Source organism: Aplidium turbinatum, chromosome 12 (genome assembly GCF_918807975.1).
Source record: "Aplidium turbinatum chromosome 12, kaAplTurb1.1, whole genome shotgun sequence".
Lineage (NCBI taxonomy): Eukaryota > Metazoa > Chordata > Ascidiacea > Aplousobranchia > Polyclinidae > Aplidium > Aplidium turbinatum.
The window spans coordinates 3,411,234-3,550,611 of NC_137483.1; the positions used below are offsets into that span (position 1 = coordinate 3,411,234).

General features: G+C 36.8%; 6 protein-coding genes across 6 annotated transcripts; 1 reads left to right on the forward strand and 5 right to left on the reverse strand.

The window, feature by feature from the left end:
* Window positions 1-15,037: 15,037 nt before the first annotated feature.
* Window positions 15,038-17,683, forward strand: LOC145781348 (lysozyme 1-like). The gene is made up of 3 exons (XM_082593130.1): window positions 15,038-15,178; window positions 15,762-15,902; window positions 16,693-17,683. The coding sequence occupies exons 1-3, from the start codon at window positions 15,118-15,120 to the stop codon at window positions 16,809-16,811; spliced, it is 321 nt and encodes a 106-aa protein (XP_082449256.1). The 5' UTR covers window positions 15,038-15,117; the 3' UTR covers window positions 16,812-17,683.
* Window positions 17,684-21,018: 3,335 nt separating this feature from the next.
* Window positions 21,019-32,205, reverse strand: LOC145781303 (uncharacterized). The gene is made up of 9 exons (XM_082593081.1): window positions 32,180-32,205; window positions 32,132-32,136; window positions 31,833-31,868; window positions 31,693-31,739; window positions 31,415-31,466; window positions 23,199-23,275; window positions 22,602-22,653; window positions 22,260-22,300; window positions 21,019-21,976 (listed from the first exon to the last, which is right to left on the reverse strand). The coding sequence occupies exons 1-9, from the start codon at window positions 32,203-32,205 to the stop codon at window positions 21,905-21,907; spliced, it is 408 nt and encodes a 135-aa protein (XP_082449207.1). The 3' UTR covers window positions 21,019-21,904.
* LOC145781347 (uncharacterized) lies at window positions 25,502-27,148 on the reverse strand. Its single transcript, XM_082593129.1, has 2 exons — window positions 26,887-27,148; window positions 25,502-26,329 (listed from the first exon to the last, which is right to left on the reverse strand). Exons 1-2 carry the CDS (start codon window positions 27,019-27,021, stop codon window positions 25,973-25,975), a joined length of 492 nt encoding a protein of 163 aa, XP_082449255.1. The 5' UTR covers window positions 27,022-27,148; the 3' UTR covers window positions 25,502-25,972.
* Window positions 32,122-50,645, reverse strand: LOC145781304 (uncharacterized). The gene is made up of 8 exons (XM_082593082.1): window positions 50,216-50,645; window positions 48,147-48,530; window positions 40,303-40,494; window positions 39,760-39,908; window positions 39,516-39,645; window positions 35,903-36,202; window positions 34,471-34,737; window positions 32,122-32,284 (listed from the first exon to the last, which is right to left on the reverse strand). Exons 1-8 carry the CDS (start codon window positions 50,643-50,645, stop codon window positions 32,223-32,225), a joined length of 1,914 nt encoding a protein of 637 aa, XP_082449208.1. The 3' UTR covers window positions 32,122-32,222.
* Window positions 50,646-73,951: 23,306 nt separating this feature from the next.
* LOC145781212 (uncharacterized) lies at window positions 73,952-81,226 on the reverse strand. The gene is made up of 5 exons (XM_082592992.1): window positions 81,132-81,226; window positions 79,643-80,008; window positions 78,800-78,991; window positions 75,145-75,516; window positions 73,952-74,819 (listed from the first exon to the last, which is right to left on the reverse strand). Exons 1-5 carry the CDS (start codon window positions 81,175-81,177, stop codon window positions 74,617-74,619), a joined length of 1,179 nt encoding a protein of 392 aa, XP_082449118.1. The 5' UTR covers window positions 81,178-81,226; the 3' UTR covers window positions 73,952-74,616.
* Window positions 81,227-96,340: 15,114 nt separating this feature from the next.
* On the reverse strand, window positions 96,341-98,978 carry LOC145781205 (perlucin-like protein). The gene is made up of 4 exons (XM_082592985.1): window positions 98,960-98,978; window positions 98,583-98,695; window positions 97,293-97,455; window positions 96,341-96,951 (listed from the first exon to the last, which is right to left on the reverse strand). Exons 2-4 carry the CDS (start codon window positions 98,647-98,649, stop codon window positions 96,696-96,698), a joined length of 486 nt encoding a protein of 161 aa, XP_082449111.1. The 5' UTR covers window positions 98,650-98,695; window positions 98,960-98,978; the 3' UTR covers window positions 96,341-96,695.
* Window positions 98,979-139,378: the final 40,400 nt, after the last annotated feature.

Below are 139,378 nucleotides of genomic sequence, written 5' to 3' on the forward strand. Positions count from 1 at the left end.
TGCAGTATCGTTTCTTTATTGATAGGTGAACGCTGCGTCTATTGGCCTGAAATTTGGTATGCGGCTTTCAAATGCCATGCACAATTGCACATTGCACAACAATGCATTGGAAGCAACAAAGTAGTTTTAGAAAATTAAAAGCAAAAACTTACTTTGAATAGTTATAAGTGGAAACGCGACTACGATGTTCAATGTCGATATATCGCCTCCAGGCGCTACTGACCCGCTTCGAACGCTAAGATCCAGGTTAGTTGTCAGTGGTTGAAGATAAGTCAAGTTAGAAGTGATCACTCCACTGTCCTCGACACAAGTGATGTTTTCATTGATTGATTCTCTGGGTACGCATCCGGCACCAAAGACGTAGAACTGTGGAACGTCGCTGTTATCTTCATATGTGTTTATCCATAGATAACTTGTAACATCTTCTTTTTCAAACTGAGCTCTCACAACAAGACCAAGATAACCAGTCGCTAATGTATTGGTTGGTGATGGAAGATTTGTTTCAATGGTTGAAAGCGAGACTGTTCCTGGATGAAAAAAAATCCATTAATTTAGTTGATCGACATGTAAGATAAGATACCAACAATAGCATGCTCGGCTGCACCGCACTTCACAGGTAAATATTTATCAGTGCTTATCGTTATTAAAGAAAACATTTTTATGCAACCTAAGGACTCACATCTAAGTAGCACTTTCGTGAAAGGGCTAGGATCAAAGATACAGTAGGATTGGTATTGTTTCGCTAAAAAGTGTTTTAAGTTTTGTTTTTAATAATTAGAGCATTAAAATTATAAGAGCATTACGAGGCATTGTCAGAAAGATTTTTATGCAAAATGTCATTTTCAAGTAACTAATAGCCTTGCATTTCTCAAAGTGTTGAATTTCTATCCAACCTACCTTTTAAGCTCCATGTTAAACAGGAGATAAAAATTAATAAGTACATTGAAAACATTGAACACAAGATCATTGAAAACAAGATCAATCTAATAAAATTTATTAGATAGTAGAATTTGTGAATAATATTTTGTCTATATCTGATGGGATGGCGTGTATTATATATGTTTCTTTTCCTACATCAATTTTCTATTCTACATTCGCTACTCTCAGTAGCTGTCGTATTATAATATTAACAAGCTTTGTCTGCATATGACAGGATGTTGTTGCTTTCAGTAAGTTACAGGTTCCATTAAGAGGAAGTTCTATTCCAGTAACAGGTTTGAAACATTTGCTCAGGGTTGTTACATGAAACCATTACCTCGATGCTCAACGCTAAATAAGAACAGTAGTCAATGTCACGGCGATAGCATGATTGGTACAATCAGATAGAGTATCAAAATAACTATACTAGATTATTGACATAATCAAGCAAAGCAAAGTAACCTTAGCGGGTTTAATGTAATATATTAGATACAAAACAAAATATATAACATAATGACTCAAACGTTTCCGACACGTACGTGTGTCCTCATCAGGAATTAAATCTGCAATATACATAAAAATGAAAAATCGTAAGATAAATTTGACTTTGCACTATAACTGTAACGACACACTGGACTGACAAGCACAAACCACATCTAGCTACATCGTGTTGTAAGCTGCAACAATGCAACATGGTGAGAGAAAACAACTTATGTGAGTTATGTCAACAATGCAACCTTGGAATAGTTCATTTCTAAGTAACGCACATACAATTAATTTTTTATTAAAATTGTTAAGTTTTTAAAGTGAAAAAATGAGCAATGCACTTACCAAAACCTATCCAAAACAAACCCAAAGTGAGATGTAGGTAGCCCATTGTATTAGTTATTGCACTCTTTGCTTTGTCAATGCGAAATGTCTTGAATAACTTTGGTAAAGAAGCAAGTTTGTTAGAAACAAGTTCTTATTCATAGGCTACTAAATCGCTAATTTTGTAGCTGCAAACAATACAATTATTGCAGCAAATGTAATGATATTGCAGCAATATTTTGCGAAACAATATTCTTTTCTATGTCCTGGCTTAGTTGACGGTCGAAAACAAAAAAGTCGTAAGTGCAGTTTTACACTTTGGAGTAAAAGGCGAAAAAACAAAAAAAAATTTTCTTGTTTAAATTTTGTTTTTTTGAGCATTAATATCTGTAACTATTAACTGAAGCACGTTTCTATACTTTACTGATTGCCACATTTCTTTTTCGAAGAAATTTTTAAATAAAAGGAATTAAGAGCAATTTAATCACTTGTGTTACGTTATGTTAATGTGTTGCATACGTCTTTTTGTTTTCAAATTTTTCATGAATGGCTTGGGATATCTCGTTATACAAGCACGATAGAAACAAGCTGGAAATAGTAGTAGATAGCCCTAAATGCATAGATTTTGAAAATACAAAACAGCGAATTTCTCAAAAATGTCACTTACGACTTTTTTGTTTTCGACCGTCGATATGGAAGGCAAGGAAGCTAAATTTCGTTTCCACCTTCAGGTATGCCTTTAATTATCCTACCAAATGCATGGACGCATGCTCTTAAGCTTTGTTGAACCAGTTTCTTTTCAAGTACCGAACCAGGGTTCACTCTTTCTCTACCATGAAACAACATTAAATGCTCATTGACACATCAATCTCGGTGATGTAAACTGCAGACAGTGGCACACTGCCTCTGCCCTGGTGATGTTAGGTGTATATGAACTCATCAGCCAATTAAATTAACATATTTGAAGATAGGATAAAAAAGACCCAAGCTTAGTTTATGCAAACAGTATGAGTAAACAGACACATCTATAGATCCCAATGATGCAAAACGAAAGTAAACTTACAATTTCAGTAATAAAAGATACTGCACAAACAAAAAACATCATAAAATACTTACGAAAATGCTCGGAACAACGACTATATTTTTAATCAATTTATTTCTCAATAAATGTTATTGCATTTTTCAATAACAGTTCCCGTAACAAAATTTCCATTGTACCCGGAAACAACATGTTGCAATTTACCACGAATCAGCAAACATGAGTAGAATCACCATGCAATGCTATGCATTGCTTAATGCTTACCCTACCAAAAATGTTTTCTGATAACTGTGAATATGATGTAAAACAAGTAAACTTGTATATTATGTCATTTTTTCTACTCCAAGAAAATACCAAAGATCGGTGATCTATTTCTCAAAAGCAAAATAACGAACCTAAACACCACAAGTTAAAGGTGAATGTCTACAGTTGCATTAGGCTGGGTAGCAAAGTTGTAAGTACAAAGTTGCACATTGTACACAATGTGTTGAATGTGTGTACTCGGCATCAGACGAACAATATCATCAAAAAGTTTACCTTCTACCAAATAGAACAGGTTTATTTGTCTTGGATGACAAAATAAAAACATTGGTTAACTTCAGAAAGTCTCTCGGTGCAGTTCAGCTAAGCAACGTAATGATCAAAAATAATGTAGGTTACATGCGATCATGAACTTCCTCTAACGATAATAAATACAACTGCAAAATGTAGACTTGCTATAGGTTCTTGTTGTTTATTTATCTTCTTGCTCGACCTCTGTCATTCGATTGAAAACACTGGCATGTATATGAACAAAAATTAGGCTATTATACAGTAAGATGGAAGAATGACAAAATGTCCTTTTTTTCTCAGTTGGCTTTGCGTTTTGATCAGCAGCGGAAATGCAAAAGCGAGAGCAGACTGTTGTGACATGTTGTTTTAACGATGAAAAGAGTTAGCAATGATGATAACGAAACCGGTCAGGACAACCAGCTATGAATTATCTCATCATCAGCTTTGCTGAGGGAAAATTGTTCTGCAAAATCTACTACAACTGATCTGAGGAAACCACACAACACTCATCTTATTGTTCTTTCTTCACTCATACGTTGCTATTCCATGCTTGTTGCTGAGGGTGTAGACAGCAAGATCAGATTGCGGAATATTAAGCTTCTCCGGGGTGAAACAACGGGTTTCCTGGATCATGACTACCGCTGCATCGTTGCTGTGGGCGAACTGGTGATGATGTCCAGTTCAGCGTTGGCGATGCTTTCAACATGCAGTTGCAGAATAGTTACTTCTTGACCACAGTACAACAGCTGGTGCTGTTTACCTTAACAAAGGCGAGTGCTGTTTACCTTTAACAACCCCTTTGGGGTACGAGATTGAACATCAAGGGGTACGAAGATCCTTGGGCCACAGAGCAGCGTTTCAAACAGATTTCACAGTACAGTTTTATTTTAGAATTGTAAATGATATTATGCCATTACGGTCTTTGCTTTGAAAAATAAAAACAATTATTTATAAATAAATAATTTCAAAACAAAACTTCGTTTCTAAACTTTTCATCAAATTTTCCTATAATTCAACTGATGATCCACTGGGATGCGCGGTGTGACAAAACATTTTAAATAAAGGAAACAATATCACACCAAATCAGAAGAGAAGAATCAGTTTATTTAAATACAGAGCTTTCGCCACACAAGTGTAGCTTCATCAGTGTAATCTGCAACAATAGTAAAGAATAAAATACTATTAAGATGATTATAAAATTTAATGAAAGTGTTGGAAAGTTATGTAATATTGTGTAAAAGAATAGAAAAGATCAAATATTATACATAACTATAAGAGTTTAGGTCAATAAATGAGATAATAAGATGATAATAAACATGTAAAAAATCAGATCTAGGTATTAAAATTGTAAATAAAGATAAATTGAACTATAAAATTAGTTTCTACGTATTATAGCTCCTATCATTAGTCCGACATTTTTCCTTAGTATCACGATGAAAAATAGTGTAGGTTATGTCATCGTAAGAAGTCAGGCAAGTCGGACTAAAGCATGGACATTGGAATTTATGATTGATTGTGAAAATATTTTTCATACGACTGAGAAAACTTATATGAATTTTAATCTTTACAGTTTTGCATACTTGAACAAGAGTAAATAAACCATTAATGCAGACCGGCTGGCGAAATTTTTTTCCCACGAACTTTCTGTTACTTTGCATAGAGTTTGAATTAATACAATGTGAATGATAATGTTTTTTCGTTGGCGTGTTTAGTTCAGTGGTTTCATCTTGTGGCTTATGTTCATGAGGACAGCGGTTCGACGCCCATCGAAGTCAATTTTTTTTCTTCAAATTAATTTTTGCCTTGCACAAAAAGTTTTCAAAAAAAGTTGGGTTAATTCTTAGGGTTGGGGTTAATTCTTAATCAATTCGGAAAATCTTACTTTGACAGTGACCAGAATCAATTTCTTTTCTCAACTTTTTTAAACTTGACTAGACTAGGTGTGTCTCCAGGCTACGTTTTTTTGTCAAGTTCAATGTTTAGATTTGGACTTGGAAGGCGAAAATTAACTGCTGACTTTGAAAACCGCGCGAAAAAATGAATCGGTAAAAGCAGTTACGCGCGCCTCGCGGTAACCAGTAATGGCTACACTTACAGAAATATGCAAATGAGACAAAAAGTTCGTGGGAAAAAAAGTTTCGCGGCCGGCTCACCGAAATTAAGGAATACAAGTTTCAGTTTGTTGTATGTAAATTATTCCACTCACTAGGAAGGCGGAATTAAAAACTATCTTTGAAGTGTGTTGCTCGATCCCACATCTCAAAAATCGAACCAGCGTCTAAAAGCTTTCGAGTCCTCATCAGCGGAAGAATTATTTCTATGAATTTTCAAGCAACTATACAATTTATCATGTACATAAAGATTCAATGCTGGTACAACATGTGCAATTTTTTATTAAAGCAGAATGCAGCTGCACGTGTTTCCTCCACGAAAGAAAAATAGCTAATACAGTATAAAGTACAGTACAGTATATACGGTAATACAATATAACTTATGGTACTGCTATTTTGCATTCATCATATTCATCATAACTTATATTGAGTTATTTTTAGAACCTCCAATCTATCGTCATTTCATTTTGATCCAATCTCTCGATTCAAGAAACATTTCAACAACATGCTGTAGATATGAATGTAAGTGTAATGTGAATGTTAGTGTACATGCAAAAATCTGTTGAGTAATCAAGAACTCTCTCGTTGTTGTTTCTTGCCCAAACCGACAAAAATCATAACAATCTGTTTGTTTTATGAGATAAATCGAATTTTGTAGAGAAGAATTTCACTGTTCGCTGTTATGCAATAAGTCATAAATGAAATGTAATGGTGTTGGAAACTACATCTTTTTACAGTATAGTTTGTCGTATGGTTTCTCGTAGTTTCAAAAGAACTTTGAAGCAAGTAAAAATTCATCAAGCAACCCAGAACTTGAGCTTGCAAACAATTAGCGTAATAATTACGATCGAAAGCTTTACAGTACAGCCAAGTCATGAGTTATCGTCGTAACAGTTGTACGCACTGAGACGCTCAATAAGCATATTAGTTCCATAGAGTTTGAAAACAAACAGATAAGCTAGTAGCAAACTAAAGCATCAGTGTATGTTGTGAAAATTGTGTCGTATTTCCAAACCTCCAAACCTATGTACAACAACAATATCATTCGAGGCGGAATAAAACTTAAAAAGTCATGAAGTTTCAACTACATAAGTTGAGTGTATTTTTAGTAAGATTGTCTTGAGCAACATCACGGACGAACCGACCCGTCCCACAGGATAAAGAGCTCAAATAATTTTCTTTCAAAAATTATCTGCCCGGCATTGCAAATTATCTTGACCACTCCATTTAGCATTATATTGACAAGTATTTCGGTCAGAAGTAGGTTGGCTTCCGTTTGCATAGAACAATGGTCCATTGTTAGAACAAGTGAATGTCCCAACGTCATTGTATCTAGCCGAGTCGAATTGGACAGTGACGTTGTCTTTGAGTGTTTGTGTACAATCTGAAAAAAAAGTTTATTACATTTCATCGAATCAACTTGAGGTATGTTCTGTAATGTAACTTTTTCCGGTCTGGAACATTTTAAAGTGGGTCTAAACTACTTGAAGTATATTTCAATATTCTAATATTTTTTGCAATATCGATCAACTTTTTTATGGACTAGGTAGCCTAATTAATTCTACACAGAATCAAAATTTTATTTAAGGAATTGCACCACTATCTTTATTTTTGCAAAACTTCACAGACAAATTACCTCGAAGTGTTATATGTTGAACTGCAATAACAATTTTTAACCATGACACATCACCGTTGCATATTAAACCACTTCGAATACTAAGATCCAGGTTAGTCGTGAGTGGTTGAAGATAAGTGAAGGTTGAAGTGATCACTCCATTGTTCTCAACACAAGTGATTGTTTCATAGATTGATTTTCTGGGAACGCATCCGACATCACTGATGTAAAATTGTACAACGACGCTGTTGTCTGCATATGTGTTTATCCATTGATAACTTTCCATTCGTTCTTTCTCAAACTGAGCTGTCACAACAAGATCAGGATAACCAGTCGCTAATGTATCGGTTGGTGATGGAAGATTCGTTTCAATGGTTGGAAGTAAAATTCCTCCTGAAAAAAAGCAACATTACTTAGAAAAAAACAATAAGTCATCAGCAGCAAATCTAAAAGAAAAATTGTGGGAAAACCACATTTTTAGCTTAACGAACATTTTACCAAATAATGTACAACATAAACGCTGAAGTTCGAATATGGTTGTTCTTAGTAGTTTCATGTGTAACTTTTTTATTTATAATAGACCAGTAATAAAAACAACACTTAAGGTCGACTACAAGAAAAAATAATTGTCAGGAAGTTTCAGCCGAAAAGCGCAACATTTGACTGAATACCTGCTGTTCAAAAATGGAAACGAGCCAAAAAGCCAGTTGGTCTTTTTATTACCAATATTCGACATGAAAGACGCACCTGGTACGATATAAAAACACTTCTGCGATTTCTGTTTGAATGCAATTTCTAAAATGCATCCAGAAAAAAGCAGATGCTGAATATCATGACTAAGAGCAGGAATATGTTTTTTTTCTAGTCAAAAGGAAAGTTGTGCTGTGATATGGCAACACTTCTAACATTTATTTGATAGACAGATAGATCCGCGTGTTTAATGCATAGTTTCAGTAATTCATGCCTACCTAAACCGAAACGTACAGTTTGCATTATTTAAACGTTAAAAATCATCTTTTTATTCCATAGCAGTGGATTTCCACTCCATTGGTTCTTGCTTATGACTTCCCTTTTTGCATAATCGGTTGATCAAGAAATGCTGCAAAAATGCACAGACCAATTGTGAACGAAGAAATGGCTAAAGCAAGTAACCATGGTTCAAATCTCGGGGTGTGCGTTCGATCAACGCATTTCAAGGACAGCTCTCCATTCAGTAGAACTAAGTAGGTGAAATAAAACAGCAGGCAACAAACTTTTACGAACAAGGGGAGACATTGATTCAATTGTTTGGGTGTGCGCCAATCGGTCGTGAAATTAAATAATTTATAAATTTAAAAAAAAAATGCCCTCGTAAATTTCAAAGACGTGTTGATTACAGAAACCCTGTCAGCAAATCAACCTTTTTCAAAAGTTATCCAACGCCTGCAAACGCTGAATCAATATAAAAAGGCTGATGTCGCCAGCAATTGTTCAAGTGAGACAACGATGCGTGTCCAGTAATACGAAGGGATCTGTGACTCTTCAAGTAAACGGTCGGCATCATTCTAAATAACTGGAAAAGTAATTGAAAGAAAGAACAAAAACCATTGAGTTAAAAAAAATTACTCCATTAATTTGTGCGATTAAAACTCCCCATGGCGTTCTTGAAGAAAAGTTCTTTTATGCCGAAAACGTCACACAATTTAAAAATAGTTACATGTAAGTTGCTGACAGGATGAAAATTGAATAGTGCCGTTGATTGTCATTTTTCGGAGTATTTTTACTTTAGATTCTCGTGTTTTTATTCTGTTAGTATTATTATTTGTGTGATCAGTTCTTTGCATTAACGACGTCTATTACCGCTATTATTACCTAGTTAACCTTACATCTTTGTTTTATGCCGCAGGTAAGATTTGAGAGCGATTGTAACGACTATGGAATGTTACGTAATATGACCGATTACACGTCAAAACAAAAATTGCTTGCTTTGAAACATTTCTTTTTGCTTCCTGAGCAGTGAATACGTTACGTAATTACAACCACTTTAAACGGTACGCAAAACGAAGCGAGACAATCGCGACAGACTGACATCTGGGTCCACAAATAGTGCATTAAAATCGCTTAAGCTGAAAATTGGCAACTTCAGGAAATCGCTTTTAGAATGAAGGGGAAATTCTCGCCCTCCAGAAATTAGCTTACTTTAGAAGAAAAAAAATCGACGCCAATCGGTGCTAATATGACAGTCTGTTACGAAAACCTTAAATTGTCTTTCTCTAGACAATAATGTATTCTTTAGTTAAATCTTGTTATGTAGAGTTGAAGTTTTGGGAGATAAATTAGACATGGATTACCAGTGCTGTTGGGGAGACAATTTGAGCCCGGTAAAAAAACATACAAAACCAATACAAAAAGACAAAAGTAAATACTTATTGACATCTCGTTTTCGAAGTCCAAGCGTTTAGCTTCGATCACTGCAGCTCGCGTGAGAAACTAAATTAGTCTCGCGCTTGCCTCCATATGATCTCACATTTTTTGTAAGTATACGTGCATTTGCGACACGGTTCAAGTGGGAAAAAAGAAACCGTTTGGTTCACATGAGGTGCGTTTGAGTAAAACAGAATGAAAGCGGGAAGTCAGAAAAATAAGACCTTTTTTTGTCACAGTCAAGACTTGAGTTGTGTAAAAGCCATGGAATAAAAGAAAAGGAAAGAAAACCAGGCAGTGCGTACATTGGTGACCCGGATGTGATTTGAACACTTAACCTTCTGATTTCACTTGAACCTTGTCGCATTAGCGCGTACTGACAAAAAGTGTGAGATCATCTCGCGAGAGAAGTGTACTGTTTGACTTGGACCCTGGATTGGAACTTGTGTAAAAACATTTAATGACAAAAAATCGCAGCCCAGGAAGTGTTTTAGTTATTGCATCGGATCTACATTTTGCTGCCAAAAATAATCGGCATAATGTTTTGCCTGGTGCAGCATTAGCCATCAGTTTATTGTAAAGAACGATGAAATGGCCCAGTGGATAAGGCGTTGGCCGTCCAATAATGCAAACTTGGTTCAACATCCGGCTGAAGCTGGTTGTTAATAAAGACCTCTCACCTCTACCCAGAGTGTAATAAATTTGGTTGTCATAATTGCTGAAGAAAAGGCAGTCGAAATAAAGTGACTGGCCACTCTTCTCTCGTTAGTGCCGAAGGCCTAGAATAATGAGACCCTTATCTTCTTTCCCAAAGCTCAATAACTGAATATGGGACCACCCTTATCGCGTATCCGTGACATTGTGTCGTGTGTTTATCTTCACGAATGCTTGAAACAATTTTATAGTCAAAAATAAACTCTTCAGAAAAAATCGAAACAAAGATAGTAAATAAAGTAAACAGACAATGAATCTTATGATGAAACAAAATATTTCGAAACTTTTATAAAGGTTTCAGAATAACTTATAAACGTTTTAGCGATGTACGTTTTTTTTATTTTGTGTTTGGCAAGTCATCGATTCGACACCTCTCTAGAACATGAGGCTACATCTTTCGCAGTACACTTAAATGCATGGTTGAAGATGGACAAGAAGATTGGCTTCCTCTTCTTACTGTTTGTTCGAAATCTTCAAAATTTCGAAAAAGCAATTGCGTTTCAAGATTAGAAAGGCAAAGGCACAACAAACCAAAAACAAATTAAATTACATCAGCACAGGCGCAACTAACTGCAAATGGATTTGCAGCAGTCACGATGTAGGTATAGCATGATACATCTAATAGACGTTGAGAATCGACGCGCCTCCTGCAAAAAATTGTTTGTTCAAATTTGAATTGTGCCGTTTAATCAACAGCGCTTTCTAAATTTTAGAGTCAAATTGGGATTTGCTTGTAGGCTACTTAAAATTTAAAATGAGTCAGTACAGAGTTTTTGATTGGTGCAAAATGAACATTCTATGATAGGGTCTCTGATGGCAAGTTTCTTTTCTGCCTCTAAAGTTCAAATGCTCCCGTACTCTCGTAGTGAAATGTATGGTGAACATACCGATGTATGTGTCAATGCCGAATCACAAAGACCAGTAAATCTATATATGACGTTTGAGCAAAGCGACACAGGCGTCCGGGACTCCAATTGAAAACACGAACTAATTATTTTGAACATTTGACATGTAGAAAAATCCACACAAAGTTTCCTTTTCGCATAATGTACAATTTTGTCGGTAAACGTTTTCCTTTTTTTTTTATCACATTTTAAAACAGAACAATTAGAATTAAAAGACCTGTTTTATAATAAAATCCATTCAAAAGTGTACTTTGAAAAATATAAAAATGCTTTATCTTTATAAATTCCTACACACCAGAAAACGCCAAAAGTGATCTATAAATAAAGCATTATTTTGGAGAGAGATGTATTCTACGCGCATGCAGTTCATACCTCAATCAACTTCAATAAAAATCAATACATTGTTCCCTGCTTTATTTTCAGATCTCTTTCAGCAGGAGTGGAACCGTTCATTTTTCACTAATACCCATTTTTCACCAATACGCCTACGCTCCCATTATGGGAACGTAGGCGAATAAACGGGTAAATTACCAAAAGTATGACCTTAGCTAGAAGATAAACCCAAGTTGAGTAATAACCTACGTTGTTCCAAGTAATGTGCAGTATATGGGCTAGAATAGTGTTTTTCAAACTTTTTTGAGTCACGGAAAACTTTATGCTTTAACACTAGAACGGCCGAAAAAAAAGTATACCTCCAACGGCCGCTGGTGTCGAAATCGACACTTTTCACAAAAACTTTATTTTTCCGCAAAATTAGCAGTAAGATTTCGTTTTATTTTACAGTGATAAAACTATCTGAAGCACTTATTACTTTTGTCACCTGTTTGCGCTGTTCATTTGTTGGTTTTAGACAAAAATTATGACGTAGGCTACCAGGTTTTGATCAGTTCGAAGCTTGACTGTATCTGTATCTTGACTCTGCACGATAATCTAAAAATTCAACAGAGCGAAGACATAATTATCATAAAAATAGCACAAAGTTTTCTTATTCAGGAGAAGAAAAAAAATCAAACAAGCCAACAAACACTTTACGCAGTGCAGCCTTTGCACTCTGTAACTTTCCAGTCACCATTATCACACTTCCCACTTTTCGACAGTGGCCGCAAATGGTAACTGTATTGTTTTTGCAATAATATCCAGCACATTTTCTGCGTTTTCTAGATAGTCGTCCCTGCTTTTCTTCTCTCTGCAGTGTCGGCTTGCGTTTCAGCACATGACCAGTTCTCAAGAGCTCTCAAGGAGCTGGAGGATAAAATCACGTCGGCTGATGTTGCTGCCGGAACGTTTTCTAAAAATAATCCAAGATTTCAAAGCTGCAATATCTAGCATATTTGTCCAAACTGCAAGAGGCCATCTTTTACTTGCTGCACGTATGGTGTACTTTCTTGCCATTTGATCAAACACATCAACTGCTACTTTGTTTTGGCTATAAAAATGGATCACAGAGGGTTTCTTTTTCTCTGTTGCATCAATACTGGGGCTGTCATGCATAGTGGAAAGGACATTTGCATTTTTTTGCACAGATAGTTTACAAACATCCAGCTGTTCGTTGAATTGTAGAAGAATTTACTGGAAAATCTTTCTCCTCCACCCTTGGTCATCTCCTTTGTCAGTCCTTTACTGTTAGCTCGAACAGTTCCAACAATGGTTATATTTCTTTCCTGTAGTAAACCAGCAAGATTCACCTTAGTAAAGAAGTTAACTGTTGTGACGTTGTACCCGCTTTGTCTGTGTAAATTGGTGATGATCTTGATCACTCCATCCTCGGGGAGAAGCCTTCCGTTTCGTTGCTTTCTTTCAACAGTTCCGAGGTACGATAAGTACGGTACTATATTGCATACGTATTTTGAATGAACCTCGGCTAATACCCAGAATTTCATGCCAAACTTTTCTGGTTTGTTTGGCATAAACACGATAAAAGGACATCTGTCTTCCATTGGAAATAGCTGTTCATCGATTGGTAGGCTCCAATCCGGAGTGTAATTATTGATGCAATTAGCAACAAGTCCTTCCAGTGGCTCTCGAATATGAATAAACTTATCTGTTGCAAATCGCAGATAGATTTGTGAAAGGTATTTCTAAACTCAGTAGGATGACCTAAAATCAAGCCGAGCGATAGCACACATCAAGCCGAGTGTTGAACAATTACCATGAGACACGCTATAAGTAAGTGTGAAAACTATTGAATTAGTTTTTTCACACAGAAAATCTTTCATACTTTACAAATCTTATTAAATTTGTATGAAGTATCGATTTCGACACCTCGGCCGTTGGAGGTATATCCGCACATTGTAGATAGCATAAAAAGATTTTTTAGAAAAAAATACTGAACTATAAAATTTAAGCATAATTGGGAAGCTACTGAAAGTTTGAAAACGTTGCGATAACAATTAAAGCCCAAAATAGTGAACTAAATTTCTAAAAGTGTCGATTTCGACACCTCGGCCGTTCTAGTGTTAAAATAATCTTGCGGAACACCAAACGAAATTTTGTAATGATGCAATAAAATAAACAACACAAATAAAATTCATTTACTTTCAGTTTTTTTTTTTTTTCAGTGCGATATCTGCGCCTGTTTGGATGTTCACAAAGTTTGTATTAGGGCAGAAGTTGTAGAAGACAAACGCGAATATCTTGTGATTTTGATTTTCGGCCGGTGTGCCATGGAACAATAGTCAAACTAATAAAATTCTTTTGGAACACCTGATGATCTTTCACGGAACACAAGTCCACCGCGTTACACCGTTTGAAAGATCGATGTGTTAGAACATACAAGTTATTGCTTCCAGAAGCATCCAGCCTATAATTTTCACTGCAACCAGTGTTGCAATCCCATATCATGTCAAACACGTCTTCCTTCTTAACAAGTGAACTATTGTAACCTATACGTCATTTCCTAAATATTTTGTATTTTTTTCCATGTCAGGTGTTCTAAATAGAAAAAAGGTAACAGAGAATAAAACTGTTCACACTCGCCCATTGATGAGGAGAGACGAAGAGACGCGAGAGAGAATAAAAGTTAATTTCGATGAGTGTTAAAATGTGATAATTCGTATACTCTTATTGTTTCGTTATTCTGTAATGTTTAAATTTATTTTAGTTATAGACCTACAATATTACACGAACACCTTCCGATAACTTAAACTTATAATTAGAGTACTAATTGTGTGGAAATAGTTTAATGATGTTAGATAGTCAAATTAGACCAAGTAACATAAAAAATAATAAAACCATCTTTACATGCAAAATAAATATATTACCACATTAGGTCTAACTATTCGCTTAGAATACATACTGTGGTTGCTAGTGCAGCCTGTTTTTCTTATAAAATAAAGCTCTTTTATTTTATGAATACAACTGCTTGGCCGAGTGTGAGAACGTCTGCGCGGCGTATGATAAAACACGGGTTCGACACCGCTCTAAAGCACGCGGTTGTGTCTCGGCAAGAAGACCCAATGGCATGCCAAAGTATGGGGAGCAGCTGACTCGACTTATTGGTCATTTCACTGCTTCATGTTGTATCGCATTTGTGATAGCAGTGTAGGCCTACTGGATGTTGTGGCAATGGGCGTATAATAAAAACATGTTTATTTGTTATAAATCATAGAATTAAAAGCACCTGTAAACAATGTATGTTCGGCTTGTTAGTAGATGTAAATGTCTTAAGTAAACCATCAAACTGCAATGCGGTTCCTCATAAACAAAACCGTAGTAGCAGCTTCGTTGTTGTCAACTTAAAGAGAGGGTGTTGCTAATATGGCACGACAAGGTGCATATTAGCCTACCCTGCATATTCTACCCATTCGCCATCGCAAAAGAGTGTAACAAAGGTTTGCCACGAAAAGCGAGTGATATCCTCCTGACCCATGCCAGATCAGTCAAGCAGAAATTTAAAATAAGTTTAGCAAGCAGTCTCTTGTTGAAATGTATGAAAAAGATTTTGAATAGGTATTTGTCTGTTTCTCTTAGTTTGTTATTAAGTTTTATCATTGATATGTCAAAAATTATTTTCTTAGTGCATTAACGTCAAATTAACTTGTGCTTCAACAAATGCCAAGGAATATGAACTTTTCCAAAAACTGCACTCTGTTAATTTCAGTGTTGCTAATAGGTAAGTAAAGTAATTTATCTTGTTGTGAATAACTTTTGACACCTAGGCTACACGATTAATTTATTGAGGTGCTGTAGCTTTAGTAATCAATTCAAAACATAAAAAGATACAGCAACTGACAAAGTTAACAGTAAACAGCAACTCTGTATTTTTCCAGTAAAACCTAAACAAATCAATGCCTTTGAGTCTCGGTTTGCTCATTATTCTCAATGTCGTTCTGAAATATATATAAACCCACAGCAGCTACTTGGAGATGCGCTGGATTTGTCACATTTTGAACATTTTGCTTGATTGTTGCTAACAGATTCAGGGAAATTTTATAAGAAAGTTACATTTTTTGTTTTTCTTAATGGCTTAATTGACCCGACTGGTTACAATATCCCTAAGTTAAAACTTGTTACTGATTTGGACAGATAACAATACAACAGTTGTTGAAACTGGTAACCATTATTATACCACACTGCCACGCAAGAACGTGAGTTTATGTGAAAGTCAATTAAGTATCTACAGTTATTAAATGGCAAATATTCTACACAAACATCCACACTCCACAGTGCAGTAATCTTGTGTTTTTCACACTCAGCAAATGCGATCATCCTTGTGACAAGTGATTCTGCTTGCACGCGCGAAGGAGGTAGATGCCAATATACATCTTCGGGATGTTCTGGGCCTTATTTGGTCGGGAAATGCTCCGGCCCACGGAACAGACAATGCTGTGTCTCTGGTCAGTTACTGTATGTGTGAGTTGTTTTTTTCTCTTTTTATTTATACTAATTTTTTACGGATGAAGTGGTTTAGCAACACATTTCTAATTTTGCAGAAGGTCTGATTTTTTTCTTTCACTCGAACACACGGACGGGAATACAACAACCCAGACAACAAAAAAACCCGTTCTTTTACATAAATTCTACTTGAAAACCTTCTCATGTGGACGTCACCAATGAGATTGTAGCCTCTCAACTGGCAGGCTGTTGCTTCTTCACAGTAGCTGATCCCACGGACAATTGGTCCCATGCCTCTTAAAAATCAAGAAAAAAATATGAAATGTTTTCGCGATGTTGTAAAACACTTTTAGCTCGCTTCACTTGGTCATTGCCAATTCATTTCACTACCAGTGAAGCAATCCAATATCATGTCAAACACGCTTTCCTTCCTAACAAGTGAACCATTTTGACCCATACGTCATTTCCTAAAGATTTTGTATTTTTCCATCTAAGCTGCTCTTAATAGAAAAAAGGTAAAAGAGAATAAATTATAAAACTGTTCACACTCGCTCTTTGACGAGGAGAGATAAAGAGACACGAGAGAGAATAAAAATTATATTCAATACAATTTGGATGAGAGTTAAAATTCACTTTTGTTATAGATGTTTAAATTCACTTTTGTTATAGACATACAATATTATACGAACACCTTCTCATAACTTAAAATTATAATTCGAGTAATAAAAAGATGTATCTTTTTATTAGATGCAAAGGATAACAGAAAACAGCAACTCTGTATTTTTCTACCAGGGGATTCTGCATGCATTCGAGAAGGAGGTAGATGCCAATTTACATCTTTGGGATGTTCTGGTCCTTATTTGGTCGGGAAATGCTCCGGCGCACGGAACAGACAATGCTGTGTCTCTTGAACTGTTGGAACTTAACTTGGACATGTTAGCTTATATTATGCTATATGCTGTAAATTAAATATTGATTATTTTTTTCATGTGTTTTCAATTGTATGAACAATATTACAAGATTATTAAACAATGTAAATGCAGCACGACTTGTTCCAGAAGGCATGACACAATCAACCACTTTCAGGCTTTGGCATCCCACATAGTGTTTGTTGATTTTGGTAAGAGCGTCTGGCTAACAAAGGTCATCAGTTCGATTCTAATTGAAAGCATGCTGTTGCATCCTGGCGCTACATTTTATCTGTCAAACACCAAATTGGGCACCATGAATACATTGCTGTGTTTCATATGTTTGATATGATAGAGACTTATATCCCATGATTAATCTCAAAAATATCGTAACAGAAAAGATTTCTTTCTTAAAATAGATTTAAGAAATAGAAAAAATGCTAATCTGTCTATTCTATAAGTTACGGTTGTATAGATATTACTTGGCTTACCACAAATTTGTAAGACCTTGAAATTGCAGAGTTTATGATTTCCATAATTACGACTGTAAGTTGTTGAAATAGAGATCAATCATACACAGTTGCTCACTTTAACAAAAGTTTACAGATAAAAAATATCTGATAAATTTGAATACGGACGTTTTAACAGTTGAGATGCGTACTTATCCGTGAGATTGTACATAGCCGGCCTTTATAAGAAAGATAAGTCAACGAAATATTTTTGTTGTCTTGCATTAACCTAGAGAACAATCTATCTCTGAATCATGTAAGTATAGAGCAACCAATGCAAGTCACTAGAAGTTGATGTCACTTGTAACCGATTGCCATGTATACCGGTGTCTTCTTGATTATGTTGCTCACTCAAATAAAGCTTAACGCTGAACAAATTTCTGTGTTGGAGTTTCAAATTGGCAAAGTTCTTTTCACCTTCTCCGTAGGCGTTCCAATAATACAAAACAGTTTGTGATCACCACAATGGAAAGGTTTGGTGCCAATTTCTTGCAAAATCTTCAGAGGCGAAGAGTTATCTGTTAGAAGGAAAATAGTTGGAGCAACCAAAGATGATGTGATTGGCATACTGTTCACACCATGTTTTAATTATTTTTTAATGATTAACTGCTACGGAACGGTTCTGGTATAGGGGTAGACACTCTTTACGTCCCCTGCCCGACAGCAGAGATAAAGCTTCATTTCGTGCACCAGAATTTAAAATTTGAAAGTTTGAATTCATAATTTGATGGAGCACTACTTTACTCAAGTATTATTAAATTGTAATTAGACACAAACTTAATATTTGGACTAAGTACAGCCAATAGGATGGGATGGCACAACGGATAAGGCGTTGGTCTTCCAATAATGCGAACCTAGTTCGACATCCGGCTTAAGCTGGTTGTTGAAAACACCGCTCACTTCTACCTAGGGTGTAATAAATTGGGTGGGCATGAGTGCTGGAAGAAAGGCGGCAGTGAGAAAAGAACCGGCCACCTTACTACTCTTTTTAGTATCGTAGGCTGAGTACAATGACATCCTCGTGTTTACATCCCGACACTTGGAATGAAGTATGGCAGTGGTGTACAAACTGTGGCCCGCAGGCCGAATGTGACCCGCAAACATAAAATTTTCGGCCCTCGGAAAGGTCCGGAGTTTAAATAATGTGTGGCACGCTAGATGATTTTCATTTATGCCTCAAGTTTGCAACGTTTAGTTCAACCAGTGTGAAATCAAGCAAACAAATCTTTACTTACATACCTAATTGTAATTATATCTTTTGTTTGCAGGCACGTTTTATTTGTAGAAGCCTAATTCTATTCGCTCGCACGCAAAACTTAAACTAATTTTAAGTCATCCGCAGGCCGAAAAACGAAACAAAAAAGCTGCTACTATTTGTCCGTTGAACAGCCTACTCTCGTGCTGTGTGTCAACTAGGAGTGAACATTCATTTGCAGAAGATTGCGTGAAAATTCGTCATAATATAGTTAACAATACATATTTCCAATTGTGGCTCGCGGACCAAGCTGGTTATGCGCATTTGACCAAGCAGTGCTGCACGTTTTCACACCTCCAAAGTATGAGACTTCCTTTAAAGGGTATAGCAAATCTAGGGGACACTTAGTCACATACTCTTCCTAAAATAGAGAAAAAATGTGACTATTCCCTCTATTTGTAACAAATTTTCGCTTACCTTGCTTAATCCTATTTTATTAAACAAATTAGCTTTGTTTGGCACGCAGGGTTTCAACAGTCAATTTTAGAAATAGACTGTTTTATATGCACCTCAAAAACTAAGCAAAAACTGTAATATTTCATATTTAACTCTTTGCTCGCCTAACAAGTTAGCATTTACACACATATTTCAGTGTTGATAGAATTATGAGGTGAAATGTGCCTTGTACAGTTGTACACTATAAAGGAAAGTGGAACCACCTCAAATTGATTTTCGAAATTTTGCTGGTAGGCAACACAACACTACACGGTAGAAACTTTCAACACAGAAGTTATTGAAATTCGCCTGTGTTTGTGAAAGAAAAATTATTTAAAGGTAACTTTGAGAAAATATGAGAAATTTGGTCAAATGCAAAGTGTGTGTGTTTATCAAAAGGTGTTATTAGCCAAAAAACACTCAAAAAGCGACGTAAACAATGTGCTATAACTTTATAAACCGTGACAAAGTTCAAAATACATTTCACAATACGAGGTAAAATAATAAGCTACACTCGCCTTGATGTAAGAACTTACTTAGGGCGAGCGAAAAATAAAAGAGTCTCCGGTCATTCGTTTTTGGATAAGTCAACTTTTCTTATTTTAGGACACGTCGAATCAAAATATAACTGGTTAATTTTAACTGCACAGATACTGCATTGAAGTAACAAAATATCCTGGATTGAGTAAGGATACTACAAGCAGGGCCGTGTGAGCACCATCTTGAGCTCCCTCCCCCACCGAAATCCACCAGTGGTCCTTATGTTTAGGTATGGTTGAATACTGTTTTAATTTATGGAAAAAAAACATATTCATCATTTCAACAAAGAGTAAACAATTGTAAAATTTTTCTAAAGGTGTAGTAACTTAAATTTGGACCAGAGTTTTAACAAAGTAAAAGTTATAACATAAATGGACAATGCAAAACTTAATGTTCAAAAAAGTAAATTTGAACAGGGGCTTACTCTCTCAGAAATTTTGACAAATTTAATCTTATTTTGGTCATTTTTGTCGCAATTTTCTGAACCAAATTGAACATTTTTTGTGTAACCAAATCCATCCAATTAAAATTGCATTTGAGTAGAAGATTTGATAAAAAAAGTTTAAGTTAGCCTATACAAAAAAAAACTTTATTCACGACTACAGAAATATTTTATAATTACCGGATGTCTTCACCACCGCACTGTAAAGTAGATGGTAATCTATACATATAAGAAAAAAGTAATAGGCTGCCTCAAGGTTTTTTGATCTGTTTTAAATTTCTTCATGCTGGTGTTGAAGCAGACGTAAAAAGATTATTTTAGATATTTAGTTTGGTTGAGAGTTATTTTGGTGTGAATGTAACTTTTTCATGGTGTTCACTTGAAGACGAGCATGTTTTCTAGGAGAGAGAGGGACGGGTAAAAGATGGAGTGTTACAAACATTGGTTGACTGAAATACTATATAATTTAGGACCGCACAAAGCTAGTGAGGTCAACAGCTCCAACCGGTCATCTCAACCTCAGAGATTACTGTGGAGGACGTTTGGAGAGAGGCACTCGACTGAATCTTTTTCCTTCTGAGTTTTGGAAGCAGTTCAGAGAAAAAAGGAAAGGTCACATGACAAAGGAACGTCATATTTTTATGCTACAGAACGTTTTTTGGTGTTACCACTACTACCCATATCTGTTGCTATTATCTAATTATGGATTTAATTATCTGTTGTTATCTCATTTCCTATAAGTTACTGATTGCAAATGACATGTTATATCATGTCACTTTCGCAGTTGCACATGACTAGAGAACTGTGTTCCACAAGCTGGTGAAAATCGCTGATACCACAGAAAACCAGCAGCATCAAGCTGAAACAGATCGTTCTACCAACACTTGTGAAACAAGTCAAGTCGAAATGTCAAAACTTTTGCACTTGGTGTTTGTATCCGGCAATAATTCAATCGCCTATAGACAACAACGACTTTGACCTCACTAAGTAATGCTGCCAAGTCTAAACGCAACTTCAACAGAGTAATGTAATAAGTATAATAATATTGTTTAGTATAATACACGATTAGAAAGCAAGTTCGCTAACAACATTAATGAACAATTCTAATTTATACCTGTTTATAGCAAGACTGCTTCTCTAGAACCAATGTTCTCCATTTCTAACTCAAAATCGATAAAAGTGATTTAGAATTGTAACCAACACACAGCAAAAACGAAGTTTTTTAGAAAGTGATTAAATTCATCTATAATAAGAAAGAAAAACAATTAAATCGATCTGAACTTGTCAACGGTATTGGGAAACAGTTATCACATAATCCTGCAACATATCAATAATTTTCAAATAAGCTACATGGATGTTAATATGCTTTTACTCAAAAGTATACGAGCTCTTTTGATTAGCGGGCAGATAGGCCTAAGTATTTACATGATAACAATCAAAAACACTATTATTTCTACACGGCTTCAAATAGTCCACATAAAAAACAGCATTAAAATGAGTAAGATATGTATGGAATATTTGGATATTGGAAGAAGCAAATTAGCTGTTGTTGTAATTTTGACAGAAATAGCTCTTCAGAAATAAAATTAACTCCTTTATCTTATAAATAAGATGAACGCGTCATCTAACAGGTGTTACTATGTAACAGATTATACTTATAGAAAAGTTTGCAAAACCTTTCTTTTAGCATTTTATCAAACGGAAATAATTGACTAATTTCTATTCAAACAGTTGTTTATATGCACTGCACCAATGTTGAACAACTGCTACGCAAATGTAGATTATGCTAACAAAAGCTGGAATGCTTTGAAAGGTCAACAAAATACTTGAACACAGCTTTCATACAGATACAAACTGTTAATCTCTCTTTTTTTTAAACTTTAAAGTGTTTGCATTTTGAATAACGTTGTTTGAATCAAACTTCATGATTTTGAGCTTCAGGAATCCTTGTTGCGTATCCATGCTCATCTTGGTCAACATCAACATCCTGTAAAATTGACACAGTCACGAAATAAAGTAACGACTCACAATGACGTTAAAATTCGACAACACAGCTTTTGTAGGTGAATCACTGTTGCAACAAAGAATTGACCAAATGTTTCATGGAGTAGTTTAGGAGCAGCTTCTCCTTTAAAGCAAATAAATGTCCCAAAACTTCGATCACTATGAATACTGGTCAATTGATTTTATTACATTTCTGGAAACAAATTACCCAAATAAACTCAACACAAATCTTTAAAAAATTGAGTGTCAGCAACAACCAATTATACCGTGTTTCCTTGAGGCTCTATTATTAGATATCCATGGTCATCTAAATACAAAAAGAACATTACATTTGCACGAAATAACCTTAATTACTAACTATGAACTTAACATACCATCAATCGAGAATGGAGTACATTTTTTGTGTATTCTTGCACCATCGATCTTGGATGTGCTTTGGTTGATTAAAAAATTAATTTATAGCCAACTGAAAGTATTTTTCACTATATTGTACAGCTACGTCGCATTTATGCATAAACTTTGAAACAAAAATTTTTCACTATAGAAATCATGAAACAAAATATGTTGTAGAATACCACATACCTAAAAAAACAACAATTAACTTTTACCTTCTAACTTTGATTTTACATTAAGATGATTTTGTCCGGTGCGTTCCTCTTTCTAGAACACAATTGCATCCAAAAGGTTGAACAACTAATGACTAAAAACTCCATTTCAAGTGTCTTATAGTTCTGCAGTTTTTTAGTTGTCTAATACTTAAGGAAATGTTGTAGTTACCCATGTAACGTTAGCCTATATGTTTATCACAGTGATTTGCAACAATAGGTTTCATAACAACGATTTTCATTGTAACCTTATTTAGACAAGTGTTATTATGCAATTTTTCAATATTTTGTACAGTAGTACTATCCAGAAGCGCTGACAAGAATATTTTATAGGTACTTTTGTGCCAGGGCACAATATTATTGTAGAGGTCTAAAAACAAAGAAAAAAACACAAGGTGTCCTATGAAGTTGTTTAATCAAAAAGTCTCTTTGTAAAGGAATTCTGGTTTCTCATCTCTATCGTCTTAAAATCTCGTCTCGATGGCCATAATAATGATAGGCCTACCTTTAACACTCGTTACGTTGGTAGAGAGTTTTAGACATTTAATAGATCAACAAATAACGAGCAGACTACTTTAATAATTTGAAATAGTAACTCACATCGCTGACAATCACTTGTTGATAACAATGTTCCGCGGTCCTTTCTTGTGGCTTAATTTCTTCATAACCATGTTCGCCTAGAAGACATATTTACACATGATCCTATACATTGATTGTTTGACAAGTGTTGTGAAGATCATAGTTCATATTACAAAAGTTTGTAGGCTATATAAGGCGTTTATATAATATGTTTTATTGTTTACCAGTTGTAGTAGGGTACTGTAGATATGATAAAAACCGAAATCAAGTTTCATAAAGCAATAATGAACTTGTCATCACGTGATCTGCTACTTTCGATTGTTTCGAATAGTAAGAATTCCAAATTATGAATAGCAGGTTATTAAGTAAGTCTGGTTGGTATCATCTTTCACAAACAACGCATAGAAATCATGATCATAATACTATAGCCTACTGTGCTTATAGTATTATGCAAGTACATCAGTTTATGTTCTCTAGTGATATTTTACTCCGATTGACTTTTTACTTTTATAGAAACAGATCACTCAAACTAACGAAACACAAATATTTAAACCAAAGATTTTTGGTAACCACCAATTTTATAGTATTCGTGAGATAATAACGAAAAAAGCGTTACATTTGCAAGAATTGACATCAGTAAATATCTATGAACTTATAAGACAGTCAATCTAGAATGGAATAAATTTTTTGTTTACTTTTGCACCATTGGCCTAACATGTGCTTTTGTTGATTAAAAAACAAATGATTTCTATAAAGTTACCGTGTAACCATGATACTGTACTTACAGTAATAGCAAGTAAATAAGCCTATATTTTCCTGTGATACTTTTATTTCAATGTGAAATCCTAAAAATCGAAGCTGTTGTTACTAATTTGGTCTACAGTGGTGATTATTTGTGCTCAGAACCAGGCGATCTTGATCATCGTATACCAATGTGAGTGCAGCCAGTCACAAACTACACAACCCAACAAGATTTTGGCACAAAAAGTTGAGAGTTATTTTAAAGTATTTCAAAATTCTTGGTTCTGAAAATGTAGTTAGTTTTTTTCGAATTGGCTCTCGTTTGTGAGATATTAAAAAATGAAAGCATTTTGTGAAATCGTTAACCAAAAGGTTTTAATCATTTTCATTACTGTTTATTATTATGATGTCATAATTGCGTTTGTCTAGACTAGACTCTAGTTCAATTGGTTACTATTGTAGGAAAATTAAAACGCATGCAAGGCTTGAAGTGGATTGTGATTGATGAAATAGAGGCATGCATATTCGATGAAAATTGTTGTGAATCAGTAGCCTACATCACAAGAAAAATATCCTGATAATCAAATGTTTATGAATGCAGCTTTGTATTGATAAGATCGACCTACAAAAATCAACTAAATCATCTATTTTAAACTACTTTATCCACGTATCCTTTAAATTTACATCGCATGCAGGTTTTATACTTCTTTGGTTTTGCCGCTGTTATCTTTTTTGGTTTAATTCCCGTAAACTGTTGGTAACTATATCATTGCTGTTGTTTTCCGACAAGGAAAAATAAATTGAAATCGAAACTTTTCAACAAGTACTTTTATTATTATTCCGAAGTCCGACCCGTGATACGTTTTTGTATGGCCCGCTATTTTTGTTGCACAATGTGTTATTTTTGGCCCGCAGACAAGAAAAGTTGGAATCATTGTAGCGTCATAATTGCAAAATTAGCCATTATTACCCGGAGAGAATAACACTGGCCAACAAAAAAACTTTTTTCGAGTGCCGAAGATATTTTAACGGTTTCTAGGCGATTTTTGGCCACTGAATCCGAAAATAACATCGGTTTCTTTGAATTGGCTCTAATTTTTGAGATATTTTATGGTTTTGCTCTAAAGTTAAAAAGTGGGTCATTTCATATCAAAACAGCCAATATGAAGATATCTTGTGTATTAAGGCGATGTGAAAATCAAAAAATTTTAAAAAATCAAAAATCGAATTATCACACAGGGTGACTATTGCTATGTAGAGTATTTTTGTAAAATTTCACGCAAAAATATTCAGTAACCTTAAACATGTAGTCGATTTTGTTTTTGACATTTGTTGCCAGCACAGAGTTGCCAGGTACAATTTTTTTGAAGAAAAAACTTTGTTTTTCTTTTTTAAATTGTAAAAATTTCCAACTTTAACAACCACAACAACAATTACATATGATGCGACTGCTAGTTGCCCTTTTAGGTAAAGTCTGGCGGTGTACGGTAAGATATTAAACAATCACCTGGCAACCCTATTTTTGCTTGGTCAGCAAAAACTGATGATATTAAAGCCTTTTTCACTTCCATGGCAAGAGTAGGAATGCACTGTGCATAAGATGACACTTTGGTTTTGTTGTAGTAATATGTATTACATAATCACACAACGCACTGCATTAATATTCGATTGTTTTCGCCGATTTACATTTGTTTTTTGACAGATATAGTAACTGCAACTCTCCAATGGTAGCTTACACATCAACCAACTAACTTTATATGTGCTTGTAAAACGTGCACAAACGAATGAAGAATAAAGACAATGAACAAGAAACAGTGGTGAATATCAAAATATTATACTGCAGCCAATGAAAGAAAGTCAGATTTCGTGTCTGCTTTCGGCAAGACCCTACGCGAAGCAATTCTCGCCCGAATGAAACCATCCCGTCGTTGATGGCCAGCAATACTTCCACAGTCGTTAGTGACTTCCCAAATGAGACGCTGCACAGCCTGAGTATGGGCAGGAAAATGAGGGTATTCAAACTTTGTGTATCAAACCCTTTAGTTCATCCATGGTCAAGTGTGAAGTAAGGATAGACTCAGTAAGCGTGGCATGGTCCCAATCAAAGAGAACAGTGAGCTGGCATCCAAATTTAATTTTGGTTGGGTAAAAGTGCGGACAGAAACATCACAAGAGTTACTGCCTTTGCAAATATTTTCTAACATGTTCACAGAAAAAGATCGCAGAGCAGGATCATCACTGAATACCGGGGCATTGTCACATTCAGATGTACCAAGTGCAGCTGGTTCGTAAGGAGAGTCAATTTCTTCATCAATTGCTGCAGAAAGCTGCTGTTTTTTCCAGTTCTCTTCCTCTATCACTTGTGACTTCTTTGCTGCAAGGAAATCATCTCCTCGCTGTTGTTTGAGGCTCTTGAAAAACAAGTTTTTTGTGTGATTGATAAATGTAAAGAACACAAAATAATCCATGTAAATCAGTTCAGTTTGTTTTTATTTCTGACTGTCACAACGAAAAACAATATATGATATGCCAAACATAACAATTAATACTCTTTCGGACAAATGGCAGTAAAAATCAGTGATAGTCAAGAAAAATCTTCTCGCCATAGCACGACTAGCTTTAGTGAAAGCACAAGCCTGCCTTTACAGACATAGAAATCAGAACATCTGAATCACTTTCCCACGAGGAAATGCTTTAGGAAATCGAAAAATCCTTAAACCACCTACTATCTAGAGTTGGTTGAACTACATCTGCAATGGTGAAGTGGGGTTGTAGAATTGGCAGTAACCCATTCTCCTTCTCATATGGCTGCATTCAACAAATATAACAACAGACCAACCCCAGTACACAACATGGGACATGTCTATGCATGACCCTGTTATCAAAGAATATACTTATAAAAGCCTTACATTTCATAGAAAATTACTAGACAAAAAAGTTTGAAAAGATACCGTATGTAAGAACTTACCTTTTTGTTAACTTTCTTTTGAAGCGTTTTCGTTGTCCTTTTGTCAAGAGGCCCAATTTGGTATAACGGTGCTTCTACTCTACTATAACGTTGCGAGAGGAGAAACCTCAATTGTTTTAGGAATGCGGTCTTCATTTGAAAAGAGAATAGTTAGCTTTTTTCCAGCTTCCTGAAAAATTAATTCCTTATGAGTGCTCTGTCTCTGTAAACGTGCAATTAATTATTTCAACACATTAAGGTTTTGAAAAGTGTCTTCTAGTTGGTTATTGTAGCCTACGTGTACTGTTCATTCATGCAAGCTATATGTTAGTATTTTTAACAACTACCCTTCATCCATACGAAGATATACGAGTTGGTCTATGTTTTACGTCACTACCAAGCTTAATTAAAACCAGTCAGAGAAAAACTTGCAGTAATAAAGTACTTGAGTATCACCTTTAACAAAGTACAGAATGCAAGAACATATCGTAGTGTTGGTAAATCAGCAGTGGGAAGCTCCTTGGAGGGTCCAATGACAGAAGAGCTTTCCATGCTTCTTACTCTCTTTTTAAAACTTTTAGGCATGATTTAACAGTTAACAATGCTACCCACAACAAGGTCAGCTTTATGAACTAAAGATAATATGTGAAGAGATTAATGCATTTTTTGAAGAAAAAAAACATAGCCCACTTACAGTACGGTACACAGAACTAAGAATTTAAGTGCTGAAAACTTAGTTGTCTGAGCCTTCCGTAATACTATGAACTTTATTAGTGTCATTCTCAAAGCTACATATAAAAAATATAGAACCACAAACAGCAACTTCACCTGAATAAGCAGTTCTTATTCCAGAAGACCTGATAATTACAGACACTCCCTCTTAGGCCTACTTTACACAATTTGGAAAACCTAGCCTAAACTAACTTTGAACCGAAGCCTGAATGATTATTTAACAACCAAGCATAAAATCATAGCAAACATTTCGGCTGAACACAACTTCTTATCTGAATTTTGCAGCCTTATCTTCAATAATAATCAGCAATTCAGCATTTCAAGGTATAAATCTCTCAGCAGCAGACAGCAATCGCTTGCGCGCGCGTGTGTGCGGCACACAACGCGTTTTCCCTAACTAGCCATTCAGAGCGCGCTACCTGGATCACGTGGATTGATGCGTTGTGATAGTATTTTTTGTGAAATCACCTTGCAAGAATTAGAAAATACTAACCTTAAAACGCTTACATGTTTACGGATACTGGATTTTATTGCATAAAACTTCACAAAAATACTCTACACAACAGTAGTCACCCTGTGTGATAATTCGATTTTGTCCATTCAAATTTCACATCGCCTTATTGTGTATGGTACCTCTCAGATTTTGCTGAAAAGTTGTCATACTATGCCTTAGGCTACCAAACGCAAGAATCCTAAGTTTTAGATCAATATTACGGCTTTTCTATGGTGGCCATTTGAATTTCGGGCGCTACCCTTGTTTTTGACTTGGGGGGGGGGGGGTAGCGAATAGCAATTTCAGCCACTTTCAGAGCCTCATATAACTTCTATTGTAATTGTGGTAGAAGACTAAAAATTGCTGTGCTAGTTCATTATAAACTATACTACACAAATCAATAGTAAAAAACAACATTTCTTGATGCATAAGTGTTAGGTGGGTTATCAAAATCTTGTTTTTTTGGCCGGTGTAAGTGTTTTTTTTCAACTTTCAAATGCTTCTACCACTCAAATCATTCAAAATATTTCTCTAAAACCTACGGATTCAGTGCTTAAAAATACAAACTTAACCAAAAAGATTATGAAAATGTTCTGACACTACTTCCACTGTTTCTTAGTCAATAGATGATAGATAAGCTGAGTTGAGCTATGCATTTTGCATAATGCAGAATTATAGTGCAAACTGAAAACAATTTAATTTTTGAAAACTACTTGATCATTTTTTTACAATTTTATCTCCACTCTCATTGATTGGAGGTGGGTACTTTTTCATGGGTGTGTTCAGTTCAATTTATTGTTTTGCTGGCGATAAACAAACAAAAAGTACATACAAATTCAATATCTATCAGCACAACAGGATGGCAACGAAAGACCTGTAAAGACATCTGAGGTGAAAGCGTCATTTTGAAGATAAATTAACAGACAACAGTGTCAGCATTCCAACGTTTATGATCACTAAGCATAGTACCTACTTATTTTCACTGTTTTCATGATAAATCATTGTTGAATTTTCTCTGACCTACATTACAGACTTGCGATTATTTGCTAAAAATTACCAAAGTGTTACATTTTAAAGACATTGAATTTAAAGTGAAGCAGTTTAATTTATAAAGATTTAATTTTATGAAATGAAAGAATAAATGTATGTGTTTGTCTGGTATAAATTTCAGCATAACCATAAAATTCTCACGCGGTCATTTGATGCTCTAAACATAGGAGTAAAAATGGGCTATTTCTGCCTGATATGGTTTTCAGACCCCCATAAGATCTCTGTTAATGTCACCACAACTCCCAAATTCAAGTTGGAAGAAGAAAAGTTTCCAAATATTACAAATAATTAGGTATTAGTGAAATATTTTGATTGGTTTGGGTGGTGGAAGCATTTAAAAATTGAAAAAAAAACACTTATACGTGCCAAAAAACAAGATTTTGATGACCCACTTAACACCTATGCATTACGAGATGTTGTTTTTTACTATTGAATTGTGTATTATAGTTTATAATGAACTAGCACAGCAATTTTTAGTTTTCTACCACAATTACAATAAAAGTTATGAGGCTCTGAAAGTGGCTGAAATTGCTATTCGCTACCCCCCCCCCTCCCCCTCAAGTCAAAAACGAGGGTAGCGCCCGAAATTCAAATGGCCACCATGAAAAAGCCGTTCAAGATATTGATCTAAAACTTAGCATTCTTTCGTTTGGTAGCCTAAGGCATAGTATGACAACTTTTCAGCAGCATCTGAGAGGTAGGCTACCATATTAGGCTATATTTGCTGTTTTGATATGAAATACCCCACTTTTTGGAGCAAAACCATGAAATATCTCAAAAATTAGAGCCAATTCGTAAAAACTAAGGTCATTTTCGGATTCAGCGGCATCAAAATACCCCAAAACCGTTAAAACTTTCTTGGCACCAAAATGTGTGTTGACCAGTGTAATCATTATTGCTTCATAATTGCGAAAATAACCATCATTGCCTGAGAGAGAATGGTAATGACTGGTGCACACGAGCATTGTTCATTCGTTTTATTGCTACCATTTTTAACTACCGCTTTTGAGACTTTGCCTCAAATGTAAGGGACTTATTACTATTCATTTCTTTTTGCTTGAACCCTGATGAAGCTCCAGCTCAATCGCAGCAAGTTGAGCTTTTCTGCAAAGCCGACAACAACAACATGGTGCTTTTTACCAGCAGCTGGAATTTTTCAGAAATGCGAAAGTTTGCAAGGAAATCTTTAGCTTGTGCGATTCAACATATTTGTGTGAGCAGACGTTCTCGGTTATGAATTTAAACAAGATCCACTTGAGATCGAATCCAAGTGACTGTCAACTACGAGATATTCCATGCTTTTCTATCCCTAACCTCGAACCAGACCTCATCTGTTTACAGAAATCAAGACGTCAGTTTCATCCTTCACATTAACATAGCTGTGTTTTACAAAGTCCCTGCATGTGTTAATTTCTCACAAAAACGAAGATGACTTATACAGCCTAACATCATATCCCGTGTTGTATGAAAAGGGCATTAAATAATACAATATTGATATTTATATCTTTCTTTACGCAAAACGAGATGTCAGAGGCTATTGGCCCGCGAGCACTTCCGAGTTATCAAATCTGGCTGGCCGGAAAAAAGTTTGGACATCCCTGTTCTAATCCTTTGCTGATGTCCACTCTTTGCTGCAAGGTATTTTTCTGATCTATAGGCTAATAAAATATGCCTTTAGCATGTAGGATGCTGTCCTAAAAATTCAGATATATTTTACTGCAACTGTGACAAGTATATGACCAAGGAAATGCGCTTCAGTCTGAGTGATTTCATTAAAAGAGGTTACTAAGCTTATTACTTTGACATGAAGTTGGGAGTAAGATAAGTTCAGGGTTCCTGAGATTACTTCCAAATATGCCTGGGATTACTTCCTGTTTTGTCAACGTAATTAACAATAGGCTACTACATTAAATCTATAGGTATTCAAGGCAGCGAAAACAATAATTTTGTTGTTTCTCAAAAACTAGTCAATTCAAAAAATAAGTGTATTTTCTGAATTAGAGGCCTCAAAATATCTCCAAACAACTATCACATGCCTTACCTTAAAAAAATCGGTAGACTGTGTTATTTAATAGAATTGCCTATGTTTTTTAAGTGCTTTAGATAATTTTATCACTGTAAAATAAAACAAACTTTTACTGTTAATTTTGCTAAAAAATAAGTTTTTGTGAAAAGTGTCGATTTCGACACCAGCGTCCGTTGAAGGTATACTTTTTTTCAGTCGTTCTATAGTGTTAAAACAAATTGGTATACTGTGCTAATTAATGGAATTACCTGTGTTTTGTATCGGTGTCAGATACGGCGAAGATGTAGATCCCGGTTTAGGCTGTAAACAGTTTAGAAAATAGAACAGTTTTAAAAAATGACTGTTGAATGAAAGTTGGTTGTTGAGATTATAAGATTAGTCTTAATTATTTGTAAACTTTTATCAAACTATACAATAAATTGACTGGGAGCCAACGCATCCATGGTTGTGGGATACAAGTTCGGATTGAGTGAAATAGTTTATCACAGCACTTAATTGCACCAAAACTCCGAAGCCATCAAATTACCAAAGCTATATTGGAAGATTGGCCCAAATCAATCTGTCCATTTTCATCTAAAAAAAACAAAAAAATTTTTAGCTTCAGTAGTTAATAGGCTACGTATTCACGTTTTGTGGCTACTTAATCATGTTGTACCGCATGCTCACCTTTCACAACGTAACCAACTTTGTTTGATCCATTTTCTAAAACACATTAACGACTTAGACAAAACAGTCTCAATATCAGCGTATACGTTTTTAGTCATAAACGTAGTTAATTTCTAATATTTTAAATTATTCTAAAAAATTGTTTATCACTTGTGTGTAATTTGGAATGTGTACATTTCAGTATAGTTTCACAAATGTACAATAACAAACAAATGAGAAATAAATTATATACCTTTGTTTTTCGTTGGTTTTCGTTTGTAGCAGGCCACAGCAACAACAATCAAGACAATTATCAGCACGACAACTGCAACTGACAATGCAATTACAAGTGCATTGTCGGTTGAAACATTAGATGGATCTTTGACGATGACATCAAAGTTAAGGGTATGATTATAAGGGAAAATTGGGGATTGCAAGTACAAGGTATAAGTTCCGTTGTCGCTCATTGCCACCTAAATGTAATTTATTGCAAACTTGATTAACAACGTGTAAACTGAGAAATGAAAATGTCTATTATACCGTATTCGAACTGTGATAAAATCTTAGGCATAGCAACCATCTTAAAATTAAGGCTGCCCAAGTGTTAAGGAGGTGTCAAACATTTTGCAGGTGGAAACTAGCGGCTTATGATAGAAGGTCAGTAACAACTCTGTATTTTTTTACAATTTTCACAATTGCACAAACACAGCATCAAAATGTAAGTGATGAATACATTTTCCTTTAGACTTAGGTCCAATTAAATAAACCCAAGTTACTTATATGACTGGTTTTTGTTTGAATGAAATGCTGAACAACCTGCCTTTTTGATGGCACAAGCTGGATCAGTAAATTAATATACAAGATATTATGACCTTAAAATGAAAGTAAATGCTTTGTTTACTTACTGTACGTAACTTATAAAAATAGTATATTACTAGGATAAGACTATACAAACACATAACCGAGTGCATAGCCGAGTGGTGAGAGCTCTTGGACGGCAATCGAAAGGGCGCCGGTTCAACACCGCTCAAGAGCGTGCGGCTGTGTCTGGGGCAGGACACTTAAAGGCATGCCTGAAGGTGAACACGAAGATTGGCTTCCTTGCCTTCCCGTCCACTTAATCTACATTTTCAACCACCGTAAGCCTGGATACGACAAACAAAAAAAAACTATACACAAAATTAGTTAAGTTTAATGTACCTGATCACTCATAAAGCGAAACACTTGGAACGCTCCATCACTGAGTAAATTGCTATCTTCCCCTTGCACTTCTAAAAGTATTGATTATGTTGATTCCAGAAAGGAATATTATAATGATCCATATTATGTTATTACCGTGGGTTGTGTTGACTTTAACTCATTAACATATGCATCATTTTACTCAGCAATGCAAAGATCATAACGTCAGTGCATATTTATGTCGTGTTTCTCACTTCAAGTACAATCATCTTAAAATTTTGAACAATTTTTTAACAGGGACGTTTTTCTTATTCTTCCAGCAGGCTACATCTAGATTAGAAATTAAAATATCTTTTAGGATGCAGAACAATTTGCTACAAACTTGAGTTCACGATTAAACGACAAATCTGTCATTGACTTGAGTTTTTCACTGGAAATCAAACAAAACTTACAAACATGTTAAGCTCGAATCAAGTAAGATTGCCGTTTTTTTGTCACAGGCTGCTAGCTGCCAATCTGTGTTTTTAGATGGGCAAGAAGTGATGTTGAGGTCAAAATTAGTTTTCAAATATTACTAAACTTTTATTTTGCTTAACTTTAAAACTGACCACTGCTAGTTTACGCTTTTTTTCTAGATTTGTTTATTTACATTGCTTGAACAGGTTGTGTTTGGTGAAATGTTGCTGAGAGGAAGCCGCATTAAGTTATGACATCAGAATAAAAACAAACGTTGAACAAATCCTACCCGAATTGGTTTTCATTAGTGCGAAAAATTTTGCTTTGGGATTGGACATAAACACAACATCACAAGTTTCTCTTTGATTTAAATCCCACGAACAAGAAGTAGGTTCATCTTGAAAAGGTGGGTCTACATGATGGATTAACGAGTTAAGACGCAAATATTTTAAAGTTGTAATTTCGAAAAAACAATAATAATATTTTATTTTGCGCCTATTGCCGTAACAACAGTACACCCTGATCAAAAATACAACTCAGCAGACCAACATGAAGCAGCGAAAAGACATGTAGTCTTCGAGTAAGGTACTCTCATTTTGGCATGATATTAAGTGTCTTTTCCGAGACACAGCTGCGTGCTTTGGAGCGGTGTTGAACCCACGTCCCTTCAAATATCGAACAGATATTCTCACCACTCGGTCACGCAACCGAGAAAATACATAAGTTATATTTTTCTAACCACAAGTTTAATTCCAAAATGCAAAACGTTCTTTTACAATATTCTGAGCAAGTATAAAAACGTATTTAATTTTATAATAATATTTTTCAATATTTAAGTAGTGAAAGATTTAGTTGAACTTTCCATGTCCATCTTCATTGCTAGAAAGGGCAATAAACACAAATACCTTTATTAAATATAGAAATGTAAGAAGTTCCAATTGGGTAAGGTAGTTTTCTGCAGTCCAATTTCCAAAAAGTAAGATCTATGCAAAAATAAATCATCTTCTATACAAACGATACTTACAAATCACAGAAATATAGACAGTGTTGATGAATGTCCCAAATACATCATCTGTGTTGCAGATATAACTTCCACTGTCAAATGGACTCAATGAAGGAATGTTAAACGCCGCACTCGGATATATTGTCATGTTTGGGTGACTCCATGTGAAAGTGGTGTTCAGTTCAGTGGCATAACTAACACTGCAGATGAGTGCTAAGGCTTCTCCACGTCCAAAAATTAGAGTTTTGTTTTCAATCACATTATCCCCAAGGCTCAAAGTAACATTTCCTGTAATAAATGATAATACATCAAATCATAAAAATAATAATAATTCAAGTTAGTTAGCTGTTGGTTTGAAAAACTTTTAAAAACAAAATGCGGAATAAAAGTCTTGTAAAAGATGAGGTCATTGTATCAAGATTATACTAGTGAATTTAATAATCGTTTCTAGCACTAGTTGCAACGTTTATCCGATGAAAGTGAAATTAACAACAAACAGTTTGATTTAATGCTTCACTAACGTTTTGCTCACCATGACAATACGCATCCTCAGAGCGAATAACATACAAAATAAAGTTTACAAAGTTATATACTGCAGTGAGCTATGTAACTTTGTAAATATTATTTTGTATTATATTGGCTTGGAGGATACGTATTGTCAAGGTGCGCGAAACGTCAGTGAAGCAATAAATCAACCTGTTTGTTGTTAATTTACTTTCATCGCATGAACGTTGCAACTAGTACTAGAAACGATAATTGTCCTGATGAACACTTAAACTTTGCAGTATTAAATTAAATAATGACAGACAAGCAATAATAAATAATAACTGATGCAAACTGAGTTCATGGGCGTAATAAAGTGAATCTTGAAGAATTGATTGGTGGTGCAAAACTTCTAGATTGCCAGTAGAAGGTTGCTCAATGTTCATGGTAGCTTGAAGCTGCAGGTTTTCGTCTGAATCTCTTCAGAAGCAATTGCCAGAATAAATTAAGAAAATAGTATTTACTACTTTTAGGCTTATCTTATTCTGACGATAGCTCCGGAAGAGAGTCAGACGAATATTTGCAGCTTCAAGCTGCCATGAGCAACATTCTACTCGCAATCTTTAAAGTGAATCTATATGGAAATTTACAAATAAAATTTGTTTAAAGAACATCAAAACCATCAATTTTTTTTAGTCGTTGGAACTTTACTTATTTACATTTTGTACATAGCGGTGATCGTCTAGTCGAGCACCAAGCCAGAAAATTTCTCAAATTGTTTGTGGTGTAATGTGCTTGTTTGTCTATTAACAAATAAGTACACAACATACGCTGCAGAAATCCGGTCAATATTTAACTAAGAGGATTATGACAATATTAGTGGCTCCTAATTGAATGAAGTCATGCTGGTTTTTGCAGTGTAAGACAAAAATTGATTAAAGCACTTTGATAATGATATTGTTTAACTCACTCAAAGCTGGAATGATTGTGATGATCTTTGCAGCACTTCTATGTGATCCAACACTATTAACAGCCAAGCAAGACAACGAACCACCAACACTGAGAGGTTGACTTATGAAACATTCGTTATTAATATTGGTGATGTTTTCACATTCATCGGAGCAAATAGTAAATGCACATTGAGGCGTAGGATTGCTTTGACTTTTGCAATTCATTGAAAGATTTTCATCCGATCTCAACAAATATCCACTTTCAATATCAATCAAGAATTTTGACAATAGAACATTATTCACAACAACTTGGGAAATATCTGAAACCAAATTTAACGTGAGATAAAGCAGAGTGTAATGTTTTTGAAAAACAGGAGCAGTTTCCAAGGACTGATTGTATGTTATGCAATTTGTCCTCGCGGTAGTGTAGAAAATGTTCTTCTTTATTTTTTTCGTATGAGTTTTTGTGGCCGAGAGTCTATCTTTTTACATCAATCGTTGATGATGTGGTTTGCAATCTGTTTGACAGCACTGCAATTATAAGAAAAAAGAGAGGCCATTCTCTATTGGTGCATGGTTGAGCGGAAAAGCCAGACACTCGTTGAGGTTTGTTGACGACGGTTGAGGCGCACCCATGCTTGTCTCTTTAGCGACTAACCGATGGGAAATGATGTAAACTTTAATCGTCATCAAAAAAGTCTATGAATTGAATATTAGTAAAAATGTATCACTACAACTGCATCATGCAAACAGTCGTTCATTTACGAACAAGCTTGGGAACAATAGTAATAATAATCTTCTGGTTTATTGATATGTCGATCTAAGAGTAGGCTAGCTGCTAAGGGATTTTCGCGATTGGGATCTTGTTTCAATTTTTATCAGGTTTACGTTGTCATCACATTATTTCCCGACTTCTTCTCATTGCGTTGCGCAAGAAAGAACACAATCGGTACCGCTTTTAAAGTCTTTGGTTTGACCTGATCTTGAACCGATCTCAGATCTACAAGGACTAGAGCTGAAGGCGATCACCATTCCACTGAGAGATTCAGACTGACAATCGCGAATCACTGAGAGATTCAGACTTGTGAAATAGTCTATAATATCAATAGGTGTTCCACGTTGAAGGTTGTTTGACGTTGAAGGATTGTGATTGTATTACCGTTGTTTTTGCGTTGTTTCAACTTCATTTTCAATGATATGACATGCCTGCGTGAAGCAGGACATCTCATTCTGTAATCATCGTTCTACCACATACCAATGCAAATTGCATAAAGAAAAGCCACGTTTTTTCTGCTAGACTCAGTATTCCACTTATATGTGTTCTAATTATTTTGTCACATGCTTGTACTTTACACCTCATGTGATCTGCTTCCGGCGTGTTATTTACTTGTAATCATTCTTGCAGCACTTGTTGAGCTTGTAATTTTCAATCCGGAGTGACGTTACAGTTATAGTGCATAGTCAGATTTATCTTATAATTCTCATTTTAAAAACAATAAAAACTATTAATACTACAAAAAGTGCTCAATGCTAAGCAAAAAGCAAAGCAGAGCGAATTAAATCAAATATAGTTATTACTATCTGAATCCTTAACAGCCTGTTTCACCTTTAACGGATCATCAGAAGGGTTTGAAAAACATGCAAAAACAATAAATCAGTAATTCTTGAAGAGATATTAAATATTGTTACTGTAATTTAATTTGCAAAAAAAATTTTAAACGTGTAATTCCTGAAAAAATATTAAATATTATAACCATAATCCAATCTGCAAAAAAAAAATTTTTAATCTGCAAAAAATAACCCTCAGAATTACAAAGGGCTACTTCCATCCGTTGACACAAAGCCTCAATTAGAATGACTGTTCAGCTTGAAACCATGCAAATTGATGCCAACACCTGTGACATCACAATGAAGCAAATGCGATAAGGATAAAGTAACCTGTAGCAACCTGAACCATGGCCACCTGGAGATGTGGCCTGATTTGTCACATTTTGCAGATTTTGATTACAGCTACTGCTAGTGCTTGGCTAACATTTCTTGAGATGTTTTTACTTTTTGCGGTTTCCTAATGACATAAAACTTTTTTGTTGCCTTGGGGAAGCAGTAGCAAATGAGAAAAAGTAAGTTGAAAAATGCTAAATCAGACTGTTATTGAAAAATTAACAGTCTGACTAAAATCTTCGAAATCAAATTTTCTTTGTTTTTCAACATGTGAGGATGTTAAACCTATTGTGTCATCTGGGGAAAAGTGTAAAGAAGGCGTAAAAATCTAATTTTTAGAAAAATTTATTCAAACGTTCGCCCAAAGTTAGAAAAACCTGGAAATTTCTGCAAAATGTGACAAATCAGGCCGTATCTTTAGGTGGCCATGCCTGAACAAATTAAATGATATTTACTTTTTTAAAAACCTGAAAAATCAAATGAAATTTAGTTTGAAATTTAGAACCTGTGAAAATTAAAAGGAATTTATTTTATTTTGAAGCACTTGAGTTTAAATTTGTTTCTATGACGACATTTACTCACTAATTTCGAACTCTTGTTCAGAAGGTGGTTACTTTCGGCCTTCAGAATGGCCAGCTTTTCAGCCAAACAGAGGCCACAATTATTACGACCACCTCCACTATAAGGCCGAGCACTGCAATGGATGGACCATGTTATTTTAGGATCAACACCCTTGTCTTTAAGGTCCCAAGCTGCCTTAGATAGTTCCGTGCTGTTTCGTTTAGATTTATCCAAAAAGGAACATTTATGGTTGGAAAAACGTTTTTTAAAAGTAGTCCCACAACAACCAATGTAATTAAGAACCTTAGGGCCGTTATCAATGGTGGCTTTGTAAACAACGGCCTTCTGCAAGCATTGCCCATTCAAAGGACAATCTGGCTTCACCCTACAATTGCAACCAGGCTGAGATGGTTCATTATCAGCCCGCAATATTGACTTATTGTGGGAGAATATGATGCTTGCAACATTCGGAGTACAACTGTAGCCCAGCTTAATAGTATTACGGTACGGTTAAATATTTTATGCAATCCATGATGGGGCAGAAAGTGGATAGAAATGAGTTTGAAAAATTCTTTACCAATGTTGCTATCAACCTGCAAGCTGAAAGAAGGATTAAACCATAAAATGTTTCGACTCCTTTTCCTAGATGCACGCAAGTTATTAGCAGGGTTGTAGCAAACTCAAAGAGAGTTAAGTTTTTTTGCAAATTAAATTACACTTACAATATTTAATATCTCTTCAAGAATTACCGATTTATTGTTTTTGCATGTTTTTCAGACCCTTCTGATGATCCGTTGAAAGTGAAACAGGCTGTTAAGGATTCAGATAGTAATAACTATATTTGATTTAATTCTCATTTTATGTATATTGCAGATTTAAAGTAATTCTTGATGAGGACCTAAGTACGTCTCGAAAACGTTTGAGTTTATTTTTAAATATGTTATTTTTTTTGTGTAATACAATATGTTAAATCTGTTGAATTGACTTTGTTTTTTCAGTCTAAAGTTTTGTGTAGAGCATCATTTCGAAATGAAGTTGGAGTTTTGCAAGAACCCAGAATCATTTGCTTGGAGTGAAAGAATTTATATAGTTTACGTTTGGATAAAAGAAGCCTACGGGTTTACAACTCACAGTGAACATCGATGGTATAGCTTGGTGACCTTCCACTTTCCATGAATATTTCCGTGTATGGAGTCACAGCTTGACATGATACTTGCTTGTTATTGTCCTCGGCTTGGAAGGAAAATGTAAATGACCGTTCCTGAGAATGGGAAAATACAAATAATTTGCAAAAAGTGCGGAGTAGTTCAGGTATCAATGGGATAAACAAGGTGCAATTTGCGTTGTTGCGTTTTTGCCCCATACAATAAACTACCTGTTGTCGTCCGACCTCATTGCCATCCAAATAGAATGCAGTGTTGGTTCCAATAGGAATGACGTCATTGTACTCGCAGGTGACAGTGAAGTCATTTCCTTCAACTACAGTGAAGTCCCCTTTCATTGTGGTTATCACTGGATTGGGAGCTGTAACATAAGAATGTTGATCAGCCAAACAAGTTCCAACGATGTAGTGTATTTTCATTCGTTACGTAAGTGAGGTTGAGGATAATGCCGCTTACTTTACAGCTAAAAGTTTTCAATACAATTTGAATATTCGTGATTTCTATTGAAAACTCTAAGTCAACGTCACAATATTAATGATTTTTCAAGTTGTAATCACTAATAATTGTTATTTAAATAAATGCCTGGTGACCGGCGTCATTCAATTTTTAGCATTAATACTCTTTTAGCGTATACCGTATAGCAGTTCGTCTGCATTAGAGTCACAACACTCAATAGTTTGCAACATACGCTTGTGATAAGTTTTCAATATCTAAATCTTTAAACACTGGGGTCAGTTAGGATACAACAAAAACACCTGTCCAGCATTGTAAATTATCTTGACCACTCCATTCAGCATTATATTGACAAGTAGTTTGGTCAGAAGTAGGTTGACCTCCGTTTGAATAGAACAATAGTCCATTGTTAGAACAAGTGAATGTTCCAACGTCATTGTATCCAGCCGAATCAAATTGAACAGTGACGTCATCTATAAGTGTTTCGTTGCAATCTATCAAAAAAGCACCAATTATTGATATATTGATATACAGTGTATGGGGATATTTGGGGTGTATGGGGGTTTGTGTGAAAGGTAGCACCTCTAGTTCTTCCATTTTCTCATATGAGGGTAATGGTAACATTGGTCCTTCATATAAGCCCCAAGTCTCATTTATAGCTCCACAAAGTTGGTAATGCACACCAACGGCCACACCCTGGTAACGGCATAATGCTGGCTAAACTAAATGAGGCGCATGTTAGAACAGCTTTAACATGGTAGGGAAGTCAATCCCTTTTAGTGCATAAGTCTAGAATGGCTGAAAAGGCAGAAGAACCATAAATAGTCAATGACTTGGAAGGCATGATAGCAAAACGATGTGACCCGTTTAGGCACACTTTTGACGGTTAGAGTACAGTGGCTGGTCACCTTGGAAAAGATTGGAGCCTTACCAAGTATATATTCCATAGTAAACAATGCTAGCTATTAAAACGAAAAAGAGTCATGGAGACTGATCAGGGCCCCATGCTGTGAAGTCCCCTAAAAGCTACAGGGAAAGAGGAACCTCTTCTATGTGCACAGCTGCTCGTGATGATGGCTTATGCCCAAATCCCTCTGGAAGGCATAAGTCTGATGGTAGACTGCTAAATATTAGAAAAAGAGCACTCAAAATAGGAACATGGAATGTAAGAACCCTTTATAAAGCAGGTCGATACGAAAATTTAAAACAAGAGATGTCGGTCATGAACTTTGATTTAATTGGGATAAGTAAAACTAGATGGATAGGTGATGGTAAAGTGACAGAAGATAGATTTATTTTTGTATATTCAGGAGGAGAACAGCATATGTACGGCGTCGGTATGATAATGAAAAAAGAAATAGCTAACTCAGTCATTGGATTTTGGCCACTTTTTAACAGAGTAATGATGATTAAATTGTCTGCAGCACCATTTAATGTAAACATATTACAAATCTATGCACCAACCCAAGAACATGCCGATGAAGAGATTGAGTTGTTTTATGAGTCAATAAAGGATGTACTTAAGTATACCAAAAGTGGAGAAGTTAATATAGTAATGGGCGATTTTAATGCAATAGTTGGTGATCATCATGAATATCCCACAACTGGTCGTTATGGATTTGGCAATTTAAATGAACGTGGAAGAAGGTTGCTGGAATTTTGTAAACTTAATGATTTAGTAATAGCGAACACTTTTTTTCAACATCCTGCTGGGCGGTTGTATACATGGCAAAGTCCAGGTTATCGATTTCGGAATCAAATTGACTATGTTATGATAAACCAGAAGTTCAGAAATGCAGTAAGACAAGTTAAAACGTATCCAGGATGTGACATAATGTCTGACCACAATCCAGTTGTTATGAAAATCCAAATAAAGCTAAAAAGAGTGAAAAGAACAAATATGTCAGAACATATGGACATGAACATGCTTAAAAATGAACAATATCGAGAGAAATTCAGTATTACAGTAAACAATAAATTTGAATTATTACAGCAAACAGAAATTCCTCAGTAATTACACAAGAAACTATAGATAGAAGTTGAAATGAAATTAAAGAAACCTTAAATGATGCAGCTGCCAATATTTTACCATCAAAGAGGAAAAACATTAAACAGCCTTGGATTACTGAGAAGATACTTGACTTAATGCAACAGAGAAAGAAAAACAAATTCAATAATCACAAGAAATATAAAGCTTTAAATAAGGAAATATCCCAATTATGCAAAGATGCTAAACAAAGGTGGTGGGAAAATCAATGCAGTGAAATAGAACATCTAGAAGCATCTCATAAGTCATTTGAATTACACGATAAAGTTAAACAGCTAACATGTTTGAAGAAAGTTGAACAAGCAAACAGATGCATCATGGATAGTGGAGGAAAAATGTTATATGAGGAAAAGGATACAAAGAGTAGATGGGAAGAGTATGTAACAGAATTATATGATGATGATAGAACATGTATGCTTGAAATTACCAATAATGAAGGAGAAGAAATATTGATATCTGAAGTTGAGAAAGCCATTCAAGATCTGAAATGTAATAAAGCTGCAGGAAAGGATGACATTTATCCAGAAATGCTAAAAGCACTCAATGGCGTAAGTGTCAAACGCATACACAAATTATGTAATGAAATTTATATGACTGGATTTATACCTGAAGAAATGAATGAAACTGTTTTTGTCAGACTACCAAAGAAATCCAAAGCAAAGACCTGCAGTGATTTTAGAACATTAAGTTTGATCAGTCATGTACTGAAAATTTTGTTGAGAATAATTTTATTAAGAAATCGAAAATCTATTGAGAATGAGGTTAGCATGACTCAAAGTGGATTTATAACTGGTAAAGGAACACGAGAGGGTATACTTAACTTCAGAACAATTTGTGAGAGTTACAATGCAGTAAATAAAGATGTATATGCATGTTTTATTGATTGAGAAAGCATTTGATAGAGTTAACCATGAGAAACTGATTCACTGTTTGTCCAATATTGGTATGAATGGCAAAGACTTACGTTTTATTATCAATTTGTACTGGAATCAAAAAGCATTTATTCGCATGGAAAAAGATTTGTCTAAAGGAATTGATATCAAGCGTGGAGTACGCCAAGGATGTGTACTTTCTCCATGTCTTTTTAATTTATATACAGAAATGATTTTTCGACCCATTGATGATATGAAAGGAGTAAAAGATGGTGGCTTGAATATAACAAATTTACGCTATGCTGATGATACTGTTCTGTTGGCTGAATCACAAGAAGATCTTCAAGAAATATTGGACAATGTTAACTCAATTGGTAAAGAATTTAATATGAAAATTAATGCTAAAAAGACCAAATCAATGATAATCTCAAAATCACCAGACACTCCAGCACTCCAAATTATAACTGACAATGAAATTATACAAAAAGTAAAATCTTTTTCATATCTTGGTCATTTAATAACTGAAGATGGGAGGTGTGACCATGAAATTCTTAGACGGATAGAAATTGCAAGAACTACATTTGAAAAAATGAAAAATATTTTAACCAATCAACGTTTAAATTTATCAACTCGTCTCAGGATCTTAAAATGCTATATCTTGTCGACCCTATTATACAATTCTGAAACTTGGACAATGTCACAAAAATTGGAGAAACGGATCGATGCCTTCGAGCTCTGGACATACAAGCAAATGTTAAAAATTTCATGGAAACAAAAGATCACTAACGATGAAGTACTCTCCAAATTCAATTCAAGCAAAATGCTCTTAAAAACAGTCAAAAGAAGAAAATTGAAGTATTTCGGGCACACAATAAGGCAAAATTCATTACAAAGATCATTAATAGAAGGGAAGATAAACGGTAAAAGAAGTAAAGGCAGACCAAGAATGATTTGGACAACAAACATCACAAAATGGACAAAATTAAGTTATGAAAGTGCAGTACGCACAGCTCATGGTCGAGAACAATGGCGCATTGTATCCAACCCTCCATACGAGGAAGGAACAAAATGATGATGATGTACTAGGGTGGAGTGAAAAAAGAAAATTTTGATTTTTGCTCTGTAATAGCGATTAAAAGTTGTAGTGTGGCTTGACTAAGTAGCTTTGAAAATTTCAGCGTTTTAAAATAAAGTTTTCGTCTGCCGCAAGCAAGTTCAAGATTACAAGGGACGTGCTGACTAAATATCACAATTTGCTTCAGAATTTTTTTCGCAGCAAAACCATCGCATGTGACGTCATAGAGAATATTTCTTACGATTCAATTAGTCCATTTAAGCAACATAATCGGAAATATGCAATTCTTAAGAAGGGCCTGAAAAAGCCATTGCAGCGGTTTGTATGTCTATTGCATTTTAATGAATTACCACTGAGACACTTGATGCATTATCTTGATGGAGTTACATCTGGTCCACTAAGTTTTTCTGGCTCCATTGGTGAAAAACTTGAAGACTGTGACAGTTTACCTGTCGCTGAGTTTGAGGCTGTTGATATTCAACTGCCTTCAATTGACGTGAGCTTAAGCACAGACCAGCAGTAGCCTACTGTACTTGTATGGCATCTGTAAAGCAATTAGTTCAGGGCGTTGTGATGCCAAGCTTGCCTATCGTAATCCAAGAAAGATGAATCACTCCAGATGGCTGACAACAACCAATCGCATTTTGAAGCTTTATGTTTCACGAAACAATCCCTGTGAAAATCTGAGAGCGTTGGTGGAGTACATTGCCAAGTTATACGCTCCAACGTGGTTTGCAGTGAAAACGCAACCTTCCTGTACTACTGTAAAGGAGCTAAACACTTGTTTCACGTACTGTAGTTAAAAAGTCGCGCTCTCTTAGCGCTGAACTAAAAGCAATAGTTGAACCTGCTATCAACCGAAATGCCTTCTTTGCTCACCAAGAGAACCTATTGCTGTGGATGTTGGTAGATGAACGTCTGTACAACAGAAAATTAGCACTGAGAAGGATACTTTCCAGAAAACAAGGTCATGGAGATTCCGTTCGTCTCTTTAAAGTTCCACTGTTGAACTTTGAAGCAAACGAATACTTTGAACTGATTGATTGGCAGCATACAGAGAGATATGAACTACCGCTAACTCGAGACATACCAGACAGTCAGTTAATGTCGTTCATTGACGATGCTGCAGCTCCAGAGCTTGAATTTCCTAGCTATCCGTGTCACACGCAAGCCATGGAAAGGGCCGTGCGCCTCGTTACTGAAGCAGCATATGCGGTGTGTAGGCAGAAACAACGGGAGGGATTCATTCGAAGTAGACTGCAGTCAAAATTAGAAATGCCTGTATTTAATACAAAACGGGAACTTTTGACAAATGGAGTGCTTAAGAGATTTAAAGTTATGGGAGTCGGCAGAGAGGGGCACTTCTCCCCCTGGATTTGGGTCTTATAAACGTTTCTTTCCTTATGAAAACGATATTTCAAAAATGTTTCTTACCTTCGGGCGATAATATCTTTTTTATCCAATTTTCTTCGAAGTAGGCTAAACCAACATTTTTTCAGGAATATTTTTTCGCGCTTTCAGAAATTATAGCTAAGTATGCCTTGGAAATATCTTTAATTGCAACGTTTTCGCTCGTGCCGTCGAAATTTACGTTACATTTCATCAATACACTTAGCTACGTTGCACTCGTTGCAGCTCAGCTCAAGATGAAATTTGGCTTAAAAGATGTTTGCCCCCCCCCTGCAATATCTGCTAACGCCCATGTATTGTATAAGCTGATGATTTAAAAAGCGTTTACAATATTTATATGGGATCAAAAGTAAACAGGCAACCGAAATCTCACTATTGTCATATTAAGAAAAACACTTTTCTACTGTAGTTTGCTTTACCTTCATTGCACATACTTGCTTAAACTTTGCTGATGAACTTGTAAAAGGAACAGAAATTTGAAGAAAATATCTTAAAATCCGTGTTTTTTCTTATCAGTTGATCATATACATGCAACAAGCGTTCTACAAGACGCATCTTCCACTGCATTGCAATGATTTATGTGTAATTTACAACTCTGATATAATTGTTGGATAGAAGTACCGAAGGTAGAAGTTAGATAAAAGTGACGATGTGCTAATTTTGATGACGTCGTAGCTCCAAAATACCAGTGAAAACTTCAATCGACTTGCGGCAGACGTAAACGTTATTCAAAATTGGAAATATTTCAGCATGTGAATACATTTACCAGATCACAAGTTTTAGTAACTATTACAGATTAATTCTATCAACTTTCAGTTTTGACCTATGTTTCACTCCACCCTAGTATGTACTACAGTATGTACACCAATATTGATATACAGTATGTAAACATTAATCGAAGTTTAAGAATTAGAAGAAAATTTAATCAAACATTGCAATGCCCCAGCATAAATGATTTTTATTGTTGTGCACTACATCCTTCATCTCTACTCCTAAAAACACGGCACCTCTCACTAGCGATAACAAAAGAGTCCATCCATCACTGACGCAACCAAAGATGCTCCACCTCTTACTGACGATACTATAACACTCTTCCATGTTACCATGTTTTCTTCTAGTGCTTAAACAATTTAATGTGCAAACAAATAAATGTGTAACAATGATTTAGTGAGTATTTGATCTCGGTGATGAGCTACAATGTTGAGTATTTATCCTCTGCAACTCGTAGGTTACTCACTATTGTTGCTACGAACACATGATGTATATTTGAAATCTGTAAAAAATCCGTTTCATGTCCGTTTCTTCAAGATATGTTTGTGTTGTAGTTTGTTTGTTGTAATAATTGTAGCCTAAGGTTCAATCGTCCATCATTGCTTCAACAATTGGCACTCTTCAATTTTTTCAGAAATGAGAAGACGGCTGATTCTTTCAACTTATTCTTCTACGTATTGTTTGAATTGTTAGATTTGGTGGCCTTGCCTTATTACAGTATATTTATCGATGCATAAACCTTTGAATTAGACCTTTGCATGCACGTGCTAAACCATTACAGTTTTGCCACGTTTCCCCTTTGTTGGTTGTTTTACTGTATTTATTTCCACAATATTGTTTCTTCTGCATCTAAACAAAGAAAATTAGATGGAATTGTATAATCATTGACATCAAAATGCTTCTTAATTTTATCGTAAATGTAGGCGTAATCCGCTTGCTGCTTAGCCGCTGTTTCATATAACAAAATCTTGCCTTGTAGCTGGCACCTCTTTTCAAGCCTTAGTCATGACCTAAATTTCTCTCTACACTGAATGAGTGTGGTTTGGTCACTTTGGAACTCGTAGAGGTTTTTCGAAGATACAATACTTTATACTGTTTCATTACTGAGAGATGTCACAAGTGGAGGCTCAGTTTACAGCTGTGCCTAGTCATTTATATGATAGTTATGAGTTGCGTGAAAGTTTAAAAGGATTACTTTCCTGATATTCTTGAAAGGCAAGTCACATGTCTTTTCTATCACCTTTGTATCTTCCTCTGATTTATCATGCTGTTATAAGAAGTTCTTCATCAATATGAAACATCTTACCATCTTCTTCAACTTTGGAAAAGCTTCCTCTTTAGCTTTCGCTATGTAGACTACTGATGCCTTGTCTTCATAATTCCATTAACAGCTTCTCTTTGATTTGTACAAAAATTCCAAAAAAACTATACCAGAGGTCTTAGAATATACTTTTACATTTTGTAATCAAGGCGAATGTAGAAATTATAACTACCTCCTCCCTATAATCAGAAAGATACCGCAAATGCCATTATAGCAGATTATTTACAAAAGTCATTGATATTATGCAGAACCGTTGAGAGAATATTTCAGGCCTGGTATCAATGAGATCTTTGGGCCTCAAATCAAGACACGTCTAAGAAATAAAAGTGACTATGTCCAAAGAATCCGCGGTGGTTTTTTCAAATGCCAGTGTGCGCATGGCTTTGAGTCAAGAGAGTGGATGATGCAATATCGTTTCTTTATTGTAGTCTCATACAATGGAGTCAAGTGCAAACTTTCAGTTCAAAAGTCGGTAGGTAAACGATGCGTCTATTAGCCTGAAATTAGGTATGCGGCTTTTAAGTGCCATGCACAACAATGCAACAAGCGACTGCTTTATTGTGTGACAAAACTGCACTCTATTCCACAGAATATAGGACTGGCATTGGAAGCAACAAAGTAGTTTTAAAAAATTAAAAGCCAAAACTTACCTTGAATAGTTATACGTGGAAGCGCGACTACGATGATTAATGTCGATATACCGCCTCCAGTCGGCACTGACCCGCTTCGAACACTAAGATTCAGGTTAGTTGTTAGTGGTTGAAGATAAGTTAAAGTTGAAGTGATCACTCCATTTGTCTTGTTCTCAACACAAGATTGTGTTTCAGTGATTGATTCTCTTGGTGCGCATCCGACACCACTGACGTAAAACTGTGGAACACCGTCTAGATAGTCCAAATATGTGTTTATCCATTGATAACTTGTAAAATCTTCTTTCTCAAACTGAGCTGTCGCAACAAGACCAAGATAACCAGTCGCTAATGTATTGGTTGGTGATGGAAGAGTTGTTTCAATGGTTGGAAGTGAGACTGTTCCTGGATGAAAAAAAAATCTATTAATCTCGTTGATCGACAATCTATTTTAAAATATAGATTTTTATGTAAAAGTTTGGTCGGTGTAAGATAGCATGCCAACAATAGCATGCTTGGCTGCACCGCACTTCACAGGTAAATATTTATCAGAGCTTATCGTTATAAAAGGAAACATTTTTGTGCAAACTAAGGACTCACGTCTAAGTAGCACTTTCGTTAAAGGGCTAGGGAAAGAGATATGATTACTGTTGTTTTGTTAAAAAGTGTTTTAAGTTATGTTTTTAATATTTACTTTATTAAAATGATAAGAGCATTACAAAGCATTGTCGAAAAGATTTATATGCAAAATGTCATTTTCAAGTGATTAATTGCCTTGCATTGCTGAAAGTGTTGAAATTCTATCCAACCTACCTTTTAAGCTCCATGTTAAACAGAAGATAAAAATTAATAAGTGCATTATAATCGACAACAATATAAAGTGTAGTAAAATCTGTTGGACAGTATTATTTGTAAATAATGTTTTGTCTATCTGATAGGATGGTGTAAATATATTTTTCCTGCATTCAATTTATATTCTACATTCGCTACTCTCAGTAGCTGTCGTATTATAATATTACAAGCGCTGTTTGTATATGACAAATGTTGTTGCTTTCAGTATGTTACAGGTTCCATTGAGGGAAGTTCTATTCCAGTAACAGGTTTGAAATGTTTGCTCAGGGTTGTTACATGAAACCATTCCCTCGAGTTAACGCTAAATACGAACAGTAGTCAATGTCATGGCGATAGCATGATTGGTACAATCAGATAGAGTATCAAAATTACTGTAGTTCATTGACATAGACAAGCAAAGCAAAGTAACCTTAGCGGGTTTAATGTAATATATTACATACAAAACAAAATATATAACATAATGACTCAAACGTTTTCGACACGTACGTTTGTCCTCATCAGGAATTAAATCTGCAATACACATAAAAATAAAAAGTCGTAAGATAAATTTGACTTTGCACTATAACTGTAACGACACTCTGGACTGAAAAGCACAAACTGAACAAATAATACAAGAATGATTATGTACATCACAGTGTGTACATTTTGACTGAAAAATTTGTCACTGGCAATAGATACATGTTTTATGGTCAAATCGACAATGCTGAACTCGAATTTCACCTTAAAATGAGCTCCTGTGTACCATTTTTGAGAAAAAGAAATTTTAAAAAATTTGATAAGTTGTTATTATTCTGTATAATATATATCACCAGAGTTAGGGTGCACTGTGCTAAATAAACGTGGTAAAGTCAGAGAAAATAGCGCCTGTGACTAAATCCAGTTGAGGCAAGACTCAAAAGTGTTGTTCTGAAGCTTTGCGTTTGTATTCACCAGTAGAGCCTCTCTTTCTCGACTAGCAGAATCCGGCCAACATCGCTCGGCTATCCTTGCCTTTGTATCTCCTCTCTATTATGTTGGCCACATTGTGCTCTCCAGGGTTGTATGATGCCCTAGCCGGCCATTCCTGTTGAATGCAGTGCTATTGTCCGGACCGACTGTCCCATAGACATGAGAAACAACAGTGCTTTGTGTACGGTACCCCAATTGCATTCCCATCAGCATGTTCAACACTTTGAAGTCTCCACACAGGTACCATTGGAATGTATCCTATTTGATGGCTTCCAAGATAGCTTTCATACTTTCTCTTGAATCCTTCATTGTTGTAGAATATGCAACAGGGACTGATGGCTTTCTATTCCCATTGTGCAGTGGTACTGCTTTGAGACTTTCCTTAGAAGATTTCATGAAGAGTCCCCAGTCCTCTGGATCATGATGACCTTCCAGATCACCCATCAGTCCTACAACATCATTACAAAACGTCAGCTGGATCCCATCATCAATCCCCTTGTTAGAAAAATAGTCAATGAACTCCTTTCCTCGTTCACGAACACCTCGAACAGTGACAGCTTTATCTGTAAGTTTCCACTGTTGCAACTTGAAGCAAGCAACTCTGTATGTCTCATTGACAACTCCAGTGCTCTGCGCAAATTGTTGAACTCTAGTATCGTAATAAAATTTCGTGGTGATTGCATTGTGGTCTGGGTTCACAGCAGTCAGACAAGAAAGCATGAGAATCTGATACAATGCTTGAATCACTATCACTTTGTTCAGTCACTGGATATACAGGAATGGATAAATGAGGGTCATAAGCATAATGCTGCACAGTGCACACGTCGTATTCCAGTGGGAACATGAGGATACTCCATGGCAGCCCGATTTGCGATATTCAATACTTGGGGCAATTTCGTGAGGCAAAAGTAACAGTCAGATGCATGATTAAAGGGTTCACGCCACACCATGGGGACGGCAAACAAACATCTCTTCTGTCCTGCTTTCCATGCAGCTAGCTTTGATGAACAATCTGCATAAACGATGTGAGGAGCCCAGCTTCTGTCTTGGTCTCCAAGTTTGACTCTAAAATATTTTGCATACAATTAGGTGATGTGTGGCGTCACTGGACGTCTGTTGCCCACTACAATGTATAAGCCGCATATGTACTAGAATATATCTAGATGGTTAACACAGGATCGCTTTCAAGAGTCAGATGTAGAATGTTTCATGGTAAATTTGTAATATGATGTAGGCCTAGTAGACATAAGTTACATATATGTATTTAGGTACTGGCACATGTCCAATGCAATAAGGATCCCAATATAACTGTAAGCCTAATGATGGTCAGACTTACTCATTGCTGCACTACCACCATTTGTGTATGTATGTATATACAGTAGGTCTTCATTGCAGGAAAAAATCATCATTACACAGTTAGAATGGCCCATATACACCGGCATTACCTTGCATTTCAGCTTTACATTGTGCAGTGTATCAAACAAAAATTCAATTTTTTGCAAAAACTGCACGCAGGAGCATTTTTTAATACATATTCGTCATCAGCGACCCCAAATTAGCTAGAAACGGCGCTTCTCTCCCCAGTGACATTTTGGTGTACACACTGTGTTACGATTAAATTATACGGTATTTTCGGGAAATTAGAATAAAAACCGACTTTCTGACGTTTTTTCATCTCAAATGAAATCCTCAGAAACAGTAATTTCAAAATATTTATGTGTTTATATTATGTATGAGTGGCTCATAGTTCAACAGTTTGAAATCAACATCAATTTTCATTTTAAACAAATCGTCAGGAGTTTCCATAACATACCATCTGTCTTATCTTTCTTCATAAACAATTATCTTTCCATTTTTTGTATGACATTTAGAAAATCTTTCATCACAACAATTTTTAACATAACGAAATAATTTAGCACGCAATGGGGTTAAATCTTCTGTGATAAAAGCACTTGGGATCTTGTTACGAACATTTTCTTGCTTCAGTTTCTTTTTCTCGGACATAATTTCATTTCTTTTTTTATATGACACGAAACGTACCAATGTTGTTTTTTTTTAATTTGTTTTTTCTTGCCCAAACGGTGTGCTCTTTGGATATCCTCCTTGCAAAGGTTGATGCCCAATTCTTTACAAATTTTTAATACAATTTCCTCCCCATCATCACCTTCTTCTTGCGGTTCTTCAACATTAAAAATTATTAGGTTTTCTCTTCTTCCATACTGAACTAGTTTGTCAATTGTGAAAATGTTTTTGTGGATTAATTGTTTTAGAATATTGTTTTCTTTTTTGACCTCTTTTAACTCTTTTCTTGTCTCATCCAGTTGTTCCTTTATGTATCCTACATCATTCACTACGCCCTGCAGAGAAGCTTTGAGTTCCCTCAGTTCTTCTTTGATGTCTTGAAGCAGTAGCACACTTTCCACCAGTCATTTTAAATTAAGAAAACAAAATTTTTTTTACCTTATTCAAATTGAAATACCTTATTTCCATCTTTTAAAGAATAGAAGGATCAAAGGAAAACGACCTCGTGGAAAACAGCGCCTGACTTTTTTCAATAACCTCAAAGATCATCTTCACGTTGCAACTGCAACAATTTTTAATAGATAAATACTGGGATACCTGAAAAGAACTGTGCATGAACAGGCATGGTACACATGGAAGAGGAAGTCCTTTGTAAGAATCTTTTTTGGACACCCTGCTAACGATTAGTGTGTAAATCTAAACGTCTACACGGTGGAGAGAAATCGAAGCCAAGACCAAACATTTTGTCCATACAGAAGATTGTATTTTTAGGTGTCATTCAAAGCCTGTTTGTTTAATCTGCAATCTAACGACGGCATTGCATCAGTGACTTAAGCAATACAATTTGAGAGCACTCTCCTACTTTACTTCACTGCAATGAGATGAAAGGCTGGTTTTTGAATCTTTATCCTCGGCCTGACAAAGCCTTGATATGTTATTCCTGGTAGTTTCGCATACATGTAGAGGCTCTTGACACAGGGCCGGTTACGGAGATTGGCAGAGTGAAGTTTTCCGATTGTTGAAATGTTGTTGCCGGGGAATTATTCCATTCACTAGATGCCGCTGAATGGAGAGCAGTCCTAAAGTGGGTTGCTCAAGCGCACACCGCAAGAGTCGAACCAACGCCGCGTGATCTTGAGCCTTGCGCGTAGGCTAACCACTGACCTAACGGGGCGAGGGAATGTCTGTGCCTTATTGCAATGTCAGATCTCTGAAACAGGAAATGATTTACTTTTCACTGAAATTTTCTAACTTTTCGTTGTCACATTGGATTTTAGAGAAAAATTAGATTTCGTACTGAACGCAGAAAAAAGCTGATCATCATTTTCAATATGTTGTTGTGACATAGCCTGCAGTCACCAGAAGAAAGAAAAGATTTAGATATCTGGTGTAGAGTTCCATTCTGTTTTTGTTTTTTTTAACTGAACACAGATGGGGAAAAAGTTGAAACAGATCACCAACATTTGATAAAGTAGCTAAGTCATGATCATAACAAATTTACATCAAATCTCAATTTTAAATGACATTAACTGTGCAATCATTGTACAATAGCTTAATTAGTCTTAACGGCTAGTGCTCAATACTGAAAACAAATATCATCTTTTTTGTTAAATCGATTAAATTTGTAAGACAAAAGACTAGCTTGATAATTAATAAATTGTTTTGCTTCTTTCTGGCTGGTAAAAACCTTATCTGTTTTTCACTATTGTAGTAGCCTAATCTACTTAACATAAGCTTATATGCTACTGTACTTGCAATATTCTGCTTTTTGAAACGAAAACCAAGCTTCATTGCCAGCAACAAATCAAAGCATTACAAAGTGCTTCTCATCGTTGTGTCAATATTCAGACTAGGTTATTAATTAAGCTTGTCCAGGTTTACAATACAACATGCTATTTGCAATGCTTTGTTGTTAAGAACGAGAAGCGAAATTAAGCCTTTCTATGTTGAAAATGTATTGCTAGCAAGAAAACATAAAATTACGAAATGTTTGCTCATCGTTGAGCCAATGTTATTCAGACTGGGTTATTGGTTTAGCTTGTTCAGTTTTAGTACTGTGTGTTTGATGTGCAACTTACAAAAGACTTTCATATACAGATTTGGTTGCATGACGGAAGGCCACCGAAAGAAATCAGAAGTGGTCGGGAAACAATACGAAAATGAGTTATCAAAACGAAAATAGTTTGAAGCAGATATAAAAGCAAGGAATTTGTATTATGGGGTTTGATCAATGATCATGTGTCTTAAGCTGAACTTGCCAACTTTCTTCAGCGTAAATTTGAAATCCTTTCAAGTTTAGATTTTAACAACATCGATATGAAAAAAACTCCATTTAATATCAAAATCAACAAAAATCACTCGATTACACTATAGCATTACATTGCCATTATTGCTCACAATTTTGTCTAAAAAATTGTAGGCTAGTAGAGTGGTTGATGTGCATGCTTTTCTACGAAATCAGTGTCTAGGGAGATGACTTTGTTCAACCCCATCTCTATGGAGATGCCTCGATGAACAAAGTTCCTGGCACCCCGTTGCAACCAGTTCCCCTGAAGCTGCACGTTTTGATCTTATTGGACCGCAGTGGATGTGGAACTGGCCAAGCGTGTGTGCGTAGCCCTCACGCAGTCATGACTACCTTAAACAACCATACAACGAATGGCCCTTGTCTCAATTTGGACCTGGATCAAACAAAGCCCATTGGCGATGATATCACGGGTAGCGGGGACAGGCTTGGTAGAGTTGGAAGCCTCTTGCCCGATCTAACACATTGACAGCGGATCTATAAGTCCGGTCCAACAAGATCGAAACGTGCAGCTTACACCTCGTTGAAGCATCCCCATAGAGACAGGGGTTAAACAAAGTCAGCTCCCTAGACACTCCGACTTCGTAGAGGGTACAGGGAGCTGACTTTGCTCGATCTACACATATCTATGGATACTGGGCTACCCTTCACATTGGGTGCTTGGAACGTCCGCACATTACAAGAAAAAAGCAACAATGACCGACCAGAACGTCGAACAGCTTTGGCATGAAAAAACTTGCACGCTTCAACATCGATGTAGCAGCTCTCAGCGAGACCAGATTTGCTACAGAGGGATGGATAAGAGAAAATGGATCTGACTTACCATCTTTTGAAAAGGAAACAGCACTGACGAGCGCATTCATGGTGTAAGTTGCTATCACATCCAAGTTTGTAAACAAACATAATCTTGTCCCAACTATAATCAATAAACAAAAGTTGATGATAAGAATTCCACTCATCAAGAAACGCTACATCACTTTGATTTCAGTCTACTGTAGCCCCAACACTCACATCTGAAGGTGAAAACAAGATCTCCTTTTATAACCAGCACACACATACTATCCTAAAAGTTCCTGATCTAGATAAACTTGTTGTGCTAGGTGACTTCAATGCCATAGTTGGCAGGGAGACCATCTTATGTATGAGGGCTCATCAATCTTGCTCGCTTCCTTGCAAAGCGAAAGCATTTGCTCATACAATTCATGAGTTACAGTTTGCCAATGATAACACTGTTCCAGCCAATTGTTCACCAAATCAAACGTCATATAAAAACTGTTATGGTCTACTTAACCTAGCTGGCATCTTACGTCATGGAAATTGCTAGAAAATGTCCAAATATTGCACCATCGGTCGTAAGACCTGATGAAATATTGCATCAGCCGCTTTGAACACGGGTTTGAATTGCGTGACAATGTCTTTCATTATTGCGTCACAGTTACTGTGTACGTGCATTTGAGATATCGCAAATTATTCTAGTCATTTGTAAGGTTGTTTGTTGGAAGTCAGTCGCATATTTGACTGTTTGCTTGGTGCTTGCTAGCTGGACAAATTTTCCGTCTTTTATCCAAGTAATCTGTTCTGTAGTGACAGTTTTAGAGGCGTACGGTGTTGCGTCCCATTTTCGATAGCCGCGGGCTAATTTTACAGGAATACACTTTTTGAATAGACGTTTCGAGGAGTGTTTCTTTTTCGGTCATTACATGCAGACGAACGGATCCGGGAACTTTATGTTACAATTTTCCCACGAAGAGATTATGGTTTACCGCTGTGACCAAACACCACACCTGCTTGGACTCCTGATGATTTCCAAACGATAGCCACCACCTACAACAACCCTTATGAGCATTTTGAAATGGAAGAACACTGATAAAACTAGAATACTCATCCAAATGCCACCTGATCACACCTCCCCAAAGATCAATATCAACGAAAGACCTCTAAAGTAGGCTAGATGAAATCCCTAAGGTGTTGCGACCGTGCCATATTTTAAACTGATTGTCCTGCTTTGGTATCATACACGCTATAACGTCCGCGTTTTGTCGCTTCTACCTTTTTCTGGGCTTCTGCTATGTTTTGTCATATATTGTTATTTTTCTCGTTGTGATGATCAGAAATAAAAACAAACTGAACTGAACTGAGGTGAAGTAGACTTCTTTTCCTACCTTGGTAGCATACTTTCAACAGGGCCAACATGTGCAAAGGATATTGAACATCGCATAAAAGCAGCACATTGTGCCTATGAAAGACTTAACCATCGTGTTTTCAACAACCATGCTATATCTATCCACACAAAAATTATGGTCTTCCTGGCAGTCGTTCTACCTACCCTTCTCTATGCTTGTGGAACCTGGATATTATTTCGCCGTGACATCAAACGTCTAAAAAAACTTCCAGCAGAGGAAACTGAGGAAAATGCTAGGCACGCGTTGAAAAGATTGTCTCACCAACGATGTAAGCCTTGATCACGCTAGGTTGCCTAGCCTAGAAGGCATCCTATTGCAACAACGCCTTTGCTGGACAGGACATGTCGTGCGGATGGACCCAACGAGGCTTCCTTGGATAATGCTTTATGGTAAACTAGACCCAGGGAAAAAAAAACCACGAAAGACTAAAAATGAGATACAAAGATCAGCTGAAAGTCTGCCTCAACCATGCAAACATTCATCTGGATTCATGGCAACAACTTGCTAGTGACAGATAACTTTGGAGAAAATAAACTAGGGAATGCACGGTATTTTTGACAAAATAGGATACAAAAAGCCCAAGGAAAACAAAACGCTTCGAAACAAAATCTAACACTACCACGTCCCCCACCCTCCATACAATGTGACTTTTGCCCAGGTCTTTTCCATCATAGGCTGGACCTCCAAAGCCACATACGAAATCACCATTCAAAGACAAACTCGTTTTGAAGACAAATACTAATGCTCACACACGAGCTGGAGCCGACGATATTAGGGTTATAACATTTTGACATATTTTTTCTTATTAAACATTTCCTGCATAATACTCAATGGATGAACTTTTGTTAAGTTCAAACAAGTTTACTTCCCAAATGAATGTTTCGATCGGCATGAATGCATACAGCTTACAGTTAGGGTTGTCGTTTATCTTTATACATTGGCACTGTTACATCATAGTTAAATTGTCGCTCCACAAACTATACACAATGCATAACTTTAGTACTGTAGTGCAAGGTGGAGTTAAAAAGCCATTCTTGCCTTACATTCATTTATTTTCATTCCTTCAGGGAAAATCTTGAAAATAACTTGCTAATTTGCGTAGATTAAATTAGTTTGCTGATCAGATGCCCCACGGAGATAGTTAAGAATTTGGCAGACATATTGAAACATAACAAAAATTTTCAAAGTCCCTGGAAATCATTGGAAGTAGAAGCCATCTGCTCCTGAGATCTCTAAAAGCAAGAAATACGCAGAACATGTGCTAAAAATAGTGTAGCAGTTTGGTGTGATGCCTGCCGAAGCTAAATTCCATTGTAGCCTAGCTTAGGTTTATTCTGAGCAAAAAACAATAAATTGTCACGCTAATTTGTGCGAATTTTATAAACATGTTTCTTCGATATCCTTTGCATTTAATCTATTTCATTCTAAGTGTGGCTGTGTAGTCTTATTTTAGTTACAAGAAAATTTTGCACATTAGATGTCCTTATGCGTATTTTATGCAGATAAATTAGGAAAAGTGAATATTTAATTTCGAGATAATGTTTTTTGAAGGTAGATTAAATTAAGATTTATTTCTTTTGTTTTGAGACAAAAAGTTTATCGTATTATCATACAGGAATATGAGGTTGTGAGAATGTTATAACCCTAGTGCACATCTTAAGTGCGATGCCTTTGACGCTTCATCTTTTTTTTAAATATTACTACATGCGTGCGCAGCTCCATATTCGCTACTGATTTTTGTGGCTGGGCAATCTTTGACCAAGTGATCGACATCTTGAATGCTGGATTCGTAGTGTGGGCATCCTTGGAAGGGATTCAGGACTGCTGAGAGTACCCCACCTATGTTTGGGCAGTGTGAGTTTGCTGATGGTGATGATCCTGTTTGCTGTTACCAAGTAATGTCTGTTTGTTCAATGGAACCCTGAAAGTGCAATTATTGGGTCGATGATAACGCCTCCTCCTTTGAACAAGTGTGTGTACCAGTATTAGTTTTATTCAAGATGCGAATCGAAAGTGTTGTACCTGGTAATTTTAACAGAGATAGAGAAAAATTGCGATCAGACAATCCAGGTAATGAAAAAAACTCAAGAAAGTATGCAATCCATTGCAGACCTTTTGCAATGCAAAGTTACGGATCACAACATGCAATAATAAAGATTTTGCAACGTCTAATTTTATGCATAACATGCATAGACTGGCCCATGACAACGTGAAGTTTCAATTTGACTGGGCGCAGATCTGTTAGTAGCCTAAATTGACATTCTAACCTGATAGTTTGAGGAGTAATTAATGGTCTTTATGTATATTTTATGTGATTTTGAGCTTTTTTTTTGCTGTTGTTACCATACAAATAATGGATTAGACTTTGGCACTTGTGCTGGAAATCCAAAAAACATCTGGTAACACTTGTAACAGGAAAAAATATGTCTTTTTTTAATGCAAACTTAGGAGTTTTGCAGTGATTTGAGATTCGGTGTTAATCTGTAGCATGTACCATGTTTTTAATTAACAAATTTAAATTTATGAGAACATTTTGCAGAAACCTAAGAGAAATAAAATTTGAAAATGCAATTCAATTGTGAAAATTCAAAACCGTAATTCCGCTCTCACGGAATCTAGGTCACACTTCCCCACAAATACCACTCTCACGATGGGCTAGAGAACAGACTGAACAGCATCAAAAGGGAAAGGGAAAATTCACGACTGGAGAATGTCGCTTTTCTGACACCATTGGATAAAACTAAATTGGTTATAGACAGAATAAGTAATTTTCAATTTTCCTATTAAGAACTTGATAATAAATATATTTAATATTACATTTAACTTATTTAATTGTTGTAGGTAGCCTATTCATACCCCTAGACAGACTAAATTATCACTTTAATAACCAAAGGACAGCTTCAGATAGCCAAACCCTACACTGGGGGCTCGTCTATAAACTTTTTATAACTTTATAATATAAACAATGTTAGATGTAACTGAACTCGTCAGCCAATTAAATTAACATATTTGAAGAAAAGATAAAAAAGGCGCAAGCTTAGTTTATGCAAACAGTATGAGTAAACAGACACACCTAGATCCCAATGACGCAAAACGAAAGTAAACTTAGCAATTCCAGTAATACAAGATACTGCGCAAACAAAAACATCATAAAATACTGGCGACAATGCTAAGAACAATGACTAAATGTTTATTTAATTCATTTCTCAATAAAATGTTATTCTTCTTCTTCAATTGCCTTGTCTGAACTAGGCATCGACGGTCTCAGATGAATAATTAGACCAAATATTCCTAACATGTTGCATGGATGATTGTTTTTAAATTGTTTCAGATGTGTTTGTCTTTATCTGCCAGATGCCCGCTTTCCAAAGATTTTACCAGTTAAAGAGAAATGCTCCAGTTTTTGCTTTCTTATTACATGGCCGAGAAATTTAAGACAAAAAATGTTTTTAAAATGTTATTGCATTTCTCATAAAAAGTTCCCGTAACAAAAGCTCCATTGTATCCGAAAAGAGCAATGTTGCAATTAGCCACGAATCAGCAAGCATTAGCAGAATAGGCATGGATTGCTTACCCTACCAAGAAGGTTTTTTAAAAACTTTGAATGGGATGTTAAACAAGTAAACTTAAATATGTCTCTGTTTCTATTCCAAAAAAATATCAAAGATCTGTGATCGATTTCTCAAAATTAAAATAACAAAACTAAACACCGCAAGTTAAAGGTAATTGATGATGGCTATCCCTTGTCTTCCAAGATGATGGCAATGATAGCAGTTCGTCTTTCTGGCCTATTTGAGCTGGAGTTATCCATTAGAGTCCTAAAATTCCAGGTTCCAAATTTCATAGTTACATATTTCGTTTTTCGACCGCAGGTAAGGTGAACCCTCTGGACGCGGTTTTCCAGACAGGTTGAGTTGAAGTAAACTACGTTCAGGGCACCTTTTCTAGCCCCTTCCCTATCCAGGGTGAGCAGAGTGGATCCTAAAGAGGGCTGCTCAGTCGTGATAACTGCTGCCGAACATCTTTCCTGCTTCTTCCAAAAGATAGAGCGACTGAATCAAGTTACCACCACTAACGTGTCGGTTCCGCATTAGAAACTTCCAGCTTTCGCTTGCCTGTTCCCGTTATGCATTATTGATCGCCGTTAGGTTTGAGTGTCTTGAGAAGACGCCTGTGCGTGAATTGATTAGCGTGGACTTGATGGCGCACACTCACCAAGCACACATAAACTTGACAAGGCCATCAGCTTTATCCAATGGCAAAGCAAGCCAAGACGATTGGAGCTGGTGGCATGCTGCAGCCTGCATCCGCTTTCACAGTCGTTGAGCCTGGCTGGCTTCATCCGCCTGTTCCGCCGTTGGGGACTTGGGGACTTTGGACTACGTTTTGTCTGACCTCTACCTTTCGACCAACCTGGCATGGGGTGACTCTTCTGAGAGCAGTTAGCTCCCGCCAGTACAGCTCTAGAGGTCATTGAGGCACGGAAACTCTCTCACCACGTTAAGGTAGTAGTCCAAGGAGAGAGCTACAGGAGAGAGCTAAAGGTGATTAGCTACAGTTACATTAAGCTGGGTAACAATTAAAAAGTTGACGTTGTTTACAATGTGTTAAATGTGTGTACAGCGAAAGCTACCTTTCCTCTGGCCACCCCTCTCTGGCATCTCCGCCAAATGAGATGTCAGACTGCAGTGGCTCTTTTTTCATTAGCAGGTGCTCTCCTTCAAGCGGGAAACAAGAAGAAACACACATACAAACAAACTCAAAATAAAAATGAATTTTCAACCAAAACGCTCTATTTCTAGTGCTTGATCCGCCATCTCCTAGTCTGCTCCAACATCAGCAAGAAAGTCGAGACAGGCAGATCAGCTTGAGGAAGCCAATAACCATCATTTCTACATCCACAGATTACCATCTACCACGGTGGTCGTTTCGGTCAGAGTGAGTCCCTTGTCTCTCTGGTAAGTATCTTCCATGTAAGTATGGTGAGCCTGCTGAGTGTTTGGGTGTGTGGACGGCTCCCGGAACGTACGCACTGTTGATGCAACACGGAACAAATCCATTTCATTTGGAAAACTGTAAACTTGCATGATGTAGTGGTATCCATCTTGAACTCTAAGCATTGCGCAATAAAAAAGAGTGTACTCTGTATCACACAAACCACATCATCAAAGAGTTTGCCATCTACCAAATAGAGCAGATCTACTTGTCTTGGATGACAAAACAAAAAGATTGGTTGACTCATGGCCACCTTGAAATGCGGCCTGATTTGTCACATTTTGCAGATTTTGATTACAGCTACTGCTAGTGCTTGACTGACATTTTTTGAGATGTTTTTACTTTTTGCGGTTTCCTAATGACAAAAAGCTTTTTTGTTGCCTTGGGGAAGCAGTAGCAAATGAGAAAAAGTAAGTTGAAAAACGCAAAATCAGACTGTTATTGAAAATTAACAGTCTGACTAAAATCTACAAAATGAAATTTTCTTTGTTTTTCAACATGTGAGGATGTTAAAACCTATTGTGTCATCTGGGGAAAAGAAAAAAGAAAGCGTAAAAATCTAATTTTTAGAAAACTTTGTTTAAACGTTTGCCCAAAGTTAGAAAAACCTGAAAATTTCTGAAAAATGTGACAAATCAGGCCGTATCTTTAGGTGGCCATGGTTGACTTCAGAAAGCCTCTCGGTGTAGTTCAGCTAAGCAACGATTATAATAAAAAAAATATTGATGCGATGATGAGCTTCCTCTAACGAAGATAAATGCAACTGCGAAATGTAAACTTGCTATTGGTTCTTGTTACTTATTTGTCTTCGTGCTCGACCTCTGTCATTCGATTGAAAATACTAGCATTGAAAATACTACGGTTGTCGGCAGCAGTGGCCGAGTGGTTAGCACGTTGGGCTCGCAGTCGAGAGCCTGCATGTTCGACTCCAGCCACCCGCACTTGCTGTTGTTTCTCTGGGCAAGAAACTTTACGATAATTGTCTCTACCCAGTGATCGATTTCGAGTAATGGGTACTACTAAAATTAAGTCATAAGTAGAGTAGACAACCGGAAACAGACATTGCAGTCGGCTGCAGCGTGGGTCAGGTGTACGTTGGAAGGCGTACACCGATGCATAGCGCTCAAGTCCGCTTTCCCGCAATGCAGGATAAAGATAATAAAACAAAAAATAAAAAACATGTATATGCACAAAATATTAGGCTATTATAAGATGAAAATATGACAAGATGCACTTTTTCTTCTTAGTTGGCTTTGCGTTTTGAGCAGCAGCGAAAATACAATAGAGAAAGCAGACTGCTGTTTGCAAAAGACATGTCAGTATAACGATGAAAAGAGTTAGCAATAATGATAACGAAAACGGTCAAGACAACCAGCCATGAATCATCTCACCATCAGTTCTGCTGAGGGAACACTGTTCTGCAAAAACTATTACAGCTGATCTGAGGAAACCACACAACACTCATCTTCTTGTTCTTTCTTCATTCAGATGTTGCTATTCCATGCTTGTTGCTGAGGGTGCAGGAAGCAAGTTCAGATTGGGGAATTTTAAGCTTTTCGCTTCATCCAACAGGTTTCCTGGATCATGATCACCGCTGCATCGTTGTTGTGGGTAAACTGGGTGATGATGTCCACTTCAGCGTCGGCGATGCTTTCAACATGCAGTTGCAGAATAGAGTTCTAGGACAATTGCCCCCCGGACAACTGCCCCTCCGGACAATTTCCCCCCGGACAATTCCATCAAAAAGTGTTTGTGCGCGGAAGGTCTTCCACTACCAGACCATGTATGCTCCACATGCTGATCAGAAGACGTGATGATCGTCTGTTGGTGCGTAGCCTTCTTCCGATGAAGACATTTTCAAAATAATCTACGATCGAGTCAGCTTCTGTTAACATAGCTTCCTGAAGTGTTTCAAACGCACTAACTGTGTCATTTGGTCGAATGAAAGCCAGAGTTTGCATGTTAAAGTGCCAGTATCTGCATGTTAAAGTGCCTTCCACCTTTTTGTGCACATACATGACAGTATTGGCAGAATTGCCATTATTTTTAATAATTAATGTCTGTATATTGTAGGCCAGCGTGGTCTAACTACAGGCCCGCGGGCCGCATGCGGCCGCGGATATAATTTTTGTGGCCCGAGAGCTTTCACAGTATTGATTTAATTTGTATTTATGTTACAGAAAGTAATTTCAATTAGAACAAGTATTTAGATAAAAAGTATAAAAAAATTAATTCAAAGTTGTAGACAGCAAGGCTTATAGGCCTACTGTTTCAACCTGCCAGGTTTCGTCAGTACAACTGGGCTTCTTAAAGGCTGATATGAACCTCGTGTTCCGGCCGTTTTTGTTTCCTTTAAATATTCCACAGTTTTCATGTTATGTATCTTTTGAATTGGAACCCTAATACTGGCTATTGAGCAACAGTCAGAAATTTAGCATAATTCAATAATTGCGACAGCATCATTGTATCGCAATGATGCTGTCGCAACCTTATAATCTCTATTTGTATAACAATCCTATGGATGTTAATGTGGAAACACAGCTACCAGAACTTCAGCTCGAACTCTACAAGCTTCAGTGCAACCAATTCTTGCTGTCAAGTCTAAGCAAGTCAAGTCTAAAAACAGAAATCGAATGATAGACGAAACACTGGAAGATGGACTTGCTACCACTAACATTGAAATTGATGTAGAAACGATAGTATCAGAGAAACCTGGACCACAGGCATCTCACTGATGGAGATTTGCAACAAATTTACATTTGCTATTGTTTAACAATTTCGACTACGCACCACTATCATTTTATTGGAAATAGCCCGCAAGTTGTTACGTTTTTGCAAAGTGGCCCGTAAGTCAAAAGTAGTTGGACCACGCTGTAGTAGGCTATAAGTCAGCAGAAACGTTGAAGATAAAATTTATCATTCACCAGCAGGTAAAAAAACAAAACAAATGTAGCCAAATAGGCTTGGCTATTAAAAGAAAAAATTTAATAGCGAAGTCACATTAAAAATGGCCAAATGGCAACCCTTCTTGCAAGGGCAATATCAGGCGGAAGGCAATTTAACATGCAGATATCCAATCCATGGACTTCTGTCCAATCCAACCACGAACCAATCAGATGCTACGTTGTCTGTCCAATTGTGACCATTACAGCATTCAGCCAGAAAATTAATTATTATTACTGTTTTTCGAACTTTGTTTAGTAATTACAGAAGAAAAAAGAGCTATAGCAGTAAGTTAGTGGGAATCAAATCCACGTCAAAGTAATGAGTACCACCGCCCTAACCCAATGCGTTAAGTCAACCGATGGCAAAGCATTGATTTAATTTAACCAGCTATGAATCATCTCAACATCAGCTTTGCTGAAGGAACATGGTTCTGCAAAAGCTACCACTGCTGATCTGAGGAAACCACACAACAACCAATCTTCTTGTTCTTTTTTCACTAAAATGTTGCTATTCCATGCTTGTTGATGAGAGTGCAGGCAGCAAGGCCAGATTGTGCAATTTTAAGCTTCTCCTGGGTCAAACAACAGGTTTCCAGGATCATGATCACCGTTGCATTGTTGTGGGCAAACCGGGTAATGATGTCCAGTTCAGCGTCGGCGATGCTTTCAACATGAATTTGCAGAATAGCTACTTCTTGACCTACAGTGCAACAGCTGCTGGTGCTGCTTACCTTAACAAAGGCGCTGTGCTTAGTCTGGGAGTGCTTTTCTAATGGTTGTTTTTTCCGCATGATGATTTCACAAGCGATGATGCAAACATTTTAAATGTTACGCCAAGATTGGCAGTAACAATGCAACCTTACTGTACAAACATCTTCGACTCCCAAACCTCAAATTATATTAAAAAACGTAGACAAACATCTTTGTGATCGATTTTATAGATTAGTGTAAGAAAATGTATGATGTCGATTTTTTTTCTACCAAGACTGATAAACCGTTTAACCTCGGCAGCAATAAAACCTGTTTATTTTCTGACTTCGTTTATTGCACAAATTGTGACAGAGAAATTGTGATGGAAAAATAGTTTTGCCAGGCATTAGGCTACTTTAAAGCGGGGATGTTTGTTTTGATATTCTTGTGCATTTCCATTGAATTTGTACAGAAAATTTAATGTCTATGTTTTTAGCAATACAGGTTTCTCACCAAATCTTGTTCATGCGGTTGCAAATAAAATGAAGTGACTTTTGTTCAATGTTTAACAGCCTGCAAAGATATTTTTCTTAGTATTTCTTCGATACTAACCTTAGTTGTTTCAAAGAAGTCGTACAGCAACACATTGAAAGTGAGGACATCGGGATTTATGATTGATTGTGAAAATCCTTTTCATAGGACAGAGAAAATCTATGTGAATTTTAATCCTTAAAGTAACTTACGATCTTCTGGTGACTATAGGCTACTAGGTACTTCCTGATTAGGGTGGCTCGTTTTTGAACTTTTTTTTTAATTCTTTCGGGGTAATGGGAAAATGGTGCCAATGAGTGAGAAAACAATCATGACAAAATTTGAGATTTGTAAAAAATTGTCTTCAGCCTCCTCATGGGGCCCAAAAATTGAAAAATCGGGTTAAAAACGCATTTTTTTTTTAAATATTTTTAGTTTGGGTAGATACAATATTGCTTAGACATATCTAATTAGCCAAAGAAAAAAAATTGGAGTCATTTGAACTATTCCTTCAGCTTCCTCACAGCTTATGAAAATTTTCATTTTGCTGAAAATTTTGCATTTTTGTTTGTGGTTACATAACTACAAATTTCGTCAGTGACGTAAATTCAAATAAAAGAAGTCACTTTTTCCTACTAAATTAACCCAAATTCATTAAAAAATGACGCAACAGCTCAGGGCAGGTCTATAATGAGGAATACCATGACGTTTCATAGCTGGCACAATGTCCAACGCAATTATGTATCATGTAACCACCCACAAAAATGCGAAATTTTCAGCAAAATTGAAATTTTCATAAGCTGTGAGGAAGCTGAAGGAATAGTTCAAATGACTCCAATTCTTTTTCTTAGGCTAATTAGATATATCTAAACAATATTGTATCTACCCAAACTAAAAATATTTTTGAAAAAATGCGTTTTTGACCCGATTTTTTGATTTTTGGGCCCCATGAGGAGGCTGAAGACAATTTTTTACGAATCTCAAATTTTGTCATGAACGTTTTCTCACTCATTGGGACCATCTCCCCACTACCCCGAGAGAATTTTAAAAAAAGTTCAAAAACGGGCCACCCTACTCCTGATGTTAAAGATATTACCTGGCTTATATTACCGACGTTTCGTCAGTTAGCACGACTGACTTTATCAAGGGGACTAGAACAGGTAAAACGTAAAACAGGTAAAACCCTCTTGATAAAGTCAGTCGTGCTGACTGACGAAACGTCGGTAATATAAGCTAGGTATTATCTTTAACATCAGGAGGTACCTAGTAGCCTATAGTCACCAGAAGAACGCAAGTTACTTTAATTATCAAATGCCTGGTGAACAGTTTCACTCTGAATTTTAATCCTTGCAGTTTCGCACAATTGAACAAGAGGCTGTAAACCACTGAACGCAGATCGGCTCACCGAAGTTGAGGGATACAAGTTTCAGTTTGTTGCATGTAAAATACTCCACTCACTAAGAGCGGCGAAATGAAAAGCTATCTTTAAAGTGTGTTGCTCGATCCCACATCTCAAAAGTCGAACCAGAGTCTAAAAGCTTTCGAGTCCTCATCAGCGGAAGAATTATTTCTATGAATTCTCAAGCAACTATACAAATTATCATGTACATAAAGATTCAATGCTGGTACAACATGTGCAATTTTTTATTAAAGCAGAATGCAGCTGCACGTGTTTCCTCCACGAAAGAATAACAGCTAATACAGTCTAACATAATTATAGTACATTGAGTTATTTGCGGAACCTCCAATCTCTGGTCTTTTCATTTTGATGCAATCTCTCGATTCAGAAAACATTTCAGCAACATGCTGTACTGTTTGTTTGTTTGTTTGTTTGTTTATATTTATCCTGCATTGCGGGAAAGCGGACTTGAGCGCTATGCATCGGTGTACGCCTTCCGACGTACACCTGATCCACGCTGCAGCCGACGGCAATGTCTGTTTCCGGTTGTCTACTCTATTTATGACTTAAATTTGGTACTACCCATTACTCGAAATCGATCACTGGGTAGAGGCAATTATCGTAAAGTTTCTTGCCCAGAGAAACAACAGCAAGTGCGGGTGGCTGGAGTCGAACATACAGGCTCTCGACTGCGAGCCCAACGCGCTAACCAATGCGAATATATTAGTGTACATGCAAAAGTCTATTGAGTAATCAAGAACTCTCTCGTTGTTGTTTCTTGACCAAACCGACAAAAATCAAAACAATCAGTTTGTTTTTTATGAAATAAACCTAGTTTTATAAAGAAGAGTTTCACTGTTCGTTGTTATGCAGTAAGTCAAAAATGAAATGTAATGGTGTTGGAAAACAATTTAAAACTACATATTATGGTTTCTCGTATTTTCAGAGAAAACTTTGAAGCAAGTAAAAGATTAATCAAAGCAGCTTAGAACTTGACTTTGCAAATAATTAGCGTAATAATTACGATTGAAAGCTTTACAATAAGGCCAACTTATGAGTTATCTTCGTTAAAGTTTTACATACTGAGACGCTCAATAAGCATATTAGTTCCATAGAGTTTGAAAACAAAAGGACAAGTTAGTAGCAAACTAAAACATCAGTGTATGTTGTGAAATTATGTCGTATTTTCAAACCTCCAAACCTATGCACAACAACAACGTCATTCGAGGCGGAATAAACACTTGAATATATTTTAGGAAAAGTCACGAAGCCTTAAAGGTATTGGTTGGATAAATCTTTAATAAGATCGTTTTGAAAGATAACACGAACGAACCGACCCATCCTACAAGATAAAGACTTAGAATGTTTTTTTTTCAATAATTATCTGTCCGGCATTGCAAATTATCTTGGCCACTCCATTCAGCATTGTATTGACAAGTAGTTCGGTCAGAAGTAGGTTGGTTTCCGTTTGAATAGAACAATCGTCCATTGTTAGAACAAGTGAATGTTCCAACGTCATTGTATCCAGCTGAGTCGAATTGTACATAGACGTTGTCTTGGAGTGTTTGTGGACAATCTGAAAGCAAAAAAATAAATTTATACATTTATGGAATGAATTTAAGATATGTTCCGTAATGTAATTTTTTCCGCTCTGTAATATTTTAAAGTGTATTTAAACTACTTTGAAATATGTTTCAATAAATTCTAATATTTATTGCATAATCGGTCAACTTTTTTATGGACTACGTAATTAATGCTACACAGAATCAAAGCTTTACTACGTGAGTTATCATGAAGATAAACAAGCAATACTGTGCTTGCAGTACCATTATTATTATTAATATTATTTATTCAATGAATTGCACGACTATCTTTACTTTTGCAAAACTTCACAGACAAATTACCTCGAAGTGTTATATGTTGAACGGCAATGACAATTTGCAACCATGACACATCACCGTTGAATATTGAACCACTTCGAATGCTAAGATCCAGGTTAGTTGTCAGTGGTTGAAGATAAGTGAAGGTTGAAGTGATGACTCCATTGTTCTCAACACAAGTGATTATTTCATTGATTGATTTTCTGGGAACGCATTCGATACCATTAACGTAAAACCGCGGAAGGTCTTTGTTTTCTGCATACGTGTAGATAGACAAGCTAAAACGAGATTTTAATATTATAAATACTGTAGATACATTAATAAAACGATTCTATTACCAATATTAGCCATAAAAAACGCGCTATATATAAAAACACCTCTGCGATTTCAATTGGAATGCAATTTCTAAAATGCATCTACAACAAGCGGATGCAGAATTTTATGACTAAGAGCAGGAATAAGTTTTCATTTCAAGTGAAAAGGAAAGTTGTGTTGTGATATGGAAACACCTCTCCAATATTTCTTTGATGGACAGATAGTTCCGTGAGTTTAATGCATAGTTTGAGTAAATTGTGATTATCTAAAAGGAAACGGACCAATTTACACTATTTTAACGTTAAAAGTCATCTTTTTATCGCATAGCAGTGGATTTCCACTCCACTGGTTCTTGCTTATGACTTCCCTCTTTGCATAATCGTTCGATCAAGACATGCCGTAAAGAAATGCACAATTTAATTAAAAAAGCTAATCAAAAAAATTAAAAATCAAAAAGGTGTTTAAAAAAACAACAAAAAAGTGCGCCTTGAAGTTCATTTGGCTAAGCTACCGATTGTGAACAAAGAAATGGCTAAATCAAGCAACCATTGTTCAACTGTCGGGGCGTGCGTTTGAGCAATGCATTCCAAGAACAGCTCTCCGTTCAGAGGAACCAAGTAGGTGAAATAAAACAACAGGCAACAAACTTTTGAGAACAAGAGGAGACATTGATTCAGTTGTTTGGGTGTGAGCTAATCGGCCTTAAAATTGAATAAATTATGAATTCGACGGCAAAAAAATTGTCCACGCAAATTTCAAAGACGTCTTGATTGCAGAAACCTTGTCAAAAAATCCACCTTTTTTTTATTGCTTCAACGCCTGCAAACGCTGAATAAATATAAAAAAGGCTGATGTCTCCAGCAATTGTTCAAGTGAGGCAACAATGCGCATCCAGCAATGCGAAGGGAAAACTGTGACTCTTGACATAAGCGGTCGGCATCATTCAAAATACCTGGAGAAGTACCGCCTTGAATAAAAGAACAAAACCATTGAATAACAACAAAATTAGGCCAGTAAATTGTGCGATCAAAACTCCCCATGTCGTTCTTGAAGCTGAGATATTCGTAAAGTGTGGGAATTAAATCAAAAATGATAAAAAATAAAAGATGATTTATAGTCTATTTCGTATGAACCTTTATCTTCGTTGCCACTCCAGGGATCGACAAGCTCTACGTTTTATGGTCTTGGTTACAAAAACGACTTTAGCCTCTTTGACGTTCTGAGTATTTGCTTTTCGACTTTCATGCCTAAAACGTCACACAGTTTAAAAATAGTTACACGCAACTTGCTGTTAATACGATGAAGTTTGATTAGTGCCGTTGATTGTCGGTCACTTTTCAAAGCATTTTTACTTTATTTTCTCGTGTTTTTATTTTGTTAGTATTGTTTTTGGGTGATCAGTTACCTGCATTAATGACGTCTATTGCCGCTATTGTTACCTAGCCAATCTTACATCTCTGTTTTATGCCGCCGCTAAAGTTTGAGAGCAATTTGCAACGACTATGGAATGATGGAATGTTACGTAATGAGAACGATTATACTGGCAAAAATAAAAATTGCTGCCTTTAAAACATTTCTTTTTGCTTCCTGACCAGTGAATACATTACGCAATTACAACCAATCTAAACGGTAGGCTACACAAAATGAAGCAAAACAATTGCGACAGACTGACATGTGGGTCCACAAATAGTTCATTATAATAGCTTAAGCTGAAAATTGGCAACTTTAGGAAATCGCTTTCAGAAATAATGGGAAATTCTCGAAAAAATCGACGCCATTGATTGCTAGTATGACAATCTTTTACGAACACCTTAAATTTTGTTTTTCTAGAAAATAATGTATTCTTTGCTTGAATCTTGTTATGCAGAGTTAAAGTTTTAGGTGATAAATTAGACATGGCTTGCCAGTGCTGTTAGGGAGAAAATTTGGGCCCGGTCTGATACGAATAAGATTCCAAATTCACCAAAATAAGACATATTCAAAAAACTGACAAAATACCATTTGGGTGGAGAGGTAAATTTTTTAAACCATAAACATACGTAACGCAGCAACAACACTACATTTAACATAATAAAAACAAAAAACAAAAACAAAAAGCTAACGTTTTCGTCTAATCATACAGCCCTTTTTAAGCCTATAAAAAATAGTTTTAAAAGAAATACTAAAGAATAATACACTATCTAGTACACGAATACACTACACTATCTACTGTATTATTTTTTAGTATTTCTTTTAAAAATGCTTTTCTTATAGGCTTGAAAAGGGCTGTATGGTTAGCCGAAAACGTTAGCTTTTTGTTTTTATTATGTAAAATGTAGTGTTGTTGCTGGGTTACGTCTGTTTATGGTTTAAAACAGACAAAACCAATACAAAAAGATAAGAATAAATACTTATTAATGTCCTAATTAATTAAACTACCATTCAACGTTTTATAGGCAGAGAAAACTTTTTCTCAAACCGTAGAAAATTTCATGCTAATGTCTTGTTTTCGATGTCCACGCGTTTGGCTTCGATTACCACAGCTTGCGCGAGAAACTAAATTAGTCTCGCGCTTGCCTCTAGCTAAATGATCTCACATTTTGTAAGCACGTGCTTTTACGACACGGTTTAAGTGACAAAAAACGTTTGGTTCACATCGTGCGTTTAAGTAAAACAGAGTGAAAGCGGGAAGTCAGAAAAAATAAAACATTTGTCTCAGTCAAGACTCGTGTTGTGAAAATAACATGGAATAAAAGAAAAGGAAAGAAAACCAGGCAGTGCGTACATTGGTGATCCCAATGTGATTTGAACACGCAACTTTCTGATTTCATTTGAACCGTGTCGCAAAAGCACGTACTGACAAAAATGTGAGATCATCTGGAGGCCTGCGCGAGAAGTGTACTGTTTGACTTGGGCCCCGGATGGGAACTAGCGCAAAAACATTTAATGACAAAATTCTCAGATCAGGAAGTGTCTCAGTTGTTGTATCCGATCTACGTTTCGCTGCAAAAAATAATCGGTGTATTGTTTTGCCTGGTGCAGCATTAGCCATCAGTTTATTGTAGAGCGGTGAAATGGCCCTGTGATAAGGCGTTGGCCTTCCAATAATGCAAACCTGGTTCGACTCCCGGCTTAAGATGGTTGTTACTCAACACCGCTCAGCTCTAACCAAGATATCTTCGTGATCGATTTTGTAGATCAGTGTAAGAAAACTTACGATGGCGGTTGTTTTCTACCAAGACTGATAAACTGTTTAACCTTGCACCTTGGTAGCAATAAAAACTTTTTCATTTTCCTGACTTCGTTAATTGCACAAATTGTAACAGAGAAGTTGTGATAGAGAAATAGTTTTGCCAGGCCATACTTTAAAACGACTCTGCTTCTTTTGATATTCCTCCGCATTTCCATTCAATTTGTAAATAAATTTAATGTCTATGTTTGTAGCAATATAATTATGTTTCTCACCAAATCTTATTCACACGGATGAAAATAAAATGAAGTGACTTTCGCTCAATGTTTAACAGAAAGCCTATACAAGTGTCATCAATAATTAACGTTACAAGAGATCCAATTCAAAAACTGGCAAAGTAGGCGAACATACCCTATGGAATCATATTCACAGTTCTCAAAAAGTTTTTGAAGATGAACCCATTCAAACACATAAAGAAACAGTTGCTAAATGCCAATACCATTGAGAAATGTTTCTCCAGAGCGAGAATTCTGCTCTCACGCATTGAAGGAGGACGCACGTAGCCAAACCTTGTGTTCAACAATGAGAAGAAATTTGATGTTCAGCATCATTATACCCGTCAGAATGATCGTGTTTGGTCAAAAGATAGTGACGTGTACCTCCGGGTAGTCACTCGGAGACAAGGGACGGCATTGGTGATGGTGTGGGCCGCAGTCAATGAATCAGGAAGCACTCCATTGATTTTGTAGACCAAGGAGTGAAATTGAACCAAGAAAACTACCAAAATGATATTCTTGAGGGTTCATTGTTGACTTGAGCAAGGAAATACTTCAAAAAACGAAATTGGTTTTTCCAACAAGATTCTGCCCCTGCACATGGTGCTAAGAGAACGCAACACTAGCTTTATGCCAATGTGCCGTTTTTCATTTCCAAGGAAGAATAGCCTCTTTTATCCCCAAACCTAAACCCCCTACACTCTGGCATCAAGTCTTACCTAAACAATAAGTTTTCTTTGCCTATAAAACGTTGAATGGTAGATTTATCAAATGTTTCTGGAAATGTCCTTGGTTTCGTATTATCTGAATTTATTTATTTGACAATAATATTATATGTTTTTTGCTCAAAAATTGTCTACTATTTGTTACTGTAAATACAGTTGTTTAAAGTTGTAACGTTAATTAGTGATAACCCTGTATAGATAATTCTCTGAGTATTTCCTCGATACAAATATTAGTTGTTTTAAACAAGTCGTACAGCAACACATTGAAATCTAGGACATTGGGATTGATGATTGATTGTGAATTTTTTTTTTATAAGACTGAGAAAATCTATATGAATTTTAATCGTTGCAGTTTCGTACACCTGAACAAGAGGCAATAAACCGTTGACGCAGACCGGTTCACCGAAATTGAGGGATACAAGTTTCATTTTGTTGTATGTAAATTATTCCAGTCACTAGGAGCGGTGGAATGAAAAGTGTTGCTCGATCCCACATCTCGAAAGTCGAACCAGCGTCTAAAAGCTTTCGAGTCCTCATCAGCGGAAGAATTATTTCTATAATTTCTCAAGCAACCATACAAATTATCACGTACATAGAGATTTAATGCTGGTACAACATGTGCAATGCTTTATTAAAGCAGAATACAGCTGCACGTGTTTCCTCCACGAAAGAATAACAACTAATAAAGTATAACTTATATTGAGTTATTTTCAGAGACTCTAATCTTTCGTCTTTTCATTTTGATCCAATCTCTCGATTCAAGAAACATTTCAGCAACATGCTGTACATATGAATATAAGTGTAATGTGAATATTAGTGTACATACAAAAGTCTATTGAGTAATCAAGAACTCTCTCGTTGTTATTTCTTGACCAAATCGATAAAAATCAAAACAATTTGTTTGTTTTATGAAATAAATCGAATTTTGTAAAGAAGAATTGCACTGTTCGTAGTTATACAGTACGGTAAGTCATAAATAAGCGCTCAATAAGCATATTACTTCCATATATAATTAGAAAGCGAGTAGCAAACGAAGACATCAGTTTATATTGTGAAAATTATGTCGTATTTTCTAATCTGAAAACCTATATACAACAACAATGTCATTCGAGGCGGAATAAACACTTGAATATATTTTAGGAAAAGTCATAAATTTTTAAAGGTATTGGTTGGATAAATCTTTAGTAAGATCGTTTTGAAAGATACCACGGACGAACCGACCCGTCCCAAAGGACAAAGAGTTAAAATAACTTTCTTTCAATAATTGTCTTCTCGGCATTGCAAATTATCTTGGCCACTCCATTCAGCATTATATTGACAAGTAGTTCGGTCAGAAGTAGGTTGGCTTCCGTTTGAATAGAACAATCGTCCATTGTTAGAACAAGTGAATGTTCCAACGTCATTGTATCCAGCTGAGTCGAATTGTACATAGACGTTGTCTTGGAGTGTTTGTGGACAATCTGAAAGCAAAAAAATAAATTTATACATTTATGGAATGAATTTAAGATATGCTCCGAAATGTAATTTTTTCCGCCCTGTAATATTTTAAAGTGTATTTAAACTACTTTGCAAAATGTTTCAATAAATTCTAATATTTATTGCATTATCGGTCAACTTTTTTATGGACTAGGTAGTTAATTCTACACAGAATCAAAGCTTTAATACCTAAGTTATTATGAAGTTAAAAAAGCACGAGTGTGCTTGCAACACCAATATTATTAATATTATTTATTCAATGAATCACACAACTATCTTTCCTTTTGCAAAACTTCACAGACAAATTACCTCGAAGTGTTATGTGTTGAAGGGCAATGACAATTTGCAACCAAGACACATCACCGCTGGATAATGAACCACTTCGAATACTAAGATCCAGGTTAGTTGTCAGTGGTTGAAGATAAGTGAAGGTTGAAGTGATCACTCCATTGTTCTCAACACAAGTGATTGTTTCATAAATTGATTCTCTTGGTGCGCATCCGACAACACCGACGTAAAACTGTGGAACGTCGCTGTTGTCTTCATATGTGTTGATCCATTGATAACTTGTGAAATCTTTTTTTTCAAACTGAGCTGTCACAACAAGACCACGATAACCAGTTGCTAATGCATTGGTTGGTGATGGAAGATTTGTTGCAATGGTTGGAAGTGAAATCCCTCCTAAACAAAAACAACATTACTTAGAAGAAACAATAAACCATCAGTAGCTGTCTAAAAGAAAAATTGTGGTGAAACCATACTTTTAGACAAACAAAAATTTTACCAAAGGGTGTACAACATAAACGCTGAGGTTCGAAAAAGCACCATTTTGTTGCTTTAGCAACGATTTTGAAAAATCTTTCACTTTTTTTGGTATTCTTTTATGTATCCAATATTGGTGGTGCAATAATCATTTCGGCTTGAAGCACAATATTTGTTGGATTAAATCAAAGCTAAATGTTTTCAAAAGTTGGAATTATATACAGTATCTTCATCGTCGGCTCCAGCTCGTGTCCGAGCATTGGTTTGTCTTCAAATCGAATTTGGCTTTGGATGGTGATGTCGTATGTGGCTTTAGAGGCCCAGTAAATGATAGAAAAGACGTGGGCGAAAGGCACATAGCATGGAAGATAGAGAGCGTGGTAGTTTTAGGTTATCTTTCTAATGTTTCGTTTTTCTTGGGCTTTTTGTATCCTGTTTTGTTTAATTTTTCGGAAATTTCCGTGCCTTCCCTAGTTCTTATTCTCCAGAGTGATCTGTCACTAGCAAGTTGTTCCCATGATTCCAGATCAATGTTTGCATGGTTGAGGGAAACTTTCAGCTGATCTTTGTATTTCATTTTTGGTCTTCCAGGATGTCTTTTCCCTGTCTCCAGCTCACCAGAAAGCATTATTCGAAGGAGCCTCGTTGGGTCGTAGGTCGACCGTTAAGTAGGTTGAAAGTTGGTAATCCGCCAGCCGCTGCAAGCTGGCCAGATGAGAATTGCTGTGTCCGATGTTTACCCCACATTTTCTAGGGCTTCCTCATGTGGGGTGGGATGTGGGAAATCCTGGATAGGCCAGCCCAGACACGGGTCTTGCTACCGGAACCCAATGTCACCGCAGTTCATTGGGAGACGATCATCATAGATCCGCCGCCAATGTGTGAAACCAGGCTGAAGGTTTCCAACTCTACCAAGCCTGTCCCCGTCAGGGGCGCCGGAACGATTTTTGACTTGGAGGGGCAAGATTATGGAAAAAAGGCACTTTTGTTTCTAAAAGGCCAACTTTTTTTGAAGTTTTAAGATAAGATATAGCAATAATACTCATCTATCAGCTCATTATCGAGTAATGATACAATAAGTGTACGGTATACAAAGAATAATGGCATGGAAGGGCATCATGCTGTGTTATAATGATGTAACCACCTGTGATACAAAATTTTGTATCGTGAATATTATTTTGAGGTAATAATAAAATATTATAATTATGCTAAAAGCGAATAGCAGAAATTGTTATTGCAAAATTTACAGTAGATTAGGTGACCTTAAAAGGGTACCATTTCCCTCTCTGCCCTCCCCCACCTACAGAAAAATGTAGGCAAGGGGGGCATCCGCCTCCCCTGCCCCCCCCCCCCCCCGCTTCCAGCGCCTCTGGCCCCGTTACCCGTGATATCATCGCCATTTGGCTTTGTTTGGTTCGTCCATATTGAGACAGAAGCCATTCGCTTGTATGGTTGTTTGAGGTGGTCGTGACTACGCTATAGGGCTACGCACACACTCTTGGCCAGGTCAATGTCTGCTGCGGTCCAATTATATTGAAACGTGCAGTTTCAGGGGAAATGGTTTCAACGTGCTGCCGGGTGCTCTGTTCGTCGAGGCCCGTCTTACAGGATGCCTGCCCGTCAGACACTGCCCTCTTCCGCCAAAAAATTGTCGTTGGGGACTTTTCCGTGTGTTTATTAGCCCCAGAAGTTTCTATGAGTGAGCCTAGTTTTCAGTCTGGGTTCACCTCTATACCGCGTTGAGGTATCTCCGTAGAGATGGGGGCTGAACATAGTCAGCTCCCTAGACACTCCGATTTTGTAGAGGTATATATACAGTATACACTTACAACTAAGTTTTAATGACAAAAAAGTACAAGTTATCTCAAGCCAATGAATATCATTTCGCTGCACATTCTGCCTGAAATTGCTTTCCCCAACATCAGAAAAAGCGTGAACAGAAGAAAGGAAAGATCTTGTCATGAAACGGATGAGAAACACCCACTATGCATGACTAAAGTCTAGCACGCAGGCGATTGAAATAAAAAACAAGTTTTCTTGCTTCAATTGTCCCAATGAATCAAAATGAGGTCTCCGCCAATGTGCGGGTTAAACTATGGCAGCCGGCAGCCGTGACGAGATTGGCCAATATAGAGCTTTTTCCCGTAGAAGGCTTTCCTCCCGGAAAGCGTAAACCATGGAAATATTGGCAATGCCTAAAACTGCCACTGGCAATGGCAGGCGTAAATTTTTGATGAGACGCTGAGGGTATTCCATGGTAAGCACAAGTTGCAAATGCGGACAGGAGCAAAAAAGCTATATCTTCTCGAATGCCCTGTCCTAAAAGCAAGGTGCTCTGCACAGGATTTGACCGAGTTCAACAATAGAGCAAGAGCTTGCATGAAGCTCAGGGCTAAGGCAGGGTGACACACGACGAAAAAGAAAATGACAAAAAGGTTTTTAATAGCTTATTCTTTCACACCGTTTTGAGACGAATTAATGTTCAATAGGAAAATGTGAAGTACAAAATGGGTGAGACTTTGGACACATGACAGAGGCTATCCGTCTATTTTTGCTTGTGTGTTGACGCAAGAAATAAAGTTGTTAACTTCATATCGGCAAGTAAGTGATGTTTTCAATTAAAAATGTTGCATTGTTTGTCATTCTTTCAATAATAATAATAATTTATTTCCCACCAGTTGTTTGCAAAGTATCGTCGTTTGATGCTTCGTAATCGCAATTTTTCACTAGCGGGTGATTGGCCCTACTAGCCTTACAAAGGCCTTGTTAGTCTACTGCAAACAGATTCCAGCGTTAAATATTTCAAAAAATAAAATAAAACTAAATTTTTATCTCTCAAATCTGTTGCTAGTTTGAAACAGGAGCATCTAACTGAATACACTACTGACCAGGTCAACGTGATTTGATTGAACAAGAAAAAACGGGAAAATTTAACAAAAAACATAAAGGCACATAATTGTGATTTTGTAGAGGCACATATCTAAGTGCTTTTTTCTAAATCTGCTTCAGTATATCATCTTCATCGCTTAACTGGAGTAGCTAAAAATACATTCAGTAGGACAAAATTTGATGTCTAGTTCGTCTTTATATTTGCAAAATAATGTATAAAAATAAGTAAAACAAAAAGTGTCTAGATTCATAGATCAGCATGTTCCTAGAATGTTTACCAGTATAACTTAAAATAGTTTACTTTCAATATTACCTGTCCAACATTGTAGATTATCCTGACCACTCCATTCAGCATTATATTGACAAGTAGTTTGGTCAGAAGTAGGTTGACTTCCGTTTGAATAGAACAATCGTCCATTGTTAGAACAATAGAATGTGCCAACGTCATTGTATCTAGCGGAGTCGAATTGTACATATACGTTGTCTTGGAGTGTTTGTGGACAATCTTAAGCCAAAAATTAAATTTATACATTTTATTGAATCAATTTGATAATAATGTAACATTTTCCGCTCTGCATATTGTTATAGCGGATCTAAATTAATTGAAAATATATTTAAACAATTTTTTATAATTATTGCATTATGTAAGAACTTTTTTCGTGGAACAGGTAATTAATTATACACCAAATAACAAACTCTTGAACACATCAAACTCTTAAACACAACTCTTAAACACAACAAACTCTTAACACATCAAACTCCAAACATCAAACACATCAAACTCTTAAACACATGCCTGACCATCGATTTTATCCCCGACGTCGACACACGCCCTATATCGGTCTGACACTACAAAGACAGGCGCAGGTGCGATTCAACCATCTTCGCATCGTGCTTCTGTGAATGTGGTACCGCGTTACAGACCGCAGACCACATCATCAACGACAGCCCCATTTTCAAGCCACCTAACGGAGTAGACGGTGTGTGCGTCTTGAATAATGAAAGCAAATACTGGCTGCTCTTTATTATCCTTCCGGTGTAGTCCGGAACATCGTGAAGATAGGGTGGTAAAATGGTAGAGCCTGGGCCTCAGAGGCTCACACGACAAAGAAAAAAAACAAGATTTTTATTTTTTACAACAATCCACACAAATTACCTCGAAGTGTTATATGTGGAAGAGCAACAACAACTGGCAATAACGAGGCATCATTTTTGTAGCTACTTCGAACACTGAGATCCAGGTTGGTCGTCAGTGGTTGAAGATATATCAAGGTAGAAGTGATCACTCCATTGTTCACAACACAAGATTGTGTTTGATGGATTGATATTCTGGGAACGCATCCGGCACCAGAGACGTAAAACTGTGGAACGTTGTTGTTGTCTTCATATGAGTTTATCCATTGATAACTGGTGAAAGCTTCTTTCTTAAACTGAGCTTTCACAACAAGACCAAGATAACCAGTCGCTAATGTATTGGTTTGAGAAGGAAGGTTTGTTTGAATGTTTGGAAGTGAAATTCCTCCTAAACAAAAAGCAACAAAGCAGCAGATTTAAAAAACTTTCAGCATTGTAATTTCAACAAAGCAAAATTTTTAAAAGATTATTGTCAGCACAAACGCTGAGATTTAAAAAAGTAACAATTTTAGTAATGACACTGGGTAGTTTGTGTATTTAAATATTATGACAAACTTATTCCTATTTTGATATATATTTTGGTGGACGCTAACTGCTTCTGGAAGGGCCACCCAAGTCAGGTTAGTTAAAAGGTAGAGGCCAGATAAAACGAAGAACCCTACACCAGATCAGAAAAGTCCTCTAGTCGAGTAAGACAATCTCCTGGTGATGGTGACGCAAAATCGAATCTTTCTCTTCCAACCTGTCTTGAGTGAACATAGAAGAAGTACGACTTATGAAATCACATAAAATCAATATGTCAAATCAAAATTGGGGAACCAGCAAAGTTTGGACAGGAAGTAAAGTCGAAGGAAACAGCAAATGTGGCAGACAACCAAAACGACAGCAAGACAACATTCAGACATGGACCGGACTCAATTTAGAGACACTGGGTGAGTTAACTCATAATCTCTACTCTTGGAAACAACTAACTCATGTTGATGCGCAAGTGTGCAAGTAGAAAGGTGCCTGATGATGATGATGATATCGTTTTAAGCATTTTTAGCTTATTAATGAATTTGATTTGATGCACAAGGTTTGTTTTATCAAACCAAAACTATATGCTACTAGAAGCTGGAGTTAAACGTCTGATCTTTCGGCGTTGTGCAGAAATCATCATCACTCAGCTAAGCAGAAGAATTTATCGACATCGCTTTGTAAATAGCTGGATGCAACGCATATGTGCGATAAATGCGCTGTGTAATACAGATCAGAATATTATTACTGCAGTGTAAATAACTGTTTATTTATATTTTAGCGATGCCGCTGCTATCATAAACAATGGGTTCAAACGACAATTATCAAACGCGATTTACCAAAATGTAAAAAAGCATGCATATGATGTAAATCCTTTAATATTTGTCACATAAAATCGAGAGATGACTTTTCTCTAAGCATTACAAAAGATATATTGATGTTCAAGACAATTGCATTACAATGTTAACCCCAGTCAATATTATAATTAAACTCACCTTTCAAGTTTGATGTTAAAAACAAAACACAAATTATTAACCGCATTGTGGACTTATACGATAAAATCAACAATTATCTTGATCTTTGTTTACAACTATTTACGGAAATAAAACGTTTAGTTTTGATTATTCATTCAGAGTTGACTGACAGTGAATACTGGATGTTATACAGAATTTTAGAAGTAATAACTGCTCTCCTAAACTATTAGGGTGCAGTATATTGATGACAATTTTGTAGCAACTGTAAGACGTTTTGAGGCATGGTTTGAGTAGTAGGCCTACAGGTTATTGAGTACTTAGGAGGAAGCCAACAGAATTGCTTATGCAATATCTGGGTATTTAAGACGTTTGTTACCACAGAGCCATTTACACAGCGACTTTCAACTAAAGACAAACTGCTGGTCAGGTGACCTCAAGATAAATAGCCTACATCACGTGGCCGGTCAAAGGTATTAAACCTTCATAAAACAATAAAATAGTGATGTAAGGGTAGGCCACGACTAACAGCTGGTACTGTTTGTAAAGCCTTAGATATAATTTGACTTGGAACCAAACCGAGCACTAAAACCGGAAACACTAACCACACTCTATTGAGCTAATCGTCTTCTTTGTCGATTGTCGCGACTGAACCAGAATTGTTTTCGTATCCAGACTTACGTCAGTTGCTTGAAAATTTAAATTCAGCTAACGGAGAGGCAAGGAGGCCAAATTTCATATCCACTTTAAGACATACTGTTAAATATTTTTCCAAAGATACAGCCGCATACTATTAAGCGATGTCGAACTGACGCCCTCTCGAACCAGAGCTCTCAAATATGCCGCCAACAAACCAAGCATTGACAGCCTCATACAATCATATGGCACAAGTTGATACAAATTATAGATGATCATGTCTGCCTTGGTATTAAATTGTTTTAAATCTGTTGGTCACGTGACCGGTTTGTCACTATTTTCCAAGTTCTCACTTCCTTAGTATTGAACATGTGTTGGTTGCTGCAGATTTGTGGAACACCCTTCTGCTTACTTTAAACATTTCAAAGCATGACTTGTTCGTGAAATGTAGAAGAATAAATTACCATAATTTTAAATTTAATGATTGGTCTGTTTGGCTATTTTGTCAGCTTTCTAACATGTAGTTGTGCATTAATTAAAAACTTGAAAAACTTTTTTGTTAAAGCCGTCTGTCAACTGACACTGCAATCTAAAAAGTGAGTAAAGAACAACAGCAATAAAAATTATCTCTAGCATGTTAGCAAACCTACGCAGTTGCTTGCAATCGTTGCGATGATTCAACGACAAGGAACGTAGTTTTAGCGGCGAACAATGACACAGTTTTGACTTACAGGACTTACCAGTGCAGTAAGTGCACACTGGATACCACGCTTTCCTGTTAAAAGAACAGTGACTAGTCTTTTTATCTTCCTTTGGCGCCCATGGCGACAACATGCAATATATTGTAACACAACAAGCTGCTGAAAGCAACGAAAAGATATGTAACTCATCGAGTCAGCAGTTCTTTATTTTACGATAACAAGTAACCTGCCGAAACACACACACGCGTGCGTTACAGCAGTGTCGAACCGACGCCCTTTCAAGTTTCGTGCAAGCTCGATCTCCACAAGGCCACAGAACGGATTCGATGTTTTTGTTAGTCAAACGTAGTGATTCCCTATCCATACTAGAGTTAGATCAATCGGATTACAATTATACGATAACAATTTTTAATTACATTACAATTACAACAACATTGTTCTAAAAGTTTCAAGATGTTATGACATAACATGACAACAGTTATGAAAGATGACAAAATTTGTTAACATTTCTGTAATTAAATTTTCAAAAAACAATAATAACACTGGTCAACAGCCAATTTGCTTCTGAAACGAATAGAGTCAATCTTGGCTAATTTGGGGTCGCTGATCACGAATATCAACTTGAAATTTGTTGATTAGCTCTAGTTTTTGAGATATGGCACCATGCCAAAATGTGCTTTAGCCTACGTGCTGACGCGGAAAGCAGTGTGAGTTTAGCTGTTGTAGCTTCCAGCAGTCAGATAGAGTTGGGCACTTAATATATTAGTTGGAAGGTAGATGACGTGTCTATTCGTATTATTTTTATTTTGACATAAAATTATGTTTGAGTTGAGTTGTTTGCTTGCTTCTTTTGTAAAAACTTCATGTGTTTAGCCTTAACTGCTCTTTCTGCAGATGCCTCGAAAATGCATCAATAAAGCAGACAATTTCTCCTACATTTGTGGTGAAATAACTTTTTCTTCACAAAAACGAAGTATAACGGCCCTTACGGCTATGGTCAGGAAAGCATGCCATTTGTATTTTGGATGTAAAGTTGGTGATCAGGGCAAGAGTTGGGCCCCTCACATATGCAGTAACTTAAATCTTCGGCAATAGCTAAACGGAAACTGACAACATAAAGCAACTTCTAAGATGCACAAAGCATGACCAACATCAATGGCAGCTGTGTGGTGACTTATAGGTAGTAGCTCTTGTTATGGGTCTGCAGCTGGATTATACTAAGTACTGCTGTTTTCTTTGTGAATGGGATAGTTGAGCGAAACATTCCCACTACAACTATATCAAGAAAGACTGGCTTCTCCGTCAATCATTGACTCCAGGGGAGAAAAACGTTCAACAACCATCACTTGTTGAATCAAATAAGATTTTGTTGCCACCGTTGCACATAAAACTGGGCTTAGTGAAGAGCTTTGTCAAGGCAATGGACAAAGCAGGAGCTGGTTTCATGTATCTCGACAAAAAATTTCACCGAATGAGCGAAGCGAAAATAAAGGAAGGTGTGTTTATAGGTACCCGGTCATTTGGTCGACAGGACGTTTGGTCGACAGACATTTGGTCGACAGACATTTGGTAGACAGGACGTTTGGTCGACAGGACGTTAGGTCGACAGAACGATTCATTTTAGGGTTAGGGTTAGTTAACTAACCTTAACCCTAACCTAACTCTAACCCTAACCCTAAAATTAATCGTTACCAGGGAAAACAGAAGAGGTACCAGGGAAAACAGAATCAATCAATGCTTGCTGACCTTTTTCTCGACCTTTGCTATGTTGACGTGTATTGTTGTTGATGTGATGGTCAGAAATAAAAAACAACTGAACTGAACTGACTTTTGCTGGATCATAACTATCTAGGGATGATCCATTAACCGTATACAAGCGATAGGGCAAAAGCAGAAGAACAGATAAAATAGATTAAAAATTTATATTTGAAAAGTGACAGTTATTTGTTGCATATGCTATGCTGAAATATAAACGCATGCGATTATTACACCGTTTGTAGATTGTTACTGTTGTGTTCAATAAAGTGCACCAAGGCTTGCCATATGTAGATCAACATACAAAAATGAAACAAGCATTTATATTTTAAACTAGAGCTAATCAGCAATTTTAACCGACATTTTTGGATTCAGCTTCCAAAAATACACAAGAATCAACTGTTTTCTTACCGGAAGCAAACAACTTTTGAAAAATTGTTGAACAGTGTAATTAATCTATTTTTTCATTCTATAAGAAACAACTTTTATTTAAATACTGTTGTGGTGTTAACCTAGCCAAATGTTTTGAAGGTTTAGACTGTAGAGAAAAAAACTATTAATTTGTTTTCTTAGTGATTCATTGCTTCTGTATTAGGTAAATCGCCCATTTGAGGAAGTGTCTTAGTACCAGATCGCCTTTTCCAGTTAGTTTTTTTCACTTTTGATCACTTTTAATCTATTTTTTAGTTTTTTCGAAAAGTCTATAAATGTTTTACCGGTACTGTAGATAGAAAATCTGAAACGAGATTTTAATATTATACACACTATAGATACCTTAATAAAACAACTTTATTACCAATATTAGCCATAAAAAACGCGCCATATATAAAAACACCTCTGCAATTTCAATTGGAATGCAATTTCTAAAATGCGTCTACAAAAAGAGGATGTAGAACTTTATGACTAAGAACAGGAATATGTTTCCATTTTTAGTCAAAAAGAAAGTTGTGTTGTGATATGGAAACACCTCTTCATAATTTCTTTGATGGACAGATAGTTCCGTGAGTTTAATGCATAGTGTGAGTAAATTGTGCCTACCTAAACGGAAACGATTCTATTCGCACTATATAAACGTTAAAAGTCATCTTTTTATTGCACAGTAGTGGATTTCCACTTCATTGGTTTTTGCTTATGCCTTCCTCTTTGCATAATCGCTCGATCAAGACATGCTGTAAGAAATGCACGATTTCATTTAATTAAAAAAGCTAATCAAGAAAATTAAAAAGCAAAAAGGTGTTTTAAAATAAAACAATAAAAAAGTGCACCTCGTTGTTCATTTGCCTAAGCGAATGATTGTGAACGAAGAAATGGCTTAATCAAGCAACCATGGTTCAACTCTCGGGGCGTGCGTTTGAGCAATGCATTCCAAGGACAGCTCTCCGTTCAGCGAAACTAAGTAGGTGAAATAAAACAACAGGCAACAACCCTTTAAGAACAAGGGGAGAAATCGATTCAATTGTTTGAGTGTGCGCTAATCGGCCTTAAAATTGAATAAATTATGAATTCGTCTGCAACAAAATTGTCCACGCAAATTCCAAAGACGTCTTGATTACAAAAACCCTGTCAGAAAATCCACTTTTTGTTATTGCTTTAACGCTTCCAAACGCTGAATCAATATAAAAAAGGCTGATGTGGCCAGCAATTGTTCAAGTGAGGCAACAATGCGTGTCCAATAATACGAAAGAAAACTGTGACACTTGACGTATACAGTCGGCATCATTCAAAATAACTGGAGAAGTACCACCTTGAATAAAAGAACAAAACCATTGAATTCCAACAAAATTAGGCCAGAAAATTGTGCGATTAAAACTCCCCATGCCGTTCTTGCAGTTGTGTGTGGGAATTTAATCGTAATGTGTGGGAATTTAATCGAAAAATGATAAAAAAAGAAAAGATGTTTTATGGGCTTTTACGTATGAACCGTTATCTTCGTCGCCACTCCAAAGGTCGAAAAGCTCTGCGTTTTGTAGTTTTGGTCACAAACGCGACTTTTGCCTCTTTGACGTTCTGAGTATTTCTTTTTCGACTTTCGTGCCGAAAATGTCACGCGATTTAAAAATAGTTACATGCAAGTTGCTTTTGAACGATGAAAATTGTTGTATTTCCAGATGTTTAATATAAAATAAACAATAATAATTGTAGCGATAGCCAACCAAGTGTGAAAACCATTTACCTCTTGTTACTTACTGATTCAGTGTATAAAATCAACGCAATATATAGTAAGAAAGAAACGCAAAACAATCAACTGAGGAACGTGGTACAGAACGCTCAATTGATTACACGCGCAGTGCGGTGGTAATCAATTCCAACGTCTGTACCAGAAAACGCTGAACGGTGATTATGTAGTGACGCTGGTCACGAGTTACATATATTCAACGTAAATAAAATGACGACTATAACACCTCCCCGATAATTTTTATACACAAAGAAAAATATGAACAAGACACCGAATTAAACAATAAAACTCAAAGTCCGAAACGGGCCGGAGGTCTGCGGCGACGGCTCGACCTTCGTGGGTTGTGTGGCCCGAATTCCGGTACAGTCGGTGTGTCGTCCGAATTCGTTCGGGCTGAGGTGGAGACAGCGGAGGAGTCGACTGTTGGTGCAGGAGTTTCTCCCGGCTCCTGGTCCTCCGATGATGCATAGCGAGGTTGCAGTTGGTCCATATGGCGCCTCCACGTCAGACCATGTGGCAGCAGACGTACCAGGAAGATTCGGCTACCCTGTCGCTTGATCACCTCGGCTGGAACCCAACGAGGATCCTGGCTCCGTCGTGGAGTGAATGATAGCGCGTAACAGGGATCTCCCGGTTTGAAATGTCGTTTGGTACCTTCGGAGGCGTCGGTGTTGTGAGGGTTTTGTCGGGGTACCACTTGAGACGGTGTAGGGAGAAGCGTGTCGATCTTGGTTCGAATCTGACGATTGTTGAGTAATTGGCTTGGAGAGTAGCCACTCGGAGTGGGCGTGCGTCGATATTGCTGTAGGAATTCCAAGACGGCCTGCTTCGGGGGTAGGGAAGATTTGCGAAGTGCTTGCTTGAACGTACGTACGAGGCGCTCCGCCGCTCCATTGGTTTCCGGATGGTAAGGTGCACCCGTGATGTGCACCATACCCCTCTCCTTACAGAAAGTTTGGAATTCTGTGGATTTAAAAGTAGTAGCGTTATCGGTAACTATAGTATGGGGATAGCCGAAATGAGCAAAATCTTCTTCTAGCAGGTTGATAGTAGCTGTTGAAGATAAGGAAGTAGTAGCATGAATACATGGGTATTTAGAAAAAGCATCAATGCTGAGTAACCAATGGTAACCCATGAATTCTACCGCATGATCTATGTGTAAGCGACTCCACGGTGCTTCTGGAACCGTCCATGATTGGACCTGGGTTTTAGATTGCGGTTGATATTCGCCACAGGTACTGCACTTGTGACAAAGTTCCGCTATGTCTCGATCGATGTTTGGCCAGTAGACGGACGTTCTTGCCAACTGCTTCATTCTCTCAATGCCGAAATGTCCTTCATGAAGCAATTGAAGGACGGAAGGACGAAGTTTGGACGGGATGACCACTCTGGAACCGTAAAGTAGACATCCGTAACAAGTAGAAAGAGAGTCTGCGTACTTACGAAACGGTTCGACCGGGTCTTGTGGAGAAGACTTGGCCGGCCATCCTTCATGAATGAAACGCATTACCGTGGAAATGATAGGATCTTTAGAAGATTCTTTACGTAGTGATGCAGCATTTGGGGTCTGGACCTGCAAATCCAAAGCATCGATAGCGCAGACGATATCAATGTCATCCGCACTTTCCTCTTCATCGAAGACTTTATCCCCTCCTGCTGGTAAGCGACTCAAAGCATCAGCGTTTTGATGATCCTTCGTCTTCCTGTACTCAATAGTGTATGTAAATTGCGACAAAAAGAGTGCCCAACGAGCCAAACGATTTGCTGCCAAAGAAGGTGTCGATTTAGTCGGGCCAAAAAGACTAAGCAATGGTTTATGATCTGTGACCAAAATGAATGATCTACCAAAAAGATATTGATAGAATTTCTTTAGCGCAAAAATTATCGATAAAGCCTCTTTCTGAATTTGACTATAGTTTCTCTGCGAAGCTGTTAATATCTTCGAAACGTTTGCTATAGGCCGTTCTGTGCCATCTGGGTAACGGTGAAACAAAGTAGCACCGATGCCCACACTAGAAGCATCACATGCGATACCTACCGGAAGTGAAGCATTGAAATGTGTAAGAACCTCATCAGTAGATAGATGATGCTTCAGCTGAGCAAAAGAGTTTTCCTCTTGTTTTCCCCATCTCCAAGGAATGTCCTTTTTTGTGAGATGGTATAGTGGTTCTGCTACAGTAGAAGCGTTCAACGGTAGAAACTTCGAATAAAATTGTAAGGAACCTAAAAACGAACGAAGAGAAGATACGTCAGTGGGGGCAGACATCTCCAGTACGGCGTTTACCTTGGGACCTTTGGAGATGCCCTGCCTGGACAAAATGTGTCCGAAATACTCTACCTGAGGTTGTGCAAACTTACACTTGTCTTTCCTACACCTCAGGCCTTTTGAGTGAAGTCGATCGAGGAGCCGTCTAAGATTCTGGAGATGCTCCTCAGCAGTAGTGCCACTGACAAGAATGTCGTCTAGGTAGACTGCAACCCCTGGAAGGTCGGCTGTAAGGTCGTCCATGATCTTCTGAAAATAACCTGGAGCAGAAGATATGCCAAAAGGTAAAACATTTTGTAAAAGTACGCCACGGTGAGTGCTTAATGCGAGTCGTTTTCGACTGTCAGGACCAAGTCGAATCTGATTGTAGGCATCAGCCAAGTCTATCTTGCTGAAACCATACCCACCACCCAACTTTTGCATTAAGTCTTCTGGTAAGGGTAACGGGTGACGATGGGTCTCCAGGGAAGGGTTCACCGTGACTGAATAATCGCCACAAATGCGTAACTTGGCCTTCGCTTCTGAAGAATTTGAACGCTTACGAACTGGAACAACCGGTGTGCCCCAATCGCAAAACTGAACTGGTGTCCATACACCACGTGCAATGCCCGAATCATAGGCTTGTGCTAAGTCCTCCTTTAGCGCGAAAGGTACAGGCCTAGGTTTGAGAAAAACAGGTTTAGCATCAGACTTAAAATCTATGTCTAGTTCATAATCTCGTAAGCACCCGAGTTCAGGCTTAAAAACATCTTTGAACTCGTCACATAAGAGGGAGCATGCTTTCTCCAGACTCTTATCAGGCTTGTCGTATGACTGGATACTCTGTAAAGTAGAATAGTTAGACAGAAGGAATTTATCGATAGAAATTCCTAAAGACGAAATTGCATCACGACCTAGCAAGTTTAGTCCTTTGACTGTCGTGACTACAAAAGGAATATTATCTGACCTTCCCGTGGAAGGACAAGTTACCTGGGCCGTGAAAGAACCCGTGATTGGTACTAGATGCTTGGTAGCAGATTGGAACTGCGACACTGGTGCTTGCAATTGAGGTGCGCCTACCCGAGTCCAGACGTCGTTGGAAAGGAAATTTCCATTTGTAGCAGTGTCCAGTTCTAAGTGTGTGGTTACCGAATTAATGGAGATCGGTACTTCCAACTTTGAATTTCGAGGTTTTCTGCAAGAACTAGAAAGCATGTTAATTTCCTCGATACAATTTATCTTAGAAGGTTTGAACTGTCTAGCTTTCTTTCGACAAACACTCTGTAAGTGTCCCGTAATATTGCAGAAATGGCAAGTGGCTTTCTTAAACCTACAGTCATTGGCGTTGTGGTTGGAATTACCACAGCGATAGCATTCTTTATTTTTAGAAGAAAAGAAAGTACCTGTAAGTTGCCTAGTTTTTGGAGGTTTGCTGATGGTCCTTACTTTCGCAACTGGTACTGGTGGAGTGCCGTAAACAGTTTCTTTGGCCACCTTGGCTGCCTCTTCGGTTTCTGATGCAACCTCCACCGCACGTTTGAAAGTAAGTTCATCAGCTCTGATTTTGAATAACGCCTTAAGCACAGCCTCGTTACCTATTGAACAAATAAAACGAGTACGTAAAGCTTCGTCCAATGGATTTGAAATGGACGAGAAGTCACAGGTGGCAGCTGCCTGGCGTATGCGGATGGCTAGTTCTTGAGCTGTTTCCCCGGGTTTGCGCTTCATTTCGCTCCAGAAACGGAATCGCTCCCTCACGATGAAGCGTTTTGGGTCGAATTGTTGAGCCATGTAATTTGTAATTTCCGTCATGGTGAGATCGTTGACTTCTTTTGGGTTTGTTTCCTGCGCAGCCAAATTTGTTAACATTTTGTAGATTGTAGGTGATTGATTGGTGAGAAAAACCTGCGGCATTTTGTCTTGTGCGACTGAATGTGCTGCTACAAAGGTGTTAAACCTCTTCCAATAGTCTGCCCACAGTTCAGTGGTGGCATCGAACGCTACGAACTTAGGTAAAGATACCTGTTGTTGTATTGTTGTTGGCTGTGATCTCGCAGTTTGGGCTCGTATTTCTCGTAGTTGTTCTTGGTGGCGCCTTTCTTGTTCTTCTTGACGTTCCTGGTGACGTTCTTCTTGTCTGGCAATTTGCTCCTTCGTCTGACGTTCTTGGTTGACAATTTGTTGTTGCAGGACTTCGATCAGTTTCTCCATGTTTCTAAAATCCTGTAGAAATTCTGTAAAGATCCTGCCGGCGACGCCAGTTAAATGTCTGTTGTATTTCCAGATGTTTAATATAAAATAAACAATAATAATTGTAGCGATAGCCAACCAAGTGTGAAAACCATTTACCTCTTGTTACTTACTGATTCAGTGTATAAAATCAACGCAATATATAGTAAGAAAGAAACGCAAAACAATCAACTGAGGAACGTGGTACAGAACGCTCAATTGATTACACGCGCAGTGCGGTGGTAATCAATTCCAACGTCTGTACCAGAAAACGCTGAACGGTGATTATGTAGTGACGCTGGTCACGAGTTACATATATTCAACGTAAATAAAATGACGACTATAACAAAAATTGAATAAGGGCGTTGATTGTGGGACACTTTTCGGAGTATTTTTAGTTTATTTTCTCCTGTTTTTATTCTGTCAGTATTGTTTTTTGTGTGGTCAGTTGCTTGCATTAATGACGTCTATTACCGCTATTATTACCTAGCCAACCTTTTAACTTTGTTTTATGCCGGCAGCTAAGATTTGAGAGCGATTTCCAAAGACTATTGAATGTTACGTAATAAAAACGATTATACACGCAAAAGTAAAAAATGGTCGCTAACACTTCTTTTTGCTTCCTGAGGAGTGTCGTAATTGCGTTATAAATGTATTTTAATACAAGGAGTGAATGCGTTAGGCAATTACAACCAATTTAAACGGTACGCAAAATGAAGCAAAACAATTGCGACAGACTGACATGGGGGTTCACAAATAGTTCATCATAATCGCTTAGGCTGAAAATTGGCAACTTTAGGAAATCGCTTTCAGAAATAATGGAAAATTCTCGCCCTCCTGGAATTAGCTTACTTGAGAAAAAAATTGACGCCAATGGGTGCTAGTATGACAGTCTTTTACGAACACGTTAAATTTTCTTTCTCTAGACAATAATGTATTCTTTGCTTGAATCTTGTTTTGCACAGTTGAAGTTTTAGGTGATTAATTAGACATGGCTTGCCAGTGCTGTTGGGAGACAATTCGGGCATGGTAGGCTACTAATAAGATTCCAAATTTACCAAAACAAGACATCTTCAAATACAGACAAAACCAATACAAAAAGATAAGAATAAATACTTATTGATATATTGTTTTAGAAGTCCAAGCGTTTTTGGCTTTCAGTCCAGATGCTATTATAATGATGTCCACGCGTATGGCTTCGATCACCACAATAAATCGGTGACCAAGATGTGATTTAAACAAGCAACCTTCTGGTTTCACATGAACCGTGTCGCAAAAACAGTACTTACAAAAGCTGTGAGATCATCTGGAGGCTCGCGCGAGAACTCAGAACTGTATTGTTTGACATGGGCCCCGGATTGGAACTAGTGTAAAAACATTTAATGACAAAAGTTCGCAGCCCAGGAAGTGTCTTAGTTCTTGCATTGGATCTACGTTTTGCTGCCAAAAATAATCGCTTAATGTTTTGCTTGGTGCAGCATTAGCCGTCAGTTTATTGTAAAAAGCGGTGAAATGGCCCAGCGGATAAAGCATTGGCCTTCCAAAAATGCAAACCTGATTCGACACCCGGCTTAAGCTGTTTGTTAATAAACAAGACTCACCTCTAACCAGGGTGTACTAAACTGGGTGGCGTAATTGCTGAAGGAAAGGCGGTCGAAAGAAAGGAACTTGTCACCCTTTTCTCGTTAGTGCCGAAGGCCTAGAACAGCAAGACCCTTGTCTTTTCCTTTCCCAAAGCTCAATAACTGAATATGGGACCACCTTTATCGCGTATACGTGACATTATGTCGTGTGTTTATCTTCAAGAATACTTGAAACAATTTTATAGTCAAAAATAAATTATTATCAAAAAACCTGAAGCAAAAAAAGTAAACGAAGTAGACAGACAATGAATCTTATGATGAAACAAAATATTGCTAAATTTCTATAAAGTTTTCCAAATAACTTTTAAACGCTGATACGACTGAATGACTTCCCAGTCTTTTAGTTTTAAATTTACAATAAAATGAGTTTGTTTTTGGTTCAAAATTAAACAAAAACATGATGAAAGAATTTTGTATCAAAATGAAACGAAATATTATTGTTACAAACAGCCTGCAAAAACCATTCAAACTTCTAATAAGTTTTTGAGGTATTGATTGATTTGATCTTTACCCTCGGATTGGAAAAGCTTCTTTGAGAGCTTAATCCTGACAGTTTCGCCTACTTGTAAAATCTTTGAACCACTGAAGAGGCCCGGTCGCCAATTTTTTTCCCACAAACTTTTTGTCTCATTTGCATATTTCTGTAAGTGTAGCCATTGCTGGTTACCGCGAGGCGCGCGTAACTGTTTTTACCGATTCATTTTTTTCGCCCGGTTTTTAATGTCAGCAGCCGATATTTGCCCTCCAGGTCCAAATCTAAACATTAAACTTGAAAAATAACGTAGCCTGGAGACACACATAGTCTAATCAAGTTTAAAAAAGTTGAGAAAAGAAATTGATTCTGGTCACTCTAAAGTAAGATTTTCCAACTTGATTAAGAATTAACCCTAAACCCATTAACCCTAACCTTACTTTTTTTGAAAAGCTTTCGTGCACGCAAAAATTAATTAAAAGAAAAAATTTGATTTCGATGGGCGTCGAACCGTTGTCCTCACGAACATAAGGCACAAGATGAAACCACTGAACCTATCACGCCAACGCAAAATGTTTGCATTCACACTAGGGTGGCTCATTTTCCTTGATAATCTTTAAAATTTTTGTCAGTTTGAAATAATGTTCCATTTTGCTCACTGATATTTGTAAACTAAAAATTTTTGTTGGGTTTTGACCTTTGACCCTGGTTCAACCAAGGAGAAATTCTGAATTTTTCTGAAAAATTAGTAAATTTCGAAGTGGTTTAGCAGTATCTGAAGAGAGGATTTCTCAAAATTTGACAACGTGATTTTGACTTCACTTCCTCTGTTAATTTCCACGTGGAACATCTTCACCCTACTCCAAGTCTGAGAGTCACTAATAGTGCATGCTTTTAGTGTCATTTTAATTGATTTTACAGCCTTTTCGCAGTCAGTGAATCTATAACATAGACCTACAAAAAAATTTTGGCCCAAAAGATGAGAGTCATTTTAAAGTATTTTAGGGCCCCTGATTCCGAAAATGCACTTAGTTTTTTCGAATTGGCTCTAGTTTTCGAGATATTCGACAATGAAAATATTTTAAAATCGTTTCTCAAAACCTTTCAATTAGCAAATTACTTATTTTTAGCCCTGTTTACCATTATGATGTCATAATTGCACTTGTCTAGTTAAATTGATTCATATTGCACGAAAGTTCAAAACGCAAGCAAAGGTTGAAATGAACTGTGTTTAACGTAAGGGAGACATAAATACTCAATGAAAACAGTTGTGAATCAGTAGGCCTACATCACAAGAAAAATATCCCGAAAGTCATGTGTTTATGAATGCAGCTTTATATTGAAAAGGTAGGCCTACTGAAATGGATATTTGTACAAATGAAGTTTTATCCTAAGCCTTTGCTAAGGCCAAGTCTTTGCTGCAAGAAGTTTTTTTCTGGTCTATAGGCTAAATAAATGGCATAAAGGCTAATAAAATATGTTTTTGACAAGTAGGATGATGTACAAACAACCCAGATATATTTTGCTGCATGAGGCAACGTAGACGACCAACGCATTCTGCGATAGATACAGTGCTATATAAAAACAAGCATTATTATTATTACTTTGACATGAAGCTGGGTGATCAAGATAAGTCCTGGGTTCCTCCTAAAGTATGCAAACATTGCACTCAAACCCGTTTCTGGGCTCAAAGCTAAGAAGTTCAGAGTGCCATGGCATAAAGAGAGCCGTGGAATCACAATGAAAATTGATACTTCTGCACGGTGAGGATGTTCGAAGGAAGTTGGAACATCATGTTTACATGGGGTGTGCAAGGCCGTCACTGCATGGATGTTGCTATTTCTGTTTTTTGTTTGCCCTCTCTAGTTTCAAGTGGTGATTTGCTTGAAACAATAGGAAAATGAGCATGACTGAAAGTAACCTCAATACCTTCAGTAATGTTTTGCAGCAAGGTCAAGTTTTTTTCTCAAAACCATTTCTGTACCACCTACTGTAGTAGTTAATAATTTAGTTATCAAAAGTGGTAGCTGCAATCTTGGCTCTTCATCTCGATCAACATGGCATTCTTGACTCCAAAGCCAAGATTACGTTCTTCCGCAGCAAGGATAAAATTCTAAGCAGCTACTTTACTGAAGAACATAACTTTGTATTCTGTAGTTATATAAATAGCCTTCGTACCTTGATGGATGTTGCTCAGTAGGCCAATCACAATAAAGAGTTGCGTTGGTTCATCGATATCTTTGTTTTGCTTATTTGTCTAGTTTGTTAAGCAAAACAATGTATGCATTTTGTTTGTACTTAGTAGCTTACTTAGTAAGTCTGATACTGTTGAAGTCAACAAATATATTAATGCAAAACGCAAGTTATATATTCTACATCTTGTATCCTCAGGCTTACTTCACATCATATTTTGATTGTTACTAGGCCAGTAAAGGTTAAATAGCTGTTTGCTTGGATTGTAATCAACATGATTGGTTCCAAATAGCGTTTATACAACTCAGAAATGTGCCTGGGATTACTTCCAGTTTTGTCTATATAGTAAACGACACGACGTTAAATCTATAGGGGCTCAAAATTGCGAAAAAAATATTTTTGCTGTAACTCAAAAACTAAAACCAATTCGAGAAAACTTAGTGCATTTTCAGAATCAGGGGCCTCGAAATACCTTAAAATGACTCTCACATGTCTTTATATAAAAAAAAGTTTTGTTGGCCTATGAAAATCGATAAACAATGATTCAAGAAACTGAAGGCAGTAGATATTTACTACGTGAAGGGTGCACAAAGAAAATCATGTCTGAAATGTGGTAGAATTCGACATTTTGAGAGTAATACATGTGTCAGTGTTCATGGAGTTGCTAATTAAACCACTTTGCTTGCTACAAGTTTGTGTTACTGCCTCTTATTGTGTCCATTAAGATGCTAGAGTGCATTAGAAGATAGCGGGTGAGCAGTTTCAGGGATAAGCAAAAATTCGATATTTTGAAAAAATTCAAACCAGGTGAACCAGGGTCAAACGCCAACAAAACAAAAAATAAACTGAACTGAACTGACAGACTAAAGTTAACGCTTGTGGTTGAAGTGTTGTTGCAGGAAAATTATTTCATTCACTTGGTGCTGCTGAATGGAGAGTAGTCTTGAAATGCGTTGCTCAAGGGCACAACCCGAGAGCTGAACCAGCGCCGCTTCCTCTTAAGTCGGGCGCGCAACCACTGAGCTAACAGGTCGGATTTAAACGGGCTGAGCGGGTTACAATCTTCCAACTTTAGCATCAGGAAAGAGATGTTTTAACTATCTAACCTCAACTGATAAATGTGCTAAAAAAAGTATTCATAAAACTGACTCTGATAGCCGCAACTGCGTGTAACTTAAACAAATTGCGTGATTAGTTTATTTGTACGTCAGAAATCCAGTAATTTTCCATTTAAATTACATTTGAATGATGAGTTGCTGTCGCCACAGTAAAAGCAAGCAACCATTAACCAAACACACGGCACAATTTTTCTATGATAAAGTAATTTTTGTCAAACGACGTAAAAGACATTGGTACTTGTTTGCGAAATACAGTATATATATATCAAAAAATATTTTTATTAAAGATGATTTTAATCTTAACGTCGCTTTAAATCAGAGTTGCGCTTATATGCTAAAATAGCAAGCCAGTAAATATCAATTAAGTCAAGAGCCATGATAGATGTGTGGAACGTTGTCCAGGATTATCTGCAGTTGTGTTTAGTGCTTAATTTTTGCTTCGCACAGGCCAAAATGCTGGTGGCCGCACGGTGCGTCGTTAGTTTTGAAGTCTCTGTTGAGATTTATTCCTCCACAGTCTTCGTTGTGGGAGTTGTTGGGTTCACCTTTGTACCAGAAGGCGTTTGAAGTAGTGGCTCGCACACCGTCCACCCACATCCAGTGTCCTTCATACTTGAGATCGTTAAGTCCAATCCAAGTGAACTCGTCTCTCAGCAGCATAGTGTTGGCTACGGCTCTATGAAGAACATATTGTATGTTGCTAAAAGTGTGGTGACTAACTCACTTTTAAAAGCATAAAATATAGTTATTGTAAAAATAATATATCTACTTGCAGTGCATGAGGCACAAACGCAAAACCCAACCCGCCCGAACAGTCACAATATCATTATTTTCAGATGGTTTTCAAATTCTTCTCATTAAACTTCAATATGCGTAAGTGCCCCACCGTTTCTAAATTATTTTTTGCATTGAATCAACGTCTTCAGTCGTTGAATGAATGTACAAAAAGAGAAAAAGTCATTTCCATTTTCTAATATTTATTTCAATTTAAGTTTGTTTAGTTTTATATGTACTTACACTCTTGTCCAATAATTTTCTCTCATTCCAGTTGTAGCCAAGTCTCCTCCGATGCCCTTACACCAATACCTGGCCGCATGCCAGCTGACCTTTTTGGGGGTGATCCGGTACATGAATCCGTTCCCGGCGTCGATCCAAGCATTGTTACCGCGCCATGAACGGCCTGAAACAACAATTGAATTCAAAAAGTCAGATTGTATCAAGGAACCGAAATCTAGACAGTGGAAAATCAATTAAACAAATTATTATCATCAAAGTCTGATTTTTGTTTACAGAAAAAAATCAACAATTCGTGATCACTTTGTGGGAGAGAATGAACAAAGAGAGAGTGAGAGAGAGAAACCTTATATTTTGTCTGCTACGAAATAGTATACGGTACAAATATAAACCGGTAGAAATATATTCAACAACAGTCGAAGAGGTTTGGTATAAACATATCAAAAGCAGCAATTTGTCGGGGGATTTTATCATTACAGTATGATTGTTCGACTAATTTCAGGTTAAGACAGTCTGATGATCATGTAACGACGAACGAAAACTGATAACTGGGCATTTGACCATGAATCTGCTTTCGATACTTTAGTTTAGATAATTAATGGATAAGCTCAATCTAGTGCTCAAACTTTAACCAAACCGTGCAGAATTGAGTATGAGGATCTTCAGGGGCTTGAAAAGATTTTTTCCAAAATATTCTTCAATTAAATTTTACTACACCATTTGGTGTCGTTTGTTTGTTTGTTTTTAATGCAAATTTATTAGCTGTAAACATGTTTTTTGACTTTCAAATATCGATATCGTGACTGGGGGCTGGAGGTAGTAATTCGGACTTCATAGTAAACTTATCTAATTTTTAAAAGAAATTTCGAGCAAAAACTTTGCAAAATTTCTTATAAAAATATGAGCTTTAATATTTGTAATATAATGCCTTTCACTATATTTCAATGGCTTCACCGATCCCTATGAATTTTCCAAGAAATCCTTGGAGTTCTCAACTCACTTGAGTCAAGCTCAATTGACTATGAACAGAAGTTGGCCACTCCCATTCCAGTATGCGCAAATTAGTAGGGCTTTAATATCAACGCCTACAATGCGGCGCAGAGGAATAAACTACTGACCACGTCACCGTCTACAAGCAACAAACGGAATGCATGGCATGGCAGCACTGGGCGAAGCTACCTTGACTTAGTCGTCCATCACCTGCCTGAACTTTGAACAATCGGTCTCAAACGTATAAAAGCCGCTGTTAATTAAAGTAACAGAAATAATCTAATGCTTAATCTCAATACTTACCTTCTGCCGTCATAATGGCAATCCCAGCAACCGCAAGAAGACAAAGCAAGCTCGACAGAGAAGCCATGTTTTATGATGTCAGAAATGATATCTTGGAACGGTTTATTGATAACCTTTCAAATAAAAAAAGATTTGAATGAGAAAAAAATTGTTCCATCGATAAACACAAAATGGACAACAACAACGAACGTTTTAAAAGATAGTTTTTATAAAGTCACATCTTGGTAGGTCACTTGTACCAGACTACCAGCGTGTCTACTTTAGAGTAAAGTTTTTATAATTAAAATATATCCAAACTCTTTGTCAAACGTCATAACCTTAGTTAACTCAACGAATAACAAATATAAAATATTGGTAAATAACATGATTCGTTTTACTTAAATATTGTGTCTCTGTGAAGCTTCGTATAGAATCTAAAAAGAAACTTTTATATCTGTAGTTGCTCGTATAAATCTAAAAGCATCTTGACTATATGAAAAAGAAATTCAGATATAAAATTGCTTGATCAGTGCATTTTTTTCTATTCGAGAAAACATTTGAAAACTTTTGAAAAGCTGATGCTGATAGTTTTACCATTATTTAATACTTTCAAGGTTTTCAAAGTAAAAACTAAATGCTTCCAAGACACACACTTCCTTATATAGGCCTTATGGCTACAAGGGTGCTTAAACAGGGATGTAAAGTCTATAGGAGGAAATGGAAGTAAGGTTTTAATAATTTAGCTGATGTGTCTGTTTCAGTCTTTCTATAGAAAAAATTGCATTGAGTATGAAACAGAAACATTCTCCAATATCTCCTACAGGTAGAAGCCAGTAGCTTCACTCGCTTTGGGTTCATGACCAGGGGCGCCGGAACGATTTTTAACTGGGGGGGTTATAAAAAAAAGGGCACTTTTATTGCTGAAAGGCCTTTTTTTAAGTTTTAAGATATAGCGATAATACTCATTTATCAGCTCATTATCGAGTAATGATACAAGTGTCGGATATACAATGAACAATGGCACAGAAGGCCATCATACTATGTAATTGTTATAATGATGTAACCTACTGTGATACAGAATTTTATATCGTGAATATTACTTTGAGGCAAAAATAAAGGATTATAATTAGGCTAAAAGCAAATAGCAGAAATTGCAAAATGTGCAATAGATTACATGACTTTAAAAGGGCACCATTTCCCCTCCTGCCCCCCATCCACAGGAAAATTAAGGGCAGGGAGAGCATTCTCCCCCCCCCCCCCCCCCCCCCCCCGCCTCCGAGCCCCTATTCATGACTTAGCGATAGCCGTATCATTGCTGAGAGTTTCTTCAACCTGTGCATTCCTCTGTAGAAGCGAAGGTGAAGGGGAAAATATCAGTTGCAATATCAATGCCACAACATATCACTGAACTTAAACAAGGGAAAATCTTGTCATGTTCAAAGTGTGGTGGAATTATGTCTCCGTATAATCATAATCATATTTCTGTTGTAATAATAATTATATTTCTGTCGTCACGATAAACATTGTCAAAGAGAGACAGAAACTTGAATAATGCATGACTAAAAAGACTGAACATGAACAATCATGTTTGTAAATAACTTCAAAATTTTGCTAAAAATAAAACAACATGGCAAACCAGGCAAACTATAATCGCCACTGGTTAACTGAGTAGCCAATATCTACTACCGCAATATTTTCAATGATTTCTCTAACTCTTTTATGGTTAAATTTGAGACAGTTGACAGCAGTTTAAACATGATCATAATGAATATCCTTATGAATATCCATAATGAATATCCATAATGAATATCCTTGAGGATATTCATAAGTGAGTATCCTTAAGTTTTGGTAATTAATTCCTGCTAATCAACGCATAAGTTTACAATGACAAGAAGTGAAGTTTAGTGTTGACTCTTTTAACAAAGTTTCCATAAAAAAAACTTTGTAAAATCTAACAAAAACGAAATAATCACAATGTATTATTATGTTACTGTATTGTAGTTTAAAATTAGCTTTTTGAAAACAAAGTTTTGTAACACAATACTTTGACTGTAGACTGGAGAGTAAAATGTATTCAAAAGAATTTAGCTATCAAGAATAAACGTTTGCAATTAATATAAAAGAGAATAAGTTTAATAAGTTTAGTCGACACTGGTTTTTAACAAGAAATTTTTGCTTCTTTTAATCTTCGCTCATATTTTCACAGTCCTTCATGAACAAAAAATCACCAAGTGTAAAATCTGGTTCGCTTTCTTTCTAAAGGAATCCCGTATTTTGCGACAAGGAAAAGCTTCTACGATAAATTCTGAAAGGTAAGCAGACAAACACGGAGCGGAAACACGATTCTACGACTCAGAGTCCGAGTCGGTTTCCATTTCGATTCTCAAGAATGAATGCGTCGTGATTTGGAAATTTCTCAACAAAAGTTCATAAGAGAATAATTTCCTGGAGATATATTATCGATTGTTTGCTGAACGGAATAGTTTTGTTTTTCATCATTTGAAATCTGAATGAGAATAAATCGTTCTACTTTGGAAAGAAGTTTTAATTTTGTCTTCTTAACACTTCCTTGTCTAAAGTAATCCTGGTAGGATGGTGAGCAAATTAAATTACTTTTATTGAACGATCATAAAACAACATGCAAAATATGCATCAGTCGAGTGTTAATCATGTCCAACTATAATTAAATTAAAACAAAATCAAATCAAATTAATAAAGAATTAGCAGACTAACATCCGACAATGTCTAACAATCATTGATTGCGTAGATAGGAGACTTTCTTATTAAATGGCGATCATGTTGCTTACACATAGAAGAAGTTAGTGAATATCCTAAATAAGGCCTCATCACCACACATAAAGCACAAATTGTGAGCAACTTATTAAGACAAATGATACTCTGCTGCGCATATGAAATATGTTGGAAAAACCGCAATTTGTTTTGTACTGTATTTTTTTACAATGTTTTTCCAACACCATAGGCACTTTCTTTTGTGTATTTTTTTTTATGATTTTTCATTGTGCAATGAATTTCGATAACCGGTCTCACACTTTGATTATAATATTCAAAGCATGCTTTACCTCATATCTGTAACACTGCAATAGGTTAAAAATAAAAGATTTGTTAACGAAATGTAGTTGAAAGAGTTGTGTTTTCAGCTTGAAAAGTTGCCTTTTTTCTCATTATTGTAGATCACATGACAAGCTGTTATCTGTTAAAATCATTGCTTATAAACAATTGCCCTAAAAAGGCCCATTGTTCCCCAAAAAACAGCCAATTGGGTTGATTTTTGTTGGACTTAAGGGATAGGATGTGTGACAAACTGCTCATTTGAATCTACAGTACTCTACTTCTGTAAACAATTGAATTTTTACTTAGAAATCAACGAAATCAGCCGTCACTCAGGGAAAAGACGGAAAGACATTTTTTCCAGTTAGCACCAGATGAACTCACTTGCATACTATCAAGCATATTTGTATATTGAACGATAGGCTAAAATTTAAATGTTTAAAAGTTTAGCTAAATTTTGAAGAGTTTAAACACTGATGCTTCTACTTTTAAACTCTTAGATTAATTTGGATACCGAGCGGTCCCCATTATTACACATCAGTTTTATATTTGCAAATTAAGGAATCAGAAGGAGTCAAACCAAATGTAATGAAGTTCAATTTAGTTCAGTTGCAATTGATTGAATCTTTATCCTCGGACTGGGAAAGCTTGTTTGAGAGCTTAACCATGGACTTCTAAATAGTAGAATCTGGACTGGAAACGCAGTGACCAACAGTAGGCCAAACAGTTGGTACAACAGTTGGCCAACAGTGGACCAACAGGGTTAGTTACTTGGCTGTTGGTCCACTGTTGGCTAACTGTTATACCAACTGTTTGGCCTACTGTTGGTCACTGCGTTTCCAGTCCAGATTCTACTATTTATAAGTCCATGGCTTAACCCTGGCAGTGTCGCATACTTGCAGTGGCTTTATGAGCCACTCCTAGCCCAATGCGATTGTAGCCTTTTATGAATTAAGTGACACTTCCCTTGACAGCACCAAGTATCGATGTCTCACTAAACTCATAAAAGGCTACAATCGCATTGGGCAAGGAGTGGCCTAGCGGTTAATGGAGTGGCACCTCACACCACCGGCCAGGGTTTGATACTTGGTGCTGACAGGGGAAGTCTAACTTAACTCATAAAAGGCTACAATCGCATTGGGCAAGGAGTGGCGTAGCGGTTAGTGGAGTGGAACCTCACTCCACCGGCCATGGTTCGATACTTGGTGCTGACACCCGTCTAACTTAACTCATAAAAGGCTACAATCGCATTGGGCAAGAAGTGGCGTAGCGGTTAGTGGAGTGGCACCGCACTGCACGGGTACGATACTTGGTGCTTACACGGGAAGACTCATAAAAGGCTACAAATTCATACACGGGATAACTTGGTGCTTACACGTGATAACTCATAAAAGGCTACAAATTCATAGGGCAAGGAGTGCCGTAGCGGTTAGTGGAGTAGGCATCTAACTCCACCGGCCTGGGTTGGATACTTGGTGCTGACACAGGAAATCTAACTTAACTCAAAAAAGGCTACAATCGCATTAGGCAAGGAGTGGCGTAGCAGTCAGTAGAGTGAGGTCACCGGAATTCTAACCTAACTCATAAAAGGCTACAATCGTTATGGGCAAGGAGTGGCCTAGCGGTTAGTGGAATGACACCTCACTCCACCGGCCAGGGTTCGATACTTGGTGCCGACAGGGGAAGTCTAACTTAATTCATAAAAGGCTACAATCGCACAGGGCAAAGAGCGGCGTACCGGTTAGTGGAGTGGAACCTCACTCCACCGGCATGGGTTCGATACTTGGTGCTGACACACGTCTAACTTAACTCAAAAAAGGCTACAATCGCATTGGGCAAGCAGTGGTGTAGCGGTTAGTGGAATGGCACCTCACTCACTCCACTGGCATGGGTTCGATACTTGGTGCTGACACGGGTAGTCTAACTTAACTCATAGAAGGCTAAAATAGCATTGAGCAAGGAGTGGCGTAGCGGTTAGTGGAGTGGCATCTCACTCCACCGGCCCGTGTTCGATACTGAGTGTTGTCACAAGAAGTCCAACTTATCTCGTAAAAGGTTACAATCGCATTGGGTAAGCTGTGGCGTAGCGGTTAGTGGAGTGGCTTGGTCAGGTCATTGATCATATTTTTTCCCAACATATATTTTTTATAACAAGAAACAGTGAAAAACTGGACTGTCATGCATTCCAAGCTTTATTACAGAATGAATTTAACTGTATGATGATTGATGAAACAACCATGTTTAATATGTGTGCGGCGCACACACCTTGAATATACGCCACTACAATATACTTGGAACGGGTTGATTTTCTGATCAGTTGGTCCCTATTGTGCACCGTCTTCCTGGCGTTTAGTTTAAAAAGTGGTTTTCGATTTCGTCATTTACTCGACAAACCTCCTAAGAAACTCGAGTTGCTACGCAATCTGTTCCCGACAGCCCTCCCTAAATTGTCTCGCCACCTGAGACGAAATGCTTATTGTGAAGGGCAGGAAGGTAAAAAAAAATGGCCTCTGTAGGTGTAGGAAATTAGCAAAGAACTGAAACTAAAGTCAAGAAATTCATATTTCTAGCATATTTCCTTTTGTGAAATATTTCACTAATGGAGCGGAGCGTCCTCGAAAAAACCCGCTATAGATGATATGGTTAAAGCAACTTTGTTTTTGTAATGAGTGTGCCGAGAATTTTTTTTTAGTGTGTCGCAAGCTGAAAAAGTTTGGAAACCACTAGTTTAGAGGCATGACTGGTGTAATTTTTTTGGCTTCACTTAGATCAATGTTAACTTAAGTCATTTAAGTCTGTGTCTCTCTGAAAATAAATTAATGTGACTGTCGTTGTTCGTTTAAAACATTATCGCATTTTGTCGCCCTCCAGCAACGTACCGCTCCTAGGTTTATCCATAACATCCAATGGGTAGCTACGCCACTGTGTGAAATATGTTGGAAAAACCGCAATATGTTTTGAACTCCATTTCTTCACAATGGTTTTGCAACACCTTTGTATATTGTTTTTATGATTTTTTACTGTGCAATGAATTTCGATAACCGGTCTCACACATTGATTATAATATTCAAAGCATGCTTCACTTCATACCTGTATTAACACTGCAATAGGTTAAAAATAAATTATTTGTTAACAAAATGTAGTTGAAAGAGTTGTGCTTTTAGCTACGAAAAATGCCTTTTTTGTCAGTTTTGTGTGTCGCTTGACAAGTTGCTATCCTTTAAAACCGTTGCTGATAAAAAAGACTGGCCCTAAAAAGGCCAATTGTGCCCAATTGGATTGGTTTTGTTATGCTTTACTGGGTAGGATGGGTAACAAACTGCTCTCTTGAATCTACTCTTTTTCTGTAAACAATTGAATTCTTACTTGCGGAAAAAATGTTAGCCAAACCAGCCGCCACTTGGGGAAAAGACAGAAAGAGATATTTTTTTCCAGTTAGCATCAGATGAACTCACTTGTACAAGCATATTCGTATATTGAAAGAGAAAATCTAAATGTTTAAAAGTTTAGCTAAATTTTGAAGCATTTAAACAAGGATGCTTCTGTTTCAGATTGGTTTGATTGATTGAGTGAATCTTTATCCTCAGACTGGGAAAACTTGTTTGAGAGCTTACATCTGGTAGTTTCGCATACTTATAGAAGCTTTGAATCACTGACGCAGGGTCGGTCCCCGATGTTATAGAGTGAAGTTCCAATTATTGAAGTGTGGTTGCTGGAGAATTATTCGATCCACTAAATACCAAGGATGTAGAGTAGTCCTTAAAGTGCTTTGCTCAATGCTCAAGCGCACACCCCGAGAGTCGAATCAGCGTCGCTTGATCTTGAAACATCTTCGTTCACTTCTTCGTTATTTTTGACCAATACAGCAAAAACGATACACATCAACATAACAAAGGTCTAGAAAAAGGTAGAAGTGACAAAACTCAAACGAACGTGCTTGAGACTGAAATATGTTCAAGCATGGCCACCTGGAGATGCAGCCTGATTTGTCAGATTTTGCAGATTTTGATTACAGCTACTGTTAGTGTTTGACTGACATTTTCTGAAATTTTATTACTTTTTGCGGTCTCCTAATGATATAAATGCTTTTTGTTGCCTTGGGGAAGCAATAGCAAATGAGAAAAAGTTGAAAAACGCTGAATCAGACTGTTATTGAAAAAGTACCAGTCTGACTAAAATCTTCAAAATCAAATTTTCTTTGTTTTTCAAGATCTCAAAATGTTAAAACGTATTGTGTCATCTGGGGAATACAATAAAGAAAGCGTAAAAATATACTTCTTAGAAAAATTTATTTAAACATTTGCCCAAAGTTAGCAAAATCTGGAATTTCTGCAAAATGTGACAAATCAGGCCGTATTTTTAGGTAGCCATGGTTCAAGTTGCAAAAAAAATTTACTAATATTGCCTAAATGAAAATAACTTCTCTTGAATGATTGTTGTTAGCATTGCAAATTATCTTGGCCACTCCATTTAGCATTATATTGACAAGTAGTTCGATTAGAAGTAGGTTGGCTTCCGTTTGAATAAAACAATCGTCCATTGTTAGAGCAAGTGAATGTCCCAGCGTCATTGTATCCAGCTGAGTCGAATTGAACATACACGTTGTCTTCGAGTGTTTGTGGACAATCTGAAGCAAACAAAATGAATTTATGGATTTCATTGAATCAATTTGAGGAATGATCCATAGTGTAAATCGTTCCGCTTTGTAATCTTTTAACGAGGATCTCAACTGCTAACACATTTTTAAAATTGCAATATTATTTGTATTATTTGTCAACTTTTTTCATAGAACAAGTAATTCTAACGAGAATAACAAACTATTGCAATGAATCTCTCACGATTATCTTCACTTTTAAAAGAAAAACAAAACACAAATACCTCTAATTGCTATACGTGGAAGGGTAACAACAATTGGCAATAAAGAAACATCGCCGTTAAAGGAATAACCGCTTCCAACACTAAGATGCAGATTAGTTGTCAGTGGTTGAAGATAAGTCAAGGTTGAAGTGATCACTCCATTGTTCTCAACACAAGTGATGTTTTCATTAATTGAAGTCCTGGGAACGCATCCAATGGGAAAGACGTAAAACTGCGGAATGTCGATGCTATTTACATTTCTGTTTATCCATTGATAACTTTCGAAAGGTTCTTTCTTAAACTGAGCTCTCACGACAAATCCACGATAACCAGTTGCTAATGTATTGATTGGTAATGGAAGATTTGTTCCAATGCTTGGAAGTGAAATTCCTCCTGAACAAACCAAAAGTGTTTAGAACAAGCAACCTATCATCAGCAGCAAACCAAAAAGAAAAGATTTAATAAAATAATTTCAAAAAAGTAATATTTGTTACAAAATAAACCTCATAAACTATGAGCCGAGATAGCACCATGTTAAAAGGTGTATCAAGTGTGGATGAGGTCTATTAAGATTTCTGCCATGCCAGCAAAACCGCAGCTAAGCATTTTATTCCTCACGGTTGGTAAAAAGAACTACACGCTGTGCGGGGATTCAGAGTGCGAAAGCTTACACCGCTCCTATATTCTCGTCCCATCAGGCGCTGTCGTCTTAAACTCACCGGCAACAGCACTGCTCGATAGGCTGGACTCACGAAGGTTAAAGCGATGAAAAGACACCATCAAACTATCGACTTCACACACTTTAGCGGAATACCATGGAGTACTGCCAACATACTTACATGCCGTTAAGAAAACTCAACAATGACCCATTAAGTGGAAATGGAAATTATAAAACAGGTGACAGCAAGTTCCCAACTTGTACAGAGAGAAATCTCTAAATTCTGGAAAATACCAACACCGGACTAGGAAAGCATCTCCGGGAATTTGACATCGGACGAAATCACCGCAGCCTTGCACTCAATCAAGACTTGTATTGCTTTTGGTCCTAGTAACAGCTGTCTCGAACTTTTACTCCGTGCTGGTACTTTGAAATCTTTGCGTGCAAATTTCTTTTTTCCTGTTTATGCCAACTCAAAATCCTCAAAATCTAAAGTCGAGCCAAAATAGTCGACATCTCTAAGCATCACCTGCCATAAAAGACCCAACGAGTTATCGACCTATATCTCTTCTCTGCATCCCTTTAAAATCTTCGATCGTCTCATCTACACTTGATTAGAACTAATTGTAGAAATACCCTTGCCCTAGGAGAAAGCTGGTTTTCGACGTGCACAATCTACTCAAGTTACTCTCATGACAAGACATCGAAGACTGGCTTAAGACAAAGAAGGCGGTGCTGTGTTTCGCGACCTCACAGCCGTCTACGACACTGTATGGCACCAAACCCTCACTTGCAAACTTTTATGCATCCTCTCGGACAAGCACATGGTCTGCATGATCATGGAGTTCGTTGACAACAAGAGCATTTCCCTCACCACCAGAAGTGACAAACTAAAATGTTTACGACGCCTACAAAATGGCGTTGTAACCTTAAACCCAAATACTTGGCGGTAGTCTTGGACAAGTCGCTAACTTACTGTCTGTCCAGACAATAACTGTCAAGATTTAAAGTCACTAAGCAAAAAAAACTCATCACGAAAAACTTCCCTTAGGCATCTGGTTGATTTTGGGTGTGGCGCCGGAATCGATACCGCGCTGTGCACCTATCTGGAGTATCTATCTATCTATCTATCTATCTATCTATTACCTATCTAAACTGAGACTTTCATATATGACTCCTTGCATATCGTGACAAGTTGCCAGCGACAAACACGATTGGGCAAACTCTCTGTCCTTGTGGACATCCAATCGACTAAGCTTCGTTAACAAAGCTTAACAAAGCTATCCTGGCTCTCTATCATCGTGCTATGAATCCCTACCAACTTCTCCCCCAAGAATCAATGAGTTTACAAATGAGCAACTCCGGCGATTGAAATCGAGACACTCCTTTGCACAGGCCGCACAGCTTCTGATGAAAAACGCTGAAAATTTATCTATCATTGCGGCTACTTGGGAAGATTACCGTTAAGATTTTGAAGTGGAAAAACAACTCCGCACAACTCCGTAGCTTTATCTTCGAAAATAACCCCCATCCCATTTGAATTCCTCTTTCAAAAAATGCCTGGATGTAGATCAACCGCTTGATCACTGGCGTTAGATAATTCCGCTTCAACATGCACCATCGGCGATCTTTGACTCTGGCAATAGAAACAGACCACAGACACCATTTGCAACTGCGGCGTTTATCATGCGCCAATTGCTATGCATTGTCTGCGCGAACTGGATGACAAATCAACTCAATGGCTGCTCGATTCTTACCCAAACATCTTGCCTAAGTTACCGCCATTGCTCAATTGTGGTAAAGGGTAGAACTCTTCGACCCTTGGTGTGGCAAGAAAGGTTTACATAACGAAGAAGATTTTGCATGAGTTAAAATAATACTCTTTCAATAAACACCTGTCCAACATTGTAGATTATCCTGACCACTCCATTCAGCATTATATTGACAAGTAGTTCGATTAGTAGTAGGTTGGCTTCCGTTTGAATAGAACAGTCGTCCATTGTTAGAACAATAGAATGTGCCAACGTCATTGTATCCAGCTGAGTCGAATTGCACATAAACGTTATATTCGAGTGTTTGTGGACAATCTGAAGCAAACAAAAATGAATTTATAGATATCATTGAATTAATTTGAGGTACACTTCTGCAATGTAACTTTCTCCGCTTTGCAATTTGTTAATGGATCTTAACTGCTTAAAACACACTTGAAGAAATTTTAATATTTTTATGCATCAACTTTTTACAAACGGCATGAAATTCCACGGTGAATAACAAACTTCTTCAATGCATCTTTCAACATTATCATTACTCTTGCAAAATTTCAGTCAAATTACCTTGAAGTGTTATATGTGGAAGGGCAACAATAATTGGCAATGATGAAACATCACGATAGCTTGGATAACTGCTTCGAATGCTGAGATCTAGGTTAGTTTTCAGAGGTTGAAGATAAGTCAAGGTAATAGTGATCACTCCTTTGTTCTCAACACAAATGATTGTTTCATAACCAGATGTTCTAGAAACGCATCCGGTACCATTGACGTAAAACTGTTGAGTGTTGTTGTTATCTTCATATGTGTTTATCCATTGATAACTTTCAAACGCTCCTTTCTCAAATTGAGCTCTCACAACAAGACCAAGATAACCATTCGCTAGTGTGTTGGTTGGTGATGGAAGATTTGTTTCAATGGTTGGAAGTGAAATCCCTCCTAAACAAAAACAACATGAATAAATCTTCAGCATCACATCAAATAGAAAAATTTTAGAGACACCATCAATTAAAAAAAATAAAATATAAAAGTTGAAAAATCCCCATTTTAGTAGAGGTAGTAACTTGCTTATGTAAAATATTTTGCCAAACTTATACCTTCTTTGACACTTTTTTGATCAATTCTTAAAGACAATAGCAACTTTTTACCCTGTCACACACAATATATATTAGATAAAATTTAAGCTAGCTGTTTTTAGGGGTTAGAGTTAACTCACAAGGACCGTTTGGACCCTTGTCAGTGCAACTGAAAATACTACAGTAGTGCGAGAAACTTATTTGCCAGCAGTTCTTTTTAAATTTAAATTTATTGGTGATTTCGGATACAACTATACATTCAACACTTTGGTAAAATGTTTTCAAAACTTCCATCCCAAAACCTCCTAAAGGCCAATCTTCTTCCCTACCCCAAAACCCCCTTCTTCCCTACCACGAAACTTACTTTTTAGAAGTAGGTTGTGAAGTTAGGCTATAAGTTGATAGCCCACATTTTTCACATTCACAATTATAAACAGAATTTTGCTTTATCTACAAAGATCGCTAAAGGTTAAAATGAAAATTAATTTATTTTTAGCTGTTTAATGCAATTCAATTTTTAAAAATAATTAAAAAGTTACCTTTGTGTATCAACTTACTTTTTTCAAAGGTAAGTTGATATACTCTAAAGTCTAAATGTAAGTTGATACACTTTCATAACTGGAATTTTGAGTATTTGGAAGGCACTTTAAAAGACACAATATCAACAAAAGTACGAAATACATGTAACTGATTTTTTTTTTTCAAATTCATGTTAAAAAGTGAATCAAAAACTATCCCGTTACAACATATAAAACTCAGTTGAATGCAGGCTACAACAAGGACTTGAAAAGCAGAAGAATTGCAAATTCTGTTATGTGGTACATGCTCTGTTTTAAATGTTGTGCATGACAATGACACCATAGAGCCTATAGATTCTTAATAATGGATGACTCCTTTACGAAATAAGAGTGTCTAGAGAGCTGATTTTTTTCAGCCTTCATCTCTATGGAGATTCCTCAACCCGGTATAGAGGTGAACCCTGGCTGATAACTAGGCTCTTTTATAGAAACTCCTGGAGCTAATAGACACACGTTTAAACTCCACTACGGCAATCTCTTTTGGGTGAAAGAGGGTAGTTTTTTTGACAGGCAGGAATCCTGAGTGCCAGGCCCGGAGTGACAGAGTACCCGGAAGCCCATTGAAACCAGCTCTCCTGAAGCTGCACATTTCGATCTTATTAGACCGCAGTGAACATGGAGCTGGCCAAGAATGTGTACGTAGCCCTTATGTACTGACGACCACCTTAAACAGCCATACAAGCGAATGGCCTTTGTCTCCATTTGGACTTGGACCAAACAAAGCCAAATGGTGATGATATCACGGGTAAGAGTTTATATCACGTGCAGGCTAGTTAGAGTTGGAAGCTTCCAGTCCGGTCTTTCACGTTGGAGGCGGATCTATGACGATGGTCTCTCAATGAGCTGCGGTGACATTGGGTTCCGGTAGCACGACCCGTGTTTGGGCTGGCCTATCTAAGATTTCCCGAAGCCTACACCACATGGGGAAACTCCTAGAAAGGGTGGAGTAAACATAGGACAGCGCAATTCTAATCTGGCCAGCTTGCCGCGGCTGGCGGATTACTCACGTAGCAGGTAGGCCTACACATCGTGACATCAAACGTCTTGAAAATTTCCAGAAGAGGAAACTGAGGCAAATGCTATAAGCACTCGTTGGGAAGATTGTCTCACCAACAATGCAATCTTTAATTGCGCTAGGTTGCCTGGCCTAGAAACCACCATTTTGCAACAACACCTTCGCTGGACAGGACATGTCGTGCGGATGGACCCAACGAGACTTTCTCGAATAATGCTTTATGATGAAACGGATACAGGGAAAAGACCCCCCAAAAGACAAAAAAATGAGATATAAAAAGTAGCTGAGAGTCTCCTTCAATCATGCAAACATTGATCTGGATTCATGGGAACAACTTGCTAGAGACAAATCACTCTGGAGAAAAAGAGCTAGGGAAGGCACTGAACATTTCGAGAAAAAACAAGATACAAAAAGCTCAAGAAAAACGAAGCATTAAAAAAGAAAAACTAAAACAACCACATCCCCTACCCTTCATACAATGTGACTTTTACCCACGTCTTTTGCATCATCGACTGGGAATCAAGACCTGATACCATATTACCATCCAAAATCAAATTTGATCTGAAGATGAAACCAAGACTCGGACGCGAGCTGGAGTTGACGATGACAAATGAATGAATGTTTAGAAAAATAAAGGTGTAAATTTCGTGGAGCATTAGTTCTTCCACAGATTTGATAATTCCTCTTGAACATCTGGTGAAGATCGGAACGATTTATTTGTCTTTTTCCCATATTTTGATAAAACAAATCCAAATTTTTTTAGGAGCATTAATATCAGATGATAATGCAGAGAGGCTATGATTCTTTTTTAGTGATTACCTGTCCAACATTGTAGATTATTCTGACCACTCCATTCAGCATTATATTGACAAGTAGTTAGGTCAGAAGTAGGTTGACTTCCGTTTGAATAGAACAGTAGTTCATTGTCAGAACATATGAATGTTCCAACGTCATTGTATCCAGCTGAGTCGAATTGAACATACACGTTGTCTTCAAGTGTCTGTGGACAATCTTAAAGCAAAAAAATAAATTTATCTATTTATGGAATGAATGTAAGATATGCTCCGTCATGTTATTTTTTGCTCTGTATTTTTATAAAGTGGATCTTAACTGCTTTAAAACATATTACAAATTGTAATATTTATTGCATTATGAAAACATATGACAACTTATTTTCATAGTACAGGTCTACACAGAATAATGAAATTTTTCCATCGATATCTGACAATTATTTTTACGTTTACAAAAGCTCAGATAATCTACCTCGGACTGTGATATGCGGAAGGGCAACAACAACTGGCAATGATAAAACATCACCGTTGTAAGGATAACCGGTTCCAACACTAAGATCTAGGTCAGTTGTCAGAGGTTGAAGATGTGTCAAGGTTGAAGTAATAACTCCATCGTTCTCAACACAAGTGATATTTTCGTGCATTGATGTCCTGGGAACGCATCCAATGGGAAAGACGTAAAACTGCGGAATGTCGATGCTATTTACATTTCTGTTTATCCATTGATAACTTTTAAAAGGTTCTTTCTTAAACTGAGCGCTCACGACAAATCCACGATAACCAGTTGCTAATGTATTGGTTGGTAATGGGAGATTTGTTCCAATGCTTGGAAGTGAAATTCCTCCTAAACAAAAATAAAAATGCTCAGAACATGCAACATATCATCAGCAGCAAATCAAAAAGAAACAATTTAATAACATAATTTCAAAAAGTAATATTTGTTACAAAAAATAGAGATCATAAACGCTGAGCCAAAACAGCACCATTTTAAAGGGGTACTAAGTGTGAATGAGGCTTATCAAGCCCCGTTCGGTGGAAAATGGGACTTGTAAGACTGGTAACTGCAAGTTCTCCAAACTTGCAAAGAGGGAAATCTCTGAATTCTGGAAAGCATCAATACCGGACAAGGAAAGCATTTCATTACGACGCCTTAAAAATGCCACGGCAACCTCAAACCTTAAATACCTGGATGTAGTCTTGAACAGGTCGCTCACTTACTGTTAAGAGTTAAAGTCACTACCAAAAAAAAACTCATCACGAATAACTTCCCTAAGGCATCTGGTTGACTCTTGCTGGGGAACCGAAATCGATACCATGCACATTGCCATCATTGCACTAGTCTTTGCTTCATCGATATACTGCTCAAACTAGATGACAAATCAACTTAGTGCTTACTTGATTCTTACCCAAACATCTTGCCTAAGTTACCGCCATTGCTCAAGAGTGGTAAAGGGCAGAACACTTCGACCCTTGGTGTGGCAAGAAAGGTTCACATAACGAAGAAGATTTTGCATGAGTTAAAATAACACTTTTTCAATAATTACCTGTCCAACATTGTAGATTATCCTGGTCACTCCATTTAGCATTATATTGACAAGTAGTTCGGTCAGAAGTAGGTTGACTTCCGTTTGAATAGAACAATCGTCCATTGTTAGAACAAGTGAATATCCCAAAGTCATTGTATCCAGCCGAGTCGAATTGAACATTTACGTTGTATTCGAGTGTTTGTGGACAATCTGAAGCAAACAAAAATGAATTTATGGATTTCATTGAATCAATTTGAGGTATATTTCTGCAATGTAACATTCTCTGTATTGCAATTTGTAAATTGATCTTAACTGCTACCTTTGAGTACCGTTGGGACATATGTGTCCCATGCACTTATCCGATTACCCGCAGTTTACTTTTAAAAATTTGCCACTGCTGATACCCTAATGTAGTATTGGATGTCTATCCTTCAAATTTGAATGAAACAATATTTTTTTTTGCTTAGTTGTGTTTTGTATGACATATGAAGTATAAACAGACAATCGATAACAACTTAATAACATTGAATTGCATAATTCAAAATTAATACAGAAATGAAATAGATACATAATTTTAAACGCTTTCGGCAAAACTTTCTGCCCTCTTCAGAAATTATGCAATTCAATGTTATTAAGTTGTTATCGATTGTCTGTCTATGGTTTTTAAAAAGTACCTCTCTACCAAAGCTATAATATGAAGTATAAACTGAGAAATTTTACCCAAAAATGTTTTCGGGAAAATTGATGGTCTTTATAGGGTTAAAACACACTTGAAATAATTCTAATATTTATTTCGTTATACATCAACTTTTTCTAGAGAACATGGAGTTCTACGGAGAATAACAAACTTCTTCAATTCATCTTTCAAGATTATCGTTACTCTTGCAAAATTTCAGTCAAATTACCTTGAAGTGTTATATGTGGAAGGGCAACAATAATTGACAATGATGAAACATCACGATAGTTTGGATAACTGCTTCGAATACTGACATCTAGGTTAGTTGTCAGAGGTTGAAGATAAGTCAAGGTAATAGTGATCACTCCATTGTCCTCAATGCAAGTGATTGTTTTATGACCAGATGTTCTAGAAACGCATCCGGTACCATTGACGTAAAACTGTTGAGTGTTGCTGTTATCTTCATATGTGTTTATCCATTGATAACTTTCAAACGCTCTTTTCTCAAATTGAGTTCTCACAACAAATCCACGATAACCAGTCGCTAATGTAACCGTTGGTGATGGAAGGTTTGTTCCAATGTTTGGCAGTGAATTTCCTCCTAAACAAAAACAACATGCATAAACCATCAGTATCAAATCATTAAGAAACATTTTAGAGACACCATCAATTAAAAAAATAAAAATATTTTCAAAAGTAAAAGGCAACATAAAAGTTGAGGTCCGAAAAAGCCCCATTTTAGTAGAGGTATTAAGTTGCTTGCTTATGAAGAATATTGCCAAAGTTATAGCCTACCATCTTTGACACTTTTTTGCTTATTTCTTAGAACAATAATGATTTTTTGGCCTGTTATACACAATATTTATTAGAAAAAATTTAAGCTAGCTGTTTTTAGGGGTTAGAGTTAACTCTCAAAGACCCTTCGGACCCCTGTCAGTGCAACTGAAAATACTAGAGCGAGAAAATTGTTTGCCAGCAGTTCTTTTTAAATTCAAATTTATTAGTGATTTCGGATACAACAATACATTTAACACTTTTGGAAAAATGTTTGCAAAACTTCCATCCCAAAACCCCCTACCCATTTCCTACCACGAAACTTACTTTTTAGAAGTAGGTTGTGAAGTTAGGCTATAAGTTGATAGCCTACGTTTTTCACATTCACAACTATAAACAGAGTTTTGCTTGATTTACGAAAATTTCTAAAGCTTAAAATGAAAATTAATGTACTTCGGGCTGTTTACTGCAATTCACTTTTTAGATATAATTAAAAGGTTACCTTTGTGTATCAACTTACCTTCTTCCAAAGGTAAGTTGATATACTCTAAACTCTAAATGTAAGTTGATACACTTTCATAACTGGAATTTTGAGTATTTGCATGGAGCTTTAAAAGACACAATATCAATAAAAGTACCAAATACAAGTAACTTAAGCTTTTTTTTTTAATTCATGTTGAAAAGTGAATCAAAAACCATCATGTTACAACATACAAAACTCAGTTGAATACAGCCTACAACAAGAACTTGAAATACAGAAAAATCGCAAATGCTGTTATGTGGTACACATGCTCTGTTTTAAATATTGTGCATGACAACACCATAATGGATTCCTAATAATGGTTGAAGCCTTTACAAAATCAGAATGTCTAGGGAGCCGATCTTGTTCAGCCCCAATCTCTATGGAGATGCCTCAAAGCGGTGTAGAGGTGAACCCAGGCTGAAAGCGATAGGCTCTTTCATAGAAACTCCTGGGGCTAATAGAAACACGTATAAACTCCCCAACGGCAATCTTTTTTGAGCGGAAGAGGGCATGTTTTTGACATGGAGATGGCAGACATCTTGTACGACATGCCTCGATGAACAGAATACTCAGCAGCCCGCTGCAACCAGCTCCCTGGAAGCTGCACGTTTCGATCTTATTAGACCGTCTTGGACATGGAGCTGATCAAGAGTGTGTGCTAGCCCTCGCGTACTCACGACCACCTTAAACAGCCATGCAAGCAAATGGGCTTTGTCGCAATTTGGACTTGGGCCAAACAAAGCCAATGGCGATGATATCACGGGTAACGGGGAAGGCTTGGTAGAGTTGAAAGCTTCTAGTTTGGTCTTATACATTGGGGGCGGATCTATGATGATCGTCTCCCAATGAACTGCGGTAACATTGGGTTCCCAGCCCACCCCACATGAGAAGCTCCTAGAAAAGGTGGGGTAAACATATGACACCGCAATTCTAATCTGGCCAGCTTGCCGCGGCTGGCAAATTACTTTTAGCGGTCGACCTACACATCGTGACATCAAATGTCTTGAAAATTTCCAGGAGAAGAAACTGAAGAAAATGCTAGGCACTCGTTTGGAAGATTGTCTCACCAACGATGCAATCCTTGATCGCGTTTGGTTGCCCGGCCTGGGAACCACTATATTGCAACAACGCCTTCGCTGGACAGGACATGTCGTGCGGATGGACCCAACGTGACTTCCTCGAATAATGCTTTATGATGAAGTGGATACAGGGAAAAGACACCCCGGAAGAGAAAAAATGAGATATAAAGATTAGCTGAGAGTCTCCCTCAATCAGTCAAACATTATCTACAATCATAGGAACAACTTGCTAGAGACAGATCAATCTGAAGAAAAAGAATTATGGAAGGCACGGAACTTTTCGAAAAAAAAAGGATACAAAAAGCTCAAGAAAAACGAAACACTTGAAAAGAAAAAGTAAAACAACCACGTCCCCTACCCTTCATACAATATGACTTTTGCCCACGTCTTTTCCATCAAAAATTGGCCTCCAAAGCCTGATACGATATTACCATCCAAAACCAAACTCGATTTGAAGAAGAAATCAAGACTCGGACGCTAATTGAAGCTGACGACGACGAATGGATGAATGTTTAGAAAAATAAAGAAGGTGCGAATTTCGAGGAGCATTAGTTCTTCCACAGATTTGATGATCCCTCTTGAACATCTAGTGGAGATCTGAAAGATCTATTTGTCTTTTTCTCATATTTTGATAAAAAAGTTCATAATGTTGAGGAGCAAATATCAGATGATAATGCAGAGTGGCTATGATTCTCTTTTATTTATTACCTGTCCAACATTGTAGATTATCCTGACCACTCCATTCAGCATTATATTGACAAGTAGTTCGGTTAGAAGTAGGTTGGCTTCCGTTTGAATAGAACAATCGTCCATTGTTAGAACAAGTGAATGTTCCAACGTCATTGTATCCAGCTGAGTCGAATTGAACATACACGTTGTATTCGAGTGTTTGTGGACAATCTTAAAGCGAAAAAAATAAATTTAAACATTTATGGAATGAATTTAAGATATTCTCCGTCATGTAATTTTTTTGCTCTATAATTTTTTAAAGTGGATCTAAACTGCTTTAAAACATATTACAAATTGTAATATTTATTGCATTATAAAAACTAATGTCAACTTATTTTCATAAAACAGGTCTACACAGAATAATGAAATTTTTCAATCGGTGTCTGACAATTATTTTTACGTTTACAAAAGCTCAGATAATCTACCTCGGACTGTGATATGCGGAAGGGCAACAACAACTGGCAATGATAAAACATCACCGTTGTAAGGATAACCGGTTCCAACACTAAGATCTAGGTCAGTTGTCAGAGGTTGAAGATGTGTCAAGGTTGAAGTAATAACTCCATCGTTCTCAACACAAGTGATATTTTCGTGCATTGATGTCCTGGGAACGCATCCAATGGGAAAGACGTAAAACTGCGGAATGTCGATGCTATTTACATTTCTGTTTATCCATTGATAACTTTTAAAAGGTTCTTTCTTAAACTGAGCGCTCACGACAAATCCACGATAACCAGTTGCTAATGTATTGGTTGGTAATGGGAGATTTGTTCCAATGCTTGGAAGTGAAATTCCTCCTAAACAAAAATAAAAATGCTCAGAACATGCAACATATCATCAGCAGCAAATCAAAAAGAAACAATTTAATAACATAATTTCAAAAAGTAATATTTGTTACAAAAAATAGAGATCATAAACGCTGAGCCAAAACAGCACCATTTTAAAGGGGTACTAAGTGTGAATGAGGCTTATCAAGCCCCGTTCGGTGGAAAATGGGACTTGTAAGACTGGTAACTGCAAGTTCTCCAAACTTGCAAAGAGGGAAATCTCTGAATTCTGGAAAGCATCAATACCGGACAAGGAAAGCATTTCATTACGACGCCTTAAAAATGCCACGGCAACCTCAAACCTTAAATACCTGGATGTAGTCTTGAACAGGTCGCTCACTTACTGTTAAGAGTTAAAGTCACTACCAAAAAAAAACTCATCACGAATAACTTCCCTAAGGCATCTGGTTGACTCTTGCTGGGGAACCGAAATCGATACCATGCACATTGCCATCATTGCACTAGTCTTTGCTTCATCGATATACTGCTCAAACTAGATGACAAATCAACTTAGTGCTTACTTGATTCTTACCCAAACATCTTGCCTAAGTTACCGCCATTGCTCAAGAGTGGTAAAGGGCAGAACACTTCGACCCTTGGTGTGGCAAGAAAGGTTCACATAACGAAGAAGATTTTGCATGAGTTAAAATAACACTTTTTCAATAATTACCTGTCCAACATTGTAGATTATCCTGGTCACTCCATTTAGCATTATATTGACAAGTAGTTCGGTCAGAAGTAGGTTGACTTCCGTTTGAATAGAACAATCGTCCATTGTTAGAACAAGTGAATATCCCAAAGTCATTGTATCCAGCCGAGTCGAATTGAACATTTACGTTGTATTCGAGTGTTTGTGGACAATCTGAAGCAAACAAAAATGAATTTATGGATTTCATTGAATCAATTTGAGGTATATTTCTGCAATGTAACATTCTCTGTATTGCAATTTGTAAATTGATCTTAACTGCTACCTTTGAGTACCGTTGGGACATATGTGTCCCATGCACTTATCCGATTACCCGCAGTTTACTTTTAAAAATTTGCCACTGCTGATACCCTAATGTAGTATTGGATGTCTATCCTTCAAATTTGAATGAAACAATATTTTTTTTTGCTTAGTTGTGTTTTGTATGACATATGAAGTATAAACAGACAATCGATAACAACTTAATAACATTGAATTGCATAATTCAAAATTAATACAGAAATGAAATAGATACATAATTTTAAACGCTTTCGGCAAAACTTTCTGCCCTCTTCAGAAATTATGCAATTCAATGTTATTAAGTTGTTATCGATTGTCTGTCTATGGTTTTTAAAAAGTACCTCTCTACCAAAGCTATAATATGAAGTATAAACTGAGAAATTTTACCCAAAAATGTTTTCGGGAAAATTTATGGTCTTTATAGGGTTAAAACACACTTGAAATAATTCTAATATTTATTTCGTTATACATCAACTTTTTCTAGAGAACATGGAGTTCTACGGAGAATAACAAACTTCTTCAATGCATCTTTCAAGATTATCGTTACTCTTGCAAAATTTCAGTCAAATTACCTTGAAGTGTTATATGTGGAAGGGCAACAATAATTGACAATGATGAAACATCACGATAGTTTGGATAACTGCTTCGAATACTGACATCTAGGTTAGTTGTCAGAGGTTGAAGATAAGTCAAGGTAATAGTGATCACTCCATTGTCCTCAATGCAAGTGATTGTTTTATGACCAGATGTTCTAGAAACGCATCCGGTACCATTGACGTAAAACTGTTGAGTGTTGCTGTTATCTTCATATGTGTTTATCCATTGATAACTTTCAAACGCTCTTTTCTCAAATTGAGTTCTCACAACAAATCCACGATAACCAGTCGCTAATGTAACCGTTGGTGATGGAAGGTTTGTTCCAATGTTTGGCAGTGAATTTCCTCCTAAACAAAAACAACATGCATAAACCATCAGTATCAAATCATTAAGAAACATTTTAGAGACACCATCAATTAAAAAAATAAAAATATTTTCAAAAGTAAAAGGCAACATAAAAGTTGAGGTCCGAAAAAGCCCCATTTTAGTAGAGGTATTAAGTTGCTTGCTTATGAAGAATATTGCCAAAGTTATAGCCTACCATCTTTGACACTTTTTTGCTTATTTCTTAGAACAATAATGATTTTTTGGCCTGTTATACACAATATTTATTAGAAAAAATTTAAGCTAGCTGTTTTTAGGGGTTAGAGTTAACTCTCAAAGACCCTTCGGACCCCTGTCAGTGCAACTGAAAATACTAGAGCGAGAAAATTGTTTGCCAGCAGTTCTTTTTAAATTCAAATTTATTAGTGATTTCGGATACAACAATACATTTAACACTTTTGGAAAAATGTTTGCAAAACTTCCATCCCAAAACCCCCTACCCATTTCCTACCACGAAACTTACTTTTTAGAAGTAGGTTGTGAAGTTAGGCTATAAGTTGATAGCCTACGTTTTTCACATTCACAACTATAAACAGAGTTTTGCTTGATTTACGAAAATTTCTAAAGCTTAAAATGAAAATTAATGTACTTCGGGCTGTTTACTGCAATTCACTTTTTAGATATAATTAAAAGGTTACCTTTGTGTATCAACTTACCTTCTTCCAAAGGTAAGTTGATATACTCTAAACTCTAAATGTAAGTTGATACACTTTCATAACTGGAATTTTGAGTATTTGCATGGAGCTTTAAAAGACACAATATCAATAAAAGTACCAAATACAAGTAACTTAAGCTTTTTTTTTTAATTCATGTTGAAAAGTGAATCAAAAACCATCATGTTACAACATACAAAACTCAGTTGAATACAGCCTACAACAAGAACTTGAAATACAGAAAAATCGCAAATGCTGTTATGTGGTACACATGCTCTGTTTTAAATATTGTGCATGACAACACCATAATGGATTCCTAATAATGGTTGAAGCCTTTACAAAATCAGAATGTCTAGGGAGCCGATCTTGTTCAGCCCCAATCTCTATGGAGATGCCTCAAAGCGGTGTAGAGGTGAACCCAGGCTGAAAGCGATAGGCTCTTTCATAGAAACTCCTGGGGCTAATAGAAACACGTATAAACTCCCCAACGGCAATCTTTTTTGAGCGGAAGAGGGCATGTTTTTGACATGGAGATGGCAGACATCTTGTACGACATGCCTCGATGAACAGAATACTCAGCAGCCCGCTGCAACCAGCTCCCTGGAAGCTGCACGTTTCGATCTTATTAGACCGTCTTGGACATGGAGCTGATCAAGAGTGTGTGCTAGCCCTCGCGTACTCACGACCACCTTAAACAGCCATGCAAGCAAATGGGCTTTGTCGCAATTTGGACTTGGGCCAAACAAAGCCAATGGCGATGATATCACGGGTAACGGGGAAGGCTTGGTAGAGTTGAAAGCTTCTAGTTTGGTCTTATACATTGGGGGCGGATCTATGATGATCGTCTCCCAATGAACTGCGGTAACATTGGGTTCCCAGCCCACCCCACATGAGAAGCTCCTAGAAAAGGTGGGGTAAACATATGACACCGCAATTCTAATCTGGCCAGCTTGCCGCGGCTGGCAAATTACTTTTAGCGGTCGACCTACACATCGTGACATCAAATGTCTTGAAAATTTCCAGGAGAAGAAACTGAAGAAAATGCTAGGCACTCGTTTGGAAGATTGTCTCACCAACGATGCAATCCTTGATCGCGTTTGGTTGCCCGGCCTGGGAACCACTATATTGCAACAACGCCTTCGCTGGACAGGACATGTCGTGCGGATGGACCCAACGTGACTTCCTCGAATAATGCTTTATGATGAAGTGGATACAGGGAAAAGACACCCCGGAAGAGAAAAAATGAGATATAAAGATTAGCTGAGAGTCTCCCTCAATCAGTCAAACATTATCTACAATCATAGGAACAACTTGCTAGAGACAGATCAATCTGAAGAAAAAGAATTATGGAAGGCACGGAACTTTTCGAAAAAAAAAGGATACAAAAAGCTCAAGAAAAACGAAACACTTGAAAAGAAAAAGTAAAACAACCACGTCCCCTACCCTTCATACAATATGACTTTTGCCCACGTCTTTTCCATCAAAAATTGGCCTCCAAAGCCTGATACGATATTACCATCCAAAACCAAACTCGATTTGAAGAAGAAATCAAGACTCGGACGCTAATTGAAGCTGACGACGACGAATGGATGAATGTTTAGAAAAATAAAGAAGGTGCGAATTTCGAGGAGCATTAGTTCTTCCACAGATTTGATGATCCCTCTTGAACATCTAGTGGAGATCTGAAAGATCTATTTGTCTTTTTCTCATATTTTGATAAAAAAGTTCATAATGTTGAGGAGCAAATATCAGATGATAATGCAGAGTGGCTATGATTCTCTTTTATTTATTACCTGTCCAACATTGTAGATTATCCTGACCACTCCATTCAGCATTATATTGACAAGTAGTTCGGTTAGAAGTAGGTTGGCTTCCGTTTGAATAGAACAATCGTCCATTGTTAGAACAAGTGAATGTTCCAACGTCATTGTATCCAGCTGAGTCGAATTGAACATACACGTTGTATTCGAGTGTTTGTGGACAATCTTAAAGCGAAAAAAATAAATTTAAACATTTATGGAATGAATTTAAGATATTCTCCGTCATGTAATTTTTTTGCTCTATAATTTTTTAAAGTGGATCTAAACTGCTTTAAAACATATTACAAATTGTAATATTTATTGCATTATAAAAACTAATGTCAACTTATTTTCATAAAACAGGTCTACACAGAATAATGAAATTTTTCAATCGGTGTCTGACAATTATTTTTACGTTTACAAAAGCTCAGATAATCTACCTCGGACTGTGATATGCGGAAGGGCAACAACAACTGGCAATGATAAAACATCACCGTTGTAAGGATAACCGGTTCCAACACTAAGATCTAGGTCAGTTGTCAGTGGTTGAAGATGTGTCAAGGTTGAAGTAATAACTCCATCGTTCTCAACACAAGTGATATTTTCATAAATTGATGTTCTGGGAAGGCATCCAATGGGAAAGACGTAAAACTGCGGAATGTCGATGCTATTTACATTTGTATTTATCCATTGATAACTTTTAAAAGGTTCTTTCTTAAACTGAGCTCTCACGATAAATCCACGATAACCAGTAGCTAATGTATTGATTGGTGATGGAAGATTTGTTCCAATGCTTGGAAGTGAAATTCTTCCTAAACAAAAATAAAAATGCTCAGAACAAGCAACATACAGTATCATCAGCAGCAAATCAAAAAGAAAAAATTTAATAACATAATTTCAAAAAAGTAATATTTGTTACAAAAAATAAAGATCATAAACGCTGAGCCAAAAGAGCACCATTTTAAAGGAGTATTAAGTGTGAATGAGGCTTATCAAGCCCTGTTCGGTGGAAAATGGGACTTGTAAGACTGGTAACTGCAAGTTCTCCAAACTTGCAAAGAGAGAAATCTCTGAATTCTGGGAAGCACCAATACCGGACAAGGAAAGCATTTCATTACGACGCCTTAAAAATGCCATGGCAACCTCAAACCCTAAATACCTGGAGGTAGTCTTGAACAGGTCGCTCACTTACTGTTAAGATTTAAAGTCACTACGCAAAAAAAACTCATCACGAATAACTTCCCTAAGGCATCTGGTTGTCTCTTGCTGGAGAACCGAAATCGATACCATGCACATTGCCATCATTGCACTAGTCTTTGCTTCATCGACACACTGCTCAAACTGGATGACAAATCAACTTAGTGCTTGCTTGATTCTTACCCAAACATCTTGCCTAAGTTACCGCTATTGCTCAAGAGTGGTAAAGGGCAGACCTCTTCGACCCTTGGTGTGGCAAGAAAGGTTCACATAACGAAGAAGATTTTGCATGAGTTAAAATAATACTTTTTCAATAATTACCTGTCCAACATTGTAGATTATCCTGATCACTCCATTTAGCATTATATTGACAAGTAGTTCGGTCAGAAGTAGGTTGGCTTCCGTTTGAATAGAACAATCGTCCATTGTTAGAACAAGTGAATATCCCAAAGTCATTGTATCCAGCCGAGTCGAATTGAACATATACGTTGTATTCGAGTGTTTGTGGACAATCTGAAGCAAACAAAAATTAATTTATGGAGTTCATTGAATCAATATGAGGTACACTTCTGCAATGTAACTTTCTCTGCATTGCAATGTGTAAATTGATCTTAATTGCTACCTTTGAGTACCGCTTGAGTACATATGTGTCCCGTGCACTTATCCGATTACCCGCAACTTACTTTAAAAACTTTGCCACTGCTGATACCCTAATGTAGTATTGGATGTCTATCCTTCAAATTAAATGAAACAATATTTTTTTCCTAGTATTGTTTTGTATGACATATGAAGTATAAACTGACAAATTTTACCCAAAAATTTTTTCGGGAAAATTGATGGTCTTCAAAGGGTTAAAACACACTTGAAGAAATTCTAATATTTATTTCGTTATACATCAACTTTTTCCAGAGAACATGGAATTCTACGGAGAATAACAAACTTCTTCAATGCATTTTTCAAGATTATCGTTACTCATGCAAAATTTCAGTCAAATTACCTTGAAGTGTTATATGTGGAAGGGCAACAATAATTGACAATGATGAAACATCACGATAGTTTGGATAACTGCTTCGAATACTGACATCTAGGCTAGTTGTCAGAGGTTGAAGATAAGTCAAGGTTGTAGTGATCACTCCATTATCCTCAATGCAAGTGATTGTTTTATGACCAGATGTTCTAGAAACGCATCCGGTACCATTGACGTAAAACTGTTGAGTGTTGCTGTTATCTTCATATGTGTTTATCCATTGATAACTTTCAAACGCTCTTTTCTCAAATTGAGTTCTCACAACAAATCCACGATAACCAGTCGCTAATGTAACCGTTGATGATGGAAGGTTTGTTCCAATGTTTGGCAGTAAATTTCCTCCTAAACAAAAACAACATGCATAAATCATCAGTATCAAATCATTAAGAACAATTTTAGAGACATCATCAATTAAAAAAATAAAAATATTTTCAAAATAATAGGCAGCATAAAAGTTGAGGTTCAAAAAAGCCCCATTTTAGTAGGAGTATTAAGTTGCTTGCTTATGAAGAATATTGCCATAGTTATAGCCTACCTTCTTTGACACTTTTTTGCTTATTTCTTAGAACAATAGTGATTTTTTGTGCATGACAAATGACACCATAATGGATTCCTAATAGTGGTTGAAGCCTTTGCAAAATCAGAGTGTCTAGGTAACGGTTTTGTTCAGCCCCCATCTCTATGGAGATGCCTCAAAGCGGTGTAGAGGTGAACCCAGACTGAAAGCTATAGGCTCTTTCATGGAAACTCATGGGGCTAATAGAAACACGTTTAAACTCTCCAACGGCATTCTCTTTTGGGCGGAAGAGGGCAGTTTTTTGACATGCAGACATCCTGTACGGCAGGCCTCGATGAACAGAATACCCAGAAGCCCGCTGCAACCAGCTCTCTGAAAGCTGCACGTTTCGATCTTATTAGACCGCCTTGGACATGGAGCTGATCAAGAGTGTGTGCTAGCCCTCGCGTACTCACGACCACCTTAAACAGCCATGCAAGCGATGGCCTTTGTCTCAATTTGGACCTGGGCCAAACAAAGCCAATGGCGATGATAGCACGGGTAACGGGGGCAGGCTTGGTAGAGTTGAAAGCTTACAGTTTGGTCTTATACATTGGGAGCGGATCTATGATGATAGTCTCCAATGAACTGCGGTGACATTGGGTTCCCAGCCCACGCACATGGGAAGCTCATAGAAAGGGTGGGGTAAACATATAACACCGCAATTCTCATCTGGCCAGCTTGCCGCGGCTGGCAAATTACTCTTAGCTGTCGACCTACACATCGTGACATCAAATGTCTTGAAAATTTCCAGGAGAGGAAACTGAAGAAAATTCTAGGCACTCGTTTGGAAGATTGTCTCACCAACGATGCAATCCTTGATCGCGTTTGGTTGCCCAGCCTAGAAACCACCAGATTGCAACAACGCCTTTGCTGGACAGGACATGTCGTGAGGATGGACCCAACGAGACTTTCTCGAATAATGCTTTATGATGAACTGGATACAGGGAAAAGACACCCGGAAGACAAAAAATGAGATATAAAGATTAGCTGAGAGTCTCCCTCAATCATGCAAACATTATCTACAATCATGGGAACAACTTGCTAGTGACAGATCACTCTGGAGAAGAAGAATTAGGGAAGGCACCGAACTTTTCGAGAAAAAAAAACAAGATACAAAAAGCTCAAGAAAAACGAAACACTTGAAGAGAAAAACTAAAACAACCACGTCCCCTACCCTTCATACAATGTGACTTTTGCCCACGTCTTTTCCATTACAAACTTGGCCTCCAAAGCCTGATGCGATATCACCATCCAAAACCAAACTCGATTTGAAGAAGAAACCAAGGCTCGGACGCGAATTGAAGCTGACGACGACAAATGGATGAATGTTTAGAAATATAAAGGTGCAAATTTCAAGGAGCATTAGTTCTTCCACAGATTTGATGATTCCTCTTCAACATCTGGTGGAGATCTGAAAGATCTATTTGTCTTTTTCTCATATTTTGATAAAAAAGTTCAAAATTTTGAGGAGCAAATATCAGATGATAATGCGGAGTGGCTATGATTATCTTTAGTTATTACCTGTCCAACATTGTAGATTATTCTGACCACTCCATTCAGCATTATATTGACAAGTAGTTCGGTCAGAAGTTGGTTGGCTTCCGTTTGAATAGAACAATCGTCCATTGTTAGAGCAAGTGAATGTTCCAACGTCATTGTATCCAGCTGAGTCGAATTGAACATATACGTTGTCTTTGAGTGTTTGTGGACAATCTTAAAGCAAAAAAATAAATTTATACACTTATAGATTGAATTTAAGATATGCTCCGTCATGTAATTTTTTTGCTCTATGATTTTTTAAAGTGGATCTAAACTGCTTTAAAACACATTACAAATTGTAATATTTATTGCATTATAAAAATTAATGTCAACTTATTTTCATAGAATAGGTCTACACAGAATAATGAAATATTTCAATCGATATCTGACGATTCTATTTACGTTTACAAAAGCTCAGATAATCTACCTCGGACTGTGATATGCGGAAGGGCAACAACAACTGGCAATGATAAAACATCACCGTTGTAAGGATAACCGGTTCCAACACTAAGATCTAGGTCAGTTGTCAGTGGTTGAAGATGTGTCAAGGTTGAAGTAATAACTCCATCGTTCTCAACACAAGTGATATTTTCATAAATTGATGTTCTGGGAAGGCATCCAATGGGAAAGACGTAAAACTGCGGAATGTCGATGCTATTTACATTTGTATTTATCCATTGATAACTTTTAAAAGGTTCTTTCTTAAACTGAGCGCTCACGACAAATCCACGATAACCAGTTGCTAATGTATTGATTGGTGATGGAAGATTTGTTCCAATGCTTGGAAGTGAAATTCTTCCTAAACAAAAATAAAAATGCTCAGAACAAGCAACATACAGTATCATCAGCAGCAAATCAAAAAGAAAAAATTTAATAACATAATTTCAAAAAAGTAATATTTGTTACAAAAAATAAAGATCATAAACGCTGAGCCAAAAGAGCACCATTTTAAAGGAGTATTAAGTGTGAATGAGGCTTATCAAGCCCTGTTCGGTGGAAAATGGGACTTGTAAGACTGGTAACTGCAAGTTCTCCAAACTTGCAAAGAGAGAAATCTCTGAATTCTGGGAAGCACCAATACCGGACAAGGAAAGCATTTCATTACGACGCCTTAAAAATGCCATGGCAACCTCAAACCCTAAATACCTGGAGGTAGTCTTGAACAGGTCGCTCACTTACTGTTAAGATTTAAAGTCACTACGCAAAAAAAACTCATCACGAATAACTTCCCTAAGGCATCTGGTTGTCTCTTGCTGGAGAACCGAAATCGATACCATGCACATTGCCATCATTGCACTAGTCTTTGCTTCATCGACACACTGCTCAAACTGGATGACAAATCAACTTAGTGCTTGCTTGATTCTTACCCAAACATCTTGCCTAAGTTACCGCTATTGCTCAAGAGTGGTAAAGGGCAGACCTCTTCGACCCTTGGTGTGGCAAGAAAGGTTCACATAACGAAGAAGATTTTGCATGAGTTAAAATAATACTTTTTCAATAATTACCTGTCCAACATTGTAGATTATCCTGATCACTCCATTTAGCATTATATTGACAAGTAGTTCGGTCAGAAGTAGGTTGGCTTCCGTTTGAATAGAACAATCGTCCATTGTTAGAACAAGTGAATATCCCAAAGTCATTGTATCCAGCCGAGTCGAATTGAACATATACGTTGTATTCGAGTGTTTGTGGACAATCTGAAGCAAACAAAAATTAATTTATGGAGTTCATTGAATCAATATGAGGTACACTTCTGCAATGTAACTTTCTCTGCATTGCAATGTGTAAATTGATCTTAATTGCTACCTTTGAGTACCGCTTGAGTACATATGTGTCCCGTGCACTTATCCGATTACCCGCAACTTACTTTAAAAACTTTGCCACTGCTGATACCCTAATGTAGTATTGGATGTCTATCCTTCAAATTAAATGAAACAATATTTTTTTCCTAGTATTGTTTTGTATGACATATGAAGTATAAACTGACAAATTTTACCCAAAAATTTTTTCGGGAAAATTGATGGTCTTCAAAGGGTTAAAACACACTTGAAGAAATTCTAATATTTATTTCGTTATACATCAACTTTTTCCAGAGAACATGGAATTCTACGGAGAATAACAAACTTCTTCAATGCATTTTTCAAGATTATCGTTACTCATGCAAAATTTCAGTCAAATTACCTTGAAGTGTTATATGTGGAAGGGCAACAATAATTGACAATGATGAAACATCACGATAGTTTGGATAACTGCTTCGAATACTGACATCTAGGCTAGTTGTCAGAGGTTGAAGATAAGTCAAGGTTGTAGTGATCACTCCATTATCCTCAATGCAAGTGATTGTTTTATGACCAGATGTTCTAGAAACGCATCCGGTACCATTGACGTAAAACTGTTGAGTGTTGCTGTTATCTTCATATGTGTTTATCCATTGATAACTTTCAAACGCTCTTTTCTCAAATTGAGTTCTCACAACAAATCCACGATAACCAGTCGCTAATGTAACCGTTGATGATGGAAGGTTTGTTCCAATGTTTGGCAGTAAATTTCCTCCTAAACAAAAACAACATGCATAAATCATCAGTATCAAATCATTAAGAACAATTTTAGAGACATCATCAATTAAAAAAATAAAAATATTTTCAAAATAATAGGCAGCATAAAAGTTGAGGTTCAAAAAAGCCCCATTTTAGTAGGAGTATTAAGTTGCTTGCTTATGAAGAATATTGCCATAGTTATAGCCTACCTTCTTTGACACTTTTTTGCTTATTTCTTAGAACAATAGTGATTTTTTGTGCATGACAAATGACACCATAATGGATTCCTAATAGTGGTTGAAGCCTTTGCAAAATCAGAGTGTCTAGGTAACGGTTTTGTTCAGCCCCCATCTCTATGGAGATGCCTCAAAGCGGTGTAGAGGTGAACCCAGACTGAAAGCTATAGGCTCTTTCATGGAAACTCATGGGGCTAATAGAAACACGTTTAAACTCTCCAACGGCATTCTCTTTTGGGCGGAAGAGGGCAGTTTTTTGACATGCAGACATCCTGTACGGCAGGCCTCGATGAACAGAATACCCAGAAGCCCGCTGCAACCAGCTCTCTGAAAGCTGCACGTTTCGATCTTATTAGACCGCCTTGGACATGGAGCTGATCAAGAGTGTGTGCTAGCCCTCGCGTACTCACGACCACCTTAAACAGCCATGCAAGCGATGGCCTTTGTCTCAATTTGGACCTGGGCCAAACAAAGCCAATGGCGATGATAGCACGGGTAACGGGGGCAGGCTTGGTAGAGTTGAAAGCTTACAGTTTGGTCTTATACATTGGGAGCGGATCTATGATGATAGTCTCCAATGAACTGCGGTGACATTGGGTTCCCAGCCCACGCACATGGGAAGCTCATAGAAAGGGTGGGGTAAACATATAACACCGCAATTCTCATCTGGCCAGCTTGCCGCGGCTGGCAAATTACTCTTAGCTGTCGACCTACACATCGTGACATCAAATGTCTTGAAAATTTCCAGGAGAGGAAACTGAAGAAAATTCTAGGCACTCGTTTGGAAGATTGTCTCACCAACGATGCAATCCTTGATCGCGTTTGGTTGCCCAGCCTAGAAACCACCAGATTGCAACAACGCCTTTGCTGGACAGGACATGTCGTGAGGATGGACCCAACGAGACTTTCTCGAATAATGCTTTATGATGAACTGGATACAGGGAAAAGACACCCGGAAGACAAAAAATGAGATATAAAGATTAGCTGAGAGTCTCCCTCAATCATGCAAACATTATCTACAATCATGGGAACAACTTGCTAGTGACAGATCACTCTGGAGAAGAAGAATTAGGGAAGGCACCGAACTTTTCGAGAAAAAAAAACAAGATACAAAAAGCTCAAGAAAAACGAAACACTTGAAGAGAAAAACTAAAACAACCACGTCCCCTACCCTTCATACAATGTGACTTTTGCCCACGTCTTTTCCATTACAAACTTGGCCTCCAAAGCCTGATGCGATATCACCATCCAAAACCAAACTCGATTTGAAGAAGAAACCAAGGCTCGGACGCGAATTGAAGCTGACGACGACAAATGGATGAATGTTTAGAAATATAAAGGTGCAAATTTCAAGGAGCATTAGTTCTTCCACAGATTTGATGATTCCTCTTCAACATCTGGTGGAGATCTGAAAGATCTATTTGTCTTTTTCTCATATTTTGATAAAAAAGTTCAAAATTTTGAGGAGCAAATATCAGATGATAATGCGGAGTGGCTATGATTATCTTTAGTTATTACCTGTCCAACATTGTAGATTATTCTGACCACTCCATTCAGCATTATATTGACAAGTAGTTCGGTCAGAAGTTGGTTGGCTTCCGTTTGAATAGAACAATCGTCCATTGTTAGAGCAAGTGAATGTTCCAACGTCATTGTATCCAGCTGAGTCGAATTGAACATATACGTTGTCTTTGAGTGTTTGTGGACAATCTTAAAGCAAAAAAATAAATTTATACACTTATAGATTGAATTTAAGATATGCTCCGTCATGTAATTTTTTTGCTCTATGATTTTTTAAAGTGGATCTAAACTGCTTTAAAACACATTACAAATTGTAATATTTATTGCATTATAAAAATTAATGTCAACTTATTTTCATAGAATAGGTCTACACAGAATAATGAAATATTTCAATCGATATCTGACGATTCTATTTACGTTTACAAAAGCTCAGATAATCTACCTCGGACTGTGATATGCGGAAGGGCAACAACAACTGGCAATGATAAAACATCACCGTTGTAAGGATAACCGGTTCCAACACTAATATTCAGGTTTGTTGTCAGAGGTTGAAGATACGTTAACTCAGAAGCGATCGCTCTTTTGAATTCAATACAAGATTCTGTCCTCTTAATTGATCTTCTAGGAACACATCCGTAATTAGGTATGTAAAACTCCGGAAAATCTCTGACATTTCCATATGTGTTTATCCATTGATAAGTTTCATATTGTTTTTTCTCAAGCTGAGCTGTCACAACAAGACCAAGATAACCAGTCGCTAATGTATTTGTTGGTGATGGAAGATTTGTTTCAATGTTTGGAAGTGGAATTCCTCCTAAATGAAAACAGCAATAACTTAGAACAAGCAATAGGTTATATTAACATACAACATTTACAGATATAACACAAAAATTTTCCAGCACATAATTTCTAATGCTTAAGTCCGAACAATATATTTTTATTGCATGAGCCTCTGTGGTCGAGAGTCTATCCCTTTTCTAAATCTTCAAATTTTGATTATCTCCATTAAAAAGAGGTATAGTTTTCTCTTGGAAAGCAAGAGTTGAGTTTAAAATAAAATGGATTACTTACAAATCCAATTGGAGCATGTAAATTTCATATCTTAAAAAAAAAAATCGTGGGTATTTTTTCAACGTTCAAGCTCCAAGGGAAGGTTCTGGTCTCCAAAACATTGCGGGTCCGAGACCAGAAGTCTCCATTTGGATCCCTTGTCAATGCTACTACAAATATATAAGTTACTTTTGTAGAATTCAGGCTTATTTCAGATGGCTAAACAATTTAATATTATTAAGAGGACCGAAAAGCATGATAGCTAAATTTTATGCCCATCTTCAGACACATTATATGTCTTCCTGGAACAAAGTTCCGCAAATTCGGTAGTTGTTGAAATAACATGCAAGGACTATCAACACTCAACTAAGCAGAGAGACTTCATGACAATGCTTGTAATTTGAAACATGCTGAAAGAAACAACACATATCTACAGTAGTTGCAGCTCTATATAAAAACAGATCAAAATTAATACCACAATGTAAATAGTTGTTTATTCATGCTTTGGCATGAAGTCCAACGCTAAAAAGTAGGTCAAACAACAATTCCCAAAAGCACATCACTAAAATGCTGAGATGAATATGTGGTGACGAGTTGCCTGAATCTTTCCATCTTTGTGTAATAGACAACAGTGGATAATATTGTTCTCTCTAAGCCATTACAGCAAACAATATTGTTTATGAAAAACAACCATTTTAATTTGCTAAAACAGTCAATAAGCTCACCTTTGAAATTTGATAATAAACATAAAACACAAATAATTATTTACCGCACTATTTTTTTAAATATTGGTTTTAAGTCGCAAATTAATAGTTTTTTTGTTTTTTTCCCCAGGCAATTAGCACTAGATGTACTCACTTGTACACTGCACAGCAAACATAATTAATTAGTGAATGAGCAAACTTAAATATTCACAAATTTTGCCAACCCCTAAAGAATATAAACTCGGCTGCTTCTACTTTTAAACTCTCAGGTTGGTTTCGCTTGTGAGCAATTCCTTGCCTTTACATCAGCCTTATGTTTGCAAATTACAGTATTGAATAAAATGAGTAAAACTAAAAAAGCTTTCCCAGATAACCACTTTATGTAAAAAAGTCTAGATCTGATCAGGTCCGTAACGGATCTGAGATCTGGACCAGATAAAGTGGTTGTCTGGGTATATAGTTGCTTTAAAGCCATGGATCATCGTGTCCCCGACATATTCACCAGTATAACTAAATATAATTCTCTTCAATAATCACCTGTCCAGCATTGTAGATTATCGTGACCACTCCATTCAGCATCATATTGACAAGTAGTTTGGTTAGAAGTAGGTTGGCTTCCGTTTGAATAGAACAATCGTCCATTGTTAGAACAATAGAATGTGCCAACATCATTGTATCCAGCTGAGTCGAATTGAACATACACGTTGTATTCGAGTGTTTGTGGACAATCTGAAGCAATCAAAGTGAGTGTGTGGATTTCATTGAATCAATTCGAGGCATATTTCTGCAATGTAACTTTCAACCGAAAGCAAAACAATAAATTTAAAAGTGTCTTTGAAGAAATTTGGGGTAGACTACGTAGGCTATATACTGCAGTGTTAATTTTTCTACTCCGTAATTTTTTAACTTGGATCTAAACTGCTTCAAATTATACTGTACTAAATAAATGCTAACATTTATTGTATCATACGTTAATTTTTTTTTATAAATTCCACACAGAATGTCAAAATTCTTCAATTAATTTCTCAAGAATGTTTTTACTTATGCAAAAGTCTAGACAAGTTACCTCGTACTGTTATCAGTGGAAGACCAAGAACGATTGGCAATGATGAAACATTATAATAGAAAAAGCCTGTTCGAACACTAAGATCGAGGTTGGTCATTACTGGTTGGAGAAAAGTCCAGTTAGAAGTGATCACTCTATTGGTTTTGACACATGATATTGTTTCATTGATTGATTCCCTGGGAACGCATCCGGGCCCAAAGACGTAAAACTTCGGAAGCTCTTTGTTTTCTGCATATGTGTTTTTCCATTGATAATTTGCCCAACCGCTGTCTACAAATTGAGCTCTCACAACAAGACCAGAATAACCAGTCGCTAATGTATTAGTTGGTAAAGGAGGAAAGGTTTCAATAGTTGAACTGCCACCTGAACAAAAACAATAATGTAACAGGTATAAAGGAAAACTTTGGAGTACAATAATTCCAACAAAGCAAGATTGTTAAGAAAGAATAAATAAAATAAACGTTAAAACCGAAAAAGTATCAATTAATGTTTGGGTCTGAGCGACTTCCTTAGCGAAATATTTTGAAAAAAAAATTTGGTATCTTTTTATATATCGTTTGCCCCAATTTTGATTTTGGCTTGACTGAAGCCTACAACTTTAATTTGCCAAACACAACAACAATTGTCCAAACCATTTACTTAAGAAATTGATGATGCGATGATGCACGGTGTGAACTTTTAATCTTTGTGATATAATTAACGGCTGATAATTTTTTTCTCCCCAAAGCATTACAAAAAAGATATTGACTATAAAAGCAACTGCAATAGATTTCTGAAATCATCAATATTTTGAAGAATCTCACCAGTGAAGATTGATGTTAAAAACAAAATACAAATGAGCAGCCTCATTGTGGATTCATGGAACAAAATCAACAATTATCTGACACTTTGTTTAAAACCTTTCAAAAAAAAAGAAAGTAGTTAATTTTGTAAAACCCTTGAGAGTGAGTTAACATTAGAAAAATTATTGCTAAACAGAATTTTAATAATAATAACTGCTCTCCTGTCAACCAGATATATTAATGACCACTCAGTAATATTCATAATCTATTTTAACTACGGTATGAATAGGCTACTGCCTTCGTTAGTACATTTGTTAAAATTTTTGGTAGGAGCCGGCTTAGAATAGAACCACGACCTGGCACTTGAGCAGGAAGCACTACAAAAGCACTACTTGAAAGCAGGGCATGTTCTTCTGATATGAAAGAGTAAAAACATCATGGAAAATTCACCACTTAATAAGTAGAACGATATTTTGTTACTAAAGTTACTTTTTTTTGGTTATATCATGGCCACCTAGAGATACGGCCTGATTTGTCACATTTTGCAGAAATTTCCAGGTTTTTCTAACTTTGGGCGAACGTTTAAACAAATTTTTCTAAAAATTAGATTTTTATGCTTTCTTTGTTCTTTTCCCCAGATGACACAATAGGTTTTAACATCCTCACATGTTGAAAAACAAAGAAAATTTCATTTTGTAGATTTTAGTCAGACTGTTAATTTTCAATAACAGTCTGATTTTGCGTTTTTCAACTTACTTTTTCTCATGTGCTACTGCTTCCCCAAGGCAACAAAAAAGTTTTTTGTCATTAGGAAACAGCAAAAAGTAAAAACATCTCAAAAAATGTCAGTTAAGCACTAGCAGTAGCTGTAATCAAAATCTGCAAAATGTGACAAATCGGGCCACATCTCCAGGTGGCCATGGTTATACCAATTAACAAAAGAAATATGGAACCAAAATTTTAAGATCGTGGGGTCAATATTTAAAAAGTTATAAAGTTACCATAAGTCACTTTTGTGTTCTTAGGTTACTTTTCATTTGATAGGTCACTTTATTTTGCATACTTTTTTGCCTAATTCCCTTATTTATTTATCTTTCATCGCTACCGTAGAGATTGATTTGCATTCTATGTAGGCCTAATGCCAAGACTTTTAATATATCTTCTAGTATGGTTTGCACGAGCCCATGCTTGTTCGCATTACTTGTATTCCCAAAAACTCGTAATTTTTTCGATGAAACAAATTATGTTACAAAACAGTTAACTATACTTAACCACTTGTTTTCCCAGCAATGTATAATTTGAATGTGCAACTATGATTTGAGCACAAACTTAAGTTAATTTAAATGTTTTTTTTATGTTGAATTGCTGCTTTTTCTTTCGCTTTCTTGTTTTCGTTGAATAAAGTTACTTTTTAGTTACTTTATCGCAAAAATAAAGTCACTTTTTGAATTTTTTAGGTTACAATAAATCGCCCTATAGTAAGAAGGCGTTCAAGTCTAGTATATGTTTATTGCACCGAAACAGTGACGTCCTGTCTGCAGTTATGCTTTGAAATTAAATGCTTTGTGAAGTCTCATTCCATCATCATCATTATGTTCCTTTCTCGTATGAAGGGTTGGATACAATGCGCCATTGTTCTCGAGCATGAGCTGTTCGTACTGCATTTTCATAGTTTAATTTGCTTTTATTTAGTCTCATTTAGTTGCTAAATAAATATAGTTGTACAATTTTTAAAAACTAAAAAAAAAACGTTTCAGCTTCCTGTCCACTGTCTTTGTGATCTAACAGTCGGGTAAGGAAACTACCAAACTAAGAGTTTTCTATGACATAGTCTTGATGTAAACCACGGAAATCCCAACAATCTCTGCGATGATTCAATGAAATACTGTAAATTGAAGCTTTAGCTACAGACTGTGACACGATTTAAACTTTCAGGCCTTATCAGTGCAACAAACGTTATGTTCTGTACTGTATACTGGATAGAACGCTTCCATTACTTAGGCCTAAAAGTGATTAATCACCTTACCTTGATTTTATACGGTAAAGTACATTACGAACAACAGATGCAACACAATACACCAGGATTTTGAATAAAGCGTGGCCCGCTAGACGATTTTCATTTATATCTCAGTTTGCAACATTTAGTAAACATTATTTTGGCTTGGAAACCCTACATGTTCAACCAGTGTGAAACTAGGCTAGCTAGGCGTAAGGTAGCTGAGTGGTCATTTGTTGCGTGTATATTCCTCTTAATGGATTAAACAAATATGGTAGGCCTACTGCTATTTTACATTCACATGCTGGCATTTGCACAACAATCTAACCTCAGTGTAATTTATTAAGAATTGATTTCACTATACAGTAGTAAAATAGCATCTTCAGCTTGTTCATTTCCAGTGAATGCAACTACGCAAGTACGGGCACTCGACAGTAGGCTACAGTAGTATTGTTCCTTTCATAATATAGCTAAGCTGTGACAGTGCTGATGGTATATGTACCGCGCTTTGGCTACGTTGAAGGAAAACATTGTAGATGCGCATCTCCCATTAAATCAATTTCAAATTTCGTGTAGTGTATTTATTGATATTTATTGATTTTTTTTTCAGTTAAGCGTGACGATTCTTCGTTTATGCTACTTAGGCAATCATTGACGACTTGCCAAAGTGCTCAAACTGTATAGAGAGTGAGTAATATTTTGTATACTGCAAATCAGTATTACATGTTATACAGTATACTACCATGTGTGACTAAATCACATTGAACAAGTTTTTAATTTCAAATTGCATCGAAACACGCAAGACAAACTGCACTTATTATAATCATAATCAACTGCACTTTGCACCATACGCATAGGAAGAATACGATACTCGTGCCATGGCTCATTTTGAAAAAAAAAACATAATGAAAAGAGAAATTACTAACTCGATGCTTTTACTTTAATTGAACCAATTTTACCATCGTTTAAAATTTAAATGATTAAAAATAAAGCGCTGCCATACAGCAAGCAATCAACATAATAACTATTCAAGTAATAATCGTCTGATGAGATGTTGCGAAAATATTTCCAAACCACGATGCATTCATTGGCTCGAATCGAAAGGGAAATAGACTCAGATTCTGAGTCATAAAATCGTGTTTCCCTGTCGGTTTAGTCTGCACAATTTTCTGAAACTATTGCTTTTCCGTATCACATCGCGTGATACTTTTAAAAGAAAATGAAAAGCATCGTTCTTTTTCTGTTAATTGCAAATGTTTACTCTTGATGGTCAAGTTCTTTTAAATAAATGCTACTCGTTAATCTACTGTCCAAAATTTACTCTTATCTAACTTTGATTTCAAAATCTATTTTTTGTTTGTTTGTGAAATTTTGAAGTAGCAATAAAGTAATATAAATAAAGTAATGTATACTATAATTAGTCTGTTCTAGCCTGTTTTTAGAAAAACTGTAGTTCAATATTCTGTGAAACAATCAGCATTAAATGCAATATCTTGTCACCTTAAGCTTTAACAATTGCCAGAACAATTGATGTCGTAGCCTACGTGTTTGCTCTGACGTTAATTGTTTTAGCTTCCACGTGAAAGAATCTTTGATTAGTTTACTAAACCTGATGTTTATTTCGTATTGTGTCAGCTGTGAGGGAAGGATCATGAAAATAACCGTTGATGGCAGTATTTTGAATGTTGGCATTTTGTTTGACAACTGCGAGATACGACACTATAATTTTCGAATGCAAAACGATGCATTTTAAATACAGAGTTGGCTCGCAAAGTTGTTTTGAAATCATATGTTAATATACACAGCCTTGCCCGCTGAAATTAATTTTCGCAGTTTGGCATACCTGTAATTGTAAATGTTTTAAACCAATGAATGAGGACCGGTAATTGAAACTGACATTTGTTTATAATTATGTAGACCTACATCGGAAGCAAGAAATTTGCAATGTGACTAACGTAAATGTTTTGTATGGTGAGTAGATTTTTTCACCAAAGTAACACAAGGCATAAAATTTTCTTTTGTCAACCGACATGAAGCACAAACTTTAATTATCAGTAAAAGTCATCAATCGAGCAGTATTACATCATCCATTGAATAGCGTTGCTAAATATGGTACGTTTTATTGCTTGATCCAAGTTTGTGTGGTCGATGGTTTATGAAGACAATATTTTCACTTGTAGTAATAATAATAATAATAATGTTAGTTTTTATACAGCGCTGTATCCATCGCAGAATGCGTTG

Bases quoted from the DNA above. Each gene is read 5' to 3' on its own strand.
- LOC145781347 (XM_082593129.1), bottom strand. From the start codon at position 27,021: ATGAAGACCGCATTCCTAAAACAATTGAGGTTTCTCCTCTCGCAACGT. The intron at 26,330-26,886 runs GTAAGTTCTTAC...TTGTTTTTCAAG, and splicing joins AAAAGAAAGTTAACAAAAAG to AGCCTCAAACAACAGCGAGG.
- LOC145781303 (XM_082593081.1), bottom strand. From the start codon at position 32,205: ATGTCATCGTCAAAGATCCATCTAAT. The intron at 31,467-31,692 runs GTAATTTGATGG...AACTGTTTACAG, and splicing joins AATCTTCCAATATAGCTTTG to CCTAAACCGGGATCTACATC. The intron at 23,276-31,414 runs GTAATTCCATTA...TATGTCTTCTAG, and splicing joins GACACCGATACAAAACACAG to GCGAACATGGTTATGAAGAA.
- LOC145781304 (XM_082593082.1), bottom strand. From the start codon at position 50,645: ATGCTTTCTTGTCTGACTGCTGTGAACCCAGACCACAATGCAATCACC. The intron at 39,909-40,302 runs GTGTTTTTGTTG...CTTATGTTACAG, and splicing joins TAATTTACAATGCTGGACAG to CTCCCAATCCAGTGATAACC. The intron at 32,285-34,470 runs GTAAGTATCGTT...AATTACATTTAG, and splicing joins TGTCTATATTTCTGTGATTT to GTGGCAATGAGCGACAACGG.
- LOC145781205 (XM_082592985.1), bottom strand. From the start codon at position 98,649: ATGGCTTCTCTGTCGAGCTTGCTTTGTCTTCTTGCGGTTGCTGGGATT. The intron at 97,456-98,582 runs GTAAGTATTGAG...TTGTTGTTTCAG, and splicing joins TGCCATTATGACGGCAGAAG to GCCGTTCATGGCGCGGTAAC. The intron at 96,952-97,292 runs GTAAGTACATAT...TGTTCTTCATAG, and splicing joins GAAAATTATTGGACAAGAGT to AGCCGTAGCCAACACTATGC.
- LOC145781348 (XM_082593130.1), top strand. From the start codon at position 15,118: ATGCCAAGGAATATGAACTTTTCCAAAAACTGCACTCTGTTAATTTCA. The intron at 15,179-15,761 runs GTAAGTAAAGTA...TTTCACACTCAG, and splicing joins AATTTCAGTGTTGCTAATAG to CAAATGCGATCATCCTTGTG. The intron at 15,903-16,692 runs GTCAGTTACTGT...TTTTTCTACCAG, and splicing joins CAGACAATGCTGTGTCTCTG to GGGATTCTGCATGCATTCGA.
- LOC145781212 (XM_082592992.1), bottom strand. From the start codon at position 81,177: ATGCGGTTAATAATTTGTGTTTTGTTTTTAACATCAAACTTGAAAG. The intron at 80,009-81,131 runs GTGAGTTTAATT...CTTTTTGTTTAG, and splicing joins TTTAACATCAAACTTGAAAG to GAGGAATTTCACTTCCAAAC. The intron at 75,517-78,799 runs GTAATATTGAAA...GTTTTTGTTTAG, and splicing joins TAATCTACAATGTTGGACAG to GAGGGATTTCACTTCCAACC.